This window comes from Emydura macquarii, unplaced genomic scaffold, assembly GCF_026122565.2.
Source record: "Emydura macquarii macquarii isolate MOO-44397 ecotype Brisbane River unplaced genomic scaffold, CSIRO-AGI_Emac_v2 contig_3122, whole genome shotgun sequence".
Lineage (NCBI taxonomy): Eukaryota > Metazoa > Chordata > Testudines > Chelidae > Emydura > Emydura macquarii.
Genome location: NW_027133259.1, coordinates 4,029,732 through 4,159,015, shown reverse-complemented (window position 1 = coordinate 4,159,015; position 129,284 = coordinate 4,029,732). Strand labels below are relative to the sequence as shown.

Here is a 129,284-nt window from a genome sequence, read left to right as displayed (position 1 = left end):
CCTGCTCTTATTGCAAATTGGCATCCCTACGCCACCGCTTCAAAAGCAAGGCTCGGTTTAGGGTGAACCACTCAATCAGGATAGGCTAAGTACAGTTGTTCTGTCCTTTACTCGTATGATAAGGATAACAACATTTCATTACCCCTGCATTCGAATACTAGAGTGATTTGATAGAGTCAAAACTGCTCATTTTGACAAAGCAACTCCATCATGCTGCACACCTCGGCCAAGTAGGCATGTCTATGCAAACATAGTCTGTTCCTGAAGTGTTTTTGCCCATTGCATCACTAGATCTCAGGGGAGAGCTCATTCGGGCCCTGCTTAATGTTGGGTGTGTCACAAAGCCAGGTATATTTTCTGTTGCTTGGGTTTGGACTTGGGTATCGAGCCCCACCTGAACCACTATAGCCACACTGCCATTTTTTGTGTGATAACTTGAGCAGAGCTAATGTATGTTCATCTACCCAATCTGGGAACTCCACCTCCCAGCTGCTGTGTAGAAGTACCCTAAAGATGTGGACTTACTGGGCTGGGTATGTACTCCCAGATTACCCCTTGCACTATAATTCAGCAGTGTTCTTTGAAATGTTTTGGGGTTGTTTCTTGCAATGAAATAATAAGTGGTATAGACCTGAAACAATACAACGCTCTGCATCATCCTGGTTAGCTGTTCTTGCCTTCAGAGTATTTAAACTTTGTACGCTAAGTTTGATTTCAGGCTGTGTCTGGATAATTGTGTTGGTTGAACACAATAACCCATCATTCCCTTACTGGGGAACAAGCAATCATTCCCGTCACAGTTTCAGGGTAACTGCATCTGTATTCCCCATTCATGGTCCCTCATGGGAACCCACTTAAGGTTTCCAACTCCCAACTATCATCTCTCTTGGCTGGAGACTGGCATCTCTCACCCTCCTGACTGGGGATTTTAAGGCTGCATAGATCACTGCCTTACACTGGCCACCTAACGGCCAGTGCCTGTGCTTTTCTTTCTTTCTGAGGGCCATGAACAGTGTACTGCCAGCAGTTACAAATGATCACAGTGCTCTTTCTAAGCAAGCACCATTATTTTGAAGGCAAAAGCATTACAGAAAAAACATAAGAAACAATAAAAGTTCCTATAAACATGCTGAAAGCTTACCAGAAGCCAGCCACCAGTCTTATGGGGCTCTGGTAGGCCCAAATCTTTACAACTCTTCCACCAGGGTACGGGCCTTTGGACAGAGGGTCCTGTCCATTTACTGGATCAGAAAGAATGCCCCGAGTCAGTTTAAATGTAGCCCTTTTAAGCCAAACGCCCTTCCTTTGTTTTCCTAGTCTCTGGAAACCCAGTTTGAACCAGTATATCTGAACCTTCTTAGCTAGTGGTGTGATGCTGTATGGAATATGGGTGACCATTTATAATATTATTGATACCAATATTACAACATTTGCAACGAATCTTACAAGATATGCCATGTAAGATAGCGGAAAAGTTATGGTTTGCTAAGTATAATAATCTTGTTTCTATGTACGTATCATCTTTGTATCATGAGTTATAAATATGTGTGATCTATTGATATCCCAAACTTGTGCTGTGCATCTGGGTGACACCCTGAGACAGATTAGCATCAGCACTGCCCAGCCTGTTTGATGGCCCTTTCAGAAATAGCTAGATTAGCTTTCTGAAGAGGGTGCTGGATTCAAGAGATATCAGTCTGGAGTAGAGAGACAAGAAGCAGATGACAGATACAGAGAACCTGCTGTTGAGAAAATGAGTCACAAGACCTACTGCTGCTGAATCACATTAGGTTTGAATTTGACCCATAATGCCTGAATTTATACCAGTAAAGGATTGCACAGGACGAGATCCAGTAGTGCAGCAAGATTTTCATGGTGGCTGTGAATGTATTGCAGTGCTCAATCTCAAATCATGAGAAAGGATTGGTCTGTCGTTTCTATATAAGACTGTGTATGTAACCGCTTTTCAAAGCAGATTCAGTTTAGAAAATAGTCATGAATAGTCCAAAGTGTTACATTCACTGGTAAATTCTGCCCACGACGCCATGATCCTCAGCACCAGTAGTGGGAAAATAAATGGCACAGTGCCTCAGGTACCACAGCTGATTGCCTTGCCTTTAAAGCCATGGCTGCTTCCTTCACAATAGGAACATCAGGCAGCTATTTTCCGAAGCCTGGTTCTCTGAAGAAATGCTCTGACAAACATTGTATAGCATGCAACACTCAGCAGTAACCCTAGAGACTTCATGTACGTCATTGCGCTTTAATAGACACGTCCGCCAAAAGCATGTTCCATCTCCAGTCAGCTCCCACTCAGCTGACTGTAAGGAGCAAGCATAACTTCAACTGAGTAATTAGCAGATACCTTTATTACACAAGAGAATAAGTGAAAAATAGCAGCCTGACTTCACTATGGGAACTGAAACCCCCATTATATTGTCTCCTATAAGCAATCAGAAGTGGTGTCTTCCACATAATTCATTGTACCTGACTGCCCAACTCTGATACCAAGGAATAGAAAGGAGTGATCCAAAGTGATTCCCAAGCTGTGGACCGCAGAGACCTTTTCCATGAGCTGCATCATGCATGATTTTAGATGTAGACAGAGAGGTGCTGGAAGGGGAAGTGATTTACAGAAGGCTCTTTCCATTACAAAACAAACTATGTAATGAAAAAATTAGAACGCTTAAACTCTGACACTATTGTCTGCGTAACCGCAGATTAAGAATTTTTGCAACTGTAATAACCACAAAAGTCGGAAGCCCCAGTTGTGGTCATATCTTTCCATTATCTCATGGAGAATATTCAGGGCAGTGACTCTGTTAAGTAGGACGTAGTTTATTATGAGGCACACTTTCCAAACAATAGCCACACTGTGTTGATTTGTCCATTCCAGACAGGTTTTCCGGAGAGTAGTATTCAGTATATTTGTGCCCTCTCTCATCATCCCTTCTTCTACACTCACTATTCTTTCTTTCTCCCCTCTTCCACACCCATTTCTCTGTCCATTTCTACTTTTTTTCCTATCCCCTCACCTCTCCTGAGACTTCAAATACTTACCCATATGCGTAACGTTGGCACATGAATAGTTCATTGATTTCAACAGGGATACTCATGGGCTTAAAGTTAAGCATACGTGGTGTTTGTAAAATAAGGCCCTTAGAGAGACAGACATTGAGAAAAATCAGGCCTTGTCTACACAGGGCAAATTGACAAGCATAACTATTCCAGAATAGAAATGCTATTCTGGCATAAATTAGCCATTCTGAAATGACTTCCCCATGTGGATACTCTATTCCAGAATATAAATGTTTTAATCCAGAATAATGACTTCTCTTTGTGAGCAGAGTAATTATTCTGATATAAAGTCCCATTTATTCCACCATAGAGTGTCCACGTGGGGAGCTATTCTGCAATAGCTATACCAGTAAATTTCCCCATGTACACAAGGCCTCAGCCAGAGACAGAAGAAAGTTTATTGTAAAATAAAGGGCTTCTAGTTGACTTTTCTCCTATTTTCCCATGACAAACAACATTATATTACCTAAAATATTAGATTCCATGGCTTTTTCTTAACCTAAATTATGAGGTCCCATAGATACACTATGGTTATAAGTAGGGAAGGAATCCTTCTCTTGTTCTGCTTCACTATAATTCCAAGAATGAAGGCCTTCTGGATTGCACAATTTGAGGAGGAAATTTACTTGTTTATGTGACCAAAACCTCACTGTGCAAAGCAGCTACATTGTCCCCATGTAACATTGACCCCCATGGGAGTATTTCTGATTTGTTTAGTCTAATCGTGACAGAGGACAAAATAATCAGGCTATTAGCACATGAAAACTAGCAAGTCTTCAAGTGTAGTTAGTTACGGAGTTGATTTTGGTAAATTTCTGAATATCAAGATTTCTCCATGGAAGTTCCAGATGGTAAGTCATTCTTTCTCCCTAGCAACCCTACTTGAAACCACTATGATAACGGTGATTCTGGGGAGGAAAATAAAAAGAAATGCAGAGAAAAACGTTACTACTACTATCACTCTTAAATGCACATAATCATCACGTAAGACCTTATTGTCTCACCCTGAAACATTCATTCAGACCAGTTCAGATTCAGTTGAGAAAGATCACCGAGAAACAAATTACATGACTATACCATAAAAACATGGACCATGCTGAAACTGAAACTTGCAGGCCTTCTCCTCAATGTGTGAGAAGGGAACTGTTGACTGAGGAATCCGTCCATTTGCTATTTTTATTTCAGGTCCTTGAGAAATTTAATTTTGGCCATGAATGTATTTCCTTACGCTTATGCCTGCAGAAATGTGTTAGTCTTTAAGGTGTTACAGGATTCTCATTGTTTTTGTTTTTGCTAAATTAAGTTGTTGCTTTTTTCTATAATAACCCCAAAGAAGCCTGTCTCTTAAACAGGACATTCTGACAGTTTTGAATTACATCATGAGGCAACTCAAGGCTTCTTCCTGTTTTCACTGAGCCCCTACCAAGTGCAATTTGGTGCCACTTATCAAGTCAGGAAATGGGACTCAGAGGAAATGAGTACACAGTCACACTGTTCACTCGCAATATCTTGCTATTCCTCCTACAGCTGTAGAAATTAATCAAATTTCTCAAGAAATGTTTGGTCAATATGGCTACATTTCTAAATCAATGAGTCAATGGACTTACTCCAGATTTAAACGGGTGCAACTTAGAGCAGAATTTGGTCCAACAGGCCCCATCCTGCCCTGAATCAAAAAGGTACAACCACTGACTTCAGTAGGAGCTGCGTAGGAGAGAACTGGGCCCCAGGTCGCTAACTCTAAGGCCAGAACTACATTAAAAAGTTAGGTTGACCCAGCTATGTCACACAGGGATATGAACTACACCCCTGAGCAACATAGTTAAGCAGACCTAACCCTTCCATCAACCTCGTTACCACCTCTCAGGGAGGGAAATTAACCACAGCAACGGGAGAACCCCTCCTGTTGCTGTACTGAGTGTCCACAATGAAACGCTACGGCAGCACAGCTACAGCACTGCAGCTGCCTCTCCTCTCCTGCCTGAATTTCAGGCTGATTGGTACCTCCAGGATTTCATACACCTTGCAATTAGCATCCTCCCAAATATCAAAGATATATAAAAGAGATTGTCTGCTTTGGGCAGTGTATGTAAGAGGGATGAGTGTTTTTAAAAGAAACAGGCACAGGAAGATAAGCATGCATGAGTGGTAAGTGTCTTTGCTATGGGAGAGCATATGGAGGAGAGGTACAAGGAGAAACGTGGCTGGGGAAAAGTGAGCCATTAGCTGTCTCTGCAAATTTGGATTCATAGTCAAAAATGTATTGGCATTTTGTCCAAATTAACATAAAATACATTGAGGGTTTACTGTAATAATATTTAGCTCTTATATAGGGTTTTTCCTCTATGGTTCTCTAGGCACATTAGAAAGATAAAAAATCATTATTATCCACATTGACTATATGGGGAAATTGAGGTACAGAGGGGTTAAGTGGCTTGCCCATAGACACATACAGAATCTGTCACGGGGCGGAGAGCAAAAGGCAGGTCTCCTGACTTACAGGCTTATGCTCCACCCCCAAGATCACAGCTGCTGCAGTAGTGGAGTTCTGTCCCATGTGTCCATTTACGATCATTGTCCATTTCTGGCTACATATTATGATGATCATTTCTGCCAACTCTTTCATTTCTCCAGTGTTATGTATTTTTCTTCCTTCCTGTCTAATGGGAGAATCTCTTACTTTTATTTTTCTTTATATTTGGTGATTGATGCAGGAAATCTCTCTCATGTCAGTCTCCCCTCTGTCACATTATTTTCACACTGTTAAGCCTTATCCTGCACAGTTCTGAAAAATATTCAGTTTTACCATCCTTTACATTTTGGGTTCACTTATTCTAAAGAGTTCTTATTTGCATTTCAATCATTTCCACTGTGTTTTGTGACTGCTGGGCCAGATCTTCAGCTGCTGTAATTGCTTTAGCTCCAATGGCCATTTGGCAAGGGCAAATTTGCACCAGCTGAGGATCTGACCCTCTGTTTTTATTTACAGTTTGTAGTTACTAAAGTCGTGTCCATTATAGAAGAGTGCATCAGTTCAACTAAGTTAGTTTAAAATCAGCCTAGTTAAACTGGTGAAAACCCCTAATACAGATGCACTTAAACTGGCCTGGCTCTTAGTTATGTCAGTTTAGCTTGTGTTAGTAAATTACTGATTTAAGTTAAGATATAAGCAGGGGTTCTATTGGTATAACTGCACCTACGTTAGGAGTTTGCATTGGACGTTTCCTCTCAGATTCATCAACCAGGAAGGAGTGAAACCTGCCCCCAATTATCAGTTCATTTGGGCACACACACACTCCATACACTTTACAACCACAGACCTGCTGGGTTTAAAAAAAAAAAAAAAAAAAAAGGTTTATTGAATAGAAAAATCATAGATTCAAAGATGAAATAGTAAGAGAAAGCAAACACATACAAGTTATGCAGACAATAAACATAAAAGGCAATCTAAGCTTTATACTTCTATGTCAGCTACATTTCCTTTTCCAATACAAGTTACCTATTGCCTCTGAAGACTTTCCCAGAGTGTCCTCTGTCCTAGACAGGGTGACCAGAAGTCCCGATTGTATAGGGACAGTGCTGATTTGGGGCATTTTCTTATTTAAGTGTCTATTACCCACGTCCCCATCCTGATTTTTCACAACTGCTATCTGGTCTCCCCAGTCCTAGAAGGGAGAGCACAGCACCCCACTTAGCTTTGACCCTTCACTTCTGGATCAGCTGCTGTGCTACTGCCAATGCAACTCCCCTTCAGCATGAAGATCAATGAGGGGGGTGTGTGTGTGTGTGTGTGTGGTGGTGGTGGGGGGGGGGTTATTAGCTGTTTGCTCTGTGTGTGGACGGTCAGGGTGGGACGGGGTCTCGGAGAGGGTAGGATGTGGAATCAAAGCGAAGACAGGCCTAGAGGCTGCTGGAGAGGGAAGGGGCTGAGAGCTCAGGGGCAGGAAGAGAAGCGGCGGAGGCAGTGAGAGCGCAGGGGAGAGCGGGCAGGGGAGAGCGGGCAGGGGACGGCGGAGCAGCAGGAGGGCAGGCGGAGGTGGCATAGCCCCGCAGGGCAGGCAAAGGGCGAGGGGCAGGTGCAGGGGAGGGTCGTGGGCAGGCACAGCAGCGGTGGTGGGAGGGAGCTGTGACTGGCCGGAGGGCAAGGCAGGTACAAAGGGGCCGGGCTAGAGGCAGGGCCGGGCTGGAGGAGGCGCCGGGAACGGCTCGGCGGACGGACGGACGGAAACCCGGATTTCATTTAAGGAGTGGCACTTTTGAAAGTCTCCTCGCTGCGCCCTGCCGGTCCCGATCCCGATCCCGGTCCCGTCCAGCCCGGACCCGCCAGCAGGATGCCCGTGAAAGGCGGCACCAAGTGCATCAAGTACCTGCTCTTCGGCTTCAACTTCGTGTTCTGGGTAAGAGCCCCCCCGTCCCCCCCAGTCCTGCGCCCCCGGGCCGTCCCCTCCTCCCTGCCAGCCGGGGGCAGAGCACCCAGCTCCCTTCCCCCCCCCCCGGGGGGTGCCCCCGGGGGGGGTCAGTGCCCCCCCCCCAGCTGCGGGTCCCCCCAGAGGAGGCGGCCGGGCGCCAGCGGTGCGCCCCAGCGGGGGGGGGGGGATTCCGGCTCTTCCCCTCCCCGGCGCGGGCAGGGCGGCCTCCGGGCTGGGCTCCGCGGCCAGCGCTGGCCGGGGCCGCTCCCTGCAGGCGGCGGCGCCCTGGGGCAGCCTCCTCCGCACAGCACCGCAGCGCAGCCGGCCGGGGCAGGCAGAGGCGCCGCCTCGCCTTGCAGAGCACCCCGCTCCCTATTCCCCTCTCTTCCCCTGGGGGGGGGGGGAGCCGGGACACCCCCCCCCCCCCCCCCCCGGCCCGGGCTTGGCTTGAATTGACAACTCCGAAGTTTGCCCAACTCCCGGCACTCGGGGCTGGGCTGGGCTGGGCGGGGCGCGGGGGGGAGAATTTCCCCTGCCCGCCTGTCCCGGGGGCGCCCCGCGCTCCCTCCCCGCGGGCTCGGCTTCCCCGCCTCGCCCCTGCTCCCTGGCGTCCCGGCCCCGCCGCCGGGGGAGGAGGGGGCGGCGCTGGCCGCCTGCCCAGGACAGCCGGAGCGGGTTGCAACGCCAGGAGCTCGGGCGGGGCCGGCGGGCTGGGCTGGGCTGGGCTGGGCTCCGCCGGGTGCTGGGGCAGGGCAGAGCTGCTGCTCACAGCGGGAACCTGTCCGCCGGCCCCGCTCTCCCCGGCCGGGCGTTCAGAGCAGGCCCCGGGGTGACTTCCCGAGACAGACACGGACTGACCGTGACTGCCTGAGCTCAGGAGTGGGACTGGGTCACCGCACGCCAGGAGCGGAGCTGACCGAGCGCTGGGGTGTTCAGTCAGTCCCCACGGAGGGTGGTAGACTCTGGAGAGCTCGAGAACGGGAGGTGTCTGACCCCCTGCAGACTACTGAGCTCCCATTTACCTTGGGAGACTTTTTCCCACAGGCTAGTAGATTTGATCACCCTGTTTTGTAAAGTTGGAGCGAGACTTTAGCCTTTCTTAGTTGTGTACTCTTAAATCGAGAAACATCTTCAGTATGGGCTGAAGAAATTCCTACGCTAAATAGCATTGTTTTAGCTTCAAAGTGTGCTCTGTGTTTAATATATTGCCTGTGGTCAGAGAGCGCCGTGTGCAGCTCAAAGGTGACCTTTTGGCTACAATTATGCATTGTAAACTTGCCTCTAGCCTATTGTGTTTTATCACTCTTGTTGTTTATGAATATTACTGCTTTCCAGAAGTCTCCTCCCATTGAACTGACTCAATTTAATTTTTAAAATTGAATTTCACTTCAATTTCTGCCCAAGTTCTACAGGAATTAAATAAAGCGTAGCAAGAAGCCTGTGTGTTAACTTGGGGCAGGGAAGAGAGGCAGAACCGGTGGTGTATGTAAGTGCCCACAGTAAGAGATGCACAAGTAAGACAGTCCCCGCCTCCCTCCCCCTTTTGAGGTAAACTCTTGAATGTATGGATTATAACAAGGGATGGGTGAATTGGTTTGCTGAAAACAGGAACTGGTAGTAACTCTCTCCCCTCTAGTCCAACCTCTTGTGTTTGGAACGGTTTCAGTTTTGGCTCTTTCCTATGCTGCTTGCTGGTGGGATCTTCCCTGAAGCTGTCAGCTTCTCTCTGGTGCACACTTAATAGTGCATTCTCAGCAAATCCAAAGTTATTGTATCCCTTTGGAGCAAGCCAACAGCAGTGAAAGCCACGGAGGCTAGGCCACATGGCGATACCTCAGAAAACAGGAGTTGTCATTTAGAAGCTGTGGCTTCTCAAACTTTATTTTCTTTCCCTCTGGCTTCTGTTGAAACAGCCAGAGAGCAGCTGTATTTTTGGCTGTCCACACTGCTAAATACCAATCTTTTATCTTGGACTCCAGAACAAACATGAGTACATCAAAGGGCTAGACCCTGCAGTAGGTTGATTGTAAAGCTGTGGGGAATAAGGTCAGGACGTGGCTCGGAGGCAGTCAGGTCTGGGTACAACTTCCCATGTGCCTTTTCCAAAAAAAGAAAACCTCCATTATTTAAAAATAAAAAACTTTCAGCCAACACCCCACACCTATTCTCTTTCCTTCCAGTCTCCCTCTTCCCCCATCAAAAAGCTCTCCTGACATGCAGAATAGTAGTAGTAACGAAACCATGAGAAGAGAATGCTGTGAGTAATTTCAGTACTAGGGGGGAAAAAGGCAGTTGCATGTGTTCACTAAAACACACCACACTAGTAATTTGTTCATGTAAGTGTGGCCGTGAATAAAATCAGAGATTAGGTCGGGTTAGCTCTGTAACTAGCCAATCAGCACAACTAGATCTATTATCTCCTGCACACAACGAGAGAGAGAGTTTGAAAATGTTTGGATTCAGAGTCTGTGCATATCTCTCTTGTAAAATGCTATTTCACATCTGATATTCACTACATATTAACTTCGGTTTGGAGGATGGGAAGCTGGGAACAAAAATTAATCTGATAAACAAAGTATCAAGTCAAACTTCTAGTATTTTACATAATGGTATTTACCTGAAGGCTGGATTACTGGAACACAGAACGCGACATGACGTTACTCTGTAGAACCACACTGACACTCGAACTAGCTCATAGTGCAACATCCTGTTTGCTCAGCAGTGCTCTCCTATGTTCTGTGACTTGCACAGACGGCTAATCTGTTCATGCATGCAATTTAAGGTGTGTGTTTTAATCTAGAAATGGCTGAAAACCCTTCTCTCTGCATGCGGTGCCACAGCAGGTGAGATGAGCTGAGGTGCCCAACTGCGCCTTAGCTGAACCGTGTTTGGAAGGTCACTGAAATGCCCTTGACCAAGGAGCTCTTCCCTATTCTGTGTGGTACACCATAGCACCAGTTTACTGACCATTAGGATTAGCTTCTAGACCTACGTTTTACCAGGCTTTGTAGAAGATAAAGGGTAGTGTCAGTAAATCAGGAATGGGAAAGGAAAGAAATGTATGAAGCCTGTAAGCTCTCTGGCCTCATCTTCACTAGGGGACAAAAACCTGTATTCCTGTTACATGGAAGCTAACATGAGGTAACTTTCCAGTGAAGACTAGGCAGTCTGTACTTTTTAGATGTTAACTGGTAGAGGTAAACACTAGGCTACCCGCTGGTGCTTGCTTTGACCTGCTAACACATGTAAAAACTACAGACTGCCTAGTCTTCACTGGGAAGTTACAGGTTTGCTCACGGGTGGTAACAAAACACCATTTTTCCTTGTGAAGACTCAACCTCTGAGGCAGAGACAGTTTCTTATTGTGTGTATACAGTGCCTAGAACAAGGGGCCTCTGACACCTGAACAGGGCCTCCAGGTACTACTGCAATACAAATAGTTGGTGAGGAGAATCCATATCTTCTTATACATGTGCCTAGGATACAATGATCGATTGTTTGTTTGTTTTCGACCTCAAGGCAAATAAAATAAGGGGTGCTGTTTTGTCTCAAAACTCTAAAGAGGCTAAAGGTCCTTCATTCTTAAACTGATTTTTACAGTAACAAAGTTCAATTTACGTTCGTTCCAAAGTGGATTAAGCTAAACTGCCCAAAGTCACTTAGCCCCCAGTGCGGATACTCTTATTCCAGACTATCGTGGAATAGTTTTTTTTCTGCAATAGCTAATCCAGGTTCTCCAAGCAAAGACCAGTCCAAAGAGCATCCACACATGGAGTTAACGAGGAGCAGTTAATCAGGAGCAACTCCATGCATAGACAAGTCTGAAGAATAATTCTTAGCTCTTAAAACAGGGATCACTCATACAGGGCACAGCTTGGGGGGTGTGGATGCATGCTTTGGAAAGTGAGTGATAGGCTTATTTACAGTGGCTGAGAGTTATCTACTGAGAAGTCTTGCGTTAAATGTCATGGTTAATTTCATATGATCTACATAGAACTGAACTGAGGTGCCCTGGACTTCAATCTATTTTAAAACTAGTTAGACTAGTTTTTAAACACAGGTGTACAGGCATATTGTGACCCATGTGGAGAACTATTGATGGAAACGTTTTTAAGAGGTGGGAAGGGTTTAACGTCTCCTGTATCTCTAGGAAATTTGCACATTGGGAGATCAGGCTCATAAAGACTGTACTAAAATCAGAGTTTGGCTCGCTACTGAAAATGGTAGTTAATCACATGCCTCTTAATTTTTTCCCCTCCTAGCTGTCATCGATGATTGTTCCACTGAAAAGCTTATTCATCTAATTATAGGGTGTAGTTTCATTCTGGCACTTTCCCTCTTGGAACTTTCGCGAGTTCCCCACCCAATCTTAAAGATACAAAGAGGGTGGTTCAACCCTAGTCTCCTCTTTTCCCTCCAGGTGAGGGAATTTCCTGAGAATCTCACTCCTCTTGTTGTCATTATTTTGGTGGTGGTTACATTTGGGTTTTCAAACTGCACCTTTCGTTAAACTGGTGCAACTCTGAATATAGATAATAAGGTATTATAGATTCCTGGCCCACATCAGTGTAGTGGGGTGTATGGCCTGACCCACATTTATGAGTGGCCTCTTCAAATACTTGGTTTACACAGGCAAAATTTTGCCTTGAAATTCTGTAGCTGGGCTTGGTCAATTCTACTCGTGCATACTGACACAGCCAATTGGAATGGAGCTGGGGAGCAGTGTGGCCCAGGCATCGGTGTTGGAAGGACCTCACAGCAGAGCAGTTGGAGCCACCAAGTATCTTGGGTGTGATGTGGGAGCCAAGGAGCACAGCAGCTGGAGCGGGTGAGAGAGGGGAGAAGTTAGAGGAAATGAAGTGAGGGGAGGGAAAGAGGAGGAGGGAACAGATGCTAAAAATAACTTGGGAGAGGGAGTTCTATATTTGCAACCAACACCACTTTCTGATGTATTGAATTTGTACAAGTCAGACAAGCTGACCTGCTTTGACCAGGCTAACCTCCTTCATCAGTGTTTGAAGTCAGCTGGACTTGGGTTCCTTCCTAAACAAGTTAAACTGAGACTTTCAGAAGCCCCTAGATATGGCTTTAATTTTCAATATTTTTGGTTTTTTGCTTATAGCAATCTTGTAATATTAAAAAACAATACCTTACTAGTATTTAAAAGCAACACGTATAATTCATTATAAATGTTAATCTAAAGTTGCAGTAGCACACATGTTCAAATTAGTTTTACAAAACCTCAACCCGATCTAAATTACAAAAAAAAAGAGAATAAAATCAAGTGTCTTTCAACCCTGTTTTGAAGCACTATTTTGTATATACCACCCACACACACACACCTTGTTTGCATGGGCCATGATTCCAGTTAAAACTGTGGTTAGGGGTAAGTTTGGACTTGGAGGATTCATTCATTCTTTCTTCAGGGTGTCTCATCCACTTTGTGACAGAGCACAAGTGTCATCTGTTTGTTGTAGTACCATAGCAGAATGGGCTGGACTTGATGACTTCTAGAGGCCCCTTCCAGTCCTACATTTCTATGATTCTATGAAAAACAGCCAGCCTCTTTAAAGAAAGCACTCCTCCGACCCCAGAGCTGCAGCTGGAGAATCCCTGAGACCCCCACCACAGCAGGTGTTGCTGGAGGTGGGATCCCAGTACCACGTTTGCTATAGCCCAATGTTCGCTACTTCCAAGGGTGTTACAGTGAAGGTCCACTGTACTTGTGTTCAGTTGAACTGATATGATAACTTACAGCATACTTACTTGAATTCCATGTAAAATGTAGTGTAATGCCGGATATTGCCCTGAGAAATCTCATGTGAAATGATCTATACTTAGATTTCTAGCAGTTTTAACTTTATTTGAAGTTTTAAATACATATAAAATCAGTAGACTGACTTCTGAATAGTAACTTGTGTAAAATGGCCACAAGTCTTGGCTTTGGTTCAGCAATTCCCTGTAATGTCATGCCATTTTATTGCAATAAATGCTGTTCCAGTACAGCAGGCATTGCACTAACTTTGCCAATAACACTTTTGAAACTAGAACTTGCTTAATGAGAGACAGAACATCTTTTTGTTTTGTTTTGTTTTCCAACCTATACATTTTGTGCAAGCAAAATAGGGTTAAACAGGGTCATAATAAACCATTGCTGCCTCTTTATAATGGCCAGATATGCATTGTGCATCTATGAGAGTATTGCCAAAAGCTCGAAAAATCAGACTATTGTTGGTAGTGATGCCATTACTAAGGCTCAACCTCAGTCCAGTCTAAACCCTTATTTGATTTTCTCATCAGTGATTTTTCTTTTCTTGTCCATAGTGAGCCAGCAGGTTTAGTCAGCTCAAAACCAGACATCCCTAAATTGCTCATAATAATGTCAAAACTTCTTTCTACATGCTTTGCAACATCACGTCTGGTCTTGGCCCAAAGCTGTGTGTAGGCACACACATTGCTGTAGTCTCTGTACCAGTGGAAGGTTTGAGGTAAATGTTTTGGTAGTTTTCTTGTTTGAATGTGGGGAGGAATGGCCATACTGGCTTACTCCACACTCATGTTCTTAAGGTGGGGAGGGAATGCTCTTGGATCGTCCTAAATGAGGAACGGTCATTTAGTGACGCTTTTTAAAAAAAAAAAAAAAAAAAAAAGTCACGTAGTGGCCAAAAATTATTGATACTCTTTTATTTCCGTCCCCTCCCATTTCTCCCCCAATCTTTCTTCTCCTGATTCTGTTATGTGCAGCACTATGATGCTCACAGAAATGCTCTCTCTCTTACTGACTGCAATTCAGTGCCACAGTCTGACTTCCTTTCCCTCCACACTAATTCCCCACACTTGATTTTAATCAAATGTACGTAATTAAATGGCATTCATTTCAAATTTTGGGAGCGCTAGGGCTTGGCACTCCAAAGTACAGTGAGCTTTTAATAAGCTTTGAAAAAGGACACTACGGGCATAGTAAATGGACACTTTTGATGCCATCTGAATGATAATGGAAGGGTCCCTCGCTCCCCTGATCTAATCGTCCCAAACCCACTCGCCCAGAGACGTACACACCTTTCAGGTGGTATTGGAAAGTAACCAGTAAATCTCATGGCCTTTATTTTGGGCACTACATTCCGCCGTCTGTTTTAAATCACAGGTGTCCCGGCACACACCAGCCTGGTGGTCTGCTCTCTGCATCTCTTGTGGATTTGTCTAATTTATGGTCTCAATCCTTTAGCTTCAAAAAGCCCTGCCCATAATTCATCCGTGACTTTATTATTTGTATTACAGCAGCACCAACAGAGAGTGGGGCCATGTTCTATTAATGCCTCCACAAACACATAGGAAGGCATAGTTCCTGTTCTGAAAAGCTTGCAGTCTCGATAGATATGACAAACAAAGGGTGGGAGAGGAAACTGAGGCACAGAGGTGAAGTGAAGGTGAAATAAGTCCATGACCCACAGAACAGCTATGTCCCTCTGGAACAATGGCGCTCTCAACCTCTAGATGGAGATTTGCTCACACGAGGCTTGGTCTACACTTAAAGTAATGCTGGCCTACTACATCAATCAAAGGTGTGAATAAACAGCACCTGTGACTGACCTAGCTATGCTGACAAAAACCCCAACTGTTGACACAGCTGTATTTGATGGAAGAGAGCTTCTGTCAACATAGCTAACATCCTTCAGGGAGGTGGTGGTCCTACACTGACCCAAAAAAACCCCTTCTGTTTGTGTAAGCTGTGCCTAAGCTAGGGGCTATAGCTGTCCTGGCATAGTTATCCTGGCATAGGCCATGTATAGTGTAAACATAGCCTGAGACAGCTTTTTCAGAAGCTGTTCCATAGCTATTGAACTCTGTCATTTCAAGAGAATGGAAAGCCTAACTTCTTTTCAATTTGCAGATGGTAAAAGGAAAATCCACTTCTCTGCCCTTGCCGTCACTGAGTAAAATAACTTGCTGATGGTGGCGGGGGGGAACAACAGGCAGAGATTTACTATTCAGCTACGATGTTGAGAGGAGCATTCCCTTATACCTCCCATGGAATTTAACCTAGCCACTTTGTCAGCAGATTTCAAGCTTTTAAATAAGAGTTATGACTGGTAAAACTTACACATTTTCTTCAGAGTTGGTAATTAATTTAGAAGTTCTTTGAACCATAGATCTAATGGCGCTTATGCTTGGGGTGCTTATGGAGTGACAAACTCCATAGTTTGTATGTGATTCAGGTAGTGGAGAGGTTAGTAATGGTCATTGTGGGGCTTGGTTCTATAGCAGCAAATATAGGCCCACAAGTCCATTCTGAACACCTTGCAAACTCTAAGGAAAAAACTGCACTTAACTAAGCCAACTAGGCATTGTCTGCCAACCTGGAGATCTTATTTCTAGGATGTTTTTGAGCTTCTGGAACAGGAGTTGTCTCTGTCCAAAAGCTCAGAGGCTCCTCTGGATGTGTCTCTAGGGGGTCAGATAGGTAAAGAAACAATCTATGCTTGTGGAGGTCATGCCTTTCTCAAGACCAATGAAGAATTTAAATTCAGGAGAGATTTCCTGGAGATCCAAGATGCTCAAACTACTTCAGTGACTAACTCCAAAACTAATTTCTGACCTCCTAACATAGTTCTTGCAAAAGATAAAGGAATAAAACTTGGAATTTCTAGTCTAGACAGCTCATGAGGTGACACATGACTTAAAAAGGGTTTTTTTAAATATACCAATATCTCCTTGTTTAATTAACAGAACACTTTCCTTAAAACCCCTTCTTCTAGGAGACCCTGTTATTCAAATAACAAAGATCACAGGATCTTTTTCAGGGGATAAGGCAACAAGCCACGTTTATTGTTAATAAACATAACATCAATATTGTTCTTTACATTATTAATACTATTTCACTAAAAGTAAACACTAGGAAACGGTATTAACATTGTATCAATACTACAATTACAGAGACACCTGTTTCAATTGGTGCTTTCATTCACACTCTCACACACTGACAGGCATACACAGGGGTCTCACAGATGTTATAGTTACCAGCCTCTTGGTGTTTGTGGTAGTCACTGGCCAGGTGATTATAGCACGAGGATGAGGAGCAAGGTTCTGCCGATGCACATCAGTACTCCTGGCTGGTGTGATGATGTAGACCCAAACCTCCAGCCTTCCTCTTTCTGTCCCATTTTATAGGGAAAAGGCCCCATGTAAGTCTATGGGTTTTGCACAGTCATGCTGCAACTGCATTTTTGGTGTGATTCCTAGTCACCCACATTGTTGCAAGCTTGATCTGATTTTGTCCTTTGAAATGGGCTGGCTCCAAAGTTACCAGGGTGGACTCCTCTTCGGCCAGTTGATTATCTTCGCTCCTTTCTTCTTCCTTCAAAGGTTTGAGATGAGGCTAGTGTTCTTCATCTGTTTCAACATCCCTCACTCAGATCAATTGTTCAATCACTCTCCTTGTCTACACTCACCTCAATTGCTCAGCCATTCACACTTCAATCACTCAGTGCACACTCCTGGCTGAAGAATTCACATATTTATTTTTAAAGCAAACCTTATTTCATTTTTGACAGTGTCTTTTCCAATTGAAAGTGTTTATATGACATTTAACAGTGTGGCTTCTTATACTTAAAATAGGGTTTTTACAAATATATATTGAAAGTGAGTAAAATGAACAGATAAAATGGTCTTAAAACAGACTTACGGAAAGTAAGTGAACATTTCAAAGGGTAAAACAATGAGTTCTTTGAGGTTTTAACTTTTGATTAAAGTTACAGTGCGTCAGGCTGAAATGCCTTTTGGTAGCTGGGGGGGAGGTGTTTGTGGCTCTGTTCTTTCATGTATTTTTCACAAACAAGATTTGGCCAACAACCCCACTAGCCAAGTTCCAGATACAAAGGAAGTATTTTCGAGAGAGGATGAAAATAGGTTGCATACAATCTCAAAAGATGGAGTAAACACTTCAGCTTCATAACTGTCATCTAACATCCAGCTCACAGTTCTAGAGCTCCACTATTCCTTCTGCCATCCCCCACACATATTCCTCAAGATCCGTTATCCAGAATAACCGATTCTGTCACAACCCAGTTATCCAGGAGCTCTCCTCGGCAACTGTATAAGTGTGCATGGTTTTCTACAGAAAATAAGGCAGGTCTTTTCCCAAATAAGTTTACAATCCAGGATGGCAATGCACAATAAGGGAGGAAGAAAGCAGAGTGTCATATTGGACTAGAGTTAAAACAGTAAATACCATGATAAGCTTTGTGCAGACCATAGCTTATATTTGTGTATATTATTAAACAAAAGAAGTTTGTAGGAACAGGGTCTCACAGGAACAATAAAGCCATGCTCAGCGTTGGCAAGCTAACAAAAAGAGGTGATCTCTGAGGAGGAACTTCAAAGATGAGGTTGCATGTGGCAGACCCAAGGAGAGTATTTCAGCCCAAGAGGCTGCAATGGAAAGAAGGGCAGGAAAGGAGTGGAGAGTAGGAGAGTGTCAAGATGCATGCAGTTGGGAGAGAAAAAAGGGCGTGATGTGGGCTATAATAGGAGACCAGAATACATATATGGGGCAAAGCAACCAATGGGAGTTTGCATTTGATCTAGAAAATGACTGGAAGCCAGTGCAGGGATTAAGGAAGAGGGGTGATGTAGTAAGAGTAACATGCAAGGAAAACAATTTTTAGCTATAGTTGGATGGATGGATTGAGAAGTGATGGAAGTTCTGGAGGAGGAAGCTGCTGTTGTAAGAAGTGAAAGATTTTGGAGGAAGCAGGGAGTTGCTTAGCAGCCTTGACACAAATGGCAAAGGAGAGAAGTCTAAAAAATCAAGTTCCCGCCATTACTAGTGTCCCCTGTAGGAATTATAACTTTTTTCAACCATAAAGATGAATATCTGTTCAACTCCCATTTTTTATTATAGTGTACATTAGACCTGATGCGCACTCTGACAGGCCTTTTCCCATTATAGGATCTCTCCAAGTTTTTGCAGGTATTGTGAAAAATTAAAGATATACCATTAACCTGCAATTCAATCAACTTTGTAAACATAAGTTAATTCTGGGTTTCTACTCCTGCTCTGGATTCCACCTATCATTTTTGGGGGGGGGGGGGGGTTATCACTTGCATTTTTCTTGCCTTTTTAAAAAGAGATCCTTTGAGATCTCCTGTTGCTGTGTGCCAAAACCCCACAAACAAGGGGGGGGAGGGGGAGTCAGTGACCATATACAGAGGAAACAGTAGAACTGACTGAGTCTACATGAAGTGTTGTTTATGTGCACAAAGTAAACCAGCTTAAACTAGCTGTTATCATTCAGGTTTAGTAAACTTGGTTACGAATTCAGAACAAGAAATTGTGTCATTTTCTGACATAAACAAAAGATCCACCTCCTTCATTTCTTCAGATATGTCTGCTTAACTTTCTGACACCAACAAAACAACTCCGAAAATCTGTTTTTTACTTTTGGGCCTACAACATCTGTGAGAGAGGCAGCTTTGTGCCTCATCTATGGTGTTCTAATTGTAGAACTTTTATTACTGGTGATGCATTTTACTTATTAAAAGAGGCTCAATTTATATGTAGTAATTGAGAGGTGATTAGCTTTGAGCTCTGTAAAGCCATTTGTATAGCTGCTTCAAAGTAGAAAATATACCACTTCATAAAATAGGTTGGATTATCACTGATTTTTCTTTCCAGTTGGAGTCTTAACAGTGTTGTGGTAGTAAGAGAAATGTCATAAAAGCATCCTTGGGATTTGAGAAGAATGTGGTTCAAAAAACCAACTTCCTTCCGTTTTAAAAACTGGCCTTGGATTAGGTCAGCTCTTCATAGCCTAAAACCAACAGTCTCCAACTTCCCTTTTTCCAAAAAGCTAAAAATGGAGACAGACTTTTCTGTTCAGCTCTAATTTGAAAGATGAGGCACAAATTTATCATCTTGGATTGGGACTAGAAAATTCCCCAAATTTGGGGGGATGGTGGGTAGATCGGAGGATCCTGGTAAAGGCCCATGTCTATTAATTTGGTTGAATCAGATGTGCCTTCAGCCCTTTTCTTCACAAAAGGCTTGCCTGACAACAAAATAATAGCAACATCGAGATCAAGCCTTAGGTAGCAAAGAGGGTAAGGCCACTGGATTGAGGAGCTGGGGTGCTGTGGCCAAAACAACCTTAATCTGATCAAACATTCTATCAAGGGTACATTAACAAAGAATCATTTATTACAACATTAATCACTTATTAATTGGTTAGAGTCCAGCTGGTTAATGGGTCACTTGCAATCATGTCTTGTAACTATATAATACCATCCACTGGCAAGTTTTAACTCTCTAAAATACATATTATCTGAGTCTGTAACCGGTTTGTAGCCTCTGTGAACACCTGATAAGCCATTTACAAATGGAGTGTTAATGAGAACCTGGCACCTGCAGAGATGAGCGAGTAGTCCTGAACACTTGTTGACAGATGAGTCACTCCGTGAAAACCCCACACTGCTTCATTGGCCATTTAGGGTATGGAGGGCGAAGGGGTGAGGAGAGAATTTCCTGACCCTCTGGAGGATTAAGGGCTAGTCTACAATGAAAATTTACAGCACCACAGCTGTATCAGTGTAGCTGTGCTGTTGTAAGAGTGCGTGTGTAGCTGTGTTATGTCGACGGGAGAGAGCTCGCCCGCTGACATAATAAAACCACCTAAACAAGCGGTGGTAGCTATGTTGCCAGGAGAATGTCTCCCACCAACATAGAGCTGTTCACACAAGGCTTATGCTGGGAAAACTTGTCACTCGGGGGGGGGGGTGTTTTCACACCCTTGAGCAAAAAAGTTTTGCTGGCACATGCTAATGTAGACAAGGCCTTAGACTCTTGCTGAAAGTCCGTTAGTTATGACTCTTCGAGTCAGTGCATGCTGGGGTGTCTCTGAAGTAGCATTATCTAGTAGACATACTTTCCTTTATAGCCCTATGAACATTTTGAATTTCAGCATAGTCACATCTTATTGCCTTTATCTACACTTAAAATTTTCCACTGCTTTAATTATGCCAGTGTCATTAAAGTGGCAGTCTCCCTCCTCTCCTGCTTCTCATTCCCGCGCTTCCCCCCCATGCCCGTGGATGCTGTTTATACCCACATAGTTTATTGTCCGTCAGAAAAGCAGAACAAACTGTACTGGTATAAAGCACCTTATATGGGTATAACTGCATCTATACTAGAGTTTTTACTAGCATAATTATATCTGTGGAAAAAAATGCCCCCCTCCTCTGCATTCACATGGGTATATTCCTAAAACCTTTTTTAGGTGTAGACCGGCCTTACTCGTATTCAGCTGAGGTGCAACCTGAATGAGATTGTCTGGTTACAGTTTGTTTGTGTCAAGATTTTTTAATGTACCTCTGATAGGGTTGGAAGTCGCTGGTTGTGACTGGTTCCTAGAGGACAAGTAATTGTCCACTCCAGCTAAACCTTTAGACTCCTCTTTGATAGCATCAGATGCTTACTTTTAAAGGTAGTGCTGGTCTTTCAGGTATTTCTTGTTTTCTCTGATCCGGTAAATCCAGTCTTTTGGCTGTTCAGAAGCTGAGTCATTCTTTCTGCCCTCCGTCCCCTCCAACTCCTAAGGTATTTTTAAAGCCTCTTTAAGGACAACCTCCACTGAAGCGAGGTGAGGCTATTTAAATTTGCAGCTCGTCTCTAAACTATTAAAAATAATTGCCCTAATTCTCCCCTGCTACTGACCTACCCTCTCACCCCATGTAGGGTTCCTTCAAGGAGCCCCACACACTTCCATCATTTTGGGGAGAGAGATTGGGGGAGGAGAGAGATGTATATGGGCAACAAAAGTTCACCTCTTCCCCCCAAGAAATAAATAATATATAGTGTATAATACACAGGAAGAAAAGGAGTTGTTTGCTCCCTCTCTTCATGCATGTGTCCAGTGCAGGGCTTCACTGGGGTCCAGGGGAACAGAGTATGATGTGATAGAGGGCAGTGCACACACAGGGAGATGACTAGGGGAGGGTTGTCTGCACTCTCCGCAGATGGCAGAATTTCAGCCAGTGAAACAATTTCCAGTCTCTCGTGGGTACAGAAGTCTCTGAATGCCGTTCTGTTCTGAAAAGGATCTGTTCTCCCTCCCTTAGCTCATGCTTGTTAGCTAACTTAACCCTTCCCTAGGATTTCCTAAACCGTAGGCCTAATTGTTACTAGTTCTAGTCGTCTGTTACAAACTTTCTCTTCGTCAGTCCTAGCGTTGTGGTGCTACTAACACCGCATCTCCCTTCCTGCTGAGTCTTTCCTGTTGTTGTTGTTGTTCTCAAAATTGGTTTTGAAGAGTAAAAATCTAGATTTCTACTAACCTGTCTGGCAGGCTCTTTCTCATTATGGGTGCCTGTCTCCTTTGCTTTCCCTTTTTGTTTGGTATGTTTTTTGTTTGTTTTGTTGATACAAACTGCAACACCACAGCATCAGTGAATAATTAGGTTTCTAGATGCATGTTCAAGGCTAGCTGATGATACTTTCAATTCTTTGGTTTGCCCTAGAAAATATTTATTCTTTCCCAGGTGTCTCGCTGGTGGATCTTGCCACATGCTCAGAGTCTAACTGATTTGCTATATTGGGGGTTGGGAAGGCATTTTTCCCTGGGTCGGATTGGCAAAGAACCTGGGGTTTTTTTGGCTTTCCTCTTCAGCATGGGACACATGTCACTTGCAGGTTTAAACTAGAGCAAATGGTGGATTCTCTGTAACTTGACGTCTTTAAATCTTGATCTGAGGACTTCAGTAACTCAGCCAGAGGTCAGGGCTCTGTTACAGGAGAGGGTGGGTGAGGTTCTGTGGCCTGCAATGTGCGGGAGGTCAGACTAGAGGATCATGATGCTCCCTTCTGACCTTAAAGCCTCTGAGCCTAAGTTAATGTTTAAGGGCTTGTCTACACGAATATGTAGTTTGTAGCAAGCTGGGGTCTGAATCTACCCTGCATTAACCTCCCATGTGTTTAGTGTCCATGTAGACCCTGCTGCTGCTAAAAGTTCCCTAGTGTGCATTGACCCTCTCCTATTTCAAAGCTGTGTAGGTGAAAGCACACAAAGGAACTTTTAGTGCATGGCAAGAGGGTCCACACAGACACTTAGTGTTTGGCAGGTTAGGGTCGGGTAGGTTTACACCCCAGCTTGCTGCAAACTAAGTCTGTCTACATGACACATGTTGCCATAAGACCGCTTATGTCAGCCTAATTATGTCTACGTACACACTACAGCTCTGTCGTATCAATGTAAGTGCCCCACTACACCAACATCGAACTCCACCTCCGAGAGAGGCATAGGGCTTATGTCAGAGTAGCAGGGCAACGCAGACATGGCGTTCTTTACATCTGCTGTTTGGATGTCTTGTCAGTTCCCCAGATGGGCTGCTGCTGGGTCTCTGTTGCATGCCGGGCGGCCACCAAGGCTCCCAGTTTAGGCTCCCCCGGGCTTCTGGCTCCATGCTCCCGGCAGGGAGCCTGGCTGCCCCTCCGTGCTCTCAGCTCCCTGCCGGGAGCATGGAAGCTGACCGGATTCCAGGTGCAGATCTCCTCGCCAAGGCGAGACACCCCGAGCAGGTTCCCCCCCAGCTCCCAGCAGGGAACTCTGTGGAGCTGAGAGCACTGGCTCTCAGCCCCCCACATTGCCCCTCTTCAGTCAGTGGAAGTGCTCCTGGTGAGGATGGGCAGCACTGACAGAAGGATGGTAGTGTGGACATCAGCCACCACAGTAATTACTGCAGTAGCTGTAAATTGACCTAAGATTGTAGTGTGGACATGTCCTCCCTCAGTGTTCATGTAGATGACACCTAATCCTTGTAACTCTGATCTCTAACCCCTTGTTTTGGAAGTATGGCAACTGTTCCAGATGTTAGTCTAGGGATGTTAAATGTCCTTTGGTATATATGTGCGTATACACAGCCAGACTAGCAGTGTCGTTGGGCACACAGACTTGGCATTGTTTGCAGATCACCTTTTTTTGGTCCAGTTTTGGACACAGAACTTCAGATTAGGATACAGCAGTGTTCCTCTCACTGTCTTCTGCATTTTCTACTTCTCTTACAATGAGCCCATGTTTCCCCTTTGCTTAACTCCTACTGTATGTTGGACAGACTTGAGTTGATGAGCTTAGCAGATATATCAAGAGGGTGTGTGGGGTTTTTTTTTTTGTTTTGTTTTTTAAACCACTATGCCAGAAACCGTGAACATCACATGACATTAATCTAACTATTCCCTTAATTCACTGAAATTTCCAGTGGGCCTTCATATAGGAAGAAATAAAACTGCCTACACAGCATTGTCTTCAACAGATTACAAAGTTGTCTTATTGAGTGTGAAAACATCAGTACACTGAAGGATTCAACCTGATTACAATAGTTCCTCTGTAAGGCAGTGTGGGGGTTCAGAGATCAGTGGAAATATATGGCTCAGCAAGTTGACACAGTCCAAGACATAACATGTCTTCAGTATGGAACAAGAATGACATTCAGCTTGATCTGTAAATTGTGGTGCAATAAAACTTGTTGCAGTGTCCGGCTGGATATGTACAATGCTAGCGACTAACACAGGACCAACTTGGAATGTTTTCATTTTGGCATATTTACATCTTTGCCTTATTTCATTTCCAGAACTACGTCAATTTATTATTTGTAGACTATGTAAAATTATCCTCCCCATTTACATTTGTAACAGCAGAATACTTATTTCTTTAACAATGTTTCTCTTTTTACTCGTACAGCTTGCAGGAACCGCAGTCCTTGCAATTGGACTATGGCTTCGGTTTGATAGTCAGACAAAAAGTATCTTTGAACTGGAATCCAACAATACGAGCTTCTATACGGGTAAGCGGTGAAGTAAAGTATTTGAGTACCATAAATTCCCTTCGTACCTAGCACCTTCTGATGTTGGACTCTTGCTTCCTTAACCTTCACAAAGACTCACCCGGGTACAATACTCAATTGTTGCCTGAGATTTTAAGATATTCGTGTAAAAATGGTGAATCTGAAATAAGCACACCTCTCTTTCAGGGAGGCAACTGGCTCTGTGCTCTGTACCCTGTACCGTGGGGATGCCTACATGTACTCCAATGCGATGGAGATCTAAGATATCCAATAGCAGAATAGCACTAATAGATCAATGTTGCCTTTTTGGCTGGTATTAGGGATGTGTGACTGGTAAGCATATTGTACGCACATAGAGACCTTTCTAGACGTGATGGGATAGAGCATGTGTTTCCCTGGATGGAGGACAGGCTGACGAAGGACAGTGACTTGGAAGGGATCCAAGAACTGGTCTATATCTTCAGCAGGGTGTATGTGTCACTGGAGCTTCATTCTCAGCTGAGTTACTATTTGTGCAGTGCTCTAAAAAAATGACCGTGCAATAGAAGTTTTCATCACTAAGCTCCCAAAGTCTGAACTTCTTTCTTGGAGGCGACAGGAGCATGTAGGAATCTTGGTAGACCTGGCTCATGTCAGAGCTTTTTCAAGCTCCAGGACCTCATGATTTGGTACAGAAGATACTTCAGAACCAGAAGGTTTCAGCAAGGATCATGTTGGGCACATTTGGGCCTCATTGTTTGGTAGCCTTGGCACGCATTCACATAAGACAGCCTCCATAGAACCTGAGGGACTTGTTCATAAGCTCACGGATTCATTGCATCCAAGAGGATTTGCATCCTGCCCTTACACATCGTGAGAAATAGTGACTGAAAAAGATTTAGGGGTCATGGTGGATAATCAGCTGAACATGAGTTGCCAATGTGATGCTGTGGCCAAAGGAGTTAATGTGATCCTGGGATGCATAAGCAGGGGAAAGTTGAGTGGGAGTAGAGAGATTATTTTACCTCTGAATTTGGCACTGATCTGATGGATGCAGTATTCCAGCAGCAACTTTTGGTGCCCACAATTCAAGAAGGATGTTGACAAATTAGAGAGGACTCCGAGAAGAGTCACAAAAATAATTAAAGGATTGGGAAACATGCCTTATCGTGATAGAATCAAAGAGCTCAATCTGTTTAGTTTACCAAAGAGAAGGTTAAGGGGTGACTTGATTGCAATTTATATGTGTCTACATAAGGAACAAATATTTAGTAATGAGCTTTTCAGTCTAGCAGAGACAGGAATAACACAATCCAAGGCTGGAAGTACAAGCTAGACAAATTCAGACTGGAAATAAGGTGTAAATTTTTGACCGTGAGGGTAATCAATCCTTGGAACAATTTACCAAGAGTCATGATGGAGTCTCCATTGCTGCCAATTTTGAAATAAAGATTAGGTGGGTTTTTTTCTAAAAAAAATATACTCTAGGAATTATTTTGGAGGAACTTCTGTGGCCTGTGCTATACAGGAAGTCAGACTAGATGATCAGTGGTGCCTTCTGGCCTTGAAATCTATGAATCTACTGGTGGTAGTGACTCCAGTTGCCCTATTGATTAGACTTGTGTAATCTCTTAAAAGCTATGCTAGTCATATGATTACTTCCTGAATTCCTCTCAAAGACGGTGTCAGATTTCCACCTTTAATCCTCCTTTCAATATTTTTCTCTCTACATATCCATCTCAGCAAGGCCCTGCTGCACAAGTCATGTAAACAGGCTCTGAGAGCGTATGCTGCTTCAGATAAAATCAAGTCCACTTGTGTGTGTGTGTGTGTGTGTGTGTGTGTGTGTGTGTGAGAGTGAACATTTTAGAATTAGCTCTGCTTTCTTCATGAGCACAATACGTAAAAAGCTGTCTGCTACTTGTTTCATTGTGTCACTAAGATAAACCTGCAACTTCAGTGTCTGTAAAGCCGGCTGAAGACCGTGATGGAAAAACACTGTGCTGGAAAATGCTGATTTGACAAAAACAAAATATTTCACTGGAACACATCAATTTAATTGAAATGGTCAATGAAAAACTATTAATGTTTTTTGTTGCAATAAAGTCAAAGTGGTTCATTTTGACTCCCTATAATTTATAATATAAAACTCAAATCCAAGCACTTTGCCTTTGTCAAAATAAACATCAAAATTTTCCAGAAAATATTGTTTTGCAGAAAATTTTGACTTTCAGCCCAATTTAAGATGGGAGGAATTTTTGAAATGTCAGCATCTTCTGCAGAATGGAAATTCCAAGTTTAAACCAGTGCTAGCCATCTTTGTATATATGATCCATGTCTGCCTTTACAAGTAATATCTATCTGATCAGTTCACATCCAGGAAACTTGTAAGACCGCTCCAAAGTTCTCTGCATATATATATATATATATATTTAATTAAGCATTGGTTATTGCTTGGCTCTATCAGTATTTACAGTATCGTTTTGAAGCCAACTCTAGAAATTTCATTTGTTTTGAGATGCTATCTGTATTTCTTTGTACGTTATGAGGTGTAGATTTCCCTAGTTGCCCTTCCCCCTTACTAATGGTGAGTTGTGGTAGTTGATCAGCCATGGTACTTATGCTGACAATTCCCAAGTTGTACTGTGTATTAGGGACTGGGAGTAGGGAGTCTTTACTGGTGGAGGGTTCCTCACTCTAGGACAGGCTGATCTCCATACCGCTTAAGTAGCCAGTTGGACAGAGCGCCATAGTCCATTTACTCTGTCACTTGGTGTTATGTGAGTGGCTAAAACTTTTTTTTTTTTCCCCTTCTTGAAAAGGCAGAGGAGGCTGAATTTGCTGTGGTTGGAGAGAATACCAATTTAGCTCTCTAAATTGTAGTTTTGTTATCAAAAGGCACTCGTACATATAAAAAAAGAACTGCTGTTAAGCTCTATACCAGATGGCTATGGCTTCTTTTTCCTTCCACCCACGCTCGTGTGGAGCCAATAAAGCTGGGCTGGAGGTAAATTGCCAATCTCGTCTGCCTCCATTCAAAACAATTGCAGCACAGCCCATGGTTCTGCAAAGAATAATTTGCAGGATTTGGCTCCGGCACCATTCCAAGTTTTCCCTATCTGGGTTTGGAGATGAGGCGTTCTCCACACCTTAGGTAACTTGCCTATTAATAGACTTGGCAGAGTTAGATTTTCTCCCCCCACCCCCTCAATTTTGACAATTAATATTGACATTTAAAATTTAATTATTTTTACTTTTACAGTAGGGGAGGCAGCGCCGCAGGGGGCATCCTGTGTGGCCAAGGGGCCCAAGACACATGGGCACAAGGTGTGGTCCTGGCCGGCAGAGCCGAGACACCAGGCCAGGGCCGTGAGGAGAAGGACAACAAGCTTTTAGCTGTGAAGGAGGCTACCCTGCTGCTGTATGACTCCTACACAGGGACGGAGCCATTCAGGAGTGGAGCGGTTACCCTGTCAGCCACGGCCCCTCTTGCTCATTTCTGTGACAGCTCTTTCCATTGCTGCGTGCCAGTGACACCCAATCTCTGCAGGCGCGCCAGGGGCGGGGGGGCTGCAGTCATGCCAGCTGTTACCGACTGGATATTTTGTGTGTGTGTGTGTGTGTGTGTGTGTGTGTGTGTGAGCTGAAATCAATATTTATTGACACCTGTCTATTTTTACATTGAATCTTGCTAAGCCTACCTATTAATAATGTGTCTTAAACAAACTCTGGGCTTCATGACTTGTGAAAAGGATAGCACAAGTGTTACCCAATTATTGCTTCTTGGAACAGGAACATTTGTTTCCTCACTACCTTTTTCTGCAAGTTTAGATACATCCACTCTAAAGGAGAAATCCCCTGCATTGCTTTGAAAATGTGCACCTTAGTAACTTAAACCATGGCAACTATTTACAATTGCTATTGCCCTGAGGATTCTGTTTAAAAACTAACTGCAATCTTACAATCCCTTACTGGTAAGTACTTGATCAGCTTTGTTTTCTCTTTACCCCCAGGGGTTTACATTCTAATTGGAGCTGGCGCACTCATTATGTTAGTTGGTTTCTTGGGATGTTGTGGTGCAGTGCAAGAGTCGCAGTGCATGCTTGGCTTGGTAAGTGGTTTTGTTTACTGTAAGATGTGGTGTTGGGCTGGGATGTGTTGTGCAAATGGAACCTTCAAGCATTTGGTGGAAGGGTGAAATGTCAGGCATGTGCAATCAGAATAATGGGTGGCAGATTCTACCTTAATTTCACTCCAACTATGACCTGTTTTGAAGCTTTACTTTTTTTAATATAGATATTATTAACATAATATTAAATTTTAAATGACCAGCATTCAAAGTCGAGTCTCACCCTATTCCCCATCAAGCACATTCTGTTGTCACAACAAGCTCTTAAAATATTGATGCGTGCCCCAACGTTAAAGGGTTAAAAGACTAGGTGAGGGATGCGTGCATGCAGAACAGGTGGACAGTGGAAATAATGGCACTATTATGCATTTTATCCGGAATACTGTGTAAACAATACGTGTAACAATACATGTGAGGTCAGTTGTGTACAGGGGACTGGAACCTTGGTTTTTCACTTCAGAAGCACAGGTCTCTACCACAGGATCCAAAAGAAGAACTCCTATAGTTACTAGTACTGATGGGCACCACTCTTTTGGGTAAATTGTGGGAGAACAACATTACTCTCATATACACAAAACCTGTACATCCTATTGGCCTCTCCATGTCTCACAATTAAATAGATGGGCATAAAGTAGTCTTCTGTAAATCTTCACAAGATTGATTGCATATCAACACAGGCTGCCATTACATTCATCGGTTCCTGTGTGAAGAAAGCAATTCATTTCCAGATGACTCTTGCAAGCAATAGGTGTTGGATCTCTGATATTTTAACTTTTCCTTCCACCCCTTTCTTTAATGCTTTTAAATGATAGTAGCAAGTTGATTCACCCTGATCGTTAAACACCCAGACTTTCTTTGTGTGAGACACAGTACAAAGCTCTTAAGCTCATTAAACATCTCATAGTGCAACTTTCATTGCCTAAAATTCTCCGAGTTGCTATGTCTTAGAGCAGCGGCAGTGACAGCAACTGGGAAAGAAGACTTGTGAGAGAAGAGGACTTAAGCTATATCTACGTTACAGAGCCTGTGCTGGCGGAGTCCCCTAGTGTAGACGCAACATACACTGACTGAAGGGACTTTGCTGCCTCTGTATGGACACAACTGCCCCAGACAACGTTAGCCATGCTGACGGAAGCACTCTTCTGTCAGCATAGCTGCATCTCCATGAGGGTTTTGTCAGCATAGCTGTGTGGGTCAAGGGTGTGGTCACACCCCTGATGGATATAGCTATGCCAATAGTGGTTTTAAGTGTGGACTAATCTTCAGGCTAGGTCTACACTTCAACCACTACAGCAACACACCTGCAGTGCTGCCACTACACTGCTGTAGCACTCCAGTGTAGGTTCTTCAGCAATGGAAGGGCTTCTCCCATTGCTGTAGCTAAGCCATCTCCCCAGCAGGCAGTGGCTGAGTTGATGGAAGAATTTTTCCACTGACGTAGCACTGCCTATACAGAAGGTTATAACAGCTTAACTGTGTGTCTCGGGGGTGTGCGTTGTTCACACTTCTGCCTGATCTCAGCATCATGTAGCTGCTCTGCCATAGGTCAGCTTCCATAGTTCAGGAGTGACCAAAACATGTGATTGGTTTCTTTCTTTCTTTCGGCACACGAACGTGTTGCTTCTAAAGCCTCCCTCTGCCATAAATCTTACTACTTTTTCATTCGTATTGCAGAGCCAAAATAAAGGTAAAACCTGTCTCCATCGCCATTTAAATCCACCACTCCATCACCACTTAATTTCTGAAGCAAAGATCCTAGAATTGGCTTTAAAGAAATACTGAATCCCTAAATAAAAACCTCAAAGTCTAGTTTTATTTACTCCTCTCTCCTCCCCCCCCCCCCCATACACATGGCATTTGTTTCTTTAATCCAGAAAATGCTTCACAATTTACCCATAGAAATGTCATGATTTCATTGGATATGACTATAGTAATTGTACTTTAGAGATGATATTTAGGGTTTTGAGTTAATGAATTTGAAAAAATTACTCTTTGCAAAGTACTCGCAATAATCACCTTGATTTAATGACTTAAATCTCTCTTCTCTCCTAGTTCTTTGTCTTCCTTCTTGTAATTTTTGCTATTGAAATAGCTGCTGCCATCTGGGGATTTGCAAATAAAGACAAGGTAAGTTTTTGAATATTACAAGCTCTTGGCACTGAAAATTTTCTCAAGGTTGAAAACATGTTCCGCTATTTTAAGATCATACAATTAATAGGACAATGCAAAGGACAAATAGTTGTTCAACTGTTTCATGGGCGCATAAACACAAAATATCCTTCCCAAAGATGCAAGAGGTATAATGGGTCAAATGTTTTAACTGTCCCATGATACAGGAGAATTTTCTTAGCTCTTACACTTTCCCACAATAATGCAGTCTCTCCCCACTTCTCAGCAAAGACTATGGGAATATCTACATAGGGAAACTTGACTATGAGTAAGAAAAGCAAAACCAAAAACACACATTGGAAGAACTAATATGATGTGTCCATAACAATCTTTTACTCTAGTAACCATTTTCTTGCTACCTCTCTATTCTCACTTCCTCCTTTTGTTATCTCCTTGTTGTTCTAAGGCTCATGCATGTTTTTAGAGGCCCAGGATGCTGACTTCATTGGAAATGGAGGGTGGTTGCCTCTTTGTAGGATGAGATATTTAGATTGTAAAATAGCTGGTTTAATTACTCTTTGTCCTAAAGAAGTTTACTATAACTAACATTAGTCAAGGTAAAACAGGATTATAACTTTGCACTGTGTTTGTAGATTATTGAAGAAGTAAAGAAGTTTTACAAGGAAACATATGATAAGAGGAGTCAGCCAGCTGCTAGAGAAACTCTGAAAGCACTTCAGTATGCGGTAAGTACATGGTCTCACTTATTTCTTTTAAATGTACAAATGTCTGTTTTTAAGAAGCCAGGCATAATATATTAAGAATGAAGTGAAACATCAGATCTTAATTATGATGTCTAGTTTTCAGTTTGGGCGATTTCAATCGAGCAGAGAGATTGCCGAGTTTGAGAAGAAACTATTGAGTACAAAAAAAAATACATCGTGTCTATAATGGGAAGTCTCTAATAATGGTGTTTATGGTGGCAAAGACTATACAATTAAGGTAAAAAAGGTCTTTGCTCGGACAACTCCGTTTTTTGTGAGCATCTGAACGTCTGGAAATTTTCTTCGTTTGGATTGGAATTTCTCACATACTTGGTCTTGGCGCAGAATAATGGGTGTTACATTTGAGCCATCCCCATTTGAGACTCTTTTTAAAGCAAACTGTTCAGATGTCTTTAGTCTAAAACATCATTTGTCACTGATCCTCAATGGCAGTTTGCTTTTTTTATCCAGTCTTAGCAGACAAAGTTTTAAATGACAATTCTCTTTCATCACAAGTCTGCAATTTTGCTGACTTTTAAGATGCCTATTGGTGTTAGGTGCAATGCAATAATTTTGTTACATTAGACCCATACCCATGGCATGAAATAGCATGAGTAAACAGTCTGATGCCATCTCTGCACAAATGTGGAACTGCATAGGCTAACTAGAGTATTAAACAGGTTCCACTGACTTCATTAGATAATATCTGTAGCAAACTGTACACAGGATTTAGTCACAAGATTTACTCTCAAACACTTTTGCTCTTCTGGGGGTGAGGTAGATGAAAAGAAATCATTTAAAAAAAAAAAAATTAAAAATTGAGACTGCAAACAGAAGCTTGGGAACTATGGTTCCTGTAGCAATGTTGTGTCATATATAAAATAAACTGTGATGAAAACTGACGTACATGCTACATGGCAAAATGCAATAACTTTTACTGTTAAGAGAACTTTACTTTCTGACTTGTTCAAATTCTCACATGTAATGTAATGCTAACATAAGTATTTTTATTTTAACATATAACTTTTAGTGGTACCATCAAACTGATGTAACTTTTTAAAAAATTTTAAAACTCTCCTATTTTGATATCTGTGTATACCAGTATGAAGTAGCCGGTCTTGCTTGTTTTAGATTAAATATCTAAAATATCAAGGTTCTCAAAGCTTTTAACTTTCTCTTTTTTTCTCTTGTAGCTAGACTGTTGTGGTTTAATAGGACCTCTTGAATCACAGTTCATGGAAACCTGTCCTAAGAAGGAGCTAGCTGAGTCACTTACAGTACAGGTAATTGACGATTGATCTCATTGAATATAGTGGCCCCATGCCATTACACCTATATTTGATGTGGAACAGAATAGAAGAAGCACATTTCTGAATAATGAACTCTGGGCCAGGTCACCCCCTTCCAGGTGAAGACTCCCTCCTTCTTTCCCTGACCCCAGGTTATTTTAATTTTTTATGTATAAAAATGTCCAGATTGCAGAGATGTAGAGTCACTTATATCGAACTGTGGGGAGGCTCTATCACCAGTTTGGAAATGGCAAAGCATGCAGCCTTCTAAGTACTAATAGAAAATCCTGCCCCATCTCAGGATAACTTGAGTCATATACACACTGAACTCAGTGGGATTGTGCCGCTGACTTTAATGGGCCATGATTTCACCCAGAGTGTTTACATGCTGGCGTTCAGTTCATCACAACCCTTTTTCTTCCTGCTCTATGCCTCTTCCTCGGAGAGTCTGCAGCAATGCTACACTGTGGCTTTGCAGCACTAGGTCTCAGGTTGGATGGAAAGAGCATGTGAAAATGAAACTGCAGGTCTGAAGTTGAGGCAAAAAATAGCACTATCCTTGAAGGAAAGTGGTGTGGCAAGCACATCAAATGGAGCAGGTGCTCTTCAGCTTTGGCAATCCCATTTAATCCTGCTTTCAAGGTGTGTCAGCAGCTCAAGTTCATAAGAATATGAGAATGGCCATGCTGGGTCAGACCAATTGTCCATCTAGACCAGCATCCTGTCTTCCGGAAGTGGCAAAAGCCAGGCACTCAGAGGGAATGAATCGAACGGGTAATCATCAAGTGATCCATCCCATCGGCCATTCCCAGCCTCTGACAAACAGCAATCCCTGCCTATGCTGACTAATAGCCAGTGATGGACATATCCTCCATGAACTTATCTAATTATTTTTTGAACCCCATTATAGTTTTGGTCTTCGCAACATCCTCTGGCAAGGAGTTCCACAGGTTGACTGTGTGTTGTGTGAAATACTTCCTTTTTGTTCATTTTAAACCTGATACCTATTGATTTCATTTGATAACACCTACTTCTTGATTTATGAGGAGTAAATAAGGAAGTGTGTTTTACTGTCTCCACACCAGTCACAATTTTATAAACCTTTATCATGTTCCCCCTTCTCCCCCCCTTAGTTGTCTCTTTTTCAATCTGAAAAGTCCCAGCTACCTTACTCTCTCCTCATAAAATGATCCCTGTAAGATCCTTCTGGATAACTCTCATATCTTCCCCATCACTCCTAACAAATTATCTATCTTTTTTTATTACATTATTTAAAAAAAAAAAAAAAAAACCCTCTCTACACTGCTATTGAAATTCCTTCTGCCAGCTTTTAGTCCATGTGACTATATTCATGGGCACTAATATGCATGAACTTTTCAAGTAAAACTAGTGTGTGACTCAGATGTACAGATGTACACATCAACCACATTTCCTTCATGACTGATATGAATTCTATGAATGCCTTCAATTTAGCTGATGTGGCTATAAAACTGTGCTGCTGACTTCTTGTGGCACTTGTCTCCTTGGTGCTACTGGATTCCACCCATTGTTTGGGTTACTAGAAGCATGACTTAGCCCTGGTATCCCACACGGTGAAGCAATATTAATTAGAACCACAACTTAGAATGCTGTGTAGGAACTGCCATGAAGGACTGGCGGCTTCACATGTCCTCCAGTCTCCACTTAGAAGCCTGTGAGGTGTGCGTGAGTCAGTTGGAATTCAGAGGAAGGCTCCTGGGAAGGGTTCAGAGTTAAGGAAGTGGAGAGACCAGATAAATGGTAGAATTTGGAGTCTTATTTATTTTAAATAGTCTGCATACTGTGCTAACACGCACTGTAGTGATATGATGCCTGCCACCACTACTACTGTAGTTTATACAGTTATTTTTGTGTACCTCAACTAGGGAGAAAGAGAGCATCGAAGTGCAACCTTCTTCAGTGTTTATGGTAGTTAAAAGTTCAGGCCTCTTTCTCTGTGTTCCATGTGGAACATAAGGTCTTCACCACTGCCTTCCATCTTTGCCAGTCTTCTGCTGCAATCTTAGCTTCTTCCCATCTCATTCTGGTAGCTTTCTGTTCATTTCCAAGTTATCCATGGGCTCCCTCAGACTGGAACCCCAGGACAACACCTTTCTTTATGTTGTTCAGGTTTTACCTCCATCTATGTCCTAGCCATCTCCATTTTCATTTGATTACTTCCTGTCCTATCCACTTCTGTTTTGTCCTCTACCAGAGTTCTTAATTTGTGGGGAGTTCTTTCTTTGTTTGTTTTTTTGTTTTCCCCTGGCCATCTGGTATTGAGGATTTGTGTAAGATAGCTTGTTATGAAAACTTGAGTTTAGATAGTAAGGTCTTAAGTCTCCAAATTTCAGTGGCATATTGGAAGACTGGCTTTACAATGGTTTTAAACATCTGAAGTTTACTCTGGAGAGTAAAACTTCTCTAGAGCCTTGACAGCTCTGCTGGTGGGAGCATAACTCCTGGTAGGTTCTCTGTGCCAGACAGGTCTAATAGCTAGCCAGTGGACTGCTGTTAGTCTGTCTTGGTAGAGCATTGGGAGTAAGCTAATGACCTGCTCCTGTGTGGTTTTGGTTTTTGTTGTTGGGTTTTTTTGTTTTTTAAAGTCCTTACAGAAACCCATACTACTGCTTAGTTCAACAAAACTTCTGGCCTAAAACAGGACAAATCACTGTGGGAAATGAGCTTAAAATCCTATATCTTGAAACAAAAAAGTGCTTTAATTCATTACATAGTATCCACATAGGGCTTTGAACTGGTTTAACTAATTTAAAACCGCACCTTTATTTAGATGGGTGCAACTCTGAATACAGAGAAGACCCCAGCTGCTGGACTTTGTCACTTGTGATGTCACAGTTTCACTAATTCTCCAGTTGCCGTGTGTACACGAGATACTTTAAAACCTGTAGTAACAGTTCCAGTGCTAGACCAGCTGCTAGAGTGTTCACCACCACGTTGTCTAGGCCCGCTTCAAGCGGAGTTAGGCAGCGTGGCAGCTAAAAACCTAGCAGCTGCTGGTAGAGTGAGTGTATATATTGGTGCTTCCATCACTGTTGCTAAATCACTGATAGTGGGGCTGAGGGGCTACCCTAGACAATGCCTTCTTCTTTTCCCACCTTTCTTTGCAGGCCACTTTCAGGAGATGACAAATGTTTGCTTCTATTGTAGCTGGATCAAGTTAATCATGTCTGACCAGGTCAAGGTGCTGCTCAGGGTACCACAGGATCTTGCAAGCCAAAACTGTATATATGCAAAACAATGTTTAAAATAAGCCCCACCCCCTTTTTTCTTTCTTTTCAGTCATGCCCTGCAGCCATTGAATCGGTCTTTAATTCCAAACTGAATGTGATTGCAGCAGTTGGCATTGGTATTGCTGTGATAATGGTAAGTCTCTCTTGATCCGTCAAGTCAGTTGAATATGATGGGAAATTGTGATGGCCTTAAGATGTGCTTTTCCCACTGATCTGATATCTTACAAAGAGGATCTAATCCTCTCAGCCTTCCTCACACACATTTGTCACCAAGAACAATCCTGCCTTTCTGACCGTAGGACAACAGTGTGTGCCTGGTACTGATTTAAACTATGTAGCCAGCCATCTGAGCAAATGGTATTCACAGCTATGCTTTGGTACTTTGCTTTTCACTCTAAATACGCTACTAGGAATGCTGAAATTGTGAGTCAAGAGCAAAAAATTGTGTACGTTTTTTCATTTGTTTTAACTTGAGGGATTTAATTTAATGCAAGTCTGAGTCTTCTAATCAAACTGCATCTTTTTTCCTCTCCCATTCCTCTCCAGAGAAAAGTCTGATTGATACTACTGTGTTCCCCTTCTTCCTTGCTAGTTGTTCACCCAGCCACTCCCATCATGAAAGCTGGGCTAAGAAAATGAATGGGGGGGGGAAACTTAGTTTGACGTTAATGTCTTGACTCCTCTTTCCTGCTACCCTTTCCTCTCTCTCTCAACTGGCACCTTGTACTTCCTTGGTAGTGCTGTACATGCCTTCCAACAGATCCTTTGTGAGATTTCTCCTGAGCAGCCCCAGTGCAGGTGACTGATTGCGTAGCCTAGGGAGCTAATTAACAGCACAACAACTTCCATATTCCACCAGAGAATGCTTAACCATGGCATTCTCCTTGGCCACTCTTGGTGCCAGCAATACTAAATCAGCAAGGTGGGATAGGGCATGGAGGCCGACTGATACATTGGAAGGGGGTGGCTGTCACTTGTGCTGGCTTTTGCATTGGGTTATCTGTTTGGACTTTTGGATCAAGCCATCACCACCCCTCTTCTCCTCCCCCCCCCCCCTTTTTAAAAGCCATGCCTTACTGTGAATACAACTTGGGATTCAGTAGTTTTAGCAGCAGCCATTTCTTAATCTTAATTGGTCAACATCAGGAATTCCTCATTCAGCTCCTTCCATTCAATTGTGTACAAAATCCAATTCAGGAATGAAGTCCCTTTTGGCAGTGGTGGTAGGTAGAATCTTGTGCCCATCCCTCAGCCTCTTTGGAGGAGAAAGCGGAGTGAGTTGTGTGAGTACAATCCAGACTAATGAGCAGCTGTGTCACCCTTGCCCTGCAACCTTGGGTGCCTTGTATTGTCTTGCTGAAGTAGCTCCCACCTGGGCTGCTTGCAAACAGCCTTCCAGCATGCAGGCTACACCCTGAGTATCTGTGTGTAACTGCAGCCTGCCAGCCACACTTGACTTACACTCTGGCTTTCACCAGCCTGGGTGACCCCAACATACCCCCCGTCTTAGATTTTGCCTCCAGAAATGTATGTCCTGTACTGCACGGCCCTCTCCTGGACAGGACAAATTATATTAAGTCCATTAAAAGAGAATAATATGCACACAACTTATCACTCTAAATGGAGTTACCCAGATATTCAATCTGCATACACTGGATTAGATAAAACAAGTTTATTAACTACCAGGAAAGATTTTAAATGAGTACAAGTAATGGGGCATAAAAGTCTGAACTGGTTACAAGAAAAATGAAGATAAAATGTTTTACCTATTACCTAATTTAGACTCAGACAAAGTTTCTCACCACATGCTTTTAGCAGTCTGACCACCAAACCCTGTAAGTCAGGACCCCTTCTCCCAGAGTCCAATGAATGCTTCCTTTGTTGCTTCAGGTGCCGTGAATGCAATGGGCAGGGAGAGGGAGAGAGAGATGGGTGCCTTGGGATGTTTGTCCTTTTTTAGTGTTTGTCCCCCTCTTGAAAAACATTTCCAGCTGTGCACCAGGAGACGAAGTCTATGTGGAAGGATGTTCCCTGCTGCTTTTTTCTCACACTGTTTGTTTGAGCTTTCTTTGTGACTCTGCTTGATGACTCTGTTTACTGCTTAAATGCACATTAAACAAGGAACCTGTTTAGGACAGCCCGTTTGCCAATTTCTATTGTTGGCTGGGCTGTGGGGTTTGGAACATGTTAACACCATACAGGGGTATCATTTTTATAAGGCCTGGTCTACACTGCATGGTTAGGTCAACATAAGCTGCCTTGTGTTGATCTAGCTGTGGAAGTGTCTTTACTTAAATTTGGTTTCCACCGACATAAGTGCCTCTCTACACCATTTAGACCAAGCAGCATACCATCATGGCTGACGTAATTAGGTTGACCCAGTGTCAACGTAGACACGGCATTGCTTACATCAACTGTTACTGGCTTACAGGAACCATCCTACAATGCCTCACACTGACTATACAGTCAATACAAGCGCTTCTGGTGAAGATGCACACCACCAACACAAGGAGTCGTGTGTGTGCACACCAAGCGATTTAATAACTGCGGTAGCTGTATGCCGATGTCTGGTAACTCAACTTAATTCTGTATCATAGACATGGCTTAATTTCACGTACAGTGATGCCCCACATGACAATAATGACCAGCAAACAGGTTTTTTTTGTTTGCAAATGATACCTCGCAAGGCATAGTTTGTACAAAGATTATTACAATAGTGTGAACACAGGGGTACATTCTGTCACAAGTACTAAACCCCCATCCTCTGAAAAAACACTCATTTCAGGGGAACCACAGAAATTCCTCTGCTCTGATGGCTTCTTTTCAAACACCCCTCTCCCTGCCACCACCCAGTACATCCCTTGGTTAAGAATTTCCAAAATAGCTCAAGTGACCGGACTCAAATAAGTTCAATGGACTTGCACTAGGACTTAAGCAATCATAAGTTACTTGAGTACTTCCAAAAGTTTTACTCTGTGTCCAGGCAAATCACAGGCGTATTATCTGTTCTGGCTGTGGAGGTCTCTTTCTTCCCCAGACCTCCCTTGCATTCACCATGCTGGTCTGAGACCATTCTAATGTTCTCATGCACTAATGCTTACTGCTAGCTCATTTTTCCTCAGTGTGAAATCTCCTACCTGCTCTCTCCTGCACCATCTTAAGGTCTAATGCACTGAAGTAGGCAGTTCACACTTTGTGTAGTCATCTGAATGTGTGGAAAGCATCACTACCTGTTTCTGAATTGGCAAGGATGCATAAGATCCACTGGAAAAATCAAAGTTAGGCTATGCAGATCTAAGCCCAACCACAGAATGTCTCCTATCCATTGCCTTACCAGCTCAGGACCACGCTGCCTTTTGAGTGAGCACTTCTTGTTTGGACATGGAGGGAAGGAGCTATTATATAGTTGCCACATTATTTCTTTGTGTGGCAGCCCTGCTCCATGTTGTGGAGAACTACCTTTTGTCTTGGTCTCCGCCATGCTGCTCAGGAGATAAAGACCTAATCAACAGGAGTTTTTTGCATGGATAATACAGTGCTCTAGCACTTGGAAATCTGTGCCAGGCAGGGAATGAGGCTAAGCTGTACTAAGAACAAGTCTTCTTAATAAGAACTCAATAAAATCCTGCGTATGGTCTCCAAAGAAACTGGTGTAAAGTCAGCACTGCCTTGTGTAGCTGGACAATTCACAGCCTGATATCCCTCCACACACTGCTGCCCGAGAGTGGGCTGGGGAACTTTTTTCTACAGGAGGGCACCTCAGGATATCGGCTTCTCTCTGAGAGGGGAGTGCTTTTGTGCCTTCCGTTGCAATCAAAGAGAGGTCGTGGTGGTGGCTGTTATAATGGGGGGTGTCTTCTTACAGGAGGGGTGGGTAGAGAAGAAATAGCCTGTAATAAAATAGCTGTGAAAAAGAACAGGCACTGTGGAAGTAACTTGGCCTACTGGCTAGGGAGAGCAAGAGCCCCCCACACCTATATTTTGGAAGAGGTGCATCACCAGAAAGCCAATCCTATAATGTATTCTAAACAAGTCTTTCCTTTTCCAGATCTTTGGCATGATCTTCAGTATGATCCTCTGTTGTGCTATCCGCAGAAGCAGAGAAATGGTCTAAGGGATGTAACAAAGAAGATCTCTGCACTCTAAAACTAGGTTATTAACTTTAGCATTCTTACAGCATTTCTAAAACTATGGATTTGTTACCTTTTTAAATGCTTTTTTTGCTACTGATATTTACTTATTGCTTTTTGTTTATAAAGTTGTTGTTTTTTTTAAAAATCCAGCGATAAAAGGTACTATATTTGTTTAGACTCAAGTCAAAGATATTGTACATAAAAGGATTTGTCTTTAAATAGCTGTCTGTTTTCTTGAAACTTATTATAATCCAGATGTAATTTATGTTGGAGACTATTTGATACTTAATAAAGATTAAGACCTTAAACCTGGAGTGATCAGCTTCTTAATCTTGCCCCCATGCACATGCCCTCAATTAGCCCATATTGTCAGCAGTCTGTGCACAGAAGGGACCCTGGGTTTGGAAATTGACCCTGAACCAGTTTCTGCTGGGAGATAGATGGGGTGCAGGTTTCCTCCCACCACCCATTTCTTGATGAGGGTGACCTGCTAAGGACTGGGGATATAATAGTGAGAGATGATCTGACCTACTAGTTCTTGCAGTGCTGTAATAATGCTAACATTAAAGGGGTAGTGAAAAGCTAGGCGCCTTCTTTCAGTTTATTACAAGTGTCTTCAAGGCCACCCTCGGGATGGAACCTCTTATTTATGTTACCACAGTGCCAAGGAGCCCCAGTCATGGGCCAGGACCCCAGTGTGTTAGGTGCTGTACAAACTCAGAACAAAGAGACAGTCCCTGACCTAAAGAGCTTACCAGTCTTTTCCACTTCTCAGCTGAGAGGTGTGGCTCTTTGAAAGTGAAAACGCTTCATTTTAACACAGTGATAAAAGCAAAGTTATGTTTGGACAACTGCTCTGTTTATGCCCCCCCCCCACCCCCCATGTCAACTCACTGTTAACAAAAATTCAGTAATTCACAAACAATAGTAGCTGGCATCTATCACAAAATGAACTCTATTCAACTGGTAGCACCTGCGGTGTTCACTTGTACCATGTTTGTGTGTCAGTTACAAGGGATGAGTTTAGCAAGGTGCTACTATAAAATGCAAAAAAAGTGAATTAAGGCAGTGTTTAATAGGGTTTCCAATTTTGGTTGGATGTATTCCTGGAGATTTCATCACATAACACTCTTTATTTAAAGATTAATGCCTGGAGACTCCAGGACAATCATGGAAGCTTGGCACCCATGAACTTAGAAGCAACATGTTTAACTAAAACCTGCATTATTGTCAGTGCTGCTACATTGCCTGTACAGTGCTTCATTTTAAAAAAAATGCACACAGAAAATCCTTTACATGAGGAAAGGACAGGTCACGGTTGAATGTGCAACCGTTACTTTTTGTGCAGCTGTATGTAAAGTTCAGCCGTTAGTTACACGGTTTCTCAAAACCATGAACATTGCACAATGTCAATGGCTGGCATTTTAAGGATCGCAGGAAAGGATTCTGCTCGGTCAGACACTCCACTTCCTTCGTACAAACTCTCCAGCAGTCGCCTCAGAGCAGCAGCCTTTATGTCTGGCTTTGCAGAGAGAACAGGCAGTGATGTCACAAAGCTTCACTAAATCGCTCAGAGGCTCACTGAGCATGCTCCGATCTCTCCAGGACTTCTTCTCATGTGTTGTTCTTTCCCCAAACCTACCAAAACATGTTATTGGGCAATTGTGTTCATGCCAAATTTCAAGTTTCCAGCTGAAAACAAAGTTGTAATAGAAACTATTTTCAATCTTAATTATAGTGGATGCTTCCAGTAACCACTGTAACTGAAGTATACAGAAACCAAGCTGAAATGTCACAGCTGTGCACCCTTTAGCTTATGGGTTACCAGTCCTTTCTGCAGTTACATTCTGAATATTGCAGTAAGATTGGAGTGGGGTGGAGGGTGGATGGCAGAGGCTCTGTACAAAAGAATAAATGTTTTAGCTAGGGCATTTGAGTCAGGTGACTTCAGCTCTAATTTCTACTTTGCCTGAGACCTGCCATGTGGTCTTGAGCAAGTTGCTGCACCTCTGTGCCTCAGTTTACCTATCCCCCCACCATTTGTCTCTTTCTTAAAGTGTGAGGCAGAAACTCTTGCTAAGTGTGTGTGCAGTGCCTAGCACAATGGGGCTCTGATCTCAACTGAGGTCTTTGTGTTACTGCAACACAAATAATGTTTACTACTCTATTCTATGCACAGGTGTGGACAAGCAGACATTAAGGTGGTTATCGTTGTAAGACTGAGTAATGCTCACCGTGCCATGTGAAGACGCTAGAAGGTGCATGTATTTCTCAGTAAGGTCTGAATTTCCTGCATCACCCCTGTTCATATTAAAGTTTAGCTGAATTTGCATCTATTGAATATGTTCATGCCTCCATTTTATGTACTGTTACTCTGAGGGAATTCTGTACTCCTGTGCATGCGCAGAATTCATGTCCCCAGCAGATTTCTTTGCTTCCCCACAGAAAATGATGAGGAAGCAAAGACAAGTGCCTCCCCAGCGGTGCAGGTGCATCCTATCAGGCACATGGAGCAGCTGGTGGAGAGGTAAATCAGTGCAGAGGGGTGGGTGGGGGATGCCTCCACTGGCGGCTCCTAACCTGCCTGGAGTTAGCTGCTAATCCTGGCTGAGCTGGGGGGAGGGGACTTTCTCTTCCCCTTCAAGCTGGGGCCAGGTCAGACCCACCTCCAGAAACCTCCCCCACCCACTTCCTGCCCCCTTCACTCCTCAGGGGTGGGGGAAGGGATCACTGTACAGGGAACTGCTCCCCCGTCTGACCAACCCCTTGCACTCAGCCCTTACCCAGACTCCCCTGCTGATCCCCAATCGCCTTCACCTGGACCTCCCTGCAGCGTCCCATTCCCACTGCACCCAGAACCGCCCCACCAGTCACCTGCACCCAGATTGCCCCACTCTAAACCCCTCCAACCTTGGATCCTTGCCCCACACCTGGATTGGGGGAGGGGGACCAGGGCTGGGCTCGCCTGTGATAATCTGTCCCTCTCGCTTGTTATCTTGGTGTACCTGGCATGAAGGGGTAGGGCCCCGGGGTGTTTCTGGGTCTGTCAGGGGCAGCCTCACCCCTGAGTCTGTGTCCCAGGGCGGGAGGGAGACTGCAGGGTGTTCTCCTACCGCCTTACAGCCAAGGGCCTGTGCTCCCCCCTGCCCTGCTGGAGCCCCTGCATTTGTTGATTGACAAAATATGCAGCATTTTGTAGAATTTTACAATACCGTGCACAGAAATTTTTTTTTTTTTGGACGCAAAATTCCCCCAGGAGTAAACTGCACCCCTGTATGTACTTTAAAGGAAAGCCGTGTGCTATTTGTGTTATTTTTCAAGTGTTCCTAAATGTATTTCAAAACAAACCAGGCAAATCACGCATGCATCTTTCAGGCTGATGCTAACATCATCCCTTCGCTAGCACGTTTTACCCTCCAGCTTCACTCTACACAGCACACAGGCAGAAAGGGCTTCAAAGCCAGCAGGGCAAGGCTCTGTTCCCTCCTTGAATGGAAGGCTCCCGAGGGGGAAACCCAGCGTCATGCTGGCACTGGTGACTTCCTTCAAACAGCAGTGCCATGGCAGGGAGCACAGTGCTGTAAGCGGTGCCATAGTTAAGAGGAGACTAAACCGAGGACCTGGACACTTGAGTATATGAAGGATCCATTTCAGTTCTCACAACAATAGACCCTCCAGCCTTTAACTAGGCCAGTGGAAAAACCGTGTAAGTACGCTCTGGCTCTGCTGACCGAAATCATCTTCCTTTGGTTTCCGCTGGGTGGGCCCCTGCTTCTTTTTCCTCTTTTTGTGTTGCTGACCCAGACATGTGCATTAGCCCAGCCCTGGCTTCACTTCAGGAGTAGGCATTTGAACACCACAAGCACCACCAAGTTCTGGTAAGGCGGGTACAAAAGTATATAACCAGGCTGCTAAGACATCCCAGTTTTATGGTGCTGGGGCCTGCTTATGTTAAAACAAGAACAAAACCTCAGTGGGAATAAATGGGTTCCACTGACTTCCACGGAGCTACACTGACGTGCAGAGGATCTCTCCCGCACTCTCAAATGTATAGTAGCTTGTTGCCCAGTGAACTTCTGCCCAGCTTCTTGCTTTCACAGCCTTTGCCTTTGAAAGGAAACTCCAGGATGAGCTTTCTGCCTGGCTCTCTCCATCTTCATAGCACCCCCTCCTTCATCCTGTTGTGGGCAGTTGCCTTTAATGCACCTTGTGAGAGGTTTAAAAAATATTCAGGTGCCCCACATCCACTTTCACAGGAGTTCTCTTGTTTTGGAACATCCCACGTTGTGCTGCAAGATGCATGTTCACTAATGACTATTAAATATACTGATAAAAACACTCAAGTATTGTAAGGAACCAGGGAAGAGAGAACTACCAGTTGCTGCTTAATGTTCACCTTTCCTCAGAGAGAAGCTGGAAATGTGACATGAGGGTTTTAAAAACAGGATAGTGCAGACAGCTCATTGTCCCTTTAAGAAAGGGAGCAGCAGGGAAAGTTCAGGGAGCCAGTAACCTGCAGCCTTTATAGGAGTGTGTACAGGGATAGTATCAGCTGGCCTGCAGCGGAGCAAAGAAATCCTTGAAGTTACCAATATCTGTGTCGTCTCCATCCCATGCAATAACACTTACAAATGTTTCCAGACCCTCAGAGAGGGAATAAAATGTGTGGTCCTGTTTAGCAGAAAAACTATTAAAACTAAGACCCAGACAAGTGTGAACATTAACTCAGCACAGTCCATAGCTAGGTTTCTCCATTTAGAAGGCAGCTTGTGCCTGAGGGCTGCTGTATAATTACTACAATCATATACTAACCCACATCTTTGGTTTTTGCTTGTCAGCAGCTGTATGAAAGTGACCTAGTTCGATCTAGCAGCACTCAGGGCTTCAAGCAATAGCAAAAGTCACTTTTAAATGACTCTAGAGCATCTACAATGTTTGCAGGCTTCATTAGCAGAGATTAAAAACAGATGAGTAAGATTTTCCACTGTGGGACATAGACTTCTACGTTCTAGTCCTGTAGAAAATGAATCCACAAGGGCAGCCATTCATGGAATCTGACTGTGTCACTTTACTACATGTCTGTGTGCTGACCAGTAAATATTCAGACTGAGGCTAAGTAGTGACTTTTTATACAGTTTTCTTAGCACTAGTTTTATCACAGATTTCCAACAAATCCAGTTGCCAAGTCTTGCTGCTTTATTGTAGTGCAAAAACAGCTCTTGCTCATCTGTAAGCATTAAATATGGCAGAACGGTTTGATTAAAATGTTTGTTTGTATTGCAGGGATGTCTGAGGATGTTATAAGGTTGTTATTTGTCGAAAGAAAAGCCAAGCTCATGCCTGGTTGAAAAGTCATGCACCGTGTCTTCCACCTGGTTGGGACTTCATTAAAGTTCGGTGACAGCCCATCAGTTTGTCTTCAAACCTCTTCTTCCAAGTGTTCAACAGTACATTCCAAATCTCCCATCTAATCTCTTCATTGGAATGGTTTGTTAAATAAAAATTGCATTTAAATTCAAGACCGTAAGAAGTTTCTAAGTACTTCTGACAAAGACATCATATATAAGTTACTTATATGGTCCACATCACTACAGTGTCTGAGCACCTCACAATCGTCAGTGTATTTACCCTCAACACCCCTGTGAAGCAGGGTAATGCTATTATCCTCATTGTATGGATGAGGAACTAAGGCAGAGAGAGATTTGTCCAAGTTGCACTGACCAGGGAATTGAATCCTAGCCTACTGTTCTAGGACTGGATCATCCTTCCTTCCATTACACAAATACCTATCCTGACATTCAGAGGCGTCACGCTTCAGTGAAGATCAGGACTGACTTGAGATCACACTTCACATTTCTTTATGCTCATTTCAACAGAAGGCAACATCATTTTCAGGCAAGATCATTGCTCGTCCAACATGCCTGTGCAGGGGATTAAGAGGGGATAAAATACCACCTTAATCCCCTGTATTGGCTACCCAGATTGCCAGTGTCAACCAGGAGGGAAGAAATGGCATTGCAGGGCTCCTATTCCCTCCCTCCTCTGTGTGGACAGGAGTGGGAGTGGGTAGAACCGTGACTGTCTCTCAATGCACTGGCTAGCAGAGGTGAGCTGGAACAGAGGAGGAAGTAATGTGCTGTTGACTAAAGGTGGTAGCAGCAGGTTGTTTCCCTGCCTCAGAGCAAGTGGGGGACCAAGGAACAAGCCGTGAATCTTGGAGTCCCACTTCATTACTTGCTCTACTCATGGGGTACATAAGGCAGACTGTAAATTTACATTCCAGCTCTTCACATTCAACATGCGGCTCTATTCAATAGAAGATATCGCATTAGCCTCTGCTTCCACAGAGCTAAATAACCCAGCATGATTCTGACTGACCTTATCACTGAAGCAGACAGAAAATTCTTCAGTGGGGGAAAATGTCTACTCTGCTTTCGAGCAAAGCCAGGCTGTGATACGCTGTACCCCATGGTGCACCCTTGTGGTGGGATCTGTGTATCATTCATGTTCACCCTTCTAGTGTAACTGCGTGTTGTCTAATGCGAAGTATGTCATGTCAGGTGTTTTTGGAATGCTCATGACCTACTGAACATTGTTGTTTACGGTAGCGTGTCTCCTGCAATGTCATATGTAGAGATATGAAACTCTGGTATGCAATATTCCCAAAGGTGTGTCTCCCATGGCTTAAATAGACCCAAACAAACAGAAAGCTGAGGATTCACGCCTCACAGAGCTGTGCATACAGGAACAATGGACTGGCCTGAGCACCTGATAAGGTGACGCTCCTTTGACTCAAATGAAGGAAATCATGCCCATTGCCAGACATGGCAATCACCTGACCCCAGGGGATGAGGAGGAAACATGTTAAAGGCAGAGGCATCTGTCTCTCTGGGGCTCTCTCTTGGAATCCATCTTCTAAGCAACACCAAGGACACTGACAGACTGCCCACTGGGGGGGGGAGGGGGGGGAAGAAAGGAGAGGGGGCTGGCTGCAGGAGTCATCTCAGCCAGCCTGTGGAGTAAGCTACATCACAGACTGAACGGCTACTGAAATGTTGTTTAGTTTGATCACAATTAATTAAATGATAAATTGCATATTAATCTTAGATTCATATTAATCTGATTTATAATCACTTTAAATCTTACTGTACTCAAACTTGTTTGTTTTATCTAAAGCAGTGCATGTGGATTGAGTGTGTGTAAAGACTTCACTTAGAGACACAGAGCTGGTGCATATCAATGTATTTGATAAATTGACAGACTAATGTAATGAGCTTGCAGGATGCCGTGTACAGCACTGAACTCTCTAAGATGGTAGTTTCTGGGGTTGCAGCTGGGACTGAGGGTGTTTGCTGGGGGTCAATCCCATGAGCAGGTGGCCAGAAGCGCTCCTTCACTAGGTCAGGAACTGATTACTTGCAGAAGCCTAGGCATAGGCTGACCCCAGAATGGGTGGTTCACAGAGCAAGGCAGAGTAAATCAGGGCCCAGGATTGAGGTGACATGGCTACACACCAATTCAGATTGCAGGGGGGAATGTCACACAGGCACATAAACCACACCATTGTCCCACCCTTAAAAGTTCCTCTGTCTTTATGGATGCTGTAGTGCAAAGCACACCTTTGTGTATTCCTTAACTGCCTCGGACAGTTAGACAAACTTCTGCTATGGGAAGATGTGGATTTGTATCTAGAAAAATGCCATTAGGGTTAGCTATTAAATATTCAGAGAATTTTAAATTGAGGTGATCCGATTTTTCAAAAGTGCTGAGAATCCACCCTTCCCCTTGATTTACAAGTTTTATTGAAACTTTATTGGGAACTGCAGAGTGTCTGTTACAGGTCCCCGTCTGGGCCAGTCTGTGACCCGTCCATGCCTAGGGCAGCCACCTGAAAATGCCAAGGTCAGGGCAGGCTGCAGAAGGAGAGCAGATTCTCTCAACACTGGTGGGTGACACTGAAGTCAGACTTCCCCACCAGCCACAACCAGTGCTTCTGATTTCCCACACGGGTTATCAAGAAGCTAACACAAAAATATACACAGCCCCCTTTACTGCATTTCAGTCTCTGGCTCCCAATCAGCCACTAGGTCCAGTAAAGAGATCAGTTATTTAAAACTCAATGCTCTTTACCAAAAAAGGTTTCTCCTGACCCCAAAGGGTCAGCTCCAGCACCAGATCAATATAAGTCTGGATCTTACCCAAAATACCACGCTGCCAGCCAATCCTTTAGTAACTGAAACTAAGGTTTATTATAAAAAGGAAAGAAACAAACAATAGGAGAAATGTTAAGGATTAACGCAATCAGATGACTTTCAAATCATTTGGAAGTCCATATATATCAGGTTTCTAACAGAATTGTGGAGTTTGCAGGCTTGTAGAGTCCCTCTGGTGTTCATCCAGTACCTGGATGGGTCTCAGTCCTTTGATTCACAGCTTCAGTTCAGTTGTAGATGAGTTGGTTGATCCAGAGGTAGCTGAAGACTGAAGACAAAATGGATGTGGTGCAGCTGCCTTTTATGTCCCTTGGCCTTTGCCATGCTGCTTGTGGAAATTTACAGGAATAAGATGGAGTCCTGGGTCACATGAGTAAGTCCTGGTGACTCGTCAGGTGTAGCCCTGACTTCTCCCCCTGGGCCCATTGTACCTGTGAATTTCCTTAATGGGCCATTCAGCAGGCTAGTGCTGCAGCCATCCTGTCTGGGGTGTCACCCAGAAACACAGCACAAGTTGAAATACAGATATATCAAATGTATCCACAGCTTCCCATACACATTTAACACATGAACATAAACACTATTGTCTTACTTAGCAAGTTACAGCCTTTCTAACAGTACCTGACATGGCATCTCACCTGATATATTATGACTTTGACATATGGATGTTAAATAATATCATAAAGGGTCCCCCTAATCAAGCCAGTGTCACACTCCACAGAGAAGAAGCATCTGTCACAGCTGCAGCTGGAGAGAGAGAGAGCAGCTTATGCTTTTAGTTCTGAAGGTCCTTGGGTTAGTCAGCCAAGATGGCCTTCATCCCACAAGAACTCAACATTTCTTCAGCCAGGCCACTTCGATTTAGATACCTAACATTAGGCATCTCTGTATGAATACTTTCATTGGTGGCTTTAAATCAGCTCCCATCAAAAGTGCAGGTTATTTTTGTTTGGAGGATTTTTGTTTGGTTTTTGGGGTGTGGGAGGGGAGGAAGCTGTTGGTTTTTTATAAAAAGCTCTCCCAAGCAGGGACTCTGTTGTCCTTCTGAATCTTCTTTTGTGGAACTAATTGCCACAAGACTTTACTGAGGCCAATAATTTAGCAGGATTAAAAACAAAAAACCTTAGGCATGCACATGGATATAAAAAAAACCAGTCACAGGTACATTAGAATACCAGCAGTCAGTCACGTGATGCTTGGCCAGTCACATGTCCTGTCTGGAGATCACAATTCCCAGCAACCCTGGTCTTAAAGCGGTGCCCCCGTAACACGTGCTGGCTGTGACTTATGGGTCAGCACCAGTATTACCAGGTAACGAGCCAGATTAAAGTCTGTTTTTATTTTAAAAACTCCTGTGGCACAAGATTCAACCTTCCTTGTGATGCCTGAAGAATTTTCCCCTCAGCGGTGTATCTAGCTCAGGCATGTGCAACCGTCCTAGCTCTCAGTTACTCCTTTCATATGCAGCTGGGAATTTGGGTTGGAAGCAGAAAAGTAAACGGCTGTTGGCCCGTGCGGCTGAGCCAAATCCCACTCACCAGGCAGGCCCTGGCCCTGCGGCAGCAGCCAGAGTGGAAACCAGCACACAGCCAGTAGGTGAAGGTGAAAACGCAGAAGACCCCAAAAGTCATGAGACTGGCCCCAAAAATCAGTAGACAAATAAAAATGACACTGTTTTTTGGTCTTTCAGTTGTTGAACTCCTCCTGCCATCCCCAGTGCGCGTGGGACAACTCAGTGCTGCCCATGCTTCCAGATTTATACCAAGCTGATTGCAGCCTCTGCTCTTACAGGAAGGCCCAGTTAACATCAAATGACACCAGTTTGCATAAAATGCTGCCTCAGGCTCCAGAGCTTCCCGCTCTTTTCCAAACCAAAACATTCTAAGTAGTTAACACTGTGTTCCCGCTCAGCCCCATATCTGCACCCACCCCACCTATCAATTAACTGTGCACCCCCGCACACACAACAAGTTTGCCCCCCAGTTGCCCCAACCCTAGATCAGTTCTGCCCCCCCACCAGGCTGTGGCAAGGGCAGCTTGTTCAGCCCTTTTGTGGGTACTGTGCCCTCTTCAGCTACAACTATGATACACCTGGGTGGGAGTGAGGGGGGGACCCAGTCCCACCCTCTACCCCAGGGATCCTGTGTGGAGTAGTCTCCAAACTGCCCAGTCCGTGACTTACTCCCTTCTCTGGGTCACCTGTCCTTGGCCCCACTGCTCACAGCCCACTTCCTGGAACCAGGTGGAGAGGGGTTCTCCCTCAGGCCTGTGCCTTAGATCTCTGGCCATGGCCAGACAGGTACCCCCTTTTGTCTCTGGTACCTTGTGGGGTTGTGGTATGTGGCAGTGGTTGCTCCAAGTCCTGTCACTGCTTCTCCTCCTAATTCCCTTTCAGCTGCCCCCAGCTACCTGGCAGGGAGGCTTTTAACTGCTGGGGCAAACTCCTTGATTGGCCTCAGCTGGCCTAATTGGCCTAATTGCCCTGGAGTAGCCCCAGCTGGATCACCCCGGGAACAGGGATTTGTTAATCCTGGGGCTAATATAGATCCCCTCCACTGCTCTCCTGTAGCCATCAGGTCTGGCCCTGTCACTAGGCCCCTGTGGGCGTTTCAACCAGCACAGCAATTACTCAGGAGCCCTCCCTGACTGGCATGGAGCTGGCATCAGAGGTCTACGCTGACCCTGCTCCTAGGCTTCCAACATGAGGCAGGGAGGAGGCAAGAAGTGGGTGTAGCTAACGTGCATTGCACTAACGCTGTTCTCTGCTTCCTGGGGGACGTGGGAAGCGGAGCACAACTTGGAGCAGTTCGAAGGCTGCTCTCATTTATACCAGGGACTAGGCAAAGCCCCAGTTTCTCCAGCATACAAGAAGCGTAAAAGTAGATTGAAACAACTTTCCCTTTTCTCCCACCTTGAATCTTGCCCCAAACACAGGCATGGACTACCTGAAAATGGGGAAGACTAGTATTTCTGAGAGATGCCACTCATTTATATTGGCAAAACTGTCCTTTTACCGCCCCAGCTTGTTTTGCTCAGGAATTCGGTGGAGCAATGCCAGCAAAGGGCAGCTTTCCCAGTATAGCCGTGCCCACACTAGAGCACTTTGTGAGCCTAGTATGCCGGTGGAGCTATCCCAGCAAAGTGCTCCTTCCCCACCCCACTCCCTGTGCCACCAAGCACCTTGTCTCCTCCTTAGGTGGTTTATCTGAGATGAGCAGGAAAGGTCCTGGGCATGACTGTTATTATGCAGCTGCTTGTTAAGGAGAGAGGCTATGGGCTGTATCCAGGTCTCTCTTTTTCTCTTCCATGCAAACTCCTATGATCTGTTAGGGTTATTCCAACCTTGGCTGCTATTTGCCAAAGCAATGAAGCAGCGTTTCCACGCTTAATGAGATCATAAAGGACGCAGTGTCCATTCTGAAATACTTTATAGTTGAATGGGGAGAAGTGGCCGCTGATAAAGGAACAAAATGGATTGCAGAAAATGGGCGGAGATAGACGGGGAAATGAATCTAGCAAACAAATGAAGTGCTGTTTCACTTGGTCTCCAAGAACTCAACACTAGTTGTTCCCATCAGGGTCTCCTCCTCCCTGTCAAGATTGCCACCCACACACCAGACCCCACCACAGAGATTCAACTCCTCCCTGCCCCAGGGGCCAGGTCAGACCTGTCCTTCACGTCATGTTACAATGTAAAAAGGCTTTCACTGCTGGCGTTGATCCCACTCTCCAGCCATTCCTATGCATGAATTTCCCTTTCCGATACTCTCCTGTGTGGACCTCCCGCCCATCCTGTAGTCTTATGGTGAGCTGGCTGGCACTTGCTCTATTCAGTGACTTCCTGTTCCTCATCCCCACATAAATTCATTCACAAGGTTTGGACTGATAAGAGAGAACCAGCCATTTCGATCAAATTTTTATTACTCCTTTCATGGAATCATAGAATAGAATCATAGAATCATAGAATATTAGAGTTGGAAGGGACCTCCATCTAGTCTGCTCAAAGCAGGACTAACCCCAGGGTGTCTGATAAATGCCCCATTTGTCTCAAAGGAGAATTTCTATTGTACAAAGATATGTTTAAAATCTTTCCTCTTTTGTCAGCCTCTCCTCATAGTCCTGTGCTCCAGCCCCCTAATCATTTTTGTTGCCCTCCGCTGGACAAGGGCCATATTAATTTTGCAGAGAAATGTCACAGTGTTATTGCCAACCAGGGCACACTGCATAGATCCAGCTTTTTATCCACTGGGGTCCTTTTCTGCAGAGCTGCTGCCCACACCTATTCATAAGGTTGCCCAACATTTTCCAGTGTAAGACCCTGTTTTCAGTTGCTTATTTGTTGACACACTTTAACTGTTTGGGCTGACATTTTCCAGTGTAAGACCCTGTTTTCAGTTGCTTATTTCTTTGACACACTTTAACTGTTTGGGCTGACATTTTCCATGCGGGGTATCTCCCTCAGACCGTTGTTGTTTGTTTGTTTTTGAAAGTTTCAGAAAAAAATGGTTCAGCCATTTCCCAGAATGAGATTGGGGGAAAATATGGTGTTTTCTCCATGTTAAAAAAAAAATCTTACAGCTGTTTCATTGAGAAGGTCTAGCACCCCCATGCTTTGGTGCAGGGACTTGATATATGGCAGGGGTGGGGGTTGCCCTGGTGACAGGGAGGCATCCTGATGTGTCTTGATGTTTCTGAGAAAAAAATGCCCTAATTTGGGCAGGTTTTAAGCCTTTCTTTGAAAAATTTCTTGGTACATTCTCAGTAGAGACTTGTTCAGATTTGGCAGCTAGGTGGTTCCCCAAAGCGTCCATGCGCAATGAACAGGTTCAGCAGGGGCTCAGCAGGACTTTCCCTGTAATTGCTACGTTATGCTGCCAGGCACCAGAACTGAAAGCATCAGGAGAGGACAACCAGTTATACTCTGTTCTCAAGTTTGCTGCCAGGCCTCAATCCAGAATTCCACGCACCACACTCAGTGCCACCTGAAAGCATCAGACGAGGGAGGCACAGAAGCTGGAAGGGTGAGGAAGCAGATGGAGACGGGAGCTGGTGGAGTGAGGAGAGGGAGGAGCCGGGAGATGGGAGTGGATAAGTGTAGAGGGAATACAAATAGGAGTGGGAGTGGGAGAGTGGCTAGGATCAGGGAAGGAGAGGGCAGAAACCATGGCATAGGGGGAGTGGATAGGAGAAAAAGGGGATGGATGGGAGCCAGGGTCAGGCAGACAGAAAAAGAGACAGGGCTGAAAGGTCTGTAACCACTAGAGAACACTCCCTTCCAGAACCAGGAATTGAACCCAGGACTCCTGAGTCTCACCATTCCTCTGCTGTCAGCAAACCGTTGTGACACCCCCTGGTGAAGTCTGTGTCTCATCCCCCAAGTGCCATGTCTACACAGAGGATAACAGCCTGCTACGAGCTGGAATTAGGGAAACCATAATGCACAAAACCAAGCTGCTGCTGCCAGAATGGTCCCCCCAGCAGCAGAGGGGGGTCCCCGCTGCAGCAGCAGCCATGGCAAGCCCTGGCCCCCTCAGCCAGAAAAGCAGCAGCAGAGCATCCACACACGCTCAGCCAGCTCCAGCAGCAGGAGCAGCAGTGGGGCCAGGCAGCTGGACATTAGACCCAGGAAGGAAGTGCTCAGGGCTGACTGTGCTCCGGGGTGTTTAATATTGGCAGGACTGGTCTGGGCCTGCCTGAAAACTAACAGCCTGTCCCTTGAGCTAAGGGGGAGGGAACCTCTACGGCCAAGCTGCAGTCATGCGCTTGGGACAGTGAAGAAGAAAAGAGGAAGGGGAGCGAAGTCAAAAGTTAAACATCAGGGGCTCGGAGACAGACACAAAGCAGCGTGGGCACCAGGTACATACGGCCAGAACCACGCCCTGCCTCCGAGTGCTGCATTGCATGAGCTGGGCGGTGGTGGCAGTCTTCGCCAGCCTCTCCACAGAAGCGGGGTGGTGGCTGGGGTGCAGGTGGCCACCCAGCTGGGGCGGACCAGCCAGCCCGGGGCCGGAGTGGGTCGACGCTGTGCCTCTGGGATAGGCCAGGCCAAATCTCCGGCAGCGGGGGCAGGCTGGCGGCACTCTGGGGGCTCCAGTTCTTGGGTCAATGGCTCTCTGGAGGCCAGCAGTGCTCTGGGGGATGGGGCGGCTGGCCAGCCTGGGGCTGGGTTGGGTCCATGCTGGTGCTGGGGCAGGCCAGGTTGTCCAAGTACCAGACAGGGGACAAAGCACCCGCCAAAAGGACTGTTTGGCTTAAAACTGGCCAGGTGGCCTCCCAAGGGACACACCCATGCTCCCAGCTCCATGGAGGAGCTGCCAGCTAATATCCCCAGCTGACCATTGAACCAGAGAAAAGAGAAAGAAGAGTCTCATAGTAAAGGCAGCTGAATGCTGCTGTGGAGAACTGGATTCTGTCCCCACCTCTGCAGCGTTCTTACAGGGTGCTAAGCAAGTCACTTCAACCAAACTTTTCAGAGGTGGTCAATAAGAGTGTGTTCCTCCATTTTCAGGTGCCTGACTTGAGACCCTGGCATCTGAGCACTCACAGCTGCAGCTGAGGCCAATGGAAGCTGTGCTTTGAGCACAGAAAGTGGTGTGTAGTGCTAAGTATTTGGAAAAATCAGGCCCAAGGTGCCTCAAATGAGGCCCCCAAAATTAGTGCACACTTTGACCTTACATTTTCTGTGCCTCCTTTCTTGATCTGTAAAATGGGGATAAAAATAATAATGCCACCTAACTGCACAGGGGTGTTGTGAAGATAAATTCATCAATGTTTATAAAGCACTCAGGTACTGTAATGATTAGCACCATAGAAACATCCACAAGGAAATTAATAATGGTGTATTCAGTGCAGGGTTTGGAGTATGTGTAGTAAATAAGGGCATGGGCCACACATTGAATGAGAAGGATTAAAAAAAAAAATATGGAGTAGTTAAATGAGACAGAAATCCTGTGGAAAAAAAGGAGTATGCAATCATGTAATTAAAGACTGTATTAAAAAGCATACACACAAAGGGGCTGAATTAAGGTTGCACAAGCAAATCCTGTTCACCCCCACAGCGGGAGCTGGATTCTATTCCTTCTTGTTTACCATCAACAGAATTGTTTAGTGAGTTCCCACGTGTGTAAAAACCCTAAAATAGCTTTAAAGGGTTGCAGAGGTGTCACTGAGCACCTGATGTACCTACAGAACCTTTATTACTGGTCACAATGAGAAGAGAATCCAGCTTGATTTATAGATTCCAAACAGAATTCGCAGGTGGTTAGAAAAGACGTAGTTTGCTTGTAAACCAAACACATTTGCTATGGAAATGATTAAGAGACGGTTAAAAACGGAGCCTCTGTGATGTTCACTTATGAGAGCAGAACCACATTTTAAACTGGCCATTCAGAGATTAGTGGAAACCTGGCTTTATATTATAAATTTCCCCCAGATCGACACAAGCAGAAAAGATTCTACCTATTACTCTGACTCACCTTCCTCTGTTATAAATGCTGTTAGTCACTCAAAAGACGCTTCAAACAAATGAAATGACTTACTAGGAACGCACAAGGGTGTGGAGCCTGGCGAAAAGGCAATCAGTTAGATTTTTGCTTGATGACTAAATTGGCTGCTTTTCAGCTGCCTGTTCAAAGGGCTTTTTCTTTGTAAATTATTAACTAAATGAATCATCGGAGAGAACATGCCTACAGATGCTTTGTATAGTATAACCTTTCTCCAGAGCCCAGTCACTGGACTTCCATTTATGTTTCCATTTGTCAGAGGGCTCAAAGGGTCTGTACTCTTCCGTTGCTGGGGAATGTTACAAAACAGGAAGGTGACTTTCAATAGTGTGAGAATGCTGTGAAGGTAAACATTGACTTTCATCGGAGACCAGGGAGGAGAAGTTATAGGAACTATTTTCAGCCTGCTGGCGTTGTTGTTGTCAAACAGAGCGAGGGCCACACAGTGTAAACAACTGAGCAGCAAGCAGTGCCTTGTGGCTGCAAGAGGACGCGGCTTCCTGACGTGCCAGCTCAGTTCTGGGAAGGAAGCGTGGCTGCTGCTGCTGCTGCTGCTGCTGCTGCTGCTGGATGTCAGCCTTCACTGCACTTCAGAGCCCAAAAACTTTCCATCGACTCTGCCAGGAGGATTTGGCGGCAGCACAGAGATGCCACTTGTTCTGATATCCTACGCTCCGAATGGCCGTTTGCTCTGGGCACCACATCACTTCTGTTTTGGGACATGGGACTTTGCAAAGAGGTGTGCTCTGGCCAATCCTGGGGGTTTTGAGCCGTGCAATTTCTTACTTTGCTGTCTTCTTTTCTACAATTGCTGAAATTAAAACTAATGTACAGGTCCAAAAGCCATCCCATCCATGCAGGCTGCTAGTGACGTCAGTGGGCTTTAGATCAGGTCCTAAGCAGCTAGTGGTGTAACGCACTGGCTGCTAACGAGTGATTAAACAGAGAGAAGGGTGTATAAAGCTTAGTAACTAACTCACGTATTGCAGAGAGACAGTAGTAGTGTCCTAGTAGCTAGTGGGATGGACTGGGAGTCAGGATATCTGGGTTCTGTCCTTGGCTTTCTACCGGCTGACCTTGGGCAAGTCACTTCCATGCTCTGGGTCTCAGTTTCCCCCTCTGTAAAATGCGAGTGGCCTTCATTGTAAAGTGCTTTGAGGTCTATGGATGCAAAGCACCACATAAGAGCTAGGTGTCATTGACAAGACATCGGAAACAGTTCATCATTGTGAACTTTCACAGTCAAGGGCCTTGTCACAGATTCTCCCTTCTTGGTGTAAGCAGTTGATGTTGGGGCACTAGGCGATGCATTCTCAGAGTGCACGCTGGTAAATACGTGTCAAGTGCTCTCCTCACTGAAGATGCACAGACGCAGTTTTGATGGCAGAAAAGCTACTGTGTAGACACAAAACAAGCTGTGATCAGTTGAGGTGAAAATGCTCCCCATGTCAGGATTCTACTTATAATTCAAATGCGATCATAGGATGCACCTCTTCATGCCTGGCTTGCCCCACACCCATTCCCGATTTTCTGTCCCTGCTGCACCATCTCCGTTCCCTATTTTTTTTTCCACCCACACCTTGCATTCCTTTTCCTAGAGGGATTAAAATAAGAGATAAAAAATAAGAGGAGCATATCCCCAGTTCCGGTGGTGCATGTCACCATGTGTGTTGATGTCATGTAGCGACGTGACATTGACATTACCTCAGCTTTTGGGATGGTACATGGTACAAGGAAGAGAATGGGGACAGGGGGATATACGTATCTTCAGGCCTTGAACCAGCCGAACAAGAGAGTGTGTGTTTGTGCACGTGTATGTGTACATACAGAGTAGGGAGCTATATAGGGGCACATCCTACCAACATCCCTCACATGCACTCCGCTCTGGCAAGCTAGGAATGGGGGAAGGGGAGCTGACAAGATCATTCTGTTTCTCCCAAATTCTGGCTTGCTTGGGGAGGGAGCTGTGGGCAGGGTCTCCCTTTTACCCTGGAAGAGAGGGAGAGCAGGAAACAGAAGGCTTTGCCTCTTTCGTTCTCTGCCCTGGGGGAGGGAGATAGGATCCAGTAGAAGGAAAGATCTTCCTGCAGAAGACAGGAGGCAGACAATTCTTCTCTCTTCCTGCAAGGATAGCTTGTAGCCTCATTTGATTGGTTTGAGTTAATTTATTGATTGATAATTATTTGATTATTGATTTAGTTGGGGTTTGGTCCTGCTTTGAGCAGGAGGTTGGACTAGATGACCACCTGAGGTTCCTTCCAACCCTCATCTTCTCTGATTCTCATTAACTGCCCAGCTAGCCAATAACACTTCTCCTCTCTCAGATCCTCGGCTTCAGGGTTTCCATTTCGCCAGTGAATGAAGAGCCCGGAAAGGCCTTCTGAACTCGCTGGCTCAGCATGTATAGCAAGAATGAAGGCACACACCTGAAAACTAAACGGTGGCTCAGGGTTTTCTTCCAATGTTCTTAATCTCACCGTGTGTCAGGCCACATCCACAGAGTGAACTACCTAAATTTATAAACCGTTCTGAAGAGACAATCATCATTGATTAAGTGATGTATCACAGATGAGAACATTAATTTATGTGCTGGTCAACATTCATCTATGGAGATTTTTTGATGTTGCCAGATTATGGATTTTCTTACTTTGCTGTTTCGTTGTATCAATTATTTTTTATAACAGGGAGTCAGTGCTTAGCACAGAAATCCCCCAGATGAGCCCCCAGACCACATGAAGAAAAAATCAATATTTACCATCCAGCTGTGGCTGATTTTCCCATGCTATTTGTAGTATGCTTTATACTTAGAAATACCATGGGAAATTGCACTGATCTTTTTAATGCTATTCACTTTACCAGAAACTTAAAGAGGCCGGGAAAAGCAGTGTTTTCATCTCAGCTAAGCCGAAAGTATTTACTTGCAGAATTTTAGCTGCTCTGATGTTTCTAGGATGAAGGCATATGAAGTATGGTGCGTGTGCAGGGATTAATATGCTTGCTGGCTACGCTACTTGATGCGCACAAAGAAGATTAATAATAAACAGTAGGACCTCAATTTTATGGACACCAATATTATGAACAACCAATCATCTGAACCATTTTCCCCAGAAAAAAAGAAATCACATAACCAAGTTTATGTCGATGAAGAACAAGTCGCCATCCCCTCACATTCCAGTGTGTTGGAAATTGCTTTGCAGAGGTTTGAAGGACAAGAAGAAAGTGATGCAGTGTACCATACTGAAACTTATGCCCAGTACCCACTGTAATTTTGAGATGTTCAATTTTATGATGATCTGATTTTATGAACTTCTCCATCCCCAACTAATTAATAAACTAGGAGTTCTACTGCATGTCATGGAAACACTGTATTCAGCCTCGTGTGCCTACTATTTAAAAGCACAAACACAATTTTAGAGATTTAATTATTAAAAATACATGCTAAGATGAGTCAGCCTAAGGACTATATAAGTGTAATGTTTAATTGAATGGTCCACTGCTGTGGGCAATTTGACAAACAAAATTCAATATTTATTTTATGCCAGTGGAGAGGGAAGGGGAGAGAGATATATGTACTGCACTAACTTCTGCTCTCATTTACAACAATACACAAGATCTGAACAACTAAATAAGCCCAGAATTTGGCTTTCCACCTACTGAATCACTTTATTAATTAGAGTGGAAAAAAATTGCTTCTTATTTGTAAATGAAACCTTTTCCATTGTGCTCCATTTCTAAATAGCAAACAGCTCATGACTCATTTGGATTTTTTTTTTTTTGTTATTAATACTTAGTTTATGTTTAACATGTTTAGTACAGGATATGTTCATCAACAGAAGCAGGCCAATTCCTGTCTATGTCTGATAACTTCTGGCTGAGGAAACACAGGCCTTCAGTAAGATAAGGGATTCTGACTATGGTCCTCTCATCTTAAACAGAAGTGAATACATCTGCGCATGTCAGCTTCATTTTCTGTATCCTAGATGAAAGTCTGTAAGCAGAACACATAGAGTTTAAATCAAAAACATTTGCCATTACATAAATCCAGGCTGGTAAAACCATTTTGCTTTGAAAATGACCTCAATGCTATGCTGTTAACTCCATATTTTATGTAGTGAATTCTAGTCTAGTGAAGTCTCAGAACAAATCTTGGAGAATTGAGATAAGTAGAATTAGAGTGGAAAGTGCTGGGATTTCAGGATCTCAGCGAGTTATATTGTTTAAATAGTAGGCTAGACCACCCTTGGTTTAACTCCAAAGAAGTCACTGGAGCTGCACTAGGGATGAATTGAGCCCTCTGCATACTGTTAAGGATACCTACTCGCATCCAGATGCATAGGCATCACACCTATTCATGATTAGGTATGTGGAATTTTTTTGATCTGAAATGCTAAAAAAAAAGTGAAACTTGGCTAATTTAGGGTATGAACATAAAAGGGAATGCAATAGACTTTATCCAAATCATTTTGAGGACTGCAAAATTTTGAACGGATGCCCTTTTCTGTTCTAGAAACTGACATGCATGATTTAATGACAAAACTTTGTGAGAAAGGTCACATATTAAATCTTCTGTGTCCAACTGCCTAGCTGACATTTTCACTAGGAATGTCACAGTGACAGGATGTGTGTGCAAGGGCTCTGTAATACCACAATAACATATAACATCCAAAACACAACATATAAAATGTTTACCATACAGAATCACTAACTTTCTTTAGGGTAGAAGCAGATAGAGACAGGGTTTCTGGTGTTGTTTCTATTTGACTTTCTGGCAGGCCTTAGACTTGCAACACTGTCTAAACAGGATCCAAAAACAGCACAGGCCTAAAAAAAATCCTTGTCATTGTCATCACTAGGCTTCAGAGTGAACATCTAAGTGGAGATAAGCTACCATTCACAATCTCCCAGAGTTACTGATTTAGGCTGTCTGCTGACCACTGCATTAGTTTACACTGGGTTCACTTTTTCTTCATACTCACAGAGGCTAGAAACTTGCTCTTTTGAATGAAAACATGAGAGTCTGCTATAGAACTCTGGTAAATTCTGTTGCTGCAGACTCATGCAATACATTACATTGCTTGATCTTCCAGCAGCCTTCAGTGCTGTCAGTCACAAAGAGATACTGAGCAGTATATAGGAGATGGAAGAGGGGCCAAACATTCCTTTCAGAGAGACCAGGGAGAGTTCTAACTCAGAGCTGTAACAATGTGAAGTCCCACAAGGTCCAATTTAGTAATCCAGCCTCTTTGGCGTATCTATTAGGCCACTTTCCAGAATATGGGCCACATCCTGGATTGAGAACATCAGTCTAATATAAAACTTCAGGGTCAAAGTCCTTGTTGCTCCTGGACACACAGATTGCACCAGTGGGAAAGAACACTTTCTGACATCTGCAGCTTGCTAAAACAACACACTCCTTTTTCACAAGGACCTTAACACTGTGATACAGACCTTTGTCACCTCTAGACCAGATTACACCTGCAGCTGGAGGTAAAACTTCATAGCGAAACCATAACTCATATAGCATGCAGCTGCCCATTCATTATTGAGCAACGTAAATGAACCCATCATATTAGTCTTCCATGACCTCCATTGTCTCCTTATCCACTTAAGGATTGAATTCAAAGCCCTTGTCTGAATTTGCATGATGCTTTGCCTCATCCTAGTCGGGTACCTCGGAAGCTATTAATCTGCAACTCGCTATAACCACTATGCTCCATAGGGATGGTGCAGCCAGACATTTCCAGAACAAGATTCACAAGTGCTAGGGGAAAAGCAAGGACAGCAATTGGACCCTGGCTTTGGAACGTTTTACCAGAGATTAAACTGAGCCAGCGCCTGACCGCGTACAGATGTAAATGCAAGACCTACCAGCTTACACTTTCCCCCTCATCTTTCACTGTCACTCATCTTTCTGTCAAAGTTATCCTCCCTCAAGAACTAGCTGCTGGGTCACACTCAGGGATTGTGTGCAGGCAGAACTGGCACATGTAAATCCCCCCCAGCCTTCATTACCAACCCCGATTAGTTTGGTTTCGCATTAGACATTCAAAGCCACATCAAATTAATTCCCCCACGGGGGTGCTAAATGAATTATTAACTGAGGGGGATCAGGTTACAACACTGTGCCCTTTTCCAAAAACTGTAAATATCGATATAAACAAACAGCATAAGGACAGCACTGGACTCCCCATCCTCCCTCCTGCTCTGTTTGGATCCTGTGAAATTGAGTTAAACCCAGGGAATAACTCCTCCTGCACTGTTTATACTAGCTTCTCCCCAGGGCTCCCTTCCTGTGTGGTCTGCAACCCACCTTGTACCATCTGTATTCCCAGAATCTTACCCACTCTGGAGTCACATTCAAGCATCTTCAGTATCTTCTGAATTCTGGGTACCTAAAATGGAGCCTTCTCCTCAATTTTTATAGCTCCCTAAGCTTTGGTACTCCAGCCAAAGGACCCTCCTTTCTGCACCATCTGTATCCAACAGATCCTGGTTTCCAGTCACCCCTGTGATTCTCAGCTCTGTCTTCTGAGTCCTTGTTACCCTCTTTAGGTTAACCAAGATCATCTTTCTTAGGGCAGGTCAAAACTATCACTTAAGTCAATCAAACTTACATCGTTCAAGGGTGTGAAAAATACACTCCCCCCCCCCCCCCCCCGAGCGATGCAAGTTACAGCAACCTAAGCACCATCCACACTGGCGCTATGTCGACATAGCTTCCACTTCTCACAGAGGTGGAATAATTATGCTGATGGGAGAGCACTCTACCGTCAGCATATAGCGTCTTCACCAGACATGCTGCATCGGTGCAGCTGTGCCGATGTAGCGCTTCTAGTGTAGACCTGCCCTTAGTCAAATTCAAAAGTCAGGAGATTTGCAAAAAACACAGACCACAAGCTTTTATTGATTGAAACTTCACTGCTTCTTTCCTCAGCAGGAGAACAATCATGGCAACAACAACAAAAAACTCCAAAAGAAACAAAAAAACACTTCCATTGCAAATAATATTAATTCTTCTTTTCTCTGTTTCTCTCATAGTGCAGAGTTTAATAATAAAATAATAATAATAGTAATAATAATATCCTTTCCTCTTTTCTTTCAAAGTGCAGAGTCAATTCGTATTCTCTTCTTTGCCATCTGAAAGAAGAAATATATAAGAGAGACGAATCTCAGAGCACCTTGTGGAAAAGTCATCCAGAGGTAGAGCTGGTCCAAATAGTTTAAAATTTCCAAATTTTGTCTACATTTCAAAATTAGAAATTAACCCCTCTCCCAAAAAAATCAAAATAAAAAAACCCCACAAACAAAAAATAAAACAAGAAAATGTTTGATGACGACATTTTCCCCTAGTTTTTGACCAATTATAAAGTCAGTCCACTTTTAATTTAAATTTTTTTTTAAAGTAAAATTTAAAAATAATAATTTTGTAAACGTGTTCTCCTAACCAGCTCTCCCCAAAGAAGAAACATATCTATTTGTGGGAGGTATCCTAGAAGTAATCAACCAAGGGTGACTGCCCAGATCATCCCAGTAGGATAGGTGTCATGTACAGGATTCACCGTGGCACTCTCTCAGACTGACCTTCCTCTGAACCCCAACTGGACCATCACCCAGGTAAAGTCACAGGACATCTCCAGAAAACAGACTAATCTGAGAACCCTGTCTATGGGACACCACCTTTCCAACTTTCCCACCCAACCTCCCCACTCCTCCACAAACCCAGTTTCAGAACCCCAACCAGGAAAATAACCAAGAACGGGGTGCCAATAGAGACACAGGACTGAAATTCACCAAATTCACATCACTCTCCATCTAGCAGATTACCCAGGATCAAATGCCCCATAGTTCCAGCCACAGGAACAATCGCAGATTCCGCATCTGGTGTAATTTCCCATTGCCTCCAGAAACCTTTCTGAGACAGCAGCCCAGGAGTGGCCATCCATCCCAACTTCCCACCACAGCTCTGGTCTCAGATCTCTATCCAGGGAGATCTGCCAGTCTCAGAAATGCTTTCCTCATCCTTTCTTCTCCACCACAAAGCCTTTCAATTACCAGCAGCATTTTTCTCCTCCTTGGCAATGCTGCTGCTGCTCTCTTGGTCCTCTCTTTCCGTTGGTGCTATCTGTGGTGGGTGGTTCTGATAGGAAGTCTGGTCTGGTGCTGGCATTGCCTTTTGTTTTTCAGTAAATACCACAGATGCTGATGTTGCCCCTTTGGGCAGCTGGAGGAAACAGGGGGTGGGTTGCATAGTAGGGTTCTGAGTGTAGGGAACCTGCTCTGTGGGATAACGTCCTGCTGCAGTGCTGGAAAACTGCATTCGAGAGCAAAACTGATTGGAGAATGGAGCTCCCTGCATGTACAATTCGCTCCAGGGGACGGCCTGATAGGCAGCGATACCTCCTGGGGAAAAAAGCAGAGAAGTCGGGAGGGACAGACAGAGACAAGGAAAGCGGGATAAGACATTTTACTTAGATAGCACCTTTCATCAGAGGATTTCAAACTGTTTTACCTGCAAAAACTGAGTAAGAGAGAGATACAGTCCAAATTAAAAATGCAGCATCACTGGGACGACAGCAAGGTGTGTTCAGTGCAAGACAACATTACAGGAATACATAGCAACCTACTGCAATAAGAGATAATAATAACTTTGTGGCTTGCTGCATGGTAAGTGTTCTCTTGCAATACACAGTTTACAGGAAGGCAAAACCGAGGGGCAGAATAATTAAATAATCATTCTAATCTGAAGAGTGGCTATGTAAAAATGGCACTTTCTTATCAGAGAGGTCTGCTCCGTCAGTGTGTTCAGGGACAAAAATAAGGTTTTACTTTTTGCACTCCTTTTCGCCCTGCAGAGCCAACTCAATTCTGCAGACACTTACACACATGCTTTATGCGTGTGAATTCAATGGGACTGTCCACTCGCTTGTCGTTAAACATCAGTGTAAATATTTTCACAGTCAGGGCCCAGCTTTCCATTGTTTACAATAGTGCAAACCCACTGAAGAAAACGGGACTGCACTGATGTGATCCAGTGCAGTATTTGGCCTGAAGAACCTTTATTATTCATGTGGTGCATGAAATGGTAAGAACCCGACCTAGTCCTTGGATCTCAGGCTGAGTTTGCAAGGCTGGCAGTTTGAAAAACAAACATCTTGTTTTACTTGTAAACTGATCACAGTTGATATGGAGATCATTGGGACAAACTAAACATGGAGCCCAAAGATGCCATTTTTACAGAGTTACTTTTCAGAGAACAATTACTTGAAGTAATTTTACTAGGGTCATAAATCAAGTCAGTATCAGAGCCATGGGAAAAAAGAGTCTTGATTCCTTTTTGCTTGCTCTAACCACCAGGCAGCTCTGTCTAAGCACCTCATTCCCCATACCCCAAACTATATACATTCTTTTAAGATGGCTTCAGAAGGGGCCCGACAGGATTAAGAGCCTGTTTTCCTTGATGTCTCTTCCCTAACTCCAGGACACTGTGACATCTGGATACCAGTCGATCTCTAGCCACATATTTCAAACATTGTATTTTCTTAAAGGTACATGATACTCCAAGCTATGTGTTCCAAGAGCTCATAATATTTGGTCAAACATAATCATCATTCAGTGCATTCAAAAGGAGAGAGTGGGGCAATAAGGGTGTATGGAGCTATAGCGTCACTTTATATATACGTTTCTCTTTCTTCTTTTCCCTTTCATGGTTATCAGTCAAATTGCTCCACACTTTGGCCCTTCATTAAACCAGTTAGTAACCCCAGAGGGGTTGGGGTGAATGGGATCCCAATAGATTTGGGGATACTCACCTGAGCTCCCAGCAGGCTGCTGTAACAGGATTTGTCCCCCTATGTGGTGCTGTAAATACCCTCTTGAGGCACCCGCTGCTCCATAGGACACAACCCCACTATTGCCAGCCAAGGTGAAGAAAGCCGGGTTGGATTCGCTGGGTGTAGTTGGTGTGAGTCGGACACTGGGTAACACATTGCTGGCGAGGGGGATTGGAAGATGGTGGAACTGGGAAAGCTGGTGCTGCTGGGCATACTGGGGCAGCTGGTAGGTTCCAGGCTGGCTACTGTAGTGATAATACGGGGTCTCTAGGTTGGCTGTGGGCTCCAGCTGGTCAGGGTAATTGCAGGGGGTTGGTGAGCCAACCCTGTGGAGTACAAGGAGAGAAAGAGTTCACAGATTGGGAGGAAAGGAACTATTAAAGCAACAGGTGCTGAAAACAGTTGTTAAACTTGAGGATTCCCACTCTCTGCCCTTCGGATCCCCCCTTTCCAACACACATATTAATCCCGGCTGTATGGCTCCCCTCCCACCATGCAGACAGATAATCTCATCCGGATTCCCTTTCTTTTATTCTTAGGATCCATCCTTTGCATGAACACTCATACTCCTAGCTCTCTCTCGTCTAGCATTCCCCCACCCACACCCCTCTACAGTTTGCTTTCCCCATCTCTCTCATGAAGAGTGTCTCATTGCCCACCATACCCTTGAGTCTGGAAGCTGTAAGCGAGGACTTCCCTGGAGCTGCTTTCCTGGCTGGATGGGCTGCATTCACTGTTGGGAGTGTCCAACATCAATGGAACAATGTGATTGTTTGGGTTGAAGCTCATATTGAGAGGCAGGCTGGCCCTGCGAATGGGTGGAGGGCTGGGAATTGTGGGAAAGCACTCCATCCTGCTGGAACTGAAGCTGCCCTGGGATGGTGCCTTCGTCTGACCTGCCTCACAACACGTCGCCGCTCCAGTTACGGAAGAGACTGTGAAGGAAAAAGAAAACGCTTGATCACACACAGACCAAATGGAGAAAGCAGAGGGTGTGACAGGGTTAGGGCAGAAAGCATGGCAGGGCAGGGGTGTGGGATGGACAAGGTGGTGGGTGTGAAAAAGGGCCAGATAGTGGAAAGACAGAGATACGGAAACAGAAGCACTATTGCACTTAGGTCTGTCTAGCACAAACCTCTTGGGGCTGAGCTACAGGAACCATACCTGTTGGTATCATTCTGGCTGGCACTGAACATTCGCTTCCAAAACTGTGTGCTACTAAATGTGGAGTTTTCTGGGACAGAAATTCTTGCTGTGAACATTACTGACAGTTGTGAACTGGCCAACATCCTGCGATCACAAACAGGTTCCAGGACATTGCCAGGAAAGGGCATTACGCACAGGCAGCGTGGAAAAGGCTCCAAACGTATTGTCATTTCTACCACATCCTCTTTAGCTCCAGCTCTTCATTTCACTCCATAGCTGTAAGAATGCACATTCATTCTTAGGGCTTCTTTTAAGCATAGCCCTGTTTTGGAGCAGTGCAGAAGTCCTTACACAGTCTAAACTGCCCTGATGTGCTACACGACTTAAGAACCCACCATGTCCACCAATTTCTTTGCTGCTCTTTATTCCCTCACAGAGCTGTCTCAGTGGGTTTCAGGACCGAGCCCTCACAACATGCCTGGTAATGTACACAGAATTTTGCAGGACCAGCCAGTTATCTTTCATTGTAGACTTGGAAAGGCTCGCTTAACTCTTTAGTATCAAAAATAAACTCTTTGTGTTATGGAACCAATTAAATACGGTGGAGAAAATGTTCAGATTTAAACTTTTCTTCTCTTTGTGTGGTGACCACCACAACAAAGGCCTGATATTCAAAACACCAGAAACCCATGGCCATGTGCACAATTGTGTGTTGCAATTGCATATGCCAAATTTGCTTGTGGAATTGCCAGTCGGGCATTTACACACATCAATGATTTATTACTTGCACAAGCAAATACCTGTTTTGCTCACACAATCATAATTAGGCACACAGTCATACATTTCTGCAACCTTTCCTCCAAATCAGAAAGGCAAATGTTATATGTCCAGATTGGATTCTCTAACGGCTCAAGTTGGTAGTTTGTTGTTAGATTACTTTAGCTGGAGCCTACCACTTACTGAGATAACATATTTATTTTCTTTCTCTGTGTTGTTTTCACAGAGCCTATTCTTTGGAAATCACTTTTGCCTTGTAAATGATAGACTTTAACACTCATTTGTTCAATCTTTCCATTCAGTTCCGTTATTCTGGATTCCATCCTACCCAAGTTTCTATTATCTCCACGAACAGTTTCTTTATATCTTCTAATGACGCCAACTGGTGGCTCCACAGTTTTAACTTGATCCAATTTTGTTGATGAGTTGTCTTCTTAGAGAAGGAGACTGATGTAAAAACCAGATGATTTATTTTTCTTTTAAGTTGTTTTCCATTCTCATCATCAAAGAGTCAGCTCTGTTGATGTTTTATTTAAAAACAAGCCACAGCTGTATATATTGTCAAAGTGTGGTTCTTTTCTGAAAACAGACATTATGAAAGATGGGACCTTCCTGAACAGATCTGTTTCCTGAGCATGTTCAGAGTCATATCTGCTGTCTTTAATGGACAAAAATAGGGTTTCACTGCTTTTTGCTTCTGTGAGCTCTCTAGAACTAACAGAGAGAGGGTGCTGGAGTCTGTTTCATCCTGTACATCCAGGAACCAAACAGTTAACTGTGTTCCAATCATCACATGTGCACATTCCACTGACGTCACTGGGCTTGCATAGGTGTCACTGAAGGCCTAATTTGATGACAGCTCAATGTACACAGAGTAGATGCAATGGGTTACAGTAGACAGCAAATTCCAAGGCACTCAATTTCAGGCTGGGAGTTGGGACTCTACTGTATTTGTTCTTTGGTTTTAGGGTCTCTGAGAATTAAACCCCAATGTGTGAGTGGGCAGGAATTCCCCCCTTCCTTTTTCCCATACAACATGTATTTTTTTAAGGTTATTTTGTGAATACTGCACTGTCTGATGGAAATCTATGCCTGAGGGTGGGGATGTGTATAGATTTCTGAGAGGAAAAGCACTCAGGAAGGCGAGATAACTTGGCTACTCTTGGTTGGAATGTGGGTAGGGGAGGTAGTTGGGTTCAGCTCAGACACTATAGCAACGGTTTCATTTTCCAAAAGTATGGTGTATCTATGAAACCCCTATGGATCCTGTAGTTAATCTACAGATTATTACAGGTGCATCTCAATATTTTGTTTGCTTATTTTCCTTCAATATTAATTTCCTTGCAACATTCTAGACTTTGAGCTTATTTAACGAAGTGCAGGACTCATCACAGTATCCTTCTGGGAAGCAATGGATTATTCAAATGCCTTGACAATGTTCATACTGCCGCAACAAAATATGCAAATATTGGAATCAACTAATGGAATTAACGGCACTGTGGATAAAAAGCTCATAGAATCTACTCATAAAGAGTCCTAGCTTCTGGACTACTTCTCACAGATAGATTTAGGTGATAGAAGTGAGGTACTACATTATAGTACTGGTAATGCATTTTAATTTAGTACTTTATTTTTAGCTTATGTGCCTGTTTATGAAAATTGAGTAAACTTATTAATACATTGTTATTGAGGTTTTATGCATCATAAAATATTATGTCATTGAATATATACTATTTAAACTTCAATAATCTACTTCTTTTTTTAGTTGTCTGGATTCAGTTTTGCTTCAAATTCATTAGAAACCCATTTCCATAAAGCACCCAATTTTTATTGGTCCCTCAGTCATTCCCTTAATATAGACGTCACGACATTTGGCATGGTACAAAAGGTTATAATTAGGCATATGAAATTAATTAAAAGGATAATTAAGGCTGACTATCAAAAAAACCCCACTCACTAAAAATCAGATCTCTGAGTATGGGTTACTCTCCCTAGAGAAGTGGTGAAAACATCATAATCTTTTGGTACATTTAAAATTAGGATGAAGTAAGTACAGAGAAATGTACTGTAAGGAAAAATCCTGCCTCCATGGGATGTACTGTCCCCTATGGCATGGAATATATCATCTAACAAGTCTTTTCTCTCTCTGTTTTCTATGATTCTCCGAAGACTAGCTGCAGTTCAGGTACAAAACTGGTCCAAGAGCACACCCTATTGACTTCCAATGCTATTGCAACAGAAATTAAATGAGTTGTACGCTTCGGAACCTTCACCCTCATCCACTTCTGCCCCTCTAAGCTGAGCACAATCCTGGTCCTTGGGCTGTCGGTGCACCGTGACCAGTGAAATCTGAGGCCAACAGCAGCAGTGGTAGTAACGCTACAGGGGACACGGAGGTCTGGATGGGGTAAAACAATGGCAAGGCTGTGGCCTGTCCCTATTTTGGTCAAGACAGCAATGTGTAAAAAAGTCTAGAAGGGACTGTCCTGGCCTATGCTCCCTGGGCTCCCGGGTGGCAGGGAGCCTGGCTCAGATTCAGCCCCAAGAGCTGCTGTTAATGTGAGAAGCTACAGCTTAGACCTATGTGAGGGATGTATACCTGTCCCAGCAGCATAAACAACCAGAACAAGCCCTACATGATCCTTCAGGGAAACACCACTGATGGTGCCCGTATCTAACATCTACCAAACTGGGATAAAGGGAAGTGAGGCTGATCCTGTCTAGCCTTATAGATGCCAGACCTGGGTAAGGAATTAGTAATGATTTCAGGCTTCAACCCTGGTCTCAATGCTGAGGAGACGCATGACATAGTGGGTAATTTCATTAGGGGATGTGCAGGGGTGTATTCAATTAAATCCATTTTTAATAGTTTCTGCTCAGTGTGGGGAACCTGTGTGACTTTCCTTAGGCTGTGTTCAGAATCCTGGAGACAGGAAAAACACCACCAAGCAATGTCACACAGCAACACAAATCCTTACTGCAACACAACCGCGAACGGCTTTCACCTGATGAGGAGTTGAGTGGTGCAGAATGCCCGCTGAGCATGCTGGGATAGTTCCCGGCTGTGGTATCCATGTTGAGCATGGCAGACTGATCATGAACGAAGTCAGGCAGTGGAGGCATGGGCAGGAGAGACGCTCTGGAGGGTAGAAGTAAAAGATAAGAGCAGGGAATGAAGGAACAGAGGGCAAGACAAGCTCTGACCTGGAAATACCCACTCTTCTAACTCTCCCCCTTCTTTCCTCAGCGAAACTCCCACTCCAAACTCCCTTTATCATCGAGCTCTGCAAACCTTAACTTCTACTTGCCTCTTCCCCTGAAAGTTTTCCTCATCCACTCACTCTGTTGGAGGACCCTCCTCCCCCCTGGAAAATCTTTGCATACTCCCATTTCACCCACACAAATAAATCCCAAGTTTCCCCTAAAGACTTCCACTTCTCCAATGAACCCCATTTGTCTGTGAGGCTGAGATGAACCTGCAATTCCATGCCCATTTGGGAAAACATGAGTGGGTGAGGGGAAGAGAGGGAAGATATTTCCCTGTGGACCCAGCAGCACTTTATTCACGTTGAGGAGAATAAGGTGCAGGAGGGATCGTGGCTAGCACGCTCACAGAAACTGAAGATGGATAAGATCTACTAGATCGCTCTGCTATCTCAGCCCCTCCTCACTACAGGTTGTAAGTAAGTGACATTCCACCACTTTCCTTTGAAGACTATCCCACAGGTTAATAAAACACACTTTCAGGGCATTATCCATTAAACTCCAGCCCAAAACCCAGTCAGGTTGTGAAATGGGAGCGGGGGCAAAAGTCTCTCACCAGCTGGCATTATGCTACCATAAACTACCTGACTCCAATGAAATGGGGACAGGGGAAAGGGTAGGAATGCTCACTCATAAGAGCCTGGTAACAAAGAGAAAACAGACGAGGTAGGTCCCTCACCCATAAGTGCTTGCTCCTGAAGGAAGTGACAGAGTTGTTGGTGCTGGGCATTTCTTGCTCCCTTTTACAGACAGTTTCTCCATTTTTCGCCACTTTGCTCTGCGATTCTGAAACCAGACCTGACAAATGGAGAGAAAGAAACACTCAATCAGGCGAGCATCTGCATCCATTCTTCCTAAGTCCCTTGGGACACAGACAGAAATCAACAGAGGTCATGCTCAGGAGAGGGGGACGTATCAGCAGGAAGATCACCCCAGGTCCCATTTACCCCCTTTCCTCTTCAAGCAGCCCCAAGGGAAAGACAAAGAGGCTGAGCAAGGAGCCCCCTGTCACCTGCATCCCTTTCCCCTCACAATCTCCAGCCTCACGTAAAGGGGCAGGTAGAGAGAGGCAGAAGTCAACAGAGGCTCCCTTACCATGTTCTTTTGTCACTGTCCTACCTGTCAGTTACCTTCCTGCCCCTTACATCACAGCCTCATGTCCTTTCCAGATGAACTCCTCTCCTCTCCCTACATACTTCCTGGCTGTCTCCTTTTTTCCTCTTCTTCTGATGCAGTGCCCATTCACCACGGGGGACTCACCATGATACGCTGGGGTGTTACACCAACAGCAGCAGCAATCTCCCGCCTCTTCTCATTGTCAGGATAATGGTCTTCCTGGAACATCCTCTCCAGTTCTTCTAGCTGCTCTGGAAAGGGGGCATTGTTGAGAGAGAGAGAGAGAAGAGGAGAAAGAAGGAAGCAGAAAGCAGGAGAGAGTGTGACAGGAGAGTGAAAGAAAGAAACCAAGAGGGGAAAAAGGAGAGAAACTTGATTTTCAAAATACTCAGAAAAGGTATAAAAAGACATCTTCAAAACAGAAATGTATTACCATGTTAAACGAAAATCTTTGCTAACGATATTGTACGCCCAGTAGCAACTTTCCGGGTTACTTCACTTGGGGATGTTCCTGGCCATTTAACAGCACAGAGCTTATTGTACAAAACACTAGCAGCCAGTGAAGTCCAGTGTCTCCTAGCTTCACTCCAGTGCTACGCAATATGCCTTCAGTAACACTAGTACCCTAGTCTACAAATGCCATTATCGGTCAGGTGGCTCCCAGTATCTTCCAGGACCTACCTGCACTGTAGAAGGTGCGGGTTTTCTTTCGGACGGGTGGTAGAGCTCCCTGCTCTTCCGGGTTCTCTGGCGGTACTTTTTTCTCCTTGGCCACGTCCTGACTGCCTGCAGATTCCTGGAATGAGGACATCCTGTAGGACTGTCGCCCTGCAGTGCTGGCTGCAGCACACCTGGCCGATCTGCGGGTAGCATGGCCGAGATTCAGATTCACATCCTGGAGCTGGGTCAGGCTGTAAAGGTCCCCAGGAGCAACGCCAGATGTCTTCGGGGAGCACACGCCACTGCTGCCACTGGTTTTTTGTTTCTTGGTCTCTTTTTCTGTCCTGTCAGGGTAACATCCCTCAGCTCGTTCCTGTGACTGAGCCGGGATCTCCTGGGTAAACTCAGCCCCAGAGGCTCGAGGCACGGAGTTCACGTCACCGAAGAAAGTTGGTAGCGGCCCACACATTGTGGCATAGTTGAGCTGACAGTTCAGGGCTGCTGGGTGCGAGGGGGGTGATCCAGACACTTGCACCATGCAGTAGTTTCCATCTCCTTCTTCTTCTTTTAAGGGATCAGCACCATCTCCTGTTTCGAGGATACTGCCAGACTCGTCTTTTATAATCACCGTGTGGAAAGTAGAGAGCAAGCTGTTCCCTGGGCCGTGCGCCACATCTGCAATGAAGTGCTCAGTGCTCAGCAGCGACTCCTCCCCTTCTGGTTCTGGCTCCTCCTCCTCCTGGTACACTATAAAGCAAATGCACACAGTAAATGCTACTCCCACTATCTATCCGCTGAGGAGAAGGCAGCCCCTGGACAGGAAAGCTCATGGGTAGAGGGAAGGTATTTCACTGAGAAAGCTCTGCCTCCTGCTGGGGTCTCACGTCCAGCAGTATCCTGGGAAGGGTAATCACCAGCTCTTTCCCCCCGAATTCTGAGAAGGGCCATATAATTCAGGGATGACAGATGTAACGGAGGGACTCCTGCTAACAATAGGGGGTTGAGAAAGATGGACCCTCATGGTAGCCAGGAAGCTGAACTGTCCCCCACTGGTTCCTGGTGCTGTCAAGGAAGGGAGACAGGAAATGGTTATGACGGTTCAGGTAGAACATAGCATTGACCCACTGCTAGAGGGAAAGCTGCAACTGGAAGAGTGTTTGTTGGACAGGATATTCTACCATCAGACTTCAAATAGCTGGTTAACCAACAGTCCTTGGGTGAGGAACGTGGTGTTCTTTTGTTTCACCTCCAGCCAGGTGCTCCCAGCACCTCCCTCAAAGTTTCCTGCCTTGATGTAACCATAAGCAGAAGGGCACAGGAGTTTTCTAGGATTATTTGGAACTGGCAAATGGACACAATCAGGGCTGCACGGATCTAGCCAACCAGGCGGAGACAGGAAGGTGGAAAGCAGAGGGGTGAGGAGCACAAGGACAGAGTCAAAACAGACCCTCTTGGAATCCCAGAGACAGGAGAATGTTTTTCTATCTGACAGTCATAACGAAGGACAAAGCACTCACAAGCCTTTATTGCCGCAGGCCCACCAGCCCGTCACTGCTACAAGTCTTAAGAGACCAATGCACAGGGAGACATTTCGGCCCAGATCCATATAGGGGTGTAGGGTTCAAACAGCCACCGAAATCAAGGGAAGTTCAGAGCCTAAATACCTCTGTGGATCCGGGCTTTACTTTAGTGGCATTTTTAGGGCCAGATCCTACGCCCACTGAAGTCAAGGGCAAACCTCCCGCGGACGTCACAGAGCGCCCGGCTGGGGCCACATCACCAATAGGTCCCTCTAGCATTTCTGTGTCCCCCTGCGGGTCCTGGACTTCTCCATCAGGAGCACCCAGGGCAGCAGGCAGCGGGGAGGCCGGCTGGCAATAGGCAGGGCCCCCCACTGCCCCGCCACCCAGGGCCCGCTGCACCAGGGCTGAGCTGGGGGTGCAGTGGGGAGGCCCTCCCCCGCCAGGAGCATTCCCTGCGCAGCAGGAACAGGGGGGCAGCGGCCGGGGGGGGGGGGGGAACAAAAGCTAATGAGCAATTGCACAGCCCCTCCCCTCTTCCCAGCTCTGCCCTGCCCCTGGGAGCGCTCCAGCTCCCCGGCCTGGGAGCCGGGCAGGAGAGGGCGTCGCACCCGAGCCAGGGGCCGGTGCTGGGCTCGTTAGGAGCCGCGGGGGCTGCGCTCATTAGCAGGGTCATTAAGCAGGGAGCCCCCCGGCCTCGGCCCCCTCCGCTTACCCGGGCCCCGCAGCAGCAGCTGCTGCTCCTCGCCCGCCCCCTCCATCCTCCGTGCGGGCTGCTCCGCCCGGCCGCTGCAGCAGGCGTGGAGCCCCGGCACCGCACCGCACCGCACCGCACCCCACCCCCGCGGGCTGCCTCGGCTGGGACGCCGCGAGGCGAGGCTGGGCTCATCACACCCACCTGGGGCAGCCAGCCCGGGGCGCGCGCAGCCCGCGCCGGGGGCAGCTCGCGCCTAGGCTGCCCCTGCCCCTGTACCTGTACCTGCACCTGCCCCAAGGGACTGGAGCGAGCCAGGGGCACTGGGTGCCCACAGGGGCCGGAGGAAACAGGCCAGCCCTGTCCCCGTGCGGGGCACCAGGGAGGCCGGGTCCCCAGAGCTTTCTCAGGGCGGTTCTTGGCCTGGTTCTGGTTCTGGTTCAGCAGAAAGCTCTGGCGTCCCACGAGTCTGTCTTGGCAGAGCCCTGACGGGGCCTGCTAGTGCCTGGGACCAGCAGGCATATTTGTGTGTCCCTCCCTCCCTCCAGATTTCTGCCTTGCATTTAGCACAGAGGTTTTCAAACTGGGGGGCATGCCCGGAGCTGGTGTGAGCTGCTCCGGCCCCTGGCTCTCCGCGCTGTGGGAGCCAGCGCTGGCTGGTTGCCCGGCAGCCCTTCCGGCCCTACTCCCTGAGCTGGGCCACCTCTGCACGACTGGGCCGTCCCCAGGCAGGATGGGTGGGACAGATCTAAGCAGTGCCCCTGTTACATTCTTGCCTCTCCCCCCGAAGGATCCTGGTGCCGGCTGGTGAGGTCCCCTGGAGCCAGCCCCTGTTTGTGGAGCCCGGCTGCCATGAGATACTTCCTGAGATGTTCGCTGCTGCCCTGGCTCCAGAAAACATCTGTGCTAAAGGGAAGACAGAAATGTGGCGGGCATGTGATCCTGTGTCCCCGCCCGCACGCTGCTCCATTTTTCCACCCCCAGAGCTTTGCACCCCAGTCACGGCCCTGTGTCTTGCCCCCATCTTTTACCCAAGGTTTTCCGGTTTTTCCTCTTTTGTCTTCAGTTGGACTCTCAGGCTATTTCTGATAGCCTAGGGAAGTGTTTCTTGGACTTCATTTTTGTAGAAGACCATTGATTATGAAGTTGTTCCTCCTTGGCTTTCTGGTTTGTCTTCTACCTCCCAGTTTCTCTTTCCAGTTTGATCATTGATTTTATATTTGGTAGAACTCTGCTTATGTTTTGGAAACCTCACTGGGGTAAGATAGTCTGCTAGGGTGAAGGTTCCCTTCATTGGTCTACAGCTCTCTAGCTTGCTATGTGATTTTCTTTTTTAGATGTGTTCAGTTTCTGAGAACTTTGTTTCTTTTGACATCTGCCTTTTTAGGGTTTGATATGTTACTGTAGACGCTTATTCTTGTTTGTTTGCATCATTGGTTTTGTTGTTAAAAAGGCATAATATATAAAAATTAAGGGGCCAGTCAAAATGGCTGCATTTCTAAAACAAACATGAATGTTTGAAATCCAAACATTCCTGCCTTTGAGCCTGAAAGTGACACTCAATACACAGAGAAATGAAATGGATTTCACCGCCAGTCATCCGTTTTGTCTTGCAACGTGTAAGCAAGAAGATACGATCAGTAAATCGACTTGTTGGTAAATCAGTATAGGAATTGGCGTGGAGGGGGGAGGGCCAATTCACTGTTGCCCGGCACCTTGTATAGTCGTTACAGAAGTACAAAGTAGATGTATAATGCTACTGTTCTGATTTGGTGGCATTTAAATCCACTTCACGCCTGTGTAAATGACAACACAAAGTGCTGGGCAACAGTGAATTGGGCCCTGAGTGTGTATATCTGGTTTCTGTCTGGTCTGGTCTTAGTGCTCTGTGGAAGGAATGAGCAGTAGTTCGCTTTGATTGAGATGACACCAGAAGCGGAGTCCTCTCTTTGTTGCTGTCCTCCCTAGCACTTCTGAAGGCGAGCTTGTACTCCTTCAGTAACGTGGCTGTCTCTAAAGGTGCTTGGTGTCTGCACACATGGTCAATCCCTGTCAATCACAGTGCCTTTAATGGTGTTTTGCCACTGCCAGAAGCCTAAAATGTATTGTCCTTCTAACCAGCCTTTCTACAAGGGCTCTGCACTGAATGTTTTGCGGTGTGGACAAGAGCACGCCAATTGTGCCTGGATTACTGGTTAGGATACTCCACTTCTCTCCCAGCAATCTATGCAGTAAGATATCCCAGAGTGCATTGTCCTGTGTGCGCTATCTTTCTGTCTCAGGGTTTTCTGTGGCATCTGTCACTGTAGTATCTAAGGTCCTGATGCAGCAGCTAATCGTGTGTGAATTGTCCCATTGAGTTAAATGACTGTAAAGAGAACCCTGTGGTGCATTTGTAGGATTGAGCGCACGTTTCGGTAGCGTGGTGAAGATGTGGGTGTGCAAACATGGTTTAGTCACAGCTGTGAGACAAGTAGGTTGGAGCAGGGGTTCTCAACCTTTTTCTTTCTGAGGCCCCCTCAAAATGCAATAAAAGCTACAGGGCCTGTCTCCCTGGGGCTGAGCCGCCTGGGTCTGGCGCAGAAGTCAGGCCGGTCTCAGCCAGTTAGAAGGGTATGTGTGGGGGGGAGGGGAGCTTGACTGGGCTCCCCCTGCTCTTGCACCAGCCTGGCTGATCACGCTGCTTCTGAGGGGCTGGAGTGATCCTCGCCCCAGGACTGGCCCCGGCCGTGCTGCCAGCTCAGCTCAGTGGATGTGTTGTGGTCACCTCCAAGTGGGATCGGTGAGTGTGGCCAGGGGGCAGGGCATGGATATTTGGTGTGTCTGTGGGGGGGTGCTGGGCAGTGGGGGTGGGAGATGTTTGTGTGTTTTGGGGTGCTGGGCGTAGGAGGGATCTGTGGGGGAAGGTCTGTGTGTGTTGGGGTACTGGGCAGTTGTGGTGGTGGAGGAGGGTGGTGGGCAGTGGGAAGTCTGGGTGTGCTGAGCATAGAGATCTGTGTGTGGGGGGGGGTCTCAGCAGGGAGTGCTAGGTAAAAGGGTCTGGGGACGGTTCTGGGCTATTAAAATGTTTAAAAAAAAATAATTGACAAGTTAAGGAAACTGTTTCTGTGCTTGTTTCATTTAAATTAAGATGGTTGAAAGCTGCATTTTTCTTCTGCATGGTAAAGTTTCAAAGTTCTATTAAGTCAATGTTCACTTGTAAACTTTTGACAGAACAACCATAACATTTTGTTCAGAGCTACGAACATTTCAGAGTTACGAACAACCTCCATTCCCGAGATGCTCGTAACCCTGAGGTTCTCCTGCAGCTGCAGTCTAAAGTAGGTTTACCTATGTCTGTCTCTCTGTGAGAAACTGCAGGTGTGAAACATGGTTATTTTAGCTGCTTCATCTTCTCCTTGGCTAGGGGGTGTTTTTTGCTGCTCCCTTTTCCCCCCCCCATTTTCCCCGGCTTACTTTCCTTTCGTTACTCCTAGTTACATCACCCTACACGTTTCCTCTTTCCCCATGATGTTGATATGCTTCAAATAGCTAGGTTAGGATATCCTCCACTCTCATCTTTTAGCCAAACGCACAGACTTTAGGCCCCAGCCTTGCACTGTGCTGCACAGAGCTGATTGCAGGATCAGGGGCTTAATTTTTCATCTTGTCTCAATGATTCTTCACAGGTCTTTGCTCATTTGCATTAATTACCTTCCACTGCTGCCTCTGCTCTGTGTCTCTGGTGCCCAGACAACCACACCTGGAATATTGTATTCAGTTGTGCGTAACTAGAGTATTTTCGTGTATGTGGCATTATGTGGAATGGTTTATTGCAGTGGTCCCCAAACTGTGGGTGCATCCCCCTAGGGGGGCATAGAGCAATGTTCGGGGTGGCACACAGTGGGGCCAGTCCAGCCCCCATGGGAGGTGGAGAGGAAACACCATACTTCCATTCCTGCTCCCAGACCAGCTCCACCCCCTGCCTTGCTCTTCTCCTGCCCCTCAGTCCTGCTTTGCCTCCAGAACTAGACCAGCTGTCATGGGGGAAGCACCACATTACCGGCCCCGCTCTGCCCCCACTGGAGCTTCAGGCTCTGTTCAGCATTTGGAGAGAAGAGGCTGTGCAGTCCCAGCTCTGCTCTAGCGAAGGAACTTTGATACTATGGTCAAATTTCTCTCTTAATGGCGGAGAAGGGCTATGAACAGGACACACTGCAGTGTTGTGAAAAATCAAGGAGCTACAGCTAGGTTACCAAAAGAGTAGGAAGTCAAACCATCCCTCTGGTGCAGAGTCAAAGACCTGCCGCTTCTGTAAGGAGCTGGAAGCCATCCTCAGTGGTGACCCCACCTCCACTGCCAAGAGACCCGTGGATACCTCCGCAGGCCTGGAGGCAGCAGACACCGGATTCAACCGTGACTGAGTCGTCCTAGATGAGGAAGTCAAGTTGGAGGACATTATGAAGCAGGGAACCGAGTTGTGGGGAGCCGGGATCTCTTCTCAAACCCAGAGGGTTCAAGCCAGTCCCAGCTCTTCAGCTCTGGCGTGCAGGATGCAGGAGAGGGGAGCTCTAATAAGTGATTTTTTTGGAGCTGATGCTGCGTGCTTACATATGGTACAGCTCTCCTTTGATTTGTTGCGTTTGTACAAGAGTAGCTGTGTTTGCATGTGCTTCCCATTCCCCTGTTGAGCTAGGCAGTGCAGAGGAAAAGCATGTTCATGCACACTGGGATTTCACAGGAATCCTCCAGAGAGATCTCTAGGAAACTTTCCTGGAGGTACTCATCCAGCCTCTGTCAGAGATTCCTTGGCGGAGCGGCTTTGTTTTTTCCCTCATTGTAGGAAACTTTCCCACGCCAATCGGCAATCACTTGTGCAGGGACCAAAGCAGCACACTGGCGAGCAGCATAGGGATCCGGTTTGAAGCTGCTCGTATGGAGGGCATGCACCTTCTCATCACTGCTTACTCTAAGGAGTTTGATATCGGCTTCTATAGCCCCACCTGTGGAAAATGGTAGCACAATTTGAAATTTTGTCCCTATCTACTTGAATCAATACCCCCAAACAATCACCCAGAAGGTTTTCCTCAGGTTGAGTGCCCCCTTTCCACCCTCCCCGGCACAACTCTCCATGCCCTGGTTGATCGTTGAGCTGTGCACTTGCCAGGGGAAAGAGAGAGAGGTTTTATTGCACTCACAATCATACTTTTGTTTATTGTGCTTCGACAGAGGTGCCCCTGAGGGGAAACCCCTCCATGCCTGCCGAGCGCCTGCAGCTGATCAGAAAACTACCACGGAGAAGCAAAGAGGAGATGTTCCAAGAACTCCTTCAGTCCTCTGAGGCAGGAAAAAAGGGCATGGAGACACACTGTGTTCGAAAGTCAGAAAATTGATAGACAGGAGAGGAGAGAAAACCAGGTCACCAAGGGCAAGCGATAGCAGGTCACAAGTGCATGATAAAAGCCATCAGCATGTGGCAAAAGCAAACAGAATTGATAAAGTCACTAATAATACTGCAGACTGAATTCATGAGTGTTCCCCCTCCCCTGGCCCGCCTCACAGCCTACGCAGAACTGCTTTCCATGGCCTCTCCAAACTGCACCCACGCATTCCTACCAAACTCCTGACCCGTCTCAGTATCCTGTTCATTCCATCCCTTCAGACAGCTTCCAGAAAGATAGCTGGACTTACCCAGCTGTCATAGCTCACACGGCCCATCACTGCTTTGTCCCCTCTAGCCCAGCTTTTTGTGTGTTGTGAATAATTGTTATTTAATAAAGACCTACTCTGTGAAGAATAAGCAATCTTTGTTTTTCTCTTGTACACAGTGGTTGCAGCTCACGTTGATACACTGTGCAAGCTGCACAGCACTCATAGGATGGCACAGTGCTGTTTGTTGCTTATTATCACAATCGCTCCTCAAGGTCTCCCTGATTTGAGTGGCCTCCCATTATGCCCCTCTAATAGCCCTGACATCAGGTTGTTCATAGTCAGGTGCAAGGTGATCTGCCTCTATGCTCCACCAAGCGAGGAACTTTTCACCCTTAACTTCACAAATATTATGGAGCACACAGCAGGTGGCTATAACCACAGGAATATTTTCCTCATGTAGATCTAACCTGCCATAAAGCATCTCCAGCGAGCTTTTAATCTGCCAAACACGCATTCAACAGTCACTGGCAGCTGCTCAACCTGTTATTGAAGTGCTCCTTGCTGCTATCCAGGTTGCCTGTATAAGACTTCATGAGCCATGGCAGTAAAGGGTAGGCTGGGTCTCCTAGGATCGCTATGGGGATTTCAACATCCCTCCCATTGGAATCTTTTGGTCTGGAAAGAAAATCCCTGCTTGCAGCTTTCTGTATATGCCAGTGTTCCTGAAGATGCGTGTGTCATGCACATTCCCTAACCAACCCGTGTTGATGTCAGTGAAACACCTATGGTGATCCACAAGCACCTGCAGTACTTCTCTATCTGCAGTACTTTTCTATTGGTGGACTCTGTTGCGAGATGGCCTGGGGCCAAAATTGGGTTATGCATGCCATTTATCGCCCTGCCACAGTTAGGGAATCCCATCGCTGCAAAGCCATCCACTATTTCACGCACATTTCTGAGACTCGCAGTACTTCATAGCAGAATGTGATCAATGCCCCTGCACACTTGCAATAACACAGCTCCAGTGGTGGACTTTCCGACTCCAAATTGATTAGCAACCAACTGGTAGCAGTCTGGAGTTGCCTGCTTCCACACGGCGATAGCCACATGCTTTTCCACCAAGAGATCAGCTTTCATTTGTGCGTCCACGTGTGTTTCCATGCAGCTTGCAGGGATTTCACTTTTGGCACTGTACCTTTTAATTTCTGTTTAACTAACTTCCTTATTTTTGTGTAGTTCCCCTTTCTGAAATTAAATGCTACTGATGTGGGCTGCTTTGGTGTTTTCTGCCTGCCAGGCATGTTACATTTTATTATGTTATTGTCACTATTACCAAGTGGTTCAGCTACTTTCACCTCTTGGACCAGATCCTGTGTTCCACTTAAGACTAAGTCAGGAATTGTTTCTCTTGTGGGTTCTAGGACTAGCTGCTCCAAGAAGTAGTCATTTAAGATGTCAAACGTTTTCTGCATCCCATCCTGAGGTGACATGTACCCAGTCAATATGGGGATAGTTAAAATTGTTTTTTATTTTTATAGCCTCTCTAATTTCCCTGAGCATTTCACAGTCACTATCACCATCTTGGTCATAGTATATCCTTACTACTATATTCTTATTATAGAATTACTATCCATAGAGATTCTGTAGCACAATTTTGTTCATTTAAGATTTTTATTTCATTTGACTCAATGCTTTCTTTCCCATATAGTGTGTCTCCCCCCACCCCGCTGTATGACCTATTCTGTTCTTCTGGTATTACTGTGTCCCATTGATTAGCCCCATTCTCATGCCTATCATATCAATATCCTCATTTAATACAAGGTATTCAAGTTCACCCATCTATGTCTGAAGTTTGGAATCTTGTACTTAGACAGTGATTTGGAGTTTAGATGGGTGGCTGAGATTACCTCTGTTAGTCTGTCGCCTCTTCCAATTTGAAGTTAGGACTCACATTTACTCCCCTCTCTGAGAACTGATTTCAGCTGTTAAAAGTGGAGCCAGGATCAGCTTTAGTTCTCTCTCAGGAGGCACTGTTCAAGCTGTGGATCGCTCTACTGAATGGCTAGCAGGACATCATGACCATCTTGTCCTTCAGTATCAGTATGGTGCATACTAAACGTCCTCTCCCAATAGGTTATCCTCCCTTAGTATACAGATGGCTGGTGACAGATGATGCATGTGGTATGGAGATAACAGGAGCAATCACCTCATTCTGAGTCTAACTGTACCTCATAATGTTCTTAAAGTCTTATGTCATAGCTTCCATAGCAGTGAAGAAAGCTTTCTTCTCTGCAGAGACATCTAAGTCTTATCTGAAATGTTGGAGGGTAGTTAGATATGCTTCCTTGGAAGCAAGGGGAGTGTTTAAATGTTGGTAACTGGTACAGGCCAGGCACAGAGCTTGTGTTCCTAAGAAAAGATAAACTAACTGAAACGGAACAGGTAAACTTGTATATCCTAACTGGAGAAGTGCATAAGTTTATTAGGTTAAAAAAAAAAGGCATTTTTAAAAAAAAACCAACATAAATCCAGCTCAAATGACTGGCATAAATAGGCTGAAACAAACTATGCCAGGTACAATAGAAATGGGAAATCAAAAGGAGTGTTACAAAGATCCAGACATACAAAGATCAATAATTCTTCAAAGACATTAGAAGCAAGAAGGCTACATGTGTTCCTTTTGTACTTTGGTGTGTTTTAAATTATCAACTTTGATGTTGCATTAACATAATTACATGCAAAAACCTGCCTTTGTTTGATACAGAAGGGTAAATACTTTATAGTTGAAGCAGTGTTCTCCAGTGGACGGATTCTGCACATAAGCTGCACTTAAAACCTGATGACTTTGCACAGAAATGGAACCTCAACACACCGCAGTTGCATGCTTTTCTTAAAAATCTGTGGTGGCAAACTATTTCCTTATGTTTTATAATTGTGCAAAATGTTGCATCACAGCAGCTATCCTAGCTTAGGCATATGCAGTACAGCTCCACTTTCCTGCGGTACAAGAACAACTACATTTAAATACAGAACATGTGCCAACATGTTAAAGAAAACCATGGTCAAGTGTTTCAAGTCACTAGTGGTTATGGGACACCTTAAAGGAACACTATTTTCAAAAGGCAGGTGACCAGAACTTCCTGAAAATCAGGTTGAGCACCCAAAAAATCACTGATCACTTTTGAATTTTTTTGCAAAAGAAGTCCTACATTTTGGAGGGAAAAATTTCTTTGTCCATGCTCACCTAACTCAAATTGATTTTCTTATTCTATATAAAACTTAACTTTGTGCTGAGACTCTGAGCTCAACTCAGCTGGTATAAAAGTGCAGAACGCCTCTACGGTCTATGGAATTGCACCCACTTACATCAGCAGAAAATTTGGCCTATTATATAGATAAAATGTCCTATAGAGAAATAAGTGGAAATTAAAACCACTTAAAGAACCCTAAGAGGAGGCTGAAATGGAAAGCTCTTCTTGATCTTAACTACAGTGTGCTTTGCACCTCTCTTCTCAGGACCTCAAAGCGCTTTAACAAATACAAATGAATTTAGCCTCACAACATCCCGTGAGGTAGGTAAGTATTGTCTCCATTTTACAGATGGAGAAAACTGAGGCAGAGTTCTGAAGTGACTTGCCCAAGGTCATGCATTTTGTCAGGGGCAAAGTCAGGCATAGAGTCCCATGAATCCTGACTCCCAGTCCTGTGCTCTATTATGTTCGCTCCCTACTGTTACAAAGCAAGCAATGTGTGCAGCTTTTTTTCCCTTCTACTGCCTCTGTGGTCATGGTGAGAGAGGTCGAGGAAGTGAGCATAGCAGCACTTTGTCCGACAGAACTAAGTGCTCATTTTTTTTTATTTCTGCAGAGTTTCTTCCAGAAGGTGGTAGACAGAGTTTCTTAGGTGAGGTTTCTCCTTGCCAGAGCGATGGTACAGGGTGCAACAGGAAGTGAAGAGTCCTATTTCTTGCAGAAGACCTGCTGTTTGGCATCCTTCACACGCTGTTCCTCCTTCAGGTTCTTCTGGCGTGCATGTTTGCTGGAGATCAGTTCCACATGCTCTGAGGGGAACCAGCCTCTCTCTCCATCTGAGAGTTTCACTCCTTCCATCCAACCTGCAGGTTGGAGGCAGACACAGAGAGCATGGGACAAACTGACTGAGATTTCCCTTTCCCACCCCAAAAGGGCCCGTCCGAACGGAATAAGCTAGAACAAGACAACAGCCAGAAAGAGATCTCTCTCTTTCCAGCCCTCAAGCCAAATGGACTATGACTAAATGAGACCCCAGATAAAAGGCAGGGAAGGGAGAATCTCCTCCTAATCCCATCGGCAGGGCAAGATATTTTGTGAGAAGAGAGCCTGCCTCTGCATCCCTGATACAGCTGGATGGCATTGTCATCAAACAGCCATCTCGCCACAACCGAGTTCTCACCCCCATCTCCAAGAAGATCCCTCCTTGTTCCACTCACCGTCACTGCTGTTCTGCATGACCATGATGATATCTGCCTTCTCCAGGTCCAGCTCATCGTTCTCCCGAGCTTTGTATGTCCGTATGCACTGAACCTGAGGTGAGTCTGAGAGAGAGGGGCGGAGAGCGTGAGTGTGCCGGAGGAATGAGAGGGATTGCAGGTGTCAGGTACCGCATTCTCCCAGAAAGAGGAAGAAGGCGAGGAGTGGACACAACATCTGAGGGCGAGGGGGACACCATGAGGGTGAGGCCTAGCTTCTGAAAAGCGGGGCGGTGGAAGAACGCTCCTGTCAGGGGTGATAACCAGTGATGAGTGTCTGAGGCTATGGAGCGGATGGGGGAAGGTAGAGACTGAGGGGACATCATGTGGAGATGAGGGGAAAATAAGAGTAGAGTTTGACACTTGTAAAATAAATAAAAGGGAGGGTGAATGCGCCTCTTCAGATTCACTCCTGCATCCATGTTACCCTTGTATCTTCCTCTTCACTGGGATACAACTCTGCCCTCTAAGCAAGTCCTCCCGCCCATCCCTGTGGTGCCTGAGCAGTCTCACCCGGGCTTTCTAAGAGATCTGGTTCTTCTTGTGGTGGTGCCAGAGCAGAGATCCATCGCAGCTTCTTATTGCTGGAAAATACCAAAATACAGATGCTGGAGAGATAAGAGGGGAGCAACCAGGGAAGCTGTTGGAGGGCAGCGAGGGATTGGAGAAATGAAAGGCCTGCCACCACCTCTTGGGGAAAGGAGAGAGGATGCTAAATAGGGGAAGTGAAGAATTAGTGAGAATCTAGGGAAAAATGGAGGAGGGATGGGAAAAGGGTTGGAAAAAATGATTTCCCACATTTTGGGGGTTAATATCCCACACACACTTAACCTGAGATATCTGCTTGGGTAGTTGGGGTTACTGAGATTAGGGCATGGAATGGATTAAGGGTGCAGGACAGGGTGGAGAAAGATAGCTCAGTGGATGGGAATAAGGGGTCAAGATGACAGAGTGTTGGGATAATTGGAAAGTGTGGTGGGGAGGCTTGCGACTTGATTGTAACAGCATCCTCCAGGGCCCAGAAGCAGCAGGGGGTGTTGGGCAGGTAGGCAACTGAAAGCGGTTTTGGCACCTGCAGCCATGTCTATGAATGGCATTAGGATTCAGTGGGAATAATCTCTAGCTCTTACTGCGTCTCTGTGCGGAAGAGGAATTCCACTCTTTTCCCCTGGTTGTTCTGAAGTAGAAAGAGGCGGAAAACATTTTTGTTTGCCCCATGCAGCTTCATCTCACACTTCTCCCCACGCACATCTGAAAATGCAGCATGATCAAACACGACAAAGCGCCCACCCCTGAAGGGAAAGAAAGGGGGAATTAGAGAAACTATGTTAGCTTTAAAAGTGACCAACACAGGGTAAAACATTGAGGTTTGGGCCCTTTCTTGATGCTTTAATATATGAAGAAGGCTTGAAAGAATTTTTTCCTACCATAAACATATCATGTCTCATCTTCCCTATTTTTGCTGGATGTCTTCTTGGAAGACCAGAGAATTGGAACAGAATTTTTCTTAGCCTTCAGTGGAAGGGGAAGGAGTGTTTGAATCTTTCACAGACGATTTTTCTCCCAAGTGTTCATCAGAAGCTGATTAAATACTTTTACAATTTAAAAAAAAAAGTTTGGACTAAAAGATCCCTTCCCCTCAACTACTCATGTTTCAGCTTCTGGTCCTGCCATATTCCCACTGGCTCTCTGGTCATCCATACAATCCTTAAGCAAAAACAGGTTGGGGGAGAAATGCTTGAGCCTTGAGCAAAACTAGACTAATTTATGCTGTGAAGCATACATTCACACTTTAAAAGGTGGAAGATCTGTAGAACTACATACGTGTGCTGTAATTAAGAATTTAGAAGCAAAGGTACTGCATAACAAAGCTTGCAGGCTGTTCATGTGATGTGATATTGCTAAACTGGGCAATCTAGCCAATAAAGGTTGCCATCTGCTGGCTGGTGGGGAAGGGACACTTCCCTCACCAACATCCCCACCCCTGTCTGGACTCAAGATTATAGAGGTGCAGTCTGGGAGACTCACTCCCTGGGCCGGGACAGGAGCAGGCGGTCATTGAAGAGGTGCAGGTAGATGGGGCGGGTGGTGACTTTCCACTTGGGGCTCAGAGCGTTGTAGTCCAATGCCATCAGCTCACCGCACTTCACCAGCCGCCTTGACTGAGAGACCAGTGGGAATATCTGCAAGACAGGGAAGAATGCAGTGATCAGATACCCATGGAAGCTGGTGCATTAGGGCTGGGGTTTACCTGAAATCCTTAGTTGAAGGCATAAAATGGGGTTTTAGTTTGCTCTCATTTTCCCAGTTGTAGGTGGGATCAAAGATAACCCATGGGATGGAATGCAAACCGTATGAGCAAAGGCTAAAGGAACAGGCTATGTTCAGTTTGGAAAAGAGGAGATTAAAGAGAGACATGACGGCGGTCTTCAAATACTTGAAGAGGCTTCCATAAAAAAGATGGAGAAAAGTTGTTCTATCTTGCCACTGTGAGCAGGACTATGGGTTAAAACTACAGCATAGCAGATTTAGATTAAATCTCAGGAAACTTCCTAACTGTAAAATGGGCAAGTCATGATCTGAGTCTGCTTCCTCCAACTTCAAGGCATGGTAGATAAATTGGGTAAAGATTCAGCTCTTTTCCTCCCTGGCACAACTCAGGGGAGTAGACATCAGAATTAGCTCACTCCCCTTCTTATACAGGAGTGAGCTGCTCGGTTGATGTATGGGAGTGGATCAGACTACTGAGCAATCCAGAGGAGTGTCCCACCTTGTAGTGGAACTCTATTTTCTGTGTAATCTAGATTAGTTCATCAGTGTTCTCCATGTACTGGAAAATACAGAGTGGGGTGGGAAAGGATGGTCTCAGCGTGCAGTGATGGGTTAGTGGTGTTGGGTCAGTGGGATATGTGAGACAGGGATCTGAAGTAGAAATCCGAGCGGGTGGGTACTCACCTTGCACTCAAAATCAATCTTCTGTCGTAGGTGGATCAAGTCCTCCGTGCTCTTCATGCGCTGGACGTTTTCATTGCAGTCCTTTATGAGCTACAGAGGGGAGGAGACTAGCAGTGAGGAAGCTGCGGATTGGGAGCTGTCGCAGGTCCGGGCCCGTGGGGAGTGGATACAGTAGGTGTAAGTGACACAACCCGCAGGCTTCTTTCTCCCAGACCCTTATTTTCCAAAGCGAGGATTCTGTGCCTTCTCGGCCAAACAGTCAGTTCGTTTTACTCACTTTAAGAAGCCTGCTCTGTGGAGGTCTAGTCCCTGATCTTCAGCTCTGCTCTGAAATAGGAGTGCTGGTCGTCATGTCTCCATTACTGCACCTCCTTGGGTCTGGTTTTAAGGACTCCGCACTTGTGTCGCTCATCTCCATTAAGAATGCTGCTGCACTCTCCTAGCCTGTTGCTTTGACCACGGCACCCCTCTCTCTGCCTTGCTGTACGGGCTCTCCCTTCTGTATCACATCAGACAGAAGCTACTTGTCTTCTACCATTGAAGGCCTCTCTCCACCCTACCTGTCGTCATGATGTTACCTATCGTTCAGTATCAAATGGTCAACTCCTGCATCCAACTGGCAGATGTCAGCCTCCATTGTCCCCTTGTTACATTTATGAACATGCTTTGGGAAGGGGGTTAGGGGGGAGGGCGAGCGTCCTGAAAACATTTGCAAAACTCACTCGTTATCCACCTTCAAATCACGTTTGTAGGCATCCCAGCAAAGAAAACTCAGCAATAGTGAGGCAGCTGCTATATTAACATGACAGCCTATCATGCGGACCACCACTGGTTCCATGTATTCCCATCTCCTGTCTCCTGTCTTATGCTTGGTTCCAGCCCCAAATAGCTTAAAATCTGTCTGTCTGTCCTGTGTTTGTACAGCACCTGGCACAAGGGTCTCTGGGGAGCAGTAGATACATCAAAATACTGTTCCGATTCAGTGGCCAAGATGCTGTTCATTCGGGACAATACTTATTACGGGCAGTATCTCAAGCACACAGGAAGCTGGGGTGTATTAGATAATACACACACCCCGCCTTTGTTTGGTCCTGACCCACCTCCTGCTCCACTAAATCTGTTCCCTATCCCCGCATGAGACGGATGCTTTTCAGCCTCAAATATAGAGCTGTCTCATGTGGTTACAGTGGGTGAAACCCAGTAGCTGCTATTAGTGCATGGCAAAGTGGATGTACGGAAGAAGGGAGCAGCATTCTTACTTGGCAGGACTAGCTCGAGTACAATCTATGGCCCACTTTGCTGCACGGTGCAGGATTCAGTTTGATATTCTTCCCCACTCCCAAATCCCTATGCTCTAGCTGCTGTGCTGTGGGGGAGACAGTTCTTCTATGAGACTGGAGCAGGGGAGGGATTGTGCAGGAAGGAGTGCACACCACGTTCAAAACTGATCTGAGTGTTCGCAGGGGTGGAAAACACATGCAACGAAGGGGGTGACATGATTCCCCAAGGAGCTCAAATTATTGCCCTATGTATCGTGTTTATTACCACAGGGCATAATGGCCAACCAAGAACGGAGTACCAATACAAAGTAATAGACAGTCCTGCCCCAGAGAGCTTCCATTTAAATAGACAAAGGGGTAGGGGACAGGGATACAGCATAGAGAGGGATGATTTTGCAAGTGGCATATTAGTGCCACAATTCTTGGGGGTGTGTGTGAGACAGATATGGCAGTTTCCTTCAATATCCTTGAAGAACCTTTTTGAATTAAGTGGCTTTGGAGTCCATTGCATTAAAGATGCAGAGTTTATGTATAATTGTGGAATTGTATGTAATTTTTCTAGATGTGACCCGTGTAAACCCTGGGGAGTGTTATAAGCTTCAAAGCTGAAACAGTATGCCAGACAAGAAGGAGCCTTTGGGATAAACAAAGTTGAGTGGGTTTCCTAGGAAATATGTGGGAGGAGATGAATGCAATCCCACCGCTCGACCCCCACTTTTTGAAGCTATGCTGTGAGGAGAAACCCACTGTCTGCCAATTACCTATTCCTGTGCTAGGAAGATCAAAACCCCAAGCTGCAAAAAGGAGGGGCTACTTGTTCTGAACTAACAGCGAAATGAACTTGTAACCACAGAAAAATCCCTTGGTGGAGTTTGAAGGACTGAGCACCTGCCAGAGCCTCTGTTGGAGTTGGAGTAGTCTCTGGTAAGCTGTTTACCACGTCTGTAGATTCATGGATTGTTTTTAATGTTTTCTCTGCAATGCTTTCACGTTAAGAAAAGTGTGTGTTTAGAAAGGGCTGTGTGCTAGCTTCTAAGTGGGGGCAATTACGGTGTTTGTAGTCTCTGAAGAGAAAGCAAAGCAGGCCTGGTTAGACAGCTGGACTTACAGGGGAACTCAGTGTTGGCAGGAAACTATGCCAGCTGGAAAAGCCCGGGTCAGAAGGGAGAGATGCGGGTCTCCGCCTGAGAGAGGTGATGGCTGGGGAGCCAAAAGCCTATAACTGGGTGCCCTTCCTGCACCAAAAGGGGAAAATAGGGGTGCCGTTGCTCTGAAGAGTAATGGAAGTTTCTGTTTAAACCCATTGGGCTAAATGAAAGACAAAGGGAGTGAACAGCCAATCGGCGCATGGGAGAGAATGCCCGGAGTGAAAATAAAGGAAGTAGTCTGACCTCAGTATTCAACAGCCCCTGCTTACGTTACTTCTGGAGGGACTGTGCCAGCCTCAGTCTTAGGCTAGTTCTTACTCTTGGGCTCCCTACTGATGCTTCACGAGCAGGCGGCACTAAGCACCTGAGCAGTAAGATCATATCCGCCTTTCAACCTGTCCCTCCTGGAAATGCCATGCTGCTGGAGTCCCTGGTTCACTTCCTAAAGGAACGGTGGTGGTTGGCTTTGGCACTGCTAGTGGAGAATGGGCTGGTGCTGCTTACCTTCTCAAGTGCATCGTAAGCCTGTGTGGCCTGCACTTCTTCATCAGACTCAGGCGGGGTTCTCTTCAATATATTCTGCAGGACAACCGCATAAAGTGTGTCAGAGCACCGGCTGAGAGAATGGACCCCCAGGACAAAAGAGATGGGCACGTGCGTATGGCACGTGCAGGGAGACGGCAGGAGGAGCCAGGGCAAGGGAAAAATGGGCACGGGCAGGACAGGAGGAGAAGGCGAGGGGCTCAGGAGAACTAGCGAGCAGAGGAATCTGCATGCAGCTCCTAGCTTTGCACGTGTACTAGCCAGCTCAAATATCATGTGCAATAACTTCTGTAGGGGGAAACGAACACACAAAACAGCCTGGGTACAACACTTCAATTCTCCTTCTTATCTGTTCAACGGTAAGGCATGCTGAGCCCACTATACTAGGACTCTGTATATTCCATTGGCTCCTGTTTGCTTCTCAGTGCAGTTCAAGGAATTTTTAAAGCTTTGGCTATGCATGAAAACTCAAACTATAAGAAAGGAATGTCTAAGCATTTATAACATAGCCAGTGCTGGTGTCGGCGCAACTGTCAGAGATGATCACAACCACACCATGCTGGCCACTGCACAGGCAAACTTCCTCCGATTCCCTCAGCTCCTCTTTCTTTCCCCGTCTGGCCTTAGACAGGACTCCTGTGCAGTCACCTGTGTTTGCGTGTGCAGCGAGGGGGAGGTTAATAGTACGGGCAGGGGACGGACAGTCCTGTGTCCGCAGCACTCTTACCTGGAGGAGGAGTTTGAGCCGGGTGATGCGTTGGAAGGGGAGAATGAGGAAGGATTTGAGGGAGAGGCGCTGGCACACAGGGTGGCTCTCCAGCCTCTCCAGGACTTGCTGGAACCTGGCATTCCCACTTCTGCCAGAGAGAGAGAGAGAGAGAGATCTAGGAGTCATACAGAATAACAAAGCCGTGGTGCCTTCACAGTCTGATTCAACCAAGCAGCAGAGCCCCATTGCCTTGGAAATGACTCTTTCCCTGTGGGAGAGACTGTCCGTGTCTCTTAATGGACCGGAAGCCTTCTGCTGGGGAAAAGATACTGTGCAGGCCGGCCTTTTGGGAATTGTCTCTCTCAACAGGGTGGCAGTGAGAAAGTGATATTGGGGTGGCACCACAGAGATCTGGTTTCTTCCTGAGATGAACATAAGTAAGAACTGCCACACTGGGTCAGACCAGTGGTCCAACAGGCCCAGTATACTGTCTCGGACGGTGGCCAGTACCCGAGCTACGGGGGAAGAGTACAGAACAGGGCAGCTGGAGTGATCCATCCATGTCTTCCCCTCCTGGCTTCTGGCAGTAGAGATTTAGGGTTACCCCAAGCATGGGGTTACATCCCTGACCACCTTGGCTAATAGCTACTAATGGACCTATCCTCCATGCACGTACCTACCTCTTTTTTGAACCCAGTTATACTTTTGGCCATCACAACATCCCATGGCAATGAGTTCCACAGGCTAACTATGGATTGTGTGAAAAAGTACTCTCTCTTGTTTGTATTAAACTCATTGACCATTAATTTCATCAGCTGATTCCTGGTTTTTATATAGAGGGAAAGGGTAAATAACACTTCTCTAGTCACTTTTCCCACACCATTCGTGATTTTACAGATCTCTATCATGGTCCCCTCGTGCTTCTCTTTTCTTAGCTGAACAGCCCTAATTGTTTTAGTTTCTCCTCCGTATGGAAGTTGTTCCATACCCTTGATAATCTTTGTTGCCCTACTCTGAACTTTTCCAGTTCCACTATATCCTTTTTGAGAGGGGGTGACCAGAGCTGAAGCAGCATTGAAGGTGTGGGTGCACCATAGATAGTGGCATTATGATATTTTATGTCTTCTTTTCCTTTCCTAATAGTTCCTAACGTGGTTAGCCTTTTTGACGGTGGCTGCAAACTGAGCTGACGTTTTCAGAGAACTATTCATGGTGACTCCAAGATCCTTCGTGAGCAGCAACAGGTAATTTAGAACCTACCATTATATATGTGGAGTTGGGATAATTTTTTTCCATTGTGAATTACTTTGCACTTATCAGTGTTGAATGTCATCTTCAATTTTGTTGTCTAGTCACCCAGTTGTGTGAGATCCCTTTGTAACTCTTCACAGTCAGCTTTGGCCTTAACTATCTTTAAAATTTTGTATTATCTGCAAACTTTCCCACGTCCTTGTTCACTCCCTTTTCCAGAGGGCAAAGGAAGCTGTCCCCTGGTGAGAAAGGGCCCTTTGGAATAGGGAGACTCCTCCTTGCAGAGGGAATAGCCACATTCCAGTTTCCCCCTCAATGGGTTAGGGCCCTTCCCTAGAGACAGAGGCAATATCTGTGTGTCCCTGCTCCCTCCTTTCCCCAGGGCACGGGCAGCATCCTGGACGCTCTCCCCTTCCCTGGTGGGCGGAAGGGACGGATCAGTACCCAGGTGGCCTCCCTCAAGATTGGACATTTCCCGGTGTGTGGCAGTGGGAGACAGTACATGGGGTGGCCCGGATAGGGTAGTGCCCTTCCCCAAGAGAAGGGCGGCAGTCCGTGTGCAGCTTCCATTAGGACTGGGTTCTTGTGTGAAGATAGCAGTGCAGAGTTGTTACTGAGGCAGCCTCATTCTGGATTGGGGTCTCTCCCCATAAAGAGTCGGTATCCAGTTACCTACGGCTCTGCTCTCTCCTGCAAGGGGTGCTATGGCACTGGGGGCATTAGCTTCTCCACTCTCCCCTCCGTAGCCAAACACACACGACTGGCTGGAAGATTCAGTTCAGCGTATCTGCCTGCTCCAGCAGAATGGGGTGGCACGAACCTGCACTAACTCGGATCTGCCTTCCCCAACAAGGGGCTCTGAGGCTTTGTAGAATCAGATGCTGATTAGCCTTTCCCTTCCCGTGGCTGTTAAACCAGCGGAGCCTGCAGCTTCCCAGCCCTGCCCTCCCAATGGATGGTTTCTGTAACACCGAGGGAAGCCTGCAACCACACGTCTGCTCACTCTAGTAGGTGGAGCGTGACCACCTGGGCAGCCTGCAACCGTTCAGCTCGTCCCTGGCCGATAAGGGCACTTATGAAATGCAGCAAGGAGAGCAGCGGGTGGGAAGGGGACAGAGCAGCGTTCTTACATTAGTCTCTGGAACGTCTGCTCCTGGTAGGTCTGATTTGTCACGTATGGTAGATACACTCGGCGGATTTCTGGAGCATGTCTGAGCGCCACGTCGCACACATTGAAGGTGAACATGTCCTCCTCAAACTTCTCCTCCAAGTCAGAGAGAAAACTGTAATGCCCCGTATGTCGCCATGAAAGGAGAGGGGAACACTGTTACTAATGTGTATTGGTTAGTGGTGGTGTTATTGGTATTAGCATAGCACCTAAGCACCACAGTCACAGGCCAGGACCCCCCTGTGCTAGGTGCTGTACAAACACAAAACAAAAAGACAACCCCGGCCCCAAGGATCTATGACTCTGAGTGTAAGACAAGAAACAGTAGATGGATACAAACAGACTGAAACAGTACACGCAAAGGGAGACGGTCCTTTTATCGCTACCAGCCACCACTCTCCTTCCCTTGCTGTGCTATTAATCACTCTCTGCTTTTCGGTGACAGCAGAAGTCTGGGTGGTGGTGATTTGGTTTCCAGCGTGAAAGAAAGCTGGGGAATACCAAAATACACCATAATTAAGGGAAAAGGAATTTCAGCTCCTGTGACGTCGTCATGTTACTGCTTCTTAAAGCACAGGTCACAAGGGTCCGAGTTTAAAACAAAAACAACCCAGCTCTGTCGTGGAAATGGAGAAAGGGGAAGAGAACCAAAGGATACGCAATCAGTCAAGCCTTACAGGAGAAGAATAAAGGCTACGAGATACAGAATGTACACCAGCCAAGATGTCTGGCAAGTGGTGGCCCTGGTTCTGGTTTATGGCTCTTGCTGGATTGAGCCAGGTTGGGGTCTGCCAGATGGTGGCTCGAATTTTCTTAAATTGGGTCAGGTGGATGATGGTTTCTGGGTTATGTTTGGTTGGAGCTGGATTTGGGCTGACATGTCCTTCCTGGTAATTCTTGTTTTAGGTCAGGTCAGGTTAGGTGAGGCCTGTGGTCTGGTTGGTGGCGTTTTAGAAACTTTGATCTCCTGCTATTATCCATTTGTACAAATGCACCACAATTTCTAAATGCACCACACTGTATGAACAAGGCTATTTGACTCATCCTCTCACCCAAAGAAGGAAAGAGGTTTGTTCCAGGGTAGGGTAAATGTCCGTCTGAGGAAGGGGTGTGTCTCCCGGGACTGGATGGACATGTGGAGTAGGGATGAGAGGGCTATTGACTGGTCTGATCTTTGTTTTCCATCCCTGGGCTGTATCTGCACTTCGCAGACACTGGTGGTCTCTGAAGAGAAGGACAGGACTCACCTGGCACTGACATCACGCACATCCTGCAGGCGGGAGAAAAGCCACTTGCGCTCCTGATTGGTGAGGAGTCCCTGGAGTTCCGATGAGCGCTGGAAGTGATCCACCGCCACATTTAAACTGCGTAGGTATGAGGCCTCTGACATGATCAACTCAAACTTAGCCTGTAGAGGAGAAGAGGAAGGGCACAGCATCAGCACAGCAGGCATCTAAATGAGGGATCTAAATGAGGTGCCGCTGAAGGATAATGAAGGAGCAAAGGCCAGGAACCTTCCTGGCTTCCAGTGTAGGGGGTGTGTAGCTGCGGATTCCTGATGGAGAAAGAGTCAAACTCTCTCTAACCAAGCAGTGGAAAGAGATGGATGCTTTAATTATGGCGGGAGGCCTGGGTATAGGCAGGTTGGCAGAGGTAGATGGGGACATCAGTCTATTCTTACTTCATCTATCCATCTGCCGGGATGAAAGGATAAGCTTGTGGTGCGATCTGAAGCTATTCATCAACTTTGACTTGAAATTGTAGTATCTATTTTTTTCTTTTTTACTGAAATAAGCACAACACCCCTGTGTCCTCTTCTTCCTCCAGAGATTCATCCTTCTTTTATTTTGCTCATCCCCAGATTGCCCTTTCTCATGAGTCATCTGATCTCCTCTGTTCCCCCTCTTATTCCTCCATCAGGGTCCTCAAATTTCCCCCGAGTCCTCATTTTCTCCCCTTTCCCTGGATCCTCTGGTCTCCCTGCTTCCCCTTCAGTTCCTCTTGATTTCCCTCATCCTTCCCACCTCACTTCTCTGAATCTGCCTGCCCCGTGTCCTCCAGTTCCCTCAGAGCCTCTCTTGCACACAATGGCCAACTTTTCATCCTTCCATTCTCTTTCAGAGGAATTATAGTCTGTGCCTTGATTTAATGCAGTCTTTTAGGGTCCTCCGGCTTCTTCCGCACTTGGTCTATTTTAATAGCAGGGGACTGGACTTGATGACTCAGGAGATCCCTTCCAGGCTTGTCCCTAATGCTTCCTCCTGTTGTACCTTGCTCACGAGGATTCTTAATTCCTCGAAATTTGCTTTCATAAAATGTACGGCTGAGTTCCCTGTCCCCGTTCCTTACCCTTGCACACCTTTCCCTTACTACGGTGAGTTCAATTAACTCAAAAACACAGGTACCAGCTTCCCTTTAACCTGCGTACACATTGTTAATTACTTCTCTTCCTATTCATCCATCTGCATTGCTGTATCATGCATTCACGCTCTCTGATTTGTCATTCAGTCTATGCTGTCCCACCTGGCCAGTCCCCATCTACCTGGTTACAGCATCCATCCATTACCTCCTGCAGTTTCTGATCATCTCGGGACATATTCAGCAGTATTCTGCTTCCTCGGATCTTGGGGATGTCCTGCCAAAGGGATGGGTTGGACGAGACCGACAGACGTTGCAGATACGAGTCCTGTGGAGACAGCACTTTCCTCCGTAACCTCGGGGAACTTGGAGAGCTCAGTTCTAAGTCCTCTGCCAAAATATCTGCTCTCTTCTGGCTCTGGATTGCCTTGTTCAGAGCCACGTCGCTGTATTCCTGATAGAGTAACCTTGCTGTGGAGAGAGGCCTGCAATTCATATTCATTCTAAAGCAGTGACTCCCCTTCCTATTAACCTCCTTTTGTAGAGAGGGTTCCACTCCTGTTTCAATACAGTCAGTCTAAGACAAATGGACATGTCAGAGCCTACAGTGTTTATAAATCACTTGTCACCAACATAGTTCTCCACATCTCTAACCGTGTTGCACGGTGATGGTTATGTTGCCTTCTCTATAAATTCTCACTAATATTCCCCCCTAACTTCACTGTAGCAAGAGTCTGCAGATCCCTTCTCTTTTCAACTTCTTGCAGAGGGGTAATGGCTGGGGTTTTCCAGTGCATTTAGACAGGAGCTACTTACAGGAGTTGATCAGTTTGGAGTGACGGCGCTTGAAACTCTCCAATGTGTCTGCAGATTTCTTCTCCCTGTCAGGGGTGAGGAGAAGATTTGGGGAGCAAGGGGACAGGAGAAAATAAGAAATGTTGCACTGGATGTAACGTATCCAGATCTCAGCAATTAAACTGGAACAGTTGGGACTTCTCTCTCCATCAAGTTCAGAGTCTGCATCACTTATTTCTACTACAAAGGACCATAGTCATGATGATATAAATTCAGAAGTAAGAGGACACAAATTCCCCTTTTGCCTCTTGGGGAAGGGGATCCCATTGCATGGGCAGCCTGGGATAAAGATTAGACAGGGGTCATTATCTCAGAGCATTTTGCTCTGTTGTCTCTTTCTTAGGTCTCAAAGGAATCACTGGAAAGTCCTAGGCCTCTGTGCCTAAGTCAGAAGGGACTAGAAGCAAATGGGAGACTCACCTGAGTGTAACTGCGTCTGAGCTGACTGGCTGGTCCTTGTGTGCTCCGTCCTCTGAAAGAACAAGAAAGGTTATCCCATTTGCTGCCAATAAGACAGCAAGTGAGTGAGTGAGATTCCAAGTAGCCAACTTTAAGGACACGATGCAATACAGGTACCACATCATAAACTCTATTATTAAGGCCAGCTGATGGCGGAAAGGGGAACAGAGCCCAGTGGGACAGGGAAAGGGACCACCATTACCACTAACTTCTTCCACTTTGGGGACAAGAATGTGCAGGTGCAATATTTTGAATCAAAAAGAGGCTTCAATGTAAAAACACTCGTGTCCCAAAATGCCAATACTTGTGCAGTGTGAAAAAACGTAGAACGAGTTGAGGCAAAAATATGCCCAAAGTATCACTGCTTTCACACAACTCAATATCTGTATTTATAAAGGGCATAGAGATCTCATCCTCCCACGTACACACTAAGCACAATATTGACTAGGTGCATTATGGGGGATTTATACCTTTGTTTAAAGCATTTGTTATTGGGTTCTCTTGAATGCAGGACACAATCTGACAGATTAGCATTCTGATGGATTATCTGAAATTCTATGTTCCTATGAAACATTTCTCCAAGGGTAGCGTGGGGTCAGAATGACACCCGAAGGTTTCTGAATCAAACTGAACAGCTCTCAAGTCTATCAGTAAAGAGGGGGCACCAAACAGGCCAGGAGATCCAAAATCTCACCATCCACTGTCATTATTTAAGTGTGTGTACTTCTTGTCATTGCTTGAAAGTTGGCTATCACTTCATCTGCAGACATGAAACAGCCATGTGGTGGCAGCAGAGGCCTCTACACTTAATTTGCTAAAGGCTTACTGTGAAGGGGTTAATGCCAGTGGGACCACTGCACGTCTGAGGAAAAGGACTAGAACTCTGAATAAGGGTAGGATACAGATACACAGCATTTTTGAGCGAACCTCCCAGCCCAGGCCAACAAAACTTAGGCTAACAGTGCTCACACTAGTGCTCTAGAAATAGCTGTGTAGACAGAGCTTTAAAGTTGCGACTTGGACTCTGAAACCAACCCTGTCTCCTTAAACTTCAGAGCCTGAGCTCCGGCCCTAGCCATAACTTCACAGCACTTCTACATAGCTATTTTTAGAGCACTGACGTGAGCCATGTTAACTCAGAGCTGTTGACCAGCGATGGGAAACTTGCTCCAAAATGCCAGTGGGCTCAGTAGGCAGGCAAGGCAGGAGGGAAGGGAAGCTGGAGGAGCAGGCTGGGAAGGGGGTGAGGAGAGATGCTGAGCAGGTAATTGAGGAGGGACTAGTTTAGGGAAATAGCTGGGTGTGTTGTTGGCTAAAACTGGAGAGTGGTGATAGGGTAGAAGTCCAAAGCAGGCAACCAGCCTCGCTTCACCTAATGGCTTTTATCTCTGGAAACCCCAATAATGTAGCTCAATTTTAGTGACAGGTGGGGTGTATTTGCCGCAGGGCAGGACTGAGGGGCGTTGGCAGAGCTGTGTAGGGAGCTCAGGACTGGAGTAGCAGGGGACTGCAGGGCAGGATAGATGGGCTTTGGCAAAGCTGTGTGGGGACAGTTTTGGAAGTGGATAGACTGGATAGACCCTGGCTATAGCTATTTTCACTCCCTCAATCCTCATCATTTTGCTTATGCAGAGATTTGGTATCTCGGACACCAGGAGGAGGAGGAGAGGGAACTCACCTTGTAAGCTGTCTGGCAGTGCTGACATCTTCCTCAGGCCCTGCCGGTGCCAGTCTTTGCTTTTCGCTCTGCGTTTGATCGGGTTTTCCTGGCTCCCTGAATTGAGCCCCAGCGGCTTCATGTCCCCCCTGATTTTATCTGGACAGCTTGATGACTTCTCCAAGGGTGCATGTCTGGCCACCTCCTCTTTCACCTGGACCCCAAGGGGAAGTGGTTCTCCCTGCATTTCCATTCTTTGCCTGCATGTCCTAGCACCCTCTACTGTCTCGATTATCACGGCAGGGGATGTTGCACTCCTGGTATCCACTCTGGTGGGGCCTGCCTCTGCCTGCTCCCACTGTGGCTCCTCGAAAAACGCCACCTGTCGGTACAGTTTCCTGACGGCTGGTGGCGACGGGGGGCTGACCTGGAGGAAGTGGATTGGATTGGAGAAGGCTAGTACTGGAGGTGGCTGTACTGAATTTCTGCTCTCTGAGTCTGTTGATGTTCTCCACCCTCCCTGGGAAGCCCAGGAGGTGTGGTCAGATGGGGATTTTCCACAGTGTGTATCCATGTGTTGACCCGTTACTTCGGGGCCGCTGTCTGAGTGGCCCATGGGTGCCTCATTTTCCAAAGTGGGAAAATCGGAGCTCTTGGCCAACAAAGTGACCCCTGAGTCACTGGAGTCCACCACATCCTGTGTAAATGAGATGATAGGATCCCACTGGACACCAGTCACTCCCTCTTCGGTCACCTGCATTAGTGGGAGTTTCTCTACTCTAACTTCTACGTCAGGAGCAGAGACCAGAGTACGAACAAGGCTGTCGGCATCAGACACAGAGGCCAGAGCCGGGGCAGTGGCCAGTAACTGGCTAGAGTCTGGTGCACAATCTAGAGGTGGGTTGGGGTTGGTTACAGACGGCAGAGGCTGGTCAATGTCAGGTGCAGGAGCTGGAGGCTGGTTGGAGTCAGGCACAAGGTCCAGAGGCTGGGCGAGCTGGCTGGCATCAGGTACAAGAGCCAGGGGCAAGGTGGGCTCAGGCGTTGGAGGAGGCAGCTGTGTGTGCTGCTCGTGTGGAAAGATTACAGCTTCCTCTGGGGTCTCGGCTACAGAGTTAAAGGCGCTTCCTGTTCCAGGCTCTTCCACCTCGAAGTTCAAATGCGCCTGCTCAAGTAAAGGCTCTTGCTGTGCTGCGTGAACCACGTGTGCTTCCATTTCTTTTCCCTGGAAAACAAAACTTCCTGTTGGGGGCTTTTGGTGCCTCTGGACTTTCTCCGGGTAATTTGGGGGAGCAGGAGCCATGTCTGGTGCTTGGGGTGATGGAGCTGCAGGCGTAGCTTCTACTCCATCTGTGTCCGTGGGCAGGCTTTCCGTTGGAGGGGGACTTCTGAAAGCTTTGGAGATGAAAGGTTGGGCGCTAGGCTCCTCATTAAGACCCTTCTCAGATGGAACCAGCCCTTGGGGAGTCAGGACATCCACTGTGCTGGTGGACACCGAGGCTCCTTCATCAGAAACTGCCTCCTGCAGATCAGGAGAAGTCTGGCTGGACACATCCTGTACAGAGCTTGGTGCTTTATCCAGGCCAGTATATCCCACAGGGCTCACATGGGATCCTTCATCAGCATCCTCCTGAGATGGGTCAGCTGCTGATGCTGCCGAGTTGAGCTCCGATGATGAGGCTGGGGTGAAATCATGATGAATGGGAAACACCGGGTTTTCTGCAACAGGATGAGAATTTTCAGGACCAAGGGATCCCAAGTTCTCGGCACCAAAAGAAGGGTCCAGAGTCCTGGGAGAGTCTGGGTTCCCAGCACCGGGATATGAGGTTACATCGCTACAGAGTAGAGAGAGAGCTTCTCCATCATCAGAGCTCTGGACTGTCCTTCCATCTCTGTCACTACGGCCATCCTCTCCAATACTGCCTCTGGCTCTCTCGCCCGGATTGGTTTCTCCACAGTCTTGGCCGTTGATCGAAATGCAGCTGGAAGGGCCAGAGACCCCCATGTCTCTCCAGTGCTCAGAGAAGTGGCAAGTGGGGGAGTGCATCACGGAACTCCCACCCACTGGGTGCAGACTTTCGGACGTTATCAGAACAGGTGGCTGAGCAATTACGCTTTCTCCTCCAGTGCAGGCCTTTGACACTGTGCTGGACAACACATCCTCACCAGGATGCTGAGCTTTGGGGAATGATTCTTGGGGCAGAGAGGCCAGTCCTGTTCCCTCAGCCAAGGAAATGCTCTCCCTCACATCATGGAGGGCCCGGTTGTCCGTGGAGAGAGAGGGTGACCCTGGACCGAGTGCTTGTGGTGAAGCCTCCAGCCCTTCCTCTTCCCTCTCTGGCTCTTGTTCCAGATCATCCCACCTCTTTTCCTTCTGATCTTCCCTCTCTGATACTGGCTCCTCCTGCACTGGTTTCACTTCCTTCTCCAGCTTCTGCCATTCTGGCTCCCCCTGCTCTGTCTGCTTCTTTTCTGACTGCTCCTCCTCTCCGGGCTCCTCCTCCCATTCTCGCTGCTTCCGCTGCCATCCCTCCTGCTCTGTATTTTTTGCAGCATTCTGGATTTGGAAGACACACTCGCTTGGAGATTCAGTGCTGCCTTCTGCTCCTCCATCGTCTCTTCCTTTCTTCTCCTCTGCAAGGAGGTTTATAGAACCAGATGGACTTTGCCTACCAGCCACGTCTGTTTTCTGATCTGTGGCCAAAGCATTGTTCTCTCTCTCGTGGGATGACAGGACCTTTTTTCTGTCTGCATTTCCTCCCGGCGGCCGTGCATTTCCTTGGCTGTCATCCGATAAGGGGTGTGGTGGGTGATGTGAAGGGGAAGAGGAAGAGTCTGTATCCTCTCTCTCTCCCTGTAAGCCTCCTGTTTTTTCATCATTATCTACGGAAAGAATGGGATTCATCGTGCCTACTGCATCCATCCCAGGAGACGGCTCCTTGTTGGTCCCTGCTGCTGCTTCAGTCCTTGGCAGGAGCTCGCTGATAGTCACGTTTGCTACATCCAACCCCTGCAAGGGGGGATCCCCAGCAGTCTCATCTTGCAAAGTCTCAGTCTGGCCATGAACTTCTGAAACTTCTTTACACACCAGAAAGTGGTTAGTGGCTGGTTCCCTCTGGCTGGGAACTGTGTCTGTCATTGAGGTTTCCTTATGCTTTGCCTGGGAGACAGCAGCATGACATGCCTGGAAGTCTTCCTGATCCTGAGGAAATTCCATATGAAGGGCTGCAGACTGTACCTGTGGGCTTTTGTCATGGGTGATTGGTGCCTGTGAGACTGTGTTGGGAAGGGAAGAATACTGACTGCTTTCAGGATGAACCAGGTTTCCCTGGTCAGAGTTCAAGGAGTGAACTCTTCTCTCTTTTTCCAAAGGTGTCTCTTCTACTGCAGGATCTGTCTCCCATTCTGAGAGTCCTCTCTGTTGCCTTAGATCTCTCACTCCTTGTTCCAGTCCTGCTGGGACAGGGTTAGAGGATCTGCCACACATCTCTGCTGATTCCCCAGCAGAGAGAGGGCTCAGAGGACCCTGGCCAATGGAGATCTGGGCTCCTTCTGCAGAGCCAGGCAGCTCCGTGCTCATCTCTACCGATTCAGTGGTGGCATGATGTCCCCTTTTGGCCGGTGTAGGATCAGGGCTTTCCTCGCTGGGACTGCTGGTTGCTGAGGGAATGGGGCCTCCCCCATTGGCTTCTTCAGACTCCATCAATGAGACATCCTGCAAAGGAGAACACAAATGTTTTATATTATAAAATGGCTAGGGGGGGTAACTGTGATCTGATTGACCCAAGGAGTTCACAGGAGAGAAGTTAATGCGTCTGGGAAAAGAAGTGAAACACACATCGAATGGGTGGGAGAGAGTCAGGACACAGTAATGCTAGGGGCCATGACAGATGACACATTAGATGGGCGTTTGCAACATGAAAAAAGCAACACCCCAAACTGGTGGAGTAGTGGGCTGCAGCTGGAGAGGCTTCAGGACCGTGCTAGTCTAAACCAGGGGATCCAGTTCAGCCTCAGTTACACTAGAGAACCCGGCTGACCTCAACAGGGGTGTATGTGTGAAAAATGAGGAAGAATCTAATCTGCTGCCTTTACCACGTCCTGTCCCTCCCCTCCCCAAGAGAGTGTCTCTTTTCCCGGGCTCAGCAGTTTCCCATGCTCCCTCCAGCCGTGGAATGTTTTCTCTAATATTCCGGCCTCTCCTCTAATGAAAGCCATGGAAGATAGAGAGATGATTTTAAACTGCTGCATGCGTCAGAGGGTGGGTACCATGCCACCATGCCAATGCCTGGAGGCACAGTACAATCCCCTCTGCAGTGCCCAACCATCCCAATCCTTCCCAAACAAATCTGTAACCCCCTCCTTCCCCAGCTTCTGACCGCTGGCAAACCCTCCAGCCAGCCCTTGAGCAGTTCTGCCACTCTGAGCTACAGAAATCACCTCATCTCTCTTCAAGCAAAAAGCCCACTTCACTTAAGCACCCAGTCCTGTCTCCAGAGCCCTCAGCTAACACCTCCCCGTGAAACATTCACCCTACCAGCCCTCCTAGCAGAACGGAGCTGGGATTTCTTCCTCCCCCACCCCAAATCAGATAAGCAAATCTATGACCCTTCCCTCCTTGCAGGTTGCCAAACCTTTCTGAATCAAAGGTCAGGAAACGGAGTTCAAACTGCCCTTGAAAGGAAAGAAGGGTGTGCAGGGCTGGGTCCTCTCTATGTCAAGAGAGAGAGAGATCAGGGGAACTGGGATGTGCAGGGAGAGTGGGAATCATGTTAGAAATCTATAGCTGGAATTATTGGTGTCCACAAGTGGGACATGTGTACATGGAAAGGGAACTCTCTTGGAATAACGTCACAGGATCAGGAGTTACTTCATGGGGGTGGCAGCAGTGCCAAAGGAATGGAAGGCAGTAAGGGCTTGTCTACACTCAAGGGGTGGCTAAAAGAGGAGTGGAGAGAGGGTAGCTAAGAATAGTGGTACCCGGATAGTACCTGGAACAAAGGGGTTTAAATCCCCCTCAGCTGTATTGTAATAGAGCACAGAATAGTTGTGAGAAGAGATCCCCCTCCCCAGTACTGACACATTGGTTCTGTGTGTGTGGTTCGGTGGAGGAAAGGCGATTTCTACGCTTTCTCTGCCTTGGGGTTTAGTGGATCAGAAATCCTGGAAGTCTGAATCAATCTTTCCTGCTGGGCAGCCGGGGTGGGGGGTGTTCCTCGGTTGATGTCAACAGTATAAGTGGGTTTGGTGGTGGCCTCTTTGACAAAAATGCATTCCTACTCCTCATAGTAGTTGCAGACCATGCAAGTTCCCCTATTGTCCTTTACATTTCTATAACCCTCTCTGAGCACCTTTTCTTTGTTGCGCACTGGAGCACCCCCCCCCCCCCCCCCTTAATTTGTTCTGATGGCCACTTGTTGAGCTGGGCATTCTGCTGACGACTGTTCACTTGGACCTGCAAGTGCACCTCTCCACGGAGGGCCAGGAAGTCCAGGACCATGTTGAATCAGAGTGTGGCTGCTATATAATCAGTCAGGGCTGGCTGTGTGAACTCGGCACAGGGTACACCTGGCTACAAACCAACATTTAATGACGCAGTAATAGCCAAATCAAAATGACCACAGAGCAGTAGAGGGGTAGCAGTGGGAGGACTGCTGGAGGTCTAACAGTTAAGCCGAAACAGGGGTGCCTCTGTCATAGTTCAAGGCAACTACATCTGTATTCCCCCTCCATGGTCCCTGATTGGCACCCGCTCTAACTCCTGGCTATGCAGCCATCATCTCTTTGGGGTGGAGACCTTCCTGATCAGGGTTTATCTAGGTGGCACAGTTCAATGCTGTGTTACTCCGAGTTAGAGTACCTGAATGTTCCAGAGTCTATACTTTGCTTTCTCTTTGAAGACTATGAACAATATAATTGCCAGTTACCACACAGCTCTTTATAAGCAAGCACATTTATTCTTAAGGTGAAAGCATTATAGAGAAAACAAAAAACAATAGAAGTTCTTATATACATGCTAAAAGCTTACCTAAGAATGATCAATCAATCTTATGTGGTCTCAGCTGGCCAAAGTCCTTCCAACCCTTCCCAGGAAGGAATGGGGCCACTCTTGGATCAGAAAGAAGGCCCTGAGTCAGTTTAAACTCAGGATAGTTATCCAAGTCCTTTCTGTGTCTGTTGGTCTCTGCAGAATCCCGTTTGAACCAATATACGAGCTTCTCCAGTTGCTGGTACCTCTGTGTCTTACACCCCCCCCCCCCCCCCCACACACACACACTTCTTAGTTCCTGGAGCAGCTGTGGGTCACCCTCCCCATGGAATTACATACAACTGCTGGCCCCCAATGATACATAAACAATGGTCTCCCAAGGATATTGCAGGAAACTGCCATACATGTCACAGCTTCCACACCTACAGGACTTCGGTTGTGGGAAAACTCATCCTGCACATCAGTAAACTGGCTTCCAAAGTGGGCTTGTTAACCTGCAACAACTTTCAAGTATATCTGCATCCTTAAACAAACCAGGAACAGGGCACTCTGGAATCATAGTGTCCCCAACGTGCAGTTAATCAGGAATGACTCCAGCTAGAGACAAGCCCTAAGATTCTCACTCTCCTAAAATGAGACAAGATCTACCTTTCTCTGCCTACCTTGATTCAGTGGGCTGCTAGATTCTTTCCCCCAAATACACACACCTATTAGCATGGTGTATGGAACACGTGCTGCTATCTATCTGTTCCATTTCCCCTGCCCCTGCCCCGGGCCCTGGCAGCTGTGCTGAAGCAGAGCGGAGCTTGCACGTACACACACCCAGGCTGTTGAAACACACCACCTGACAGGGAAAGCCCTGCTCGGCTCCACACTTAAAATAGCTGTGTCCGAGCTGAACACGCACAGGTTGCTGGTTGAAAGGCTGGTCTATGGGCCCTTCCTTTGCAGTGGGGGCAGCAACCTAGGACATAAAATCTGCCTCTTCTTAGGAGCTTTTGAGCCTACCTCTCTCTCTGTTTGCTCTCCAGTCCCTCCCCCTTCTCAAGCCAAGCCCAGTTCCAGGAGTTCATTAGCCCAGGGTGTGGTCCTGTGTTTACTGCTGCACATTCCATTCTCTGCTTACTCCACTTCTCAGACACCAAACACCAGTGCGCCGAGTCCTGAGCATGGGGGATAGACAGACACTGTCACAGCTTACCGGGGCCGGTGGTTCTCCGAGAGCAGATCAGCTAGTTGTAAATGCCTCACTCGGAGCCATGCACACCTTTTGTAATGAAATGCAAAGGGGAGAAAAACGGGTCTGCTTTTGGTAAGAAAACGACCCTCTTAGCCACACGCGTACCTTTTGCTAAGGTCAGCATCTGCCTTTCTACTTCTACAACTTACCATTTCCCTCCCCCACCCCCTCATTTCCTCTCCCCTGTTCTCCCAGGTGCACACCCACACGCTTGTCTGGTGCCATTTTTAGGAAGTGGCCTGTAACCCCTTGCCTCTCCCCACGTCTGGCTAGCCGACTGTGCTCTACCAGTGTGGCCCAAGAGGATGGGTGCTGGCTTGCCTCCCCATCTTCAGAAACAACTAGACTAAGCTGCTGATCTCACTGCTCCACTTCCCTGACTCGTGGCATAGTTCAGTCCCCTGCATCAGCAATGGGGCCAGCAACTCACTACTACTACAGTACTTCCTTGACCAGCCCAGGCCAGGACAGGGGCAGCCCCTAGAGTTATAGAGAGGGGAGGGGAGTGACAGAGTCTCACCGACGTACAGGAAGCTAGAGTGGCTTCATTTAACTGAAAGTCCTACATCTGTTAATAAAAGTAGTTTTTCCAGAAACCTGTCCCCTTCTGACATATTTACCTAAAACAGACCGTGCCAGCGGGTCAGAAATAGACTGCACTACCAGCTATACTGTTATTAATATTGCTGGCTTTATTCACAGAGTGGACTGCAAATTTTGCACCATACTAAAAAACATAGATGGGGGGAAATCAAACAACTTGTGGGATTGATGTTATCTACTCCTCTCGAAAGCAAAATTCAAAGAAGGGAAGCAGAGCTATTTGCTACTGTAGGTTGATTGTAAAGGACAGGACCACCATAGCAGATGAGCCCAGATGGTGCAAAGGTACTCAATTTACAGTAGCATCTCACTAACTTGCACTAATGAACAGCAGACTTACTGTGATATTCTGAACATTTTAATGATCTGGTTGTGACCCGTCCATGTCTAGGGCAGCCACCTGAACAGGCCAAGGTCAGGGCAGGCTGCAAAAGGAGAGCAGATTCTCCCAGCACTGGTGGGTGACACTGAAGTCAGACTTCCCAACCAGCCACAAACTGTGCTTCTGATTCCCCACACCGGTTATCAAGAAGCCAAAATAAAAATATGCACAGCCCCCTTTACTGCATTTCAGTCTCTGGCTCCCAATCAGCCACTAGGTCCAGTAAAGAGACCAGTTATTTAATTCTATGCTCTTTACCACAGTACCAGATCAATATAAGTTTGGATCTTACCCAAAATACCACGCTGCCAGCCAATCCTTTAGTAACTAAAACTGAAGGTTTATTATAAAAAGAAAGAAACAAACTATAAGAGAAATGTTAAAGGATTAAAGCAATCAGATACATACAAATGATTTGAAAGTTCATATATATCAGGTTTCTAGAAGAATTGTGGAGTTTGCAGGCTTGTATAGTCCCTCTGGTGTACATCCAGTACCTGGATAGGTCTCCGTCCTTTGTTTCACAGCTTCAGTTCAGCTGTAGATGAATTGGTCCAGAGGCAGGCTGAATGACAAAGACAGACTGAAGACAGAATGGATCCCAGGCCTCCGCCTTTTATGTCCTCTGGCCCTTGCCATGCTGCTTGTGGAATTTCATAGGAACCAAAATGGAGTCCAGAGTCACATGAGCAAGTCCTGGTGACTCGTCAGATCTATCCCTGGCTTCTCCCCCTGGGCCCATTGCACCTATAAATGTCTTAATGGGCCAGTAAGCAGGCTATTGTTACAGCTATCCTGTCTGAGGTGTTACCACCGCACAGCACAAGTTGAAATACATCAACCATATCCATAATTTCCCTTACACATATAACACATGAACGTCATCATCTTACTTAGCACATTACAGCCTTTCTAACAGTACCCGACATGCCATATCTCACAGGAATTATTATGGTTTTGACATACTGATTTAATTTAATTTAATTTAATTTAATTTAAAAACACTCCAAAGTTCGGCCTTGTCTGCACTGAACCAATAACCTGTTACTGGGTACAGGTGTCAGCAATCACTGGACCTGCTTTGGTACTGAGCACAGTTAAGCTGCAAGTGTAGATAAGGACAACCACCAGTCAGCAGACTCAGGTAATGGTTTGCTGAAATAGAGCTGAAGACAGTTTGTCCTTCTCTGTACTCACAGAGTAACTGTCCTCAGTATTGGGTCAGTTGAGCAGCACACTTGGTAACAGTACGGCCCACCCAAAGGCTCAAAAAACCAGGAGTCAGACCCCAAAAATATGATACCTGGCTTAACAAGTCATGAGATTTTTAAAAAATAAATAAATAAATACAGGATTCTGTTTATTTGCCCTCATTTCTGAGTCTTTGAAGTTAATGATTTTCAGGCTTTTCTCTACACAAAACTCACTCAAAAACTTACTTTTTAAAAAACGAAAGTTGAGACTCATGTAATATCACCTGACTTGAGGAGCTGGAACTTGAAAACAAACAAACAGCAAATATCACAAGACTTGTGATAAAAATCAAAAAAGAGTTGGCAAGAGTGCCAAGTGTTAAAAACCAAGAGACAGCCCCTCTCCTCCCAAAATCATCAGACTGGCTTAAAGATCATGTTTTGTTTTTTAATTTGGGGATGTTCTTTATCCTTGCCATCTGAGTTTTGAATGTTTAGGGTTCATGCTTTCAAGTTTGTCACCACCACCATGAGGGCTGGAAATCGTACTTTTCTTTTTAAATGCATGACTCCAGGAAGTGGGGCTTTAAGAAAAGCAGAAAATAGCAATAAAATCATGATATTGGAATTGTATTTTGAACAGCAACAGTCTTTTCTATATTTCTGCATTAGTCTCTTTCTGTTCAGTCCCTACATAATTCCTGTGGCTTTGGGTACATGAAGTTCCTTTTCTGTACAGGTGTCCTCTCTATTTCTTTATTGGGCAAAAGGTTCTTGCCAATATTTACATATTTTCGAACCATGGAAAGCACTTGTATTTAATCTTGCATGTCAGCAGAAAATGTATTTCTTAGTGTCTGCTAGCCCACCGGATCTCGGTACACTCGTCCTTTTCTAGGGAAGCAGGATTCCTTTCCTGAAGAGCATTTCTCAAAGGCTGGCTGGGAAAGGGTTGTACTATCAACTACATTCCCTTTCACCGTTTTATTACTATCTGGGTAGTTCTCATCTCTTGTTTGCAGTTTTAAATAGCTGGCACCTTGCCTACTCTTCAAAATTAAACTGTTCACTCAGTTCGCAAAAGAGTTTAGATCTGGCCTACTGCTCTGCACATCCTAGTAGCCAATAGGTGGCTGACAATTATGTGATCACGGTCAATGCTAGCAATGCTCAACAAACTAAGCATTTGCTGACATACTGTTTTTGCTTATGGCCCAATCCTACACAGCAACCTCAACTCCCGTTCCCATCAATGAGTGTAGAAGGAACTCAGCACCTCACAGGATCAGGTCTGTATATTGTTGGATTTCAATCTGACACTGAAACCTAAATAAACATACTAGAGTGTAACTTCTGCAAATGAATCCCTTCAGTCGTGTGTCTCTCGGGTCAGGACAATGACCATTTTAGACTACGAAACATGTGCAAGCTAAAAATCAGGCGTGAACCAACAAGGCTGAAAGCATGAATTTTATGTTATGGCCAGTCATTCAAGCACCTCTAGTTGTGATCTCCTGATCAATTCAGGTTGAAGCATGCTGCTATCTCTTGAGCCATTGGAAAAGATGAAGCTTGATGTTCTGATTGCCTATGCAGCCACCATCGAAGGAGTAAGAGCTATTGACAGAATGTTCCTTCTGCCAGCAGCCCTGCCAGCCATGGGCCAAGAAGAGTGCATTGACAGTCTGTGATTATCAGCTCAGGAAGGAACCAGAGCCACTGAAAACACAGGAGTCCTCCCTAACCGGACAATCTACAATGTGGGTAAACTCACTAGTTTTAGAGGAGCCCTGAGTGGACAAGTTTGAGGCCTGCATGGCTCCTGGAGGTATTGGCTAGGACATTTAAAAAAAATCTATATTATCCTTTGGCAACCTTTAAAGACACAGGGCCCAGTTCTTGGTTGCCATACAGCCTCTTTCCAGTGGTGTAATGACCCCATAAACTAGGCAAAAGTAACACTCAGTGACCACTCTTAAGCCATGGAGGGTTCATAATGGACAGCACAGAGCTAGTGGAATGGCTCCATGCTACCCTTTTCTTAGTCCCCAGCATAGAGAGCACGCTGGGGGAAGGAAGGGCATGATAAAATGCTTGTACTCTGGCTATTCTTGGCGGGCAGATGGCTGACAGCGGTGTAAATTAAAGCAGCCTGGAGGCGCCTGTAATTTATGCCAGGGGGTTGGCCAAAAATATGGGAGTGCACGCAGGGTGCTTAAAACCAGGGCGGATAAAAAAAATCCATGATTGAAAAAAAAAAAACAGATTTTTTTCTTAAAATCAATCAAATACTAAATTTCTCTCTCATTTAAAAACTAACAGTTACAAATAAATCTCATCGCAAACACGCTAAACCTACACTTACAGTCTCGTAAAAATGAATTAAGATGGCTCTAGTCTGTCCAGCCGAACTACCAGCTCTTGCTTCTTGAAAGTTCTGGGCTTTCAGTTTTTGTTTCTCAACAGACTAAAGTCACGTGTGCAAAGAGACTCAGGCTGTTCTTCTGTGTTTATGTGGTGGTGGAGCTGGGCCAGGGCAGGCAGTGAAGTTAGATAAGACACTGTCTTAAAGACAGAGACAAAGGACGGAGGCAGAGTAGAAAGGAACAGTGGAGTGGACTGGAAAGAAAAGGGGAAGACATTATTCAGTACACACACAACTTCCTATATTCCCACATACTTTTACCACAGAAAAACTGTCATGGCTTCTGGGCATAAGACAGACCCTATCTGGGAATATTTTGAAGAAATTCCTTTCCTGGATAAAAAAAGAAAACGTGTCAAGTGTAAGCAGTGCAAGGAGGAGATGCAGGGCCTAGTTGCAAGAATGAAACATCATAATGAAAACTGCTCATTGGGAGAAAATGATGTGGACGAAGATGTGGCTATGTCTTGAAGAACAATGTGGATCAACTGGTTAATAACTTAAATAATTCACTTTGCAATGGAGCATTCTTCAAGACTTTTCTCTATGCCTTTTAGTATAAGTTTGATTTAACAAGTAAATTCTCAAGCTGTTTGCTATGTTGAATGTTGCTAGAAAAAAAAGTTTATCTTAGCTAATCCTTGTGGCTTGTTTAATTAGTTAACTCAGTTTAGACTATCACCCAAGTATATGGCACAGAAAGCTGCAGTAAGAGAAATCTAGAGTTGCCAGTTGCCAGTGGGTGTCATTTTCTTATTTTATATTACATAATACATGCCCCTCTTTTTGGAACATCACAGCCACAGACCATAATGGTGATGCCCAAGTCTATTCCCTATTTTACTTCAGCATAACTCAGCTTTCCCCAAGGAAACCCCGTCCTATACTTGTTTTCTCAAAAAACAGAAGTGCCAGTGAGTTCTATGGGGCTTACTCCAAAATTAAGTGCACACTAAGTGCAGTCAGTCTCAGCTTTTTTGGTAATTTGGAATCGGATCTGCATCCTTGCTGAAAAAAAATGTAAATGATTAACTGAATAATAGAGTGAGAAGAACTGAGAAGAACGACTATTGAAAATCATTTTTGAGTTTTGTTTCAGGATTCCATTTAAGCACAAGAGACTGTCTAGCTGCAACAACTTCAGAGCCATCCGTTGGTACTTTTAGCAGCAGTGCTGCAGCTAAACATATTTCAGACAACAAAGTATCAGTAGCAAGCAAAAGATTTCAGTCCTCCAGTAAAACCACCACCATGGATGGGTTTGTAGTAAGGACCAGCAAATACCTAAAAGACGCCATAGATGAAAAGATTGTTCGGTTCATTTATGCCACAAATTCTCCTTTTTGCATGGTTAACAATAAGCACTTCATTGGCATAGTTAAGTCCTTATGACCAGGCTACACTCCACCTGGTAGAGCAGACATTGGTGGAAGGTTGCTAGATACAGTGTATGAGAAGGAACTTGAACAATGTGCAAAAAATACTGAGGGGAAATTTGCCAGTTTAAGCCATGATGGGTGGAGCGATGTACACAATGATCCAGTAACATGTGACAACAGAAGATGGGGTTGCCTATCTTTCAGAAACAATAGATACATCAGGAAATGCCCACACAACAGAATATTTAAGAGAAGTGGCAGTGAAAGCTGTAATAAACGGTGAACAAAAATTCAGCTGTCACGTGCGCAGTTTTGTCACAGACAATGCTGAAAACGTGGCAAAGATCAGAAGATACTTAGAAGAAGAAATGGAAGGATGCTCCTAAACAACATATAGCTGCAGTGCCCATTTAATGCATCATTTAGCTGAAGACTTACGTACGTCTTCTCCAGGAATAAAAGAAAACGTTGTTGAAGTCGCAAAAAACAACCATTTTGCTTCAACTTCACTGAAGAGAGCAGGAGGAGCCAAACTAATTCTCCCTCAAGATGTTCGATGGAATTCTGTGGTTGATTGTTTTGAACAATTTATTAAGAACTGGCCTATCCTCATAAAACTTTGTGAAGAAAACCGTGATAAAATAGATGGAAGTATCTCATCCAAAGTATCTAACATGGGATTAAAGAGGAATGTAGAGGATATGCTCAGTATACTGAAGCCTATACCCACAGCCTTAAACAAACTTCAGAGAAATTGTTGCTGCACTGCTGATGCTGTTGAAATTTGGAAGGCACTTCAAGAGACATTGAAGAAAGAAATACCTCACCAGAAAGTTAAACTGCAGGCAATAAAGAAGCAAATGGATCAAGCACTAACTCCACCGCATTTTCTTGCAAACATTCTCGACCCCAGATATAAAGGCTGATGTCTAACTTCTGAAGAAGATGATGCTGCCCTGGCATGGGCATCTCAAAATCACTCCTCATTTATGCCAGTCATAATAAATTTCAGGGCTGGAGCGGAACTATTTAAACAGTACATGTTTACTGATGATGTTTTGAACAAAGTCACTCCCCTGAATTGGTGGAAATCATTAGCCAGGCACCTTGAAACAGAGTTCCTTCAGTTGCTAAGCCAACTTTCCACAGCAGTAGCTTCCTCTGCAGGCAGAGAGAGAATATTTTCATCGTTTGGTATTATTCACTCAAAGCTAAGAAATCGACTGGGAGTTGAAAAAGCAGGAAAACTCGAATTTTTGTCTATGAATAAAAATGACAGTAGGAGTGGGGAAGATGAGAGCTGGTTGTTGAAGTTTTAAGGACAGCGTATGTCTAGTGTTGTGATGACTTGTCTGTTAGAGTTAATAAAATTTGAAATTAAAAAAAAAAAAAAAGTGTAAGGGCAGTCATCAGCCGGCAACTCAGGAGACTGCTGCAATTGCAAATGTGAAACATGGATGTAACATTTAAGATTTATTTTAATAAAATATAAGTGCTATTGTGTGTGTGTGTGATTTAGTTCTTACCACTCCTCATGTACTCCTGCTGCATCTGCAGCTTGACACAGGCAATGAGTATTATGTACTATCTAAAAAATTACTCAAAGTGTACCCTCCTAGATGTTGTAAAATGCTGCATTGAGTTGTAAAGTTAACATGTTTTAGTGATCAGATTTGCACCATTGTTTAAGAAATATGTGAAGAAGTATCAGTGGGAAACTTGATTTAAATCAGTCATTTTCTCTTGGTGATTTAAATTGACTTGATTTAAATCAATCCACCCTGCTTAGAACCACCTCTGATTCGCCCACTCCCTTCCTGTGCCAAATGGAGAGCGGCAGGGTCTATCTGCCCAAACTCTCTGGTGCTCACTACTTCAGTGTGCAGGCTGGAAATCAGGGTGTGGGGCAATTAAAGTCTCTGAACAGTCATCATGACTCACGTTGGAGTTCGCGGCACAGTTTCCTTTGCCTGCCTTACAACATCATCTGATCACAAACACATTTCAACACCAGATGCAGGAGACATAAAGGACTCGACAGAGCTGCAGTTCTGGGTGAACATCAGTATATGCTGAGCTTGTAGCCTTTCCCTGGAAGACAGATTTCACGCTGCTGGGGCCTATCAGCCTTGACTCATTTTCACTGCTATTGCCTGGAGCGATTTGCATAGCAAGGATGAAACTGCAAAACCACATCCCCTTGTGTTCAGTAAACTGCTCCGGAACACCCAGCCCCTGCAGCTCCTCCTCCCCCCAACATTTGCTGTCATCCCCCATCAAATTCCTCCACAAAAATCCCTGAGACTTGGAAGACTCTGGACAGCTTTACTGAGCTCAAAATGCTAGAGGAAGCAGCGGCAGCATCAGAGAGCTGAGAGTGGTATGTTTCTGAGCGGCCTGGAAAGAGAGGGAGACTGTCCAGGGGAAAAATGGGGAAGGGTGCAGAAGAGGAAGGAAGCGAGTGGAAAGATCCCGCTCTCCTATCTGGGGACGTGGAGGGGAGAAGGGGACAATTCCCTCCATACAGTAGATGAGGGGAATTGGAAAAAGCAGAGAGAGGGGCTAGCACAGCAACAGGGCAAGGAGGGATGGAGATGAACCTCTCCCTTGCCGCATTAAGGGGAGAGGAGAAAGGAGAGACAAAAAGAGTCTCCCCCTTACAGTAGTGGAAAGGGGAGAGGGCAGGCTCCCATCTCCTGATAGGAAAGCAGCCCACAGTTTGTAGAAGCTATGGGAAGAGAGGAGAGGACAGGAGTCCACTCCTCACAGCTGTGAATGAGACAGGGAGCGGAAGAAATAATAAGCGAGGCTCGCCCCAGTCTTCCCTCACAGCAGATAGAAAGGAGACATAGGGAGGGCAGTGTGGGCAAAGCTCCCATTTATTCCCAGCAGCTGGGGTAGAGAGTTCTAAAGGCATCAGGCACCTATGAGTCTAAAGCTGATCTGAAAGAATTAAGGCTCCAGGGACAATGTGCTGGCACCCAGGAGTGCTCTGGGATACTCTCCAGAGTGCAGTGCATCTTTTACCTCTGGCTCTGCTGCCAGGTAGGAGGCTTAGTCCTCGGGCTAGTAGGTGTCTGCTATTTAAGCACCAAGAACAGCAAATTCAGACCTGAACCTGAGCATGCAAATGGCCCTGTTAGAGCTGAATATGACCATAAGGCATTTGATATAAACATAAAGAAACTTACCATATACTTTAGGCCCCTTAGAATGATTCTCCAATTGCAGAGATATAGCATCCACATTTTGCACCTGCCATTAAAAGTAGCGGTAGTATAGTAGTATACAACTGAGATCAGGGCCCCAATTGTGTGAAGTGCTGAACTAACACGTAGTCAGGGATAGTCCCTGCCCCGAGGAGCTTACAGCCTCATTAGACAAGACAGACCAAGTGCGGAAAAATTATCCCCATTTTACAGCTGGGGAACTGAGGCAAAGAAATCACCTCACTTGCCCCAGGTCACACAGGCAGTCTGTGGCAGAGCCTGAATTTGAGCTGAGATCTCCTGAGTCCCAGTCAGGGCTTAACCACAAGAAAAGCCTTCCTCTATCATTCCCTCACAAAAATCTTCCATTGGTCACACAGGAAGGAATGGCCATGCAGCTGCTTATGGTGCTCCAGAATCTATCAGTGAGCAATCAAAGTGACAAATGAAAAGGCAACCAATTTGGATGCACAAAGGGAAGTTGCGAAACAAGGAACAATATATGGATGGCAACACATTGAAAAGATGTCTTTGCCTTATCACAGAGTGCTATAACCACAGAGATGACCTCTCAATCTTGGGCAGTACAGTCTTTTAAAAATATACATAGTTATTCTATTTTCATGCAGGCAAAGAGAATTCACTCTAGACACGTGATCCTGGGGAAAACATGCAAACAGGGCAGAAGACCTACTCTTTTGGTTTGTTGAGCAAATCGATCAACTTGTCTCGAGAGCTCCAGTCTGCCCGGAAAGCTGCATGCCATGTGTAAGACAGTCAGTCAGTGGCATCACATGAAATGCCAACGTGACCATTACAGACCATTGGCATTAATCTGTTTATGCAGTACAACAGCCAAGGAACCAGATTGTCAACTGATGTATCCTGGCACTGCTCCATTAAAGGCAAAGGGTTTTACCAAACCATGACATTCTAAAACACATCACGGTAAGTCCACGTTATCCACAAAGCAACAGTCTTGCTGAGAAAGAAAGACAGATGTTGGACAATGCCATGGACAATAGCAAAGATCTCCTACTTCTGCTTACTTAATTACTGGAGCATCACTACTGCCTGACTTGTGAGATATTGACATCTTTGCCCAATATCACCCACTGCAGTGCTGAAGTTTTCAGCAATGAATCTCAGCCTGATGTGAGATTATGATGCTGAGAAGTTATGATACAAACATTACTGTGACAAATCTGCTAAGCCACTCTCAGCACTGAGCATGCATTAGACAGAGCAGAGGTCATTGGGAACCAGCTGTCGTTATGAAAAAGGCAAATACTGGAAGATCATATCATATCCATTCCCTGGGTGGACATGAATATAGTTGCTCTTGCTAGTTTTGCTTTCAACAGCAGAAAGTCACATGTTCTCCTAACTTAATGGTATTCCTACTTTACAAGAACTTACTTTATCAGAAGTTGATTAAGATGCACCTACAAAACTGATGCTTCCAAACCCTATATCTGCACTGGCTATCACAGCCTTTGAATCACTAGAACAAATACACACCAGCAATAAGAATACTGCATATTGGAATGCTAGAAGCCCCTATTCTGTGAATCCATGTATTATGTCACCAGCCGAAGAGTGGAACCTAGAAAAGGGTTAGATTTGCAAATGGTTTTATATTGCAGTGGAATATGCATGCCTTCCTCCCCAGACTTCATCCAACTGTGATCATTCCTCCAGGGACACAGACCTTCTGACAAAAATTTGACTTGGATATAAAAGGGGATCAGTTCACAGATTCCTCTTCCCTGAACCCATCCAGCTTCAATGAACCCTCCAGCATCCAGGTCACCACTCCCTCCTCCCCTGATCTAGCCTCAGTTGCACACAAAGCACTATATTAAAAGAAGAGTATTAATGTTGCTAAGCCAAGCACTGGAAAGTTAGGAAATACCACAGTGAAGGTTGCCTGTTCAATCTTAATTCACCCCCTTCTACATATGTATTATGGTACAATCTTTAATTACATGATCACACACTATTTTTTCTATGGTTTGGCAAAGTCATATACAAGTGAAGCAGGGTCTTACAGTAGGAAGTGGTGGGCAGTTTTAATAATAGGCACTGCTACCAGATCCACCTATCACTACACTTGTTAAGGACTGATTGAATAACAGATTTGCAAAGAACCAAGTACAATCCACATTCGGCTTTGAAAATCCCCCTTCTTTCCTGAGCACCCAAAACTGGACGGCCAAGTCCTTGCAGAATACTCAAAGAACACCTCTGAAAATTTTTCTGCATGGGCTTTGCCCAGTGTCTGAGCCTAGCATTCAAGAGTCCTAACCTCCGGTCACTTCCTGTCACCACACTGCTGCTATATACAAATTTGATGTTTTCACCTAGGGCGACTGATTTGGGATTCCCAAATATGAGATACCTGAGAACTGATTTGCAGAGCTGCTGGATACTCCTGAATCACCTGTAGTCAACAGAAGCAAGAAAACACAGATGGACATGGCAGAGAGCCCTAAAGTCAAGACAGTGTCTTTTGGACCAATGGGGAAAATGAATTCCAGACTCCAAGGCCTTCCACTCACGACACCCTCCCACCAGCCTCTAGAGATTTTAAATACACTTAGGTCTTCTCCACATTGGGATTTGCCCTATATTTCAGCCATTCATGTCCAGCTCTTTATGTAGCTGCCCCAGTGCAAACCCCTATTGTAGATAGTGCATAATAGTTTACCCTGTGATTTGCACGGGTGCAGCTTCCCTGATTTCAAGCTGGGGTACACTCCACTGGTGTAGATGGCCTTTGCCTGTCTACACCTTGGGATTTGTACTGATGCAGCTACAGCAGAGTTCTAACCCTAGCTCTGCTAGTGACTCCCTGTATGACCTCAGGTAAATCACTTCACCTTTCTATCTGAAAGCCTTCTGTAAAAATGGGGATAATAATATTTACCCACTTTTCTCACAGGGGTGTTGTGAAGATTAATTCATAAGTGTCTGGGCAGTGTTCTGAATATATAAAGTACTATATAAATGCAGTGTTACATCATTAGTGTAGGCAAAACTTTTCAAGCAATCCCTTCTTCTCTTTATCAATAGTTCCTTCACCCTCTCTCCTGAGCTCTTGTCCTGTATCCGGTTGTGTGTGCGCGTCTTGTCTTATTTAGATTGCAGGCTCTTCAAGATAAGAAATGTGGCACCTGTGTTTGTAAAATGCCATATAAGTTTATGGTGCTGCATACAGATTTTATAAAAATAAAACAGACGTGCTCTTCACAGAAGTTAGCGCTTGTAACTTGATGATTTTAGTCCAGTCTTTTGGATCTATAGAAATCCTTAACGTATTTGGCTACATTACAGTGATCATACTGTTAATCTAGTTGTTCAGTGTGGGTACTTCCTCAGTAACCTCCTGTTGAATCAAACGCTCACATTCCTCTGCTATTTTATTTCTCAGGGCTAATAAGATTTTACATGGTAGCTGCATTTTGGTGGTGCACTGTGGTGAACAGTCATGGGATATCTTATAGCAGTGGTTTTCAACATGTGGGCATCAGATCCCTGGGGGTCTGAAGACTGTGTCTAAAATTTCCAAGGGGGTTCAGGCTTCCATTTGAAATGTTTTATGGTCAATGAAAAAAGGTTGAAAATCACTGTGTTATAGTTTTCAGGGTTATAGCATTCTAGCCTTCCAAATGCCTCACTGGCTTTCTTTTGAAACCTGCTCTGTACATAAGTTACACACCTCTGGGTTTCAACAGTAGTTATTCAAAGATTTTCCAAAATGGGTGCCTGAAGTGAGGCTCCTAAATCCATACTGAGGCACTGAAATTAGTGACTTTCAGGTGCAATTGCAGTATTGCCAATCCTATGTGCTAAAAAATCATGAGTCAGGCCCCCCAAAAGCATGAGATTTTAAAAAATTATAAATTGGGAGCTCTTTTTCCTTGCCTGTTAGGTTACACTCCGATCCCATATCCAAGCTTTTCTCTGCAACCATGCGGGCTAGACATTTTTAACAAAAGTGGAGATTCTCACACAATCACTCAGCTGCAGGAGCTGTGGCTTGAAGAATGCCAACAAATACTGTGATGCTTGAGAGAAAAATCACAAGTTGTGGCAACACTGGATTCTCTCAGCCTGAGAAGCTTGGCGTCTGATTTTAGCACAGAATGGTTTCTAATCTTTTTGCGTGGACTTGTAATTCTGTACTCGGATCCTGCATCTATTTTGAATTTGCTTTTTGTTCATTCATTTCCACTGTCACAAATCAATCTATTGTAGAACTTCGCTGTTTAAATTATTGTATCAAGGAACAACAGAGAACTCTGTCCCTGCCTCCTTCCCGATTGCGTTCTTATGAAGATAGTTTGCTTTTGTATTGCTTTGTTTGTTGTGCTGGGCATGACATGTTTCTGAAAAATGCCTGCTTATACTTCCTGCATGTCCACCACCCTTGTACTGGACACTTTTTCTATTTTGCTCTGACTACCACAAACAAATCTTTACTTTGTTGCCTGTTTTATCTTTGGTGCTTATCTTGATGCCTTGACCTTATTTTTGTTGTGTACAAAGCAGCACCACAGAGGAGCACGATATTTTGCAGATAGACAGACGACAACTACTTTTCTCTAGCTCTGAAAAAAATCCACCTAACGACTCAGCTCTCACATTATTCTGCCACATAATCACAGTCTGAGGCTGTCTTTTAGGGCTCTGACCCACCCCTGTTACTGGGTACGGCACACATCAGGCCAATTAAATTGGCTTGTTTGGCCTTGTTCCTAGATAAGCCAACTTCATGACCCCAGTGTGTATCCAGATATCTTGTCCTCATTCCTAATGGCTGTAGAGCAGTGGCTGTCAACCTTTCCAGAGTACTGTACCCCTTTCAGAAGTCTTATTTGTCTTGCATATACCAAGTTTCACCTCACTTGAAAACTATATGCTTACAGAATCAGACAAAAATACAAATACACTGCATTCTATTACTGAAAAATGACTTACCTCCTCATTTTTTCCATATAATTATAAAATAAATCAATTGGAATATAACTATTGTAGTTACATTTCAGTGTCTAGGATGTAGAGCAGTATGAACAAGTCATTGTCTGCAGGACATTTTAGTCTGTACCGACTTTGCTAGTGCTTTTTATGTAGCTTGTCATGAAACTAGATGTAAAAATGTCTAGATGACTTGATGTACCCCCTGAAGACCTCTGCATATCCCCAGGGTTATGCGTACCCCTGGCTGAGAACCACTGCTGTAGAGGACTAGAGAAATGGAAACGAGTAACATTGCGTGCTGTGAAGAGAGGGAAGAAGAAGGTGAATCAGAAGATCTCTGAGAACGTCTAACCTTCTTACGGGAGATCTCTTAGGCAGATAGAGGGAGCAGGCTGGCTGATGTCAAGGTACCTTGAAAGGACCCAATAGCAAGGATGCTGACTTCAGCATTGACTCTGACTTCCACAGAGAGCACCTGGCATTTCTAGCTTTCCCTTCCACTCATCCCACTAGAACTGGATGGCATCAGGGGTGAAATCACATCTCTGCATCACCTGTGGCTTGAGGAAGCCCTCTGGGGCTCATTAGAAGGGTTAGGGTACTCCTTTTCCCAGCGTCTTTTAGCCACTCCTTTTCCCAGAGTCTCCTTTCCCTGAGTTGCATCATGATGTACAGCCTCAATATGGCCATGTGCTGTACTACGCTTCACTATTGCTGTCCTCCTGTCTCCCAAGCCCAAGGTGACCCCCTTCTCCCAAAACCCTGGTATGTGTGTTCCTAACACATTTCACCTCCTCCCCATGGCCTCTCCTAGCCTGAATCCTGACACTCCCTCCTCCTCCATCAAATAGTTTCCTAAGGAAAGTTATCTATCTGAAAACTTCCACCACATTTCCCCCCACCATTTTCTAACAGCTCTCAAGACTGAAATACTTATTGTAGTGATAGATATGTCTAGCATGGAATGTGCACATGGGAGACAGGGACACATGGTGGAAATGGACAGGAGCAGAGTTATTAATTATAAATACACACACACACCCCATTAGCCCTTAGAGAATCAGGCTCAGGACTCCACGGTGCCAGGCATCATACAAAAACATAGCGAGAGACTGCCCTTGCCCCTGTCTCTGCCCCAAAGAACTTACAACATACTTTCAGACACAAAGCAACAAGTGAATAAAAACAAACAATACAAGGAACTATCTCTCTATATAGAGAGTGCTAGAATTTTATTATACATTTATATAAAACACACACACCAGCTGGTGTTTTCTGGTTTTTTAAATTATTTGATACTTGCTTTTTTTCTCTTTTCTTTTTTTAAAATTTTAATCCCTGCCTATTTGTATTTCTTTTATGTTATAAGGCCTGGTCTATGCTTGCATATTCTACCAGCATAGCTATTTTGGTTAGGGATATAATTCTTTACCAAAATAGTTATACTAACATAAGCTGTAGTGTGGACATAGGTATGCTGATATAAAGGTGTGTGTGTATAGCTATTCCTCTTCTCATATAGGAATAAGGCCGTGCCTATACTAGAAGCATTTTACTAGTATAGACATACTAATACACAATATTGTCGATGTTCTTGTGTGAACACAGCTATACTGGCAAAGCTGTTTGTGTACCAATATAGTAGACTCCCACCGCTCATGAACGAAACAAGCTACACTGACAAAAGCAGTATAACTGTGTCTACACTAGGGGCTTTTCCCTGCACCCCTCTGTGAGTCAGGGATTACCTCTTCACACCCCTGACCAGCACAGCTATGCCGGCAGAAGTCTGTAGTGTAGAGCTGGCCAAGAGTTCATGCTGTCTGAGGCATTAACTGGGCATTTCCAGACTTTGATTTTTATATATTTTTTATGTTTGACCCTAATATTTTGTGGCTTTCCAAATGTTTACAAAATGTTAACATTAAAGGTTTTCTCCCCTTCACAACACTGATATGTATCTAAACATCTTAATTTTATTGTAACAAAGCAGATTCGAGTATGTTTGATTTGACTACTGAGGGAAGATCTGACAGTAGCTATTGGAGGTCAGGGACACCCTGCCACCTCGTGGCAGCCATGAACAATGACAACATCCAACAGGCTGTACAGCTGGCTGCCTGTTACTGAGGCTCAGCTCTCACATCCCGGGTCCTTTCTGTAAAGTTCATATTACTGTGTCAGCACTTTTAAGATTTAGGATTATCACCCCTCTGCCAGGAACCAGCTCTGAGCAGAACCCTCTAATGCCCTGGACAGAACACTTCCTTCTGTGACCTGGACCAGCTCCCATAAGCCCTTTATTGGCCAGGCTGTTGATCTCTCCTCCCATGATACATTCCAATCAAGACAAAACTTTCTGGAACTGGCTTGCTGCCATTCTTCCTGCAAAATGATTCAGCTGCATCTCCGTCACCCTTGAGATCTTACTCCAGAGGCCTCCTCTCCTGACCTGATCCAGTTCTGGATACATCCTCGCTGAACCAATGCAACTTGGACACGCTCACAGAGACATGGTTACAGACTCTGCTTTCCTAATCTGATCCACTTCTGAGGCAACCTCAGTAGGTAGGCAGCAGATCCTCCAACCGTCTTCCACATCCAGTTCAAAATGCAGCCTCCAATGTCTGCAGTTCAGTTCCCATTCACCCTCCAGTGCTCTGAGGACCGGATGTCTCCTGCCCAGTCCCATCCATGTCCCACACACTCTCCAGTGATGACCTCTACAGACACTCATCCCCATACCTCTTCTACCCCAAAAACCCCCTCTAAGAACCAAGTCACAGAATCCTGCTCTCTGTCCTGATCCAGTTCCTAAACCTCATCCTGCACCAGAACCAAGATGTTCCTCCCCTGAACCCAGGCAGCTCTGATGCACTTTTCAGTGTGGGGGTCAAGGACCTTCCCCTTCTCTGATCCTATCCAGCACTAATACATCCTCCAGTGTCATGGTCACACATCCTCCTTCCGTGACCTGGCTGAACTCAGAACCATCCTTCAGCACTGTCAGCACATTTGCTGCTTCCCCAATCCAGCTCCTGTCTCCCTCATAGTAAATTCCCTCTAGTTGTATTTGCCTAAAATATTTAAAACTCAACCGGTGAATTAGGGGGAGAGGGAGAAGTGTTTTTATGGACAGACTGCTTCAACTACACGAGCCGGAGAGCCAGAAACTCCTGCCAGCTGAAAAGACCAGTTCAGACAGGTTATCACAGACCTGCACCCACACACCTCAATCCATGAAACAAATTAATAGCCCTATACACAGAGCAGAACGCTGTTACCTAGCAGCACAATCAGGTCACAGTCCCTCCTCTCAGGATCCAGCTTCAGTGCACCCTCCTGGGATTGGATTACACAACTATTTCCCCAGCCTCCATCCAGGGACCAGAAGCCCAATTTTCAGTTCCTTCTAAGGCCACCTGCCCAGCACAGAAACTGAGGCACGAAGTGACTTTGAGACACATTTGTGCCCCCAACCGCATATTCCGGGCCCAGCCCCCAGTGTAAATGAGACCATCACTCAAGGCTGCTCTAATTTACTGCAGCATAAGCCGTCATGAGATTTAGGGAATGGTAACGGACAGTGCAGGACAATGGACCAACAGATAGGAGTTTGCAGTAATATTCCAGCAAAAATGGCCTGTGTAATTCCGACAGCAGATGGCTCTTTAATCTAGCAGAAAAAGGCTTAACAAAACCAATGGTTGGAAGCTGAAGCTAAACAAATTCAGACAAGAAATAAGGCATAAGTTTGTAACAGTGAGGGTAATTAAACGTTAGAACAATTTATCTGTGGATGTGGTGGATTTTCCATCACTTGAAATCTTTAAATCAAGACTGGATGTCTTTCTAACAGAAAGTTCAAACAGAAGTTCTGAGATTGGTATCTAAATTATAAAGTAAGTTTCTTTAGACTCTGATATACAGGAGGTCACACTAGATGAGCACATTGGTCTATTCTGGCATCAAAATCTTAGAATCTATGAATTTTGAGCTGCGTAAGCAGAGGCTTCAACTCCTGGAGTAGGGAGGCAATGCTCCCTCTGTGTATGGCTCAGACATGGGTACAACTACACCTGTATCATTGAATGCATTCTGAGTACCTCTGTAGCAGAAAGAAAACAGGGAGTTCAAGAAAGAGCTACCACAGTGAAAATGACCAGGGAGGCTGGAGGAATTGACTTCTGAGAAGAGACTATTAGAACAGCTAAGCATGTTTAATTTAGCTAAAGTCACTAAGTGCTGGGCATAACATGGAATTGGGGGAATAATTCAAAACCAGTCATTTATTGTCATTTTTCTAGTTGGAAATTATCTGTCAACAAGCCATGATTTTTTCAGATTTGTTTGTAATCAGTAATTATTCACCTGATAATTTCAGTGAATGATTCTTGGTTTGTGGAGTGGTTCACACAGTTTTGATATTCACCATACGAAGTTTGAGCCATTTTGTTTGGATAGGTAAATCACCAGGTAAATTTTTGTTCCCTGATAGGATGAGGAACTCTTGGAATAACTCTTGGATAACTCTTGGAATGAGATGTCTGGTGTGAATACTCACAAGTCTGAATTCAAAAATCACTTTCCACAAATATTTTACAATATTTTTTAAAACGTACCTTGCTAGGATCACCTTGGAAAGTGAACACAAAAGGGGCATGAACACAAATGGAGAAAGTTAATTTTAAATGTTTTCAAACTAACATTTGTAGAAAACTTTTTGCCATGTGCACCCACCTCTGGATAACAGTTCAGAAGCCTTTGAAAAGAGTGATCCCCAGGGAAAGAGAGGAATTCTGTGGGCAGTGCAAGAGGGTATGACTAAAAATAATGGAATGAAATTAGGAAAGGCCTGAATATCAGAAATAACTTCCTGTCAGTGAGATTGATTAGGCTGTGATAGCTTCCTAAAGACAGTTAAGAAGCCCCATTGCTTGTGACAGTTAACACATGACTGGGCTGCTGTATGAACTACTAACATGCACTGTAAGGGACAGTCTGACGTTTGCAGAGTGATGGACTGGATCTGAGGGTAGCAGGGCTTGTCCATCCGTAGAGATTAGGAGTATTTTTCTCCTGAAGTGCAGCTTCTGCTTCATGGACTGGGTTGCATGTGTCTCCTTCCTGAGACCTTACTCAGTTCCAAACCACGGAATGCAGTGCGGATCACACATATACTTTTCCGCTCAACCAGTCCAGCTCACATACACCCTCCAGGAATGGGGTTGGAGATCCTCCCCTCGTCCAATCCATCTCCAATAGGTCATCCAGTTAACAAGTAATGGGCTCCATCTTTCCTGACACTCCAGCTCCAAAACATGGCTGAAGACCATGTCACAGAAACCTCCTCTCTGACCCAATCCAGGTCTGCAATATCCTAAGGAACTAGCATACAGCTGCCTCCCTCTCCTGCCTATATCCACCTCCAATATTACCCCTAGAACAGTCACAGATACCTCCTCCGTATAACCAATACAGGCCCCAATCCAGGATCCTCAGTCTATGGGGCCCACAAATGCCTCCTTCCCAGATCTGGTCTATGACATGAGCACACCCTGAAGTGTAAGTGTTATGGGGAGAAGGGGACAGAGCAGTGGGAAATATGGGTGTTTAGGCTTTTCGGTAGGTTGTTTTGACCCATGGTCTCTGCTCAGCACATCAGGGTTGCCGGGGGAGGTGCTGGAGGCAGGGGGAGCAAGAGGAGGAGTGTGGTGCACCTCACTCTCTTGGCTTCCAGCAAATTCCTTCTCATCTCCTACATGCCATAAAAGTCATAAGACTCGGCAAATAAACCAGGGCAGAAAGCAATAAAGTGTCCAGAGTTCAGACAGTCCAGGGCCCCATGTCACTGACCTCGACGGCCTCCTCTGCCCGAGAGTTAGCCGACGCCACGGTTACCCACCGCCAAGGGCAGAGTGGGAGCACTGTTAAACGCTTTGCTGGGAACCGAAAGTAGGACTAGACCTAGGCCTCAGGCCCTGATTGTTGTCAGGAGGATGGAGGGGTGGGGGGCAAAAGAGCTACTCCTTGGGAATTAAACCCTGTACGTAGGGGCACTCTAACCACTGCAGGCTGAACAGACCCCCTGGTTATTTTGCCCACAGGGCTCCACCCGGTGGAATCTGAACCAGCCCCCCTCGTTACTGCCCCTAATGACAGAGAGCTGCCTACGACTGAACCCAGAACTCCCAGGGGGCTGTCTCCTAAGGGGTCTGTTTCCAGGGAAGACTGAATCCAGACTCCGTGGATGCTGTCCGCAGGGAGAGATCACTGTTCACAATTAACTCCCTCCCCCCAGTGACTGCACTTGAGGGAGAGAAATATACCCACTGAGTGCCAGGCCCCTGGTTATTATCCCCGGGGAGGGACTACTCCCTGGAGCTTGCACTCCGTATCCTAAAATGGTGGGCCGATCTCCTCCCTCTCTCCTGGCTCCTTTGGTGCTGTTGCCTGTCAGACACCATTACATTCTTGATTCAATCTTCTGACACAGCTCAGCTGGAATTCCTATACAAGGCCTAGTGTCTCTCCCTCCACAGTTGCCCCTGGAATTTGGCAACAGAGCAAAGTTTCCCGTCCGGTAGGACTGCTAAGACACACAGAATCCAGTCCTCTTACCTGCTGGGTGTCACATCCTTGATTTCTGAGCCTGTGCTTCGCTCTGAGCCCAGCTCCGGTAGCTGCTCCTGTTGTCGTTCCTGCAATTGGAATCAGGTTTAAGTTTTTCTGTCTTCCCTGAGGCTGAAGGTATTTCATTTGTGTCTAACTTTTCAGGTGAGTAGGGCACACCTACTCTAGCTGGGAGAGACAGGAAGCAAGGAGAACTAAGGGCTGATTGGTCTTCTCTGCAGTGCAGAGTCTAGTAAGGAAATACAGAACTCACAAACAAACACAGACAGAGAGGAGAGAGAGATCATTGAGCACAAAGAAAAGTGAAAGAATAATACAGGGAACAAGAGGGAGAGACAAGAAAGAAGGTTACAACCTTAGATTATTTCCCCTTTAAGAAGTCACCAGATTTTTAAAAACTAAAAAACCTGAGTCTGGGATTTTACTGGTGGCAAGGCCAGTATTGACCAGTATTGGCAAGAAATATAAATAATCACTGGCTTGCTTTTTTTTATTTCACCTTAAAAATGTAAGCAGATCCAGTATTATCACCCTCAACCATTCAACAATCATGAGTCAGGCCCTAAGAAATAATGGCTTAAAATCATGAGGGTTTTTTATTTAAATAAGAAACGGGGGGTTCTTTTTATTTGTGCCTTTTGACTGCCGAGCCGTAAGAGCTCACTGAAGTCATGTTTTCAAGCCTTTCTCTACAACCAGGAGGGCTAGAGTCCTCTTTTTAAAAAACAAACAAACAAAAAACACACACACACACTAAAGCAGAATTTTTCATGCCTACTTTCGAGTCCAAAAAGAAAATGCCAAATCTTGTGTGAGTTGGCAACGCTACTAGATGACAAAAATAAAAGGAACAAGCAGCAGGGTTCCACTTCTGCAGCAGGAGACTGTGGGGACCTACAGACTACCAGTGGGATTTTTCAACGGGGTCTAAGGGAGTTAGGCACCCAAAGCCCATAAAAATTCAGTGGGATTTAGAACTCTCACTGCCTTAGGCTCCTTTGAAAGTCCCAGTTCACAACAACAAGCCTGCATGCGCACACACACAAGTCAGTGAAATATCCTGAAGACTCATCTCATGAACTCTTCTCCACATCCCTGTGCATAGGGGTGTGATGAGGATGGACAGGAATCAGACAGATGTGGAGGAAATGCTGAGGCTATCCCTGTCTGCTAGGCAGGTTGCAGCTAGATCTGAGTGAAATATTTTGACCAAAACCTTTTTCGGTGGGGGGGAAAAAAAAATGCAGATTCAGTGCCACTGAAAGATTAAGTGAATTAGTGTTGATTTTGTCAAATTGTTCCAGTAAAAAACAAAACCCAAACAAACATTGCAAAGAAGTCAAAACATTTTAAATTCTTCAAATCGAAATGTTTCGATTTTTCAGTTCAAAATGCCTTTTTGTTTCAGTTTCCTTTTTTTACGGCTCAAAAATCAAAATGAAATATTTTGTTTCACATAAACTGATTTTTTTTCAACTTTCTGATTCATCGAAAATTTGTAGACCTAACTCAATTTTCTTTTTCAGAATTGCCAATGAACCAAAAAAATCCAGTTATCCACCCAGCTCTCGCTGTAACCCTAGAGAGATTCTCTAGGAAGTTCATTCACTTGAGACAGAAAAGGAGTGAAGTACAAGAATATAATGAAAAAGGAGTGGGGATGGAAACCAGAGCAATAGAGGAGACACTGACATGGTATAAGGTGAGGAAGTAGAAGGGGAAAATGAAATAATATGGATCCCCACTGCCCTTCATTCCATTCCCTTGGATAATGCCTCTCTCACAATTGATTTCCTGGGATTATAAGAGAAAAAAGAGGGCGTATTGGTGCACATCATCACAGCCATCCTGCCGGCGCTTCTGTCATTCAGATCATCCCGATGCTATACAAGTGAAAGATGGCAGCCTTCAATACAAGCTTAGCTGATGACAACAAGGATATGATTTCAAAACGAGTTTGCCTGACTGAGGGTCTCAGGCGTTGGCCTTTTGTGATTATATTTCCATTTGGCAGAC

At 45.4% G+C, this 129,284-nt stretch overlaps 3 protein-coding genes and 1 long non-coding RNA gene across 4 annotated transcripts; 1 reads left to right on the top strand and 3 right to left on the bottom strand.

Annotated features, from left to right (window-relative positions):
• The first annotated feature begins 7,081 nt into the window (after positions 1-7,081).
• CD9 (CD9 molecule) lies at positions 7,082-40,297 on the top strand. The gene is made up of 8 exons (XM_067530976.1): positions 7,082-7,475; positions 24,215-24,317; positions 28,310-28,407; positions 30,478-30,552; positions 31,188-31,280; positions 32,492-32,581; positions 35,906-35,989; positions 39,905-40,297. Exons 1-8 carry the CDS (start codon positions 7,410-7,412, stop codon positions 39,968-39,970), a joined length of 675 nt encoding a protein of 224 aa, XP_067387077.1. The 5' UTR covers positions 7,082-7,409; the 3' UTR covers positions 39,971-40,297.
• A 22,280-nt stretch (positions 40,298-62,577) lies between these two features.
• On the bottom strand, positions 62,578-73,217 carry NOBOX (NOBOX oogenesis homeobox). The gene is made up of 8 exons (XM_067531006.1): positions 72,519-73,217; positions 71,982-72,088; positions 71,401-71,519; positions 70,463-70,596; positions 66,199-66,469; positions 65,514-65,860; positions 63,757-64,104; positions 62,578-62,841 (listed from the first exon to the last, which is right to left on the bottom strand). The coding sequence occupies exons 1-8, from the start codon at positions 73,033-73,035 to the stop codon at positions 62,816-62,818; spliced, it is 1,869 nt and encodes a 622-aa protein (XP_067387107.1). The 5' UTR covers positions 73,036-73,217; the 3' UTR covers positions 62,578-62,815.
• Positions 73,218-73,244: 27 nt separating this feature from the next.
• LOC137141925 (uncharacterized) lies at positions 73,245-74,359 on the bottom strand. The gene is made up of 2 exons (XR_010916786.1): positions 74,162-74,359; positions 73,245-73,559 (listed from the first exon to the last, which is right to left on the bottom strand). It is a non-coding gene; the product is annotated as an uncharacterized lncRNA (long non-coding RNA).
• An 8,608-nt stretch (positions 74,360-82,967) lies between these two features.
• Positions 82,968-127,394, bottom strand: LOC137141846 (rho guanine nucleotide exchange factor 5-like). Its single transcript, XM_067530934.1, has 15 exons — positions 127,257-127,394; positions 99,254-102,947; positions 97,537-97,588; positions 97,078-97,142; positions 96,470-96,732; positions 95,151-95,311; positions 93,866-94,018; positions 91,503-91,632; positions 90,737-90,811; positions 87,805-87,894; positions 86,878-87,032; positions 85,980-86,141; positions 85,363-85,433; positions 84,811-84,915; positions 82,968-84,456 (listed from the first exon to the last, which is right to left on the bottom strand). The coding sequence occupies exons 1-15, from the start codon at positions 127,392-127,394 to the stop codon at positions 84,302-84,304; spliced, it is 5,469 nt and encodes a 1,822-aa protein (XP_067387035.1). The 3' UTR covers positions 82,968-84,301.
• Positions 127,395-129,284: the final 1,890 nt, after the last annotated feature.

Excerpts from the sequence above, each read along its gene's own strand:
- CD9 (XM_067530976.1), top strand. The coding sequence starts at position 7,410 with ATGCCCGTGAAAGGCGGCACCAAGTGCATCAAGTACCTGCTCTTCGGC. Across the intron at positions 24,318-28,309 it reads CAATACGAGCTTCTATACGG|GGGTTTACATTCTAATTGGA; the intron begins GTAAGCGGTGAA and ends CTTTACCCCCAG. Across the intron at positions 35,990-39,904 it reads TTGGTATTGCTGTGATAATG|ATCTTTGGCATGATCTTCAG; the intron begins GTAAGTCTCTCT and ends TTCCTTTTCCAG.
- NOBOX (XM_067531006.1), bottom strand. The coding sequence starts at position 73,035 with ATGGTGCAAGTGTCTGGATCACCCCCCTCGCACCCAGCAGCCCTGAAC. Across the intron at positions 72,089-72,518 it reads CCGCACCTTCTACAGTGCAG|AGCAGCTAGAAGAACTGGAG; the intron begins GTAGGTCCTGGA and ends CCCCCTTTCCAG. Across the intron at positions 70,597-71,400 it reads TCAGGAGCAAGCACTTATGG|AGCGTCTCTCCTGCCCATGC; the intron begins GTGAGGGACCTA and ends TCTACCCTCCAG.
- LOC137141846 (XM_067530934.1), bottom strand. The coding sequence starts at position 127,394 with ATGAAATACCTTCAGCCTCAGGGAAGACAGAAAAACTTAAACCTGATT. Across the intron at positions 96,733-97,077 it reads CTCCAAACTGATCAACTCCT|CAAGGTTACTCTATCAGGAA; the intron begins GTAAGTAGCTCC and ends CTCTCTCCACAG. Across the intron at positions 85,434-85,979 it reads CTCTTCCGCACAGAGACGCA|CAATAAGAAGCTGCGATGGA; the intron begins GTAAGAGCTAGA and ends GGTATTTTCCAG.